Here is a 121,896-nt window from a genome sequence, read left to right as displayed (position 1 = left end):
ACCTTGGGAGAGAGGAAATTTCCTTACAGATGACAAAACCAGGGCTGAAAGACGAAGTGGCTCCCTGCAGGGCTCAGCAGGGTAAGAGGTCCTGTCTGTCTCTCTGACTCTCAGATCTGTGGCCCTTCTCTGTGCCCACTCCTACATGCCCACCGTGGAGGCCCACCCCTTCTGTCCTCAGCTCCTGCAGATGCACAGGGGCCCTTACTGGCTCCCACTGTGTGTGCCTTCCCGACCGCTCACACGTGCCGCCCAGACCCCAGGAGAAAGACCTCACTGCCAACTCTTCTGCACTGCAGGTGCCTTCTGCAGTGCTTAGAGATTCTGAACATATTTCCTTCTCAAGTAAACCATGCTGGACTTTTTGGATAAACTTAGTGACTTTAAAATGATTAAATAGGTAACTGCTGGGAGAGATCTGGAAGCATTCTTCTAAGGTGTTGATAAAATGTAAATATATTTTTAGAACAATCTTAGATCTTATGCTAAAGAAGATGAACTACGTAAGAAAGGTACCTTCTTCAGCCACTTGTAAATAGCAGTGTAGACCAATGCTTTGGATCCTCTTCCACAGGAGAGGAGACAAGATTGGAGGAACCAAAGAACCATGGAATTAGGGACAAATGGCTCAGAACAGTGCTCTGCAGACACATGCATCTGTACTTTGCTTCCCAGAAGCCAAATGAAACTGTTGGAGCTTGGTGGGCTCCAGGCCTCAGGGGGAAGACCACCTTAGGCTTTAGCTTTTCCTCTGCCCTTCCTGCCTGCTGTTAGCCTCTCCTCTGGACCAAAACTCCCTTTAAGGGGAAAACCTCCTCTTTGAAGCCCACAAGATACTGTGAGGATTACTGCCTTTTTTCTGATTTCCAACGTGGGTTTTTCATTAAGCAAAGAACAATTAGAAAACCCACAGATAACACAGGGTATTCAGTAAGTTCAGGAAAGTGTTTTCCACCATCTCTTTGCCCCCATCCCCTCCCCAGCGCTTGGCTCAAGGTCTGGAGCTTGAATCTGCGTCGTCTTCCTAGGTGCTTGCCTGAGGTGAGTGGTCAGCGGGTGCTGGCTTGGGGGCAGCTGGCAGGGCGTATGCTGCGGGTAGGAACCCAGGGAACACTGGGCGCCTTAGCTTGGAGCAGCTGGCTCCGAGGAATTGTTCCACGTCTGCACAACTTAAAAATCTGCAGTTTGGGGGCGGGAGGGGGAGCGCGGGGGTGGGTCCCGAAGCGTCCCATTTCTCCTCCTGGCTGTTAACTGAGCGCTCTCGCTCAGTGCAGCGAGGCCAGCGATGCCTTCTGGACCACACGCTGTCCTCGCCGAGGTCCTGGTTTGTTCCTCAACGTCGGCTGAAGGCATCGTCCCCTGACTTCCTCTTCCATTCGTCCTTCCGAAAGGGAACCCGACTGGTTCCTCTTCTACATATGAGGCGCATCTGCTTGGTGCAAATGTCCAAGCACCTCTTCTGACTCGGTGAGTGGAGGAATGAGACAAAGCATCTTGTTCTGCACTGTGCCTGAGTCTTCAGGCAGCGGGACCGGTGGCAAACATTGGCAGGAACTGGAGCTATATGTACTCTCCTTCGCACTTTGTTTTAAAACAAGTTTGGGCCTCGCGATTTCCTGAGGAAATCCAGGCAAATTAGCAAAGTGTCGCTTGGGCCGCGACTTTAGAAAGGCGGTTGCCCCAGCCGCCGGGGCCGCGGGGGAGGTCATCTTTTTCCCGCAGGGCCACGGCGCTTCCGGCCCAGGAGGGCGCGCAGGTGGGAGGCGCGGGGCGCGCTCCTGGTCCCACCCGGACAGCGCCGGCCGCTCCGGGGTGACTCTGCACTTGGGCCTGGGCGGGGACGCGCGGCCGGCAGGGCAGCGTCTAGGTCTATCGGTCTGTCCGCCTGTCTCGCGGTCGGAGCCCCGCAGTCCTCAGCCGCCCGCGCCCTCAGCCCGGGGCGCCCGGCTGCGAGCCCGAAGCCAGGGGCTGGCGGAGCTGCGACCAATGGGGCGGCGGCCGAGCGGCGGGCCCCGCCCCGTCCCGTCCCGCCCCGCCCCGCCCCGCCCGCGGCTCCCGGGAGCCTCGCTCCAGCGGGGCGGGACCGACGGACAGACTGGCCGACGCGGGCCACCCCGCTCTCCTCGCCGCCGCGGCGGCAGGCGCGGGGCCGCGCCGCGAGGCCTGATCCCTGCAGCGCGGGCGGGCGGCGTCGCAGAGCGGAGCTAGCTGGATGCGTCCGGACTCCTGCAGGTACCTGGCTGGCGTCCCCACCTCCCTGCGCGCTCCGGAGACTTCTCCGGGCGACCCTGCAACTTTACCGCGCCTTCCCCCACCTTTTGCTGCCCCAGTCCCCTGTGGTCCAGGTCGCGGGTGCACGACCCCGAGGGTCTACGGCCGCAGAGCACTTTACGTCCTTCTGGGCGCCTGGCCCGCGGCGCCCGCATCCTCTGGTCCCCAGAGCCCGCCGTCGCTGGAGCCCTAAGGCTCCGCCTGTTGCGTGAACGGCGGGCTGCTGAAGCGGTGGCTGGGTTGCTTTGAAAGCCTCGGGGAAGGTATTTAGGATCAGCTTTCGGGGAGTGGGGTGGGCTATGGTCAGGGGGAGGACCACCTGGAGGCGGGAGAATCGATGAGCCGAAGAAAGGCGGCACCTCGCGTAGGGGCATCCCCGGGGCGTTTCCTTGGCCGGGAAGCCGTTCCTTCCCTTCCTCGAGAGGAGGCGCTTTCCTGGCGCTTGTAAATGCTTCCCGGGCCGTCTGCTCCGCCTTCTTTGTCATTCCTCCCCTCCCCTTTGCCCTGCAGCTGTGCTAGGCGCCCCGCGACAGTTGCAGGGAAGAGCGAACCCAGGGCCCTTGCTCTTGTGCAGCGCTGCGCCCTGGGTGGGGACGGCGTGGGGCTTGCAACGCAGGTGTGGAGTCACTTGGGGACTCTGCGTTTGGATCAGTGGCAGTGGTGGGGAAGGGTCACCCCGGGGTCAGGAACTCCTCTTTTTTTTTTCGCGCCCTTCTGGGTGGCTGCCCGACCTCCTGAGGCACCTTGGCTAGCAAGCGAGCCAGTCTTGCCGGCAGGGGCCGCGGCGAGCCTGGCTGGGCGCCTTTCGCATTGCAGGGCTTGTCCTGCACCCCCAACCCCGCTCTGTCCCTTCTCGTTCATTTGGAGAAAGGAGCACCTTTTGCATTCTTGATGTCTCCCCCCGGTTTTGTCTGGGGAGACCGAGCCGACAGCTTCACTCGGGTGGCCCGCAGCAGGGGCAGAGGACAGCAAAGAGCTACCTCCACCTGCCAAAATGACCCAGGGGCCCTGGTTTGGTGCCAAGGCGCGAAGTGGGGGGAGGGGCGGTAGGTGTTCCTTACGTTCCTGCCGGAGAGTAGCTTTGTGGTTGGCCCGGAGCCTTCGGGTTTTTTGTCTTTCACCCTACCCTCTGAAAATACTGGAGCAGATGAGGACAACAGTTCAGAAGCCTTTCCTGTTTCTTTCCCTGTATTTGCTCAAGCGATTTGCGTAACCATTCACTTAGAAGTGTGTAAGTCACTCCTAGTTGCCCCCCTTCTTAGACTATTTGCAAATACCTGCCCAGGTAAACAGGAAGCACGCACCTATCTCTTTGCTGAAGGCATATGCCCTCGTGCTTTGTCTTCCCTGCATATCTGGAGCCGAAGAGGTGGCTTTGATTCTCTAGCTGAACTTGGTGTAATGTGCAGGCTCCACTTCTTACCTGGGTGGTGACCTTCTTGAGGAGATTGACTCGTTCACTATGCATTTCCAACCAGCCCGCCATGGGCCAGGCCCCAGGATGCACTCGGGGACAGACAGCAAATGGATGATATAATTTCTGCACCCAGTCTAGTCTGTTCTTTCTTTCTCACCAGCTTCCCTTCTTCTCTTGTTCTAATATTATGTTTGTCGTTTCTGAACTAGGAATTGTCAATATTGGGATCCGGAGAAGGTCATATGAAGGTGCCATAGAACTCTGAATCCAAAGCATGGTGTGAATATACTAAGGAGACTTGCGGGATCTGTATTAATTGAATCTTTTGTCTGAGCCATAATTGCCTGAATAGAGCCATTGATGAATGCAGCTACGCTAAGGTTTTGCTGGTCAAGTGTATGAGGGCAAATTGGGAGGTCAGAAGCAGTCTTTGTTCTGTTCTGAAATATTATAATATTAAAAATCCAAAGCTCTGGAGCTTGAGTTTGCCAGCGAAGCACAAACTGAGTATCATCATCTTCTTTTAAGAAGGAAGGGGAAGAGTGGGAACTGCAGCTCCCTCCTGTCTTCACTGGGTTTTGCCCTTCACTGTAATTCTTCACAGACGTGCATCCCTCTGTTCTACCACCCATCTCAATCTGCCCTGTGTCTGGCATTTGCCGTTGGAATGTGTGTCAGCTTTGAGAGAGTAGGCACCACAGGGTTTTCCTCCTCCTTTTCCTTTTATTTTTTAATAGATAACATTTATTAGCTGCATACTATATATCAGATACTCTGCTAGGCACTTTTCCAGGCATTATCTCATTTAATTCTCATAACAACTGCATGAGGATGTGATGCTTGCTTTCTTCACTGCAGTATTGCTGTGGGAGCCAGCAGTAGATGGAACCCCCCAGGTGCATGTTGAGTCAGATGGGAGGCCAGTGGGAAATGGTGGGCCTGAGGTCTCACTAGGAGGAAGGACGGCTCTGCAGGGTATGTTGAAGCAGAGAAGGTGGGTGTGTTTATTGACTCTGCTTATCAGGTGTCAGGAAAGTGAATCTTCCAGAGTGCCACCTGTGTGAAATACCCACAAAGAAACATCATAGAGAAGAGAATAGGATGTGGGGACCCAGTTTCAAGCTGTGATATCTATATCTTTATGGCTCCTTGACTTGACATGTCATTTTGCTAATCTGGGTCTTGGTCTGTTTAGCTGCACTGATCTAGATCTCTAATATTTATTGTTACGCTGTACTAGGCACTAAAAGCTAAAAGCTTTTACATGTATGAACTCACTTCATCCTGATGACAATCGTAGGATGGTAGGTTCTATTATTACCGTATTTTACAGGAGGAAAGAGAGACAAACTGAGTAACTTGTACAAGGTCACCCAGCCCGGAAAAGGTGAAGCTAGGATTCTATCCTTTGCAGTCTGACTGCAGAGCCACTGTGAGATTCAGTCTTCCTCATTTATTCCTACAGTTCCAACACTGTTCCCTGTGCTTAGTGGGATCTCGGACTACGTTTGTTGAACAGTGACAGAGGGGGCTTACAGTTACCAAGTGACTTTTGGGTCCCATGTCTCAGCCTGAAAAGGAATCTCAAAGACTGCGTTAGCAAAATATTATTTTTGCCTTTGACAAAATAGTCTGCTTTTCCGTGAAATTCTGCCCAGCTGGTTAGGAAAAAAGGAAGATAAACCATAAAGATCATGGGCCAGGGGAACATTATGGTGAGTTTCAGAAAATGTGTTTATCAATATAAGAAATTCAGAAAAACCACAGAACACTTTGTACTCTGACTCAAATTTGTCAAGTAAATCAACCAGTGACCAATTCACGAGTGCTTATTGTATGGGTGCTAAGTGCCCAGTACTACGGGCAATGAAGGTAGGCAGAATCTATGACATGGTCTCTGAGCTTGAACTTATAGTGGATCTGGAGACTCCAGATCAATGAGACAAGATAGAACAATACAAGATGCTAAATGTTTAAGTCCTGATAAAAATCACAATGACTCGGTCACATTTGTATAACCTATTATGGTTTGTAGGAACTTTCACATGGGATATCTCGTTCCAGTCCTCAGAGCAACTGAGAGTTATAAGCTATAGGTGGGACAGAAGTTAGGAAGCCCATATTGCTGATGAAGAAATTAAGGCAAAGTGAGCCTTGAACTTGGACACAGTCAGGGGTCTTCTGACTTCAAGTCCAGCATCTTTCTGCCTCACTTCTGTCTGGAGCTAGAGAGCAGAACAGGAAGGCAGTGAGCTATCGAGAGTCCTTGGGGAGTGGGGAACTGAGTTTGAATTTCATCCTGGACCTGGCCTTTGCTTGCTGGTCTTGACTACTGTGGGTGCTTAGTGGAGGCAGGGGATGGGGAGTAAGTACAAGCTGGGGAGGAGGAGAAAGAGGAGAAGAGTGTTGTTGTTTTATTTTTTCAGGGGCCTGCTGTTTTGTGAAGCCTGGAGTGAATACTCAATTATCATGAACATAATAACAAGGCTTAAAATGTACAACAAAATGTAGAAACTGATTTAGAATTTTCATTCCTGTTTTTCTTTATCATTTCTCTAGATCATCTTTTGAAACTTTTTAGCATATCTGCACATTATACTTTTTTTCACAGTTGTTAAGAGGATCAAAATCTGCACATTATAAAAGTAAACTCTTTAATAAGCTAAAATAGTTACTAGACTAGGTTGTGGTATTTTTCTTGTGGGCAAGAGGTCTCATTCTCTTTGGAATCCTGCACAGCCTTGCACTACGATTTGCTTTGAGGAGATACTGTATAAATATTGTCTTCAGTTGCACAAGTATTGAACGATAAAGGCATAAGATCTGCTTTTAGCCAATAATGTTACAGTTAAGCAGTTAATGTTGGCAGCAGCCAGCCTCGGTGAGTTTGGTGAAGTGCCAAATGAATGAAGTATCTTGCTGAGTATTCTACTAATCAGCCATCTGAGGACTTACCAGATGCTCACCAAAGGTGACATAATGATTAACTTATATAGTCACATATATGTATTCTCATTATATATTCAAATCCGTGCATACACTCATTCAACAAGTATTTGAGTACTTACATGATGTTATGTACTATGCTAGGTGCTGGGTATACTGTGGTAAAGGAAACAGGGGTGGGGGTTGGGGTGGGGTGGGGTGGGGTGAGAAGTGGGAGGGAGACAGGCATTAAAGAAACCAATGCAAAATTTAAGTAGTGGTAAGTGCTCTAAAGGACTTCATGGGAGAGAGTAACAAGGGTAGGGAGGCACTAGTTTAGATGAGAGGGTCAGAGAAGACCTTTCTGAGGAAGAGACATTTCATTTTGAGTGATAAAAGGAGTCCATTAAGTGAAGAGTGGGAGAAAGAGAATTCCAGGCTGAGGATTCTAAGGCAGGAATGAGCATTGAGCCTCTTTTTGTTCTATGCAGGAACTTCAAGAGAACAAGGGTGGGAACAGCTGGGAGGAGGTTGTAGAAGAGGGCTGGGGTCATCCCATTACTGGGTGTATACCCAAAGGATTATAAATCATGCTGCTATAAAGACACATGCACACGTATGTTTATTGCGGCACTATTCACAATAGCAAAGACTTGGAAACAACCCAAATGTCCAGCAATGATAGACTGGATTAAGAAAATGTGGCACGTATACACCATGGAATACTATGCAGCCATAAAAAAGGATGAGTTTATGTCCTTTGTAGGGACATAGATGAAGCTGGAAACCATCATTCTCAGCAAACTATCGCAAGGACAAAAAACCAAACACTGCATGTTCTCACTCATAGGTGGGAACTGAACAATGAGAACACATGGACACAGGAAGGGGAACATCACACACCAGGGCCTGTTGTGGGGTGGGGGGAGGGGGGAGGGATAGCATTAGGAGAAATACCTAATGTAAATGACGAGTTAATGGGTGCAGCACACCAACATGGCACATGTGTACATATGTAACAAACCTGCACGTTGTGCACATGTACCCTAGAACTTAAAGTATAATTAAAAAAAAAAATATATATATATATATATAAAAAGAAGAGGGTTGGGGTCAGATCAAGCTGTGCCCTTTAGGTCAAGTTCAAGGTCTTATGGTTTATTCTGAGGGCTGTGAAAAATGGATTTGCAGAAGGTGAGTGTCACAAGCCAATTTAAATTTATACAAGATTGCCTGGGAAGGCTGTGAAGAACAGATAGAAGAATAGACTGAAGAGGTACAAGCATGGGAAGCAGAAGCCTCGTTTGGAGGTGTGTTGTGTGTTGCAGAAGTGGAACCTAAAGTGAGATTGGCCTGGGTTGAAAGATGAATGGAGTTGAAGAAGTGCAGACCATACACATAAAGTTGGTTGTGAAAGGGAGCAGAGAGACAGGATGGGTGTAGGAGCAGGTTTGTGTCTATGTGGAAGGCAACCTTGGCTGAGGTTAGGGATGTGAGTCCAGCTCGTTGGTAAATTAACAGATATATACCTCTGTGTGTAGAGTTATAGCACTTCTAGAAGATCAGACATTTGAATCCTATCTCTGGTTTTATCTCAAAATCTAGGTAACTTTAAGCATATCACTTTGAGTACTTCTAGAAGATTAGACATTTGAATCCTAGCTTTGGTTCTGTCGCCAAATCTGGGTAACTGAGCATATTGTTTGTCCTTCCCTGTTTTTTTTTTTTTTTTCTCACTGCCTGGTGATTTTATAATTTTTTTAAAAATGCAGTCTTCCTGCAATGTTCTTTAATAGCATTATTTATATGTATTAATGTGGGTTATTTTTTATAAATTGAATTAGCAGAACTATGAATGGGGATGTAGGAACATTTGTGGTAGGATTCTAAGCATTTGCTCATTGTTGATCATGGATAAGCTGCTTTCAAATTAGCTTAAATGGAGAGACACTAATAATAAAGTCTAGTGGTGAGGAGACAGTAACCCTTCCAATGTAGATGGGATAAGGACTGATGGAGAGTCCTGGGCATGGTTATGAGCCACTTTTTGTGTTTCAGTGGGACTCCTCCTTACCTGGTCTTCTTCATTGCATGAGACGCTTCCTCTGTACGCATGGATATCTGTTAAAAGGATGATAAGAGAGGTACATCTGGTCTGTTTTCTGAGAACCCATTTGTGTTAGGGTTTTCTAGACAAACAGAACCAATAGGCTGTGCATATGTGTAGAAAGAGATTTATTCTAAGAAATTGGTTCACGCAATTATGGAGACTGGCAAGTCCAAAATTTGCAGGATGGGCCAGCAGGCTGGAAACCCAGGAGAGCCAACACTCCACTTCAAGTTTGGAGGCAGTTGCTATACAGCCTGGAAGAGCTGATGTTACAATGAAGTCCAAAGGCAGGCTGCTAGAAAATTCTTTCCTGTTTGAGGGAGGCCAGGCTTTTTGTTCTGTTCAGGCTTTCAGCTGATTTAATGAAGCCCACCAGCATTATAGAGGGCAATCTGCTTTACTCAAAGTCTACCAATTTATATGCCAGTCTCTTCCAAAATACCCTCACAGAAACACTGAGAATAATGTTTGACCAAATGTCTGGGCACCCTGTGACCCAGCCAAGTTAACACATAAAATTAGCCAGCACATCACATTTAACAGAATATACTGGCCTAAACATCAATAATGACCGTCACAGATAACCTGATGGGGCATTAAAGAAGGATAGAGCATCCAGTGATCAATTTGTAGTTGTAGGGAATGAGAGTATAAATAGGGCCATAGAGCCTGGGCGACAGAGCGAGACTCCGTGTCAAAAAAACAAACAAACACAAACAAACAAACAAACAGGGCCATAGAACGGAAAGTTATTCCAAAAATCAGTCAAGTCATTTGCTGCCTCTGGACTTTAGGAATGCTGGCTTAAATCCTGACAGATAATTAGTGTATAGAGATAAAAGAATGCCAGCAGACTAAATTTGGGGCTTCAACATGCTTATATATTTTTTACTTTTATTCTGCTGTGCACTGGATTGGCTTTCCTAAGTCCTGATGGACATGCCATGGTGAACCGAAAAGCATTTCCTATGATTTACTTGAGATAAAAATGTAACTGGCCAAAGAGATGGGAGAACTTCATGGTTGAATACTGTTGTTTGTAGATTTGGATTGAGTGGAGATGTTGTAGCAAAGGCATTTCATTATTCTTGTCTTTGAGTTCAGACAAAACACTTCTTGGCAGTATTTTTTTTTGTGGGTTTTTAAGGTCTGAGTTTTCTAAGTATGGTACCTTCGTGAGGCCACTGATGTAAGACCCCAGTCTTCCCTTGGTGCTCAGATGTTACGAAGATGAGATTCAGCCCTGAGGCTCAGGCTTGAGCTTCCATGACAGAGCTTGTCTCCTCTGGGATAAAAGGGTAAAAAGAAAGGAAAGTACCATGTATGGCAGTGTTCATCTGTGTGTCCCCATCCATCCGTCCGTCCGTCCATCCATCCATCCATCCATCCATCCATCCATCCATCCATCTATCCCATTCTTCCACCACTCATTTAAATGTCCATCCATCCATCCATCCATCCATTCATCCATCCATCCATCCATCCATCCACCCACCCACCCACCCATGTTTGCCACAGTGTAAAAAGGTATCAGGGTCCCCATGCCCTCTCATCTTCTCCTTAAATCACAATTCCTACAAAGTAGGCTCTTTAGAGATGTGAACATAGGAGTCTTGTGAAAGTTTATGCAAAACCTGAGAACTTTTGTTTTTTAAGCAGGTTCCCCAGACTTGTTGATGTAATTAGAAATTGAATGTCAGCATGGTGCATCTTTTTGGTGATGAGAACCGAATTTTCTTCTCCCAGCCTCTCTAGACTTAAAGCAGCACACGTTGCTTTCTCATGTAATTTTTATTTTATTATTTTTTCTCTTCTATTATTATTGTTGTTTTTATTTTTCCATAAGTTATTTGGGTACAGGTGGTATTTGGTTACATGAGTAAGTTCTTTAGTGGTGATTCATGAGATTTTAGTGCACATATCATCTGAACAGTATACACTGCACAATATTTGTACTCTTTTAATCTCTCCCCCTGCTCCCACTCTTCCCCCTGAGTCCCCAAAGTCCATTGTATCATTCTTATGCCTTTGCATCCTCATAGCTTAGCTCCCACATATCAGTGAGAACATACGATGTTTGATTTTTCCATTCCTGAGTTACTTCACTTAGAATAATAGTCTCCAATCTCATTCAGATCACTTTAAATACTGTTAATTCATTCCTTTTTATGGCTGCGTTGTTGTATTCTATCATATGATCTATCTATGTATCTATGTATCTATGTATCTATCTATCTATCTATCTATCTATCTATCTATCTATCTATCTATCTATCTATCTCTGTATCTATATATATATATCACAGTTTCTTTATCCACTCATTGATTGATGGGCATTTGGGTTGGTTCCACGATTTTGCAATTGTGAATGGTGCTGCTATAAACATGTGTGCAAGTATCTTTTTCGAATAACGACTTCTTTTCCTCTGGGTAGATACCCAGTAGTGAGATTGCTGGATCAAATGGTAGTTCTACTTTTAGTTCTTTAAGGAATCTCCACACTGTTTACCATAGTGGTTGTACTAGTTTACATTCCCACCAGCAGTGTAGAAGTGTCCCCTGTTCACCGCATCCACTCCAACATCTACTGTTTTTTGATTTTTTGATTATGGCCATTCTTGCAGGAGTAAAGTGGTATCACATTGTGGTTTTGATTTGCATTTCCCTGATCATTAGTGATGTTGAGCATTTTTTCATGTGTTTGTTGGCCATTTGTATATCTTCTTTTGAGAATTGTCTATTTATGTCCTTAGCCCACTTTTTGATGGGATTTTTTGTTTTTTTCATGCTGATTTGTTTGAGTTTGTTTTTGTCGTAGATTCTGGATATTAGTCCTTTGTCAGATATATAGATTGTGAAGATTTTCTCCCACTCTGTGGGTTGTCTGTTTACTCTACTGACTGTTCCTTTTGCCATGTGAAAGCTCTTTAGTTTAATTAGGTCCCAGCTATTTATCTTTGCTTTTATTGCATTTGCTTTTGGGTTCTTGGTCATGAAATCCTTGCCTAAGCCAATATCTAGAAGGGTTTTTCCATTGTTATCTTCTAGAATTTTTGTTATTGTTCCAATGCTATCTTCTAGAATTTTTATAATTTCAGGTCTTAGGTTTAAGTCCTTAATCCATCTTGTTGATTTTCGTATAAGATGAGAGATGAGGATCCAATTTCATTCTCCTACAGGTGGCTAGCCAATTATCCCAGCACCATTTATTGAAAAGGGTGTGGAGTGGGGGGAGGGGGGAGGGATAGCATTAGGAGATATACCTAATGTAAATGATGAGTTAATGGGTGCAGCACACCAACATGGCACATGTATACATATGTAACAAACCTGCACGTTGTGCACATGTACCCTAGAACTTAAAGTATGATAAAAAAAATGTATATATATATATAAAGAAAAGGGTGTTCTTTCCCCACTTTATGTTTTTGTTTGCTTTGTTAAAGATGAGTTGGCTGTAAGTATTTGGGTTTATTTCTGGGTACTCTATTCTGTTCCATTGGTCTATGTGCCTGTTTTTATACTGGTACCATGCTGTTTCGTGACTATGGCCTTATAGTATAGTTTGAAATCAGGTAGTGTGATGCCTCCAGATTTGTTCTTTTTGCTTAGTCTTGCTTTGGTTATATGGGCTCTTTTTTGGTTCCATATGAATTTTAGAATTGTTTTTTCTAAGTCTGTGAAGAATGATGGTGGTATTTTGATGGGGATTGCATTGAATTTGTAGATTGCCTTTGGCAGTATGGTCATTTTCACAATGTTGATTTTACCCATCCATGAGCATGGGATGTGTTTCCATTTGTTTGTCTTGTCTATGATTCCTTTTAGCAGTGTTTTGTAGTTTTCCTTGCGGAAGTCTTTTGACTCCTTTGTTAGGTGTATTCCTAAGTATTTTATTTTTTTTGCAGCTATTGTAAAAGGGGTTGAGTTCTTGATTTGATTCTCCGCTTGGTCGCTGTTGGTGTATAGAAGAGCTACTGATTTGTGTACATTAATCTTGTATCCAGAAACTTTGCTGAATTCTTTTATCAGCTCTAGGAGCTTTCTGGAGGAGTCCTTAGAATTTTCAAGGTAAATGATCATATCACCAGCAAACAGTGACAGTTTGACTTCTTTCTTAGCAATTTGGATGCCCTTTATTTCCTTCTCTTGTCTGATTGCTCTGGCTAGGACTTCCACTACTATGTTGAAGAGGTGTGAGTGGGCATCCTTGTCTTGTTCCCGTTCTCAGAGAGAATGCTTTCAACTTTTCCCCATTCAGTATTATGTTGGCTGTGGGTTTGTCATAGATGGCTTTTATTACATTAAGGTATGTCCCTTGTATGCCAATTTTGCTGGGAGTTTTAATCATAAACGATGCTGGATTTTGTCTAATGCTTTTTCGGCATCTATTGAGATGATCATGTGATTTTTGTTTTTTAATTCTGTTTATGTGGTGTATCTCATGTATTGACTTGCATATGTTAAACCATCCTGGCATCCCTGGTATGAAACCCAGTTGATCATGGTGGATTATCTTTTTGATATGTTGTTGGATTCAGGTAGCTGTATTTTGTTAAGGATTTTAGCATCTATGTTCTTCAAGGATATCGGTCTGTAGTTTTCTTTTTTGGTTATATCCTTTCCTGGTTTTGGTATTAGGGTGATCCTTGCTTCACAGAATGAATTAGGGAGGATTCCTTCTTTCTCTATCTTGTGGAATAGTGTCAAAAGGATTGGTATCAATTCTTCTTTGAATGTCTGGTAGAATTCTGTTGTGAATCCATCTGGTCCTGGACTTTTTTTTTGGCAATTAAAAAATTACCATTTCAATCTCACTGCTTGTTATTAGTCTGTTCAGGGTAGCTAATTCTTCCTGATTTAAGCTAGGAAGGTTGTATTTTTCCAGGAATTTATCCATCTCTTCTATGTCTTCTAGTTTATGTGAGTAAAGGTGTTCATAGTAGCCCTGAATGATCTTTTGTATTTCAGTGGTGTCAGTTGTAATATTTCCTGCTTCGTTTCTTAGTGAGGTTATTTGGATTTTCTCTCTTCTTTTCTAGGTTAATCTTGCTAATGGTCTATCAATTTTATTTATCTTTTCAAAGAACGAGCTTTTTGTTTCATTTATCTTTTGTATTTTTTTTTGTTTCAATTTCATTTAGTTCTACTCTTATCTTGGTTATTTCCTTTCTTCTGTGGGGGTTGGGTTTGGTTTGTTCTAGATTCTCTAGTTCTTTGAGGTGTGACTTTAGATTGTTTGTGCTCTTTCAGACTTTTTGAGGTAGGCACTTAGGGCTATGAACTTTCCTCTTAACACTGCCTTTGCTGTATCCCAGAGGTTTTGATAGTTTGTGTCATCATTGTCATTCAGTTTGAAGAATTTTTAAATTTCCATCTTGATTTCATTTTTGACCCAATGCTCATTTAGGAGCAGGTTATTTAATTTCCATGTATTTGCATGGTTTTGAAGTTTCCTTTTGGAGTTGATTTCCAGTTTAATTCCACTGTGGTTTGAGAGAGTGCTTCACATAATTTTAATTTTCTTAAACTTATTGAGGCTCATTTTATGGCCCATCATATGGTCTATCTTGGAGAAAGTTCCATGCATTGAATAGAACGTGTATTCTGTGGTTGTTGGATGAAATGTGCTGTATATATCTGTTAAGTCCATTTGTTCCAAGGTATAGTTTAAATCCGTTCTTTGTTGACTTTCTGTCTTGATGACCTGTCTAGTGTTGTCAGTAGAGTATCGAAGTCCGCTGATATTGTTGCTGTCTAGCTCACTTCTTAGATCTGTTAGTAATTGTTTTATAAATTTGGGAGCTTCAGTGTTAGATGCATATATGTTTAGGATTGTGATATTTTCCTGTGGGGCAAGGCCTTTTATAATGTCCCTCTTTGTCTCTTTTAACTGCTGTTACTTTAAAGCTTGTTTTGTCTGATATAAGAATAGCTACCCCTGCTCACTTTTGGTGTCCATTTGCATGAAATGTCTTTTTCCACCCCTTTACTTTAAGTTTCTGTGATTCCTTATGTGTTAGGTGAGTCTCCTGAAAGCAGCAGATAGTTGGTGAATTCTTATTCAGTCTGCAGTTCTGTATCTTTTAAGTGGAGCATTTAGGTCATTTACATTCAATGTTAGTATTGAAATGTGAGGTCCATTGCATTCATCGTGCTCTTTGTTGCCTGTGTAGTTTGTTTGTTTGTTTTTGCTTTTTAACTTGTATTTTTGTTTTGCAGGTCCTGTGTGATTTTTGCTTTAAAGAGGTTCTGTTCTGATGTGTTTCCAGGATTTGTTTCAAGATTTAGAGCTCCTTTTAGCAGTTCTTATAGTGGTGGCTTGGTAATGGCAAATTCTCTCAGCAGTTGTTTGTCTCAAAAAGACTATCTTTTTTTTATATATGATGCTTAGTTTTGCTGGATACAAAATTCTTGGCTGATAATTGTTTTGTTTGAGGAGACTGAGGATATGGCCCTAGTCCCTTTTAGCTTGCAGGGTTTCTGCTGAGAAATCTGCTGTTAATCTGATAGATTTTCTTTTATAGGTTACCTGGTGCTTCTGTCTCACAGCTCTTAAAATTATTTCCTTTGTCTCGGCTTTGGGTAACCTGTTGACAGTGTACCTAGGTGAAGATCTTTTTATGATGAATTTTCCAGGTGTTCTTTGTGCTTCTTGGATTTGGATGTCTAGGTCTCTAGCATGGCCGGGGAAGTTTTCCTCTGTTGTTCCCCCAAATATGTTTTCCAAGCTTTTAGAATTCTCTTCTTCCTCAGGAACATTGATTATTCTTAGGTTTGGTCATGTAACATAATCCCATACTTCTTAGAGGCTTTGTTCACATTTTCTTATTCTTTTTTCTTTGTCTTTGTTGGATTGGGTTAATTCAAAGACCTTGTCTTCGAGCTCTGAATTTCTTTCTTCTGCTTGTTCAGTTCTATTGCTGAGAATTTCCAGAGCATTTCACATTTCTAAAAGTGGGTCTGAAGTTTCCTGAAATTTTTATTGTTTTTTTTTTAAGCTATCTATTTCCTTGAATATTTCTTCCTTCACTTCTTGTATCTTTTTTTTTTTTGGATCTCCTTGCATTGGGCTTCACCTTTCTCTGGTCCCTCCCTGTTTAGCTTAATAACTAACTTCCCAAATTCTTTTTCAGGTAAATCAGGGATTTTGTCTTGGTTTGGATCCATTGCTGGTGAACTAGTGTGATTTTTTGGGGGGTGTTGAAGAGCCTTGTTTTGTTATAGTACCAGAGTTGATTTTGTGGTTCCTTCTCCTTTGGGTAGGCTCTGTCAGAGGGAAGGTCTAGGGCTGAAGGCTGTTGTTCAGATTCTTTTGTCCCACTGGATGTTCTCTTGATGTAGTGCTCTCCCCCTTTTCCTATGAATGTGGCTTCCTGTGAGCTGAACTGCAGTGATTGTTGTCTCTTTTCTGGGTCTTGCCACCCAGCGAGTCTGCCCAGCTCTGGGCTGGTCCTGGGGGTTGCCTGCACAGAGTTCTGTGATATGAACTGTCTGTGGGTCTCTCAGCCGTGGATACCAGTGCCTGTTGCAGTGGAGGTAGCGGAGGGTGCAATGGACTCCATGGGGATCCTTAGCTTTGGTGGTTTAATGCTCTATTTTTTTACTGGTTGGCCGCCTGCCAGGAGGTGGCACTTTCAGCTGTGCTAGTATGGGGAGGAACCAGCAGTGGGTGGGGCCCTAGAACTCTCAAGACTATATGCCCTTTGTCTTCCATTACCAAGGTGGATAGGAAAGGACCATCAGGTGGGGGTAGGGCCAGGCACATGTGTCTGAGCTCAGACTCTCCTTGGGTGGGTCTTGCTGTGGCTGCTGTGGGGGATGGAGGTGAGATTCCCAGGTCACTGGAGTTGTGTACCTAGGAGGGTTATGGCTGCCTCTGCTGAGTCATGCAGGTTTTCAGTTAAGTGGGGGAAAGCTGGCAGTCACTGGCCTCACCCAGTTCCCATGCAAACTGAAGGGCCGGTCCCACTCCCACCGTGTCCCCTCCTACAGCCTGGAGTCTGTTTCCAGGTGGAGAGTGAGAGGGTCTTGAAAACTTGCCCGAGGCCATCTGCCTCCCGGCTGAGAAAGAAAGGGCTTTAGTTCTTCCTGGCCTGTGAAGTCTGCATGCCAGATTAGGATTCACAACCTCTCCTGAGTTCTGGCCAGGGGGCTTCTTGCCCCGTTCAAATTGTTACAGAGTTTGCCTAGAGAATTCCTTCTCCTTGTTGAATTTTACCCCCTGCATCTCTGGCCACCCTCATGATGGATCCCCGTGGTGCCAGGCAGGAATGGGCTGCTTGGGGACCCAGTGAGCTCCCAGGGCTTTTCTGCTGCTTCCTCTGTATTTCGCTCGGCTCTCTAACTTGACTCAGCTCCAGGTAAAGTTGGAAACTTCTCCTGCAAACAGACCTTCAGCTTCTCCACTGGGGGTGTGTGTTTGGGGGAGGAGGGTCTACCTTTCCCACTTCCGCAGTTGGGGCACTCACAGTATTTGCGGGTCTCCTGGGTCCTGCAGGAGCAGTCTGCTTCCTTCAGAGGGTCTGTGGTCCTCTCAGTATTTCTGATTTGTTCTTGCAGCCAATCTGAAGCTAAAATTCACAATGCGAGCCTCCACAAGCCGGAGCTGCAATCTAGTCCTTCCTCCCCTCTGCCATGATCCCAGGAGCCAGTTTTTTTTTTTTTTTTTTATATATATATGTATGGGGGTTTGAAGTAAAGAGTACAGGATGGACAGTTTAATGTGGCCCTGAATTCCGGTAGATTTGCTTTTAGTTGCTTTTTACCAGTCATCCCTATAACCCACATCAATGGAGTTAAGAATACATAAGCAAGCCCTGTTTTACAGTCCTTCATTTATGTTATGTGAGCAACTCAGAAACAATTTCCACGCAGACATCATTAGACACTAGGATTAGGTTTCAGACTGCCCCACCAAAGCAGATATAAGCCCTAATGAGTGCACAGTGACATGGTTTTGAGTACCAGGACCCGAGCACTATATGATATAGAAGGGAGGAGATGAGTTTTCTCTCCTAGGAAGGGGGCCACACACTTGCACCACACACCCATCCATACAAACACACACCCTAGATGGGACAGTGCTCACTAATGTGGACTGCTTAGCTAATTTGATGTAAGTAGACAAACCACAAAAGAGCATATTATATTTTTTTGTGTAACAGACAATAACAGTCCTCCACAAACCCTGTTCAGGCCATTCTACTGTGACCTTCTTCAGATACCACCAAATAGATTGAGTGTGGAACTATTTCAAATTTCCCTTGTTAAACTGACTTCAGTAGGAAACTCACAGAAACTTTGATTGTGAACATCAGGTAGAGAAAGCCACGTTTTACTCCAGATTGCCTGGGGTTTGTTTTTCCCAAGGGTGCATTTGTATTTGCTGTGGAGTGAGAACTTTCTGCATGGCAGAAGGAAAGCCTGCAACTGTTCAGAGATGGCGCCTACAGCCATCTCCTGAGGCTTGGCCCTGAGCCGGCTAACGTCACTGCTGGGCTTGTTGGAGGGTGTGGGTGTTCTTCCAAAGACCTCCTTTGCTTCCTCAGCTCAATTCTACCTTGTTCTTTCTTGTATGGAGAACTTGGAAACTCAGAGAGCTGGGTGAATTTAGAAAATGGGCTGGAGAAAGGATAGGTGTGAGAATTCATCTTAATAAGTCAAATTTAAAACTTTTTTGACTTGCATTGCCTGGGGATCTCATTATTTTATAATTTTTTTATATTGATGAAGTGTAGAATTAGTTATAATTGATAGTTCTGGGCAAAGCGTTTAAAAAATCCTCCCAGGATAGTTTTCAGGGACTGGATATGGATGTTTGTGAAGCATAAACACATTTTTACTACCTTCCAAAGAATGGTCTAGATGCTATATAAACCATCATATTTATTATATCTTTTAAAAAGTTAAGTAAAACTTTTTTTTTTTTTTTATTGATCATTCTTGGGTGTTTCTCGCAGAGGGGGATTTGGCAGGGTTACAGGACAATAGTGGAGGGAAGGTCAGCAGATAAACAAGTGAACAAAGTTCTCTGGTTTTCCTAGGCAGAGGACCCTGCGGCCTTCCGCAGTGTTTGTGTCCCTGGGTACTTGAGATTAGGGAGTGGTGATGGCTCTTAAAGAGCATGCTGCCCTCAAGCATCTGTTTAACAAAGCACATCTTGCACCGCCCTTAATCCATTCAACCCTGAGTGGATACAGCACATGTTTCAGAGAGCACAGGGTTGGGGGTAAGGTCACAGATCAACAGGATCCCAAGGCAGAAGAATTTTTTCTTAGTACAGAACAAAATGAAAAGTCTCCCATGTCTACCTCTTTCTACACAGACACGGCAACCATCCGATTTCTCAATCTTTTCCCCACCTTTTCCCCCTTTCTATTCCACAAAACCGCCATTGTCATCATGGCCCGTTCTCAATGAGCTGTTGGGTACACCTCCCAGACGGGGTGGTGGCGGGGCAGAGGGGCTCCTCACTTCCCAGTAGGGGCGGCCGGGCAGAGGCGCCCCTCACCTCCTGGACGGGGCGGCTGGCCGGGCGGGGGGCTGACCCCCCCACCTCCCTCCCGGACGGAGCAGCTGGCCGGGCAGAGGGGCTCCTCACTTCCCAGTAGGGGCGGCCGGGCAGAGGCGCCCCTCACCTCCCGGACGGGGCGGCCGGCCAGGCGGGGGGCTAACCCCCCCACCTCCCTCCCGGACGGGGCGGCTGGCCGGGCGGGGGGCTGACCCCCCCACCTCCCTCCCGGATGGGGCGGCTGCCGGGCGGAGATGCTCCTCACTTCCCAGACGGGGTGGCTGCTGGGCGGAAGGGCTCCTCATTTCTCGGACAGGGCGGCTGCCGGGCGGAGGGGCTCCTCACTTCTCAGACGGGGTAGTTGCCAGGCAGAGGGTCTCCTCACTTCTCAGACGGGGCGGCCGGGCAGAGACGCTCCTCACATCCCGGACGGGGCGGCAGGGCAGAGGTGCTCCCCACATCTCAGACGATGGGCGGCCGGGCAGAGACGCTCCTCACTTCCCAGATGTGATGGCGGCCGGGAAGAGGCGCTCCTCGCTTCCTAGATGGGATGGCGGCCGGGCAGAGACGCTCCTCACTTTCCAGACTGGGCAGCCAGGCAGAGGGGCTCCTCACATCCCAGACGATGGGCGGCCAGGCGGAGACGCTCCTCACTTCCCAGACGGGGTGGCGGCCGGGCAAAGGCTGCAATCTCGGCACTTTGGGAGGCCAAGGCAGGCGGCTGGGAGGTGGAGGTTGTAGCAAGCCGAGGTCACGCCACTGCACTCCAGCCTGGGCACCATTGAGCACTGAGTGAACGAGACTCCGTCTGCAATCCCGGCACCTCGGGAGGCCGAGGCTGGCAGATCACTCGCGGTTAGGAGCTGGAGACCAGCCCGGCCAACACAGCGAAACCCCGTCTCCACCAAAAAAATAGGAAAACCAGCCAGGCGTGGCGGCGCGCGCCTGCAATCGCAGGCACTCGGCAGGCTGAGGCAGGAGAATCAGGCAGGGAGGTTGCAGTGAGCTGAGATGGCAGCAGTACCGTCCAGCTTCAGCTCGGCATCAGAGGGAGACCGTGGAAAGAGAGGGAGAGGGAGACCGTGGGGAGAGGGAGAAGGAGAGGGAGAGGGAGAGGGAGAGGGAGAGGGAGCTAAAACTTTTTATTTAACCTCATGAAGTAAATAGTCACTCTGGCAACATACTACAGCAATAGACACTTGGCCCTCTGAGAGTTTTGCTGTAAATATGCTGAAGATTTATATAGCTTGGCAAAAACCACTCTATTTTCTTCTAGCAGCAATAAACACTTTTCTAAAATCCTTTGGAAATTCTACAACATGTCAGGTGCTCAGATGGGGTATAGAAAAACAACAGCTTAGTCAGACATTGAATCACCATGTCCTGGAGTCCCTAGGAAAGCCAATATGGTGAGAAGGTACCTCCCAAGCAGCCCTCTCCACAACATTTTGAGCAGGAAAACCCTTGTTTTTTCCTTTACGTGGAATGTTCGTTTAGTAAACTTTCACTGGACATCTCCCACGTGTTTACTGTGTAGCAGGCACTGATGCCACCATATGTCAGTGATACTGCCAAGAAATACCGTTCTGCAGGCACAAAGGTGAGGTGCTTGTGTAGCATTAGGTGCGTGTATGTGGGAAGGAAGGGAGTACACTGAGAGAAAGTTTCCTGGAAGAGGCGACATTTGGACTGATTTCTTGAAGACAGAACTGGAGTTAACTGGAAAAGAAGGGAAAAGGACACTTCAATCAGAGAGAACAGCTTCAACGAGGTTTGGAAGGGAGAGTGTGTGGTGCAGCTGGGGATGGTAAATAATTTGGTGGAGTAAGGCAGAGGTATGAGGTATATTGGTGGATGCTGAGGCCAAACAGACAGGATAGAGTTTAGACTCCATCCTGAAGATGCTGCGAAGCTATTGAAGATTTACATAGAGTATTGGCATATTCTGACCTATGTTTTTATTTCTTTTATTTATTTCTTTTTATTTTTTAGAGATGGGCTCACTCTGTTGCCCAGTGGAGTGCAGTGGCACAATCATAGTTCACTACAGCCTTCAACTCCTGGGCTCAGGCGATCCTCCCACCTCAGCCTCTTGAATACCTGGGACTATAGGCTGGTACCACCACATCTGACTCATTTTTTATTTTTATTTTTTTGTAGAGGTGGGATCTTGCTATGTTGCCCAGACTGGTCTTGAACTCCTGGACTCAAGCAATGATTCTTCTGCTTCAGCCCCCCTAAAGTGCTGGGATTACAGTTGTGAGCCACTGTGCCTGGCCTGTGACTTGTAGTTTAGAAAAGTCCCTCTAGCCATCCATGGAGGGGCAAAGGGCATTACAAGTAGAAGCAAAATGATGTCACTGGCTTATGTACTGGTGTGACTTTGGGGGCATTGGAGAGGGGCCTCTGTCACCCAGATAGTTAATTGGTTTTGTTCCTTGATGGCTGAAATTTCTTAGACTCTTTTTTTTTTTTTTTTGGAATTGAGAATTCTGGGAAGATTGAGTGGAATTTTTGGCCCCATGTCTGTTTCATCTTCCTGAGGTTCCCCTAATTCCCTTTGGGTAATTATACTGCACTGTTGAATATTGACTTTGTAAGTAACTGTTAAGATCTCCCAAGAGGTTCCTTCTGCCAGCTTCTTCTCCCTGCCCCAGTATAGCCACTGGGTGGACAGGTGGTATGGGCTCAGCCAGTCTGATACTGTCAGTTGAGTGACTTGAGAATGGAAGAGACCTCTAGAGTGAGTTCTTTCCTATGGTGGCTCTCTGAAGAGATCTCTTCCTCTATAAATTATTCCTATAGTTTCTTTTTTTCATTTTTTCAACTTTTATTTCAGATTCAGGGAGTATGTGTGCAGGTTTGTTTACCTGGGTATATTGCTTCATGCTGAGGCTTGGGGTATGACGGAACCAGTCACCCAGGTAGTGAGCATAATACCAAATAGGTAGTTTTTCAACCCTTGCCCCCCTTGCTACCTCCCCCATCAGTAGTCCACATTGTTTATTGTTCCCATATTTATGTCCATCTTTACCCAATATTTAGCTCCCACTCACATAAGTGAGAACATGTGGTATTTGATTTTCTATTTCTGTGTTAATTCTCTTAGGATAATGGCCTTAAGCTGCATTCATGTTGCTGCAAAGGACATGATTTTGTTCTTTTTTACAGTTGTGTAATATTCCATGGTGTATATGTAGCATATTTCCTTTATCCAATCCACTGTTGATGGGCAACTAGGTTGATTCCATGTCTTTGCTATTGTGATTAGACCATGAAGAACTTACAAATGCATGCGTCTTTTTGGTAGAATGTTTATTTTCTTTGGATATACCAGTAATGAGACTGCTGAGTTGAATGGTAGTTCTGTTTTAAGTTCTTTGAGAAATCTCCAATCTGCTTTCCACAATGGCTGAACTAACTTAAATTCCCAGCAACAGCGTGTACTCAGCAACCTTGCCAGCATTTCTCTGATCATCAGTGATGATGAGCATTTTTTCATATGTTTGTTGGCCACTTTTATGTCCTCTTTTGAGAAGTGTCTGTTAATGGGGTTATTCTTTGTTGTCGATTTAAATTTCTTATAGATTCTGGATGTTAGTCTTCTGTCAGATGCATAATTTGCAATTTTTTTCTCCCATTCTGTAGGCTGTCTGTTTACTCTTTGATAGTTTCTTTTACTGTGCAGAATCTCCTTAGTTTGATTAGGTCCTACTAGTCAATTATTTTTGTTAAAATTACTTTTGAGGACTTAGCCACAAATTCTTTGCCAAGGCTGATGTTGAGAAAGGTAATTCCTTTAATACATGACTTCTAGAAAGAAAACCCAGGTTTTCTTCTAGGATTTTTATGGTTTGAGGTCTTACATTTAAGACTTTAATCCATCTTGAGTTAATTTTTGTTCATGGTTATAAGTAGGGGTTCAAATTTGTTCTTCTGCATATGGTTAGCCAGTTATCTCAGCACCATTTATTGATTAGGGAGTCCTTTCCCTTTGGCTTATTTTTGTTGACTTTGTTGAAGATCAGATGGTTGTGGGTATGTGGCTTCAATTCTGGGTTCTCTGTTCTCTTCCATTGGTCTGTGTGTCTGTTTTTATACCAGTACCATGCTGTTTTAGTTACTGTAGCCTTGTAGTATAGCTTAAAGTCAGTAATGTGATGCCTCTAGGTTTTTTTTTCTTTTTTGCTTAAGATTGCTTTGGCTATTCAGGCTCTTTTTTTGGTTCCATATGAATTTCAAAGTAGTTTTGTCTAATTCTTTAAAAATGACATTAATAGTTTGATAGGAATAGCATTGAATCTATCTGTAGATTGCTTTGAGTTGTATGACCATTTTAATGATATTGATTATTCCTGTAATTTCAACTTTCAGGTTCCTCAGAAGGGCCCTGACTCCTGCCTGTTTCCAGGTGTGGCTTTTCAGGCTTCTCTTTGGTTCTAGGAGCTTCACATAGCCATCTGAAAAAATTACATTTGTTTGAGTTAGCTGCAACCAGTTGCTGCTGCTTGTGTCCAAAGAACCCTAATAGATGTAGGAAACGTCCAGAGGTCTTACTTCACACCAGAGTTTAAAGACTAATGTCCTACCCTTTCCTACTGGTTTGAAAGGGGCGCAAGGAGAGAGCATGAGGACATTATTTTGAGAGAGGGAGCAAGGGATGTTCTCAAAGGGGCAGAGGAAACTAAATCCCTGCAGACCAACTTTGCTGGCATCCCAGTATTGCTGCAGGCTGGTCTTGCTCCAAGGTCTACCTAGAGTGGGTCAAATTAGCATCAAATAGGTGGCAGCATTTCCTGTGTACTTTCAATTCCAGTTCTTTCTCAGATGGCACTCAGGGCTCTGGCAATACTTAGTGAAAAAATAACAATAGACTGGGTGCGGTGGCTGAGGCCTGTAATCCCAGCACTTTGGGAGTCTGAGGCCGGTGGATCACAAGGTCAAGAGATCGAGACCATCCTGGCCAACATGGTGAAACCCCGTCACCACTAAAAATACAAGAATTAGCTGGGCGTGATGGAGCACACCTGTATTCCCAGCTACTCAGGAGGCTGAGGCAGGAGCATCGCTTGAACCCGGGAGGTGGAGGTTTCAGTGAGCTGAGATCGCGCCACTGCACTCCAGCCTGGCGACAGAGTGAGACTCTGTCTCAAAAATACAAAAGACAAAACAAAACAAAACAAAAAAACCACAATAGTAAATATTGATATAGCACTTACATAATGTGCGAGACACTGTTATAAATGTGATCCACATATTAACCCATTTATTTCTTATAATCAAATTTTGATGTAGGTACTATTATCTTATATTATTATTATATTACATCTATCTTTTGCTGTCAGTCATCTATCTCTCTATCATCTATTTATCAACAGATGAAGAAACCTCAAGGAACAATTTTAATAATTTAGCTACATTATACAAACAGAAAGTGTTAGTTACAGAATCTGTGCTTTTACTCCTGGATTCAAATCTTAGCTCCACTTCTTTTTGGCTGGGCAAGTTATTTAACCCCTGTGGCCTCAGTATCCTCATTTGCAGAATGGGAGTAATAATAGTATCTATTTATCTAGCATTAGGTAGCATAAAGTAAAATGCTTCAAATAGTGCCTGGCACAAAGTAAGCACTATATAAAGGTTTTCCAGAAAAGTTATTTTGTAATGGACACTACAAAGAAGACTGAACATACATACTTTATAGAGATAAGCACATAACAAACTGTGACTCTTCTATTTATCCCGGTGCTTTGTAGATGTTTTGTAGCTCTTCACAGAAAGGGCATGAGGTGATATAAGTAATTGGTATTGTTTAAACACTCATTTAGGGAGATAAAGCCAAAATACAGTTGAATTTAAGGACATGAGCCTGCTGTGTCAGGACAGACAACAACCACCCCCTACAGAAGCAAAGAGTACGATGTGCCTCCCCAGTATGGGGCTTATTGGAGAGCGGGCGTGGTCTCTGTGGTTGCCACCTCTGCTTTCCATTTAACTATTTGAAACCTCAATTTCCTCATTCATAAGTGGGGAATCATCTTAATGCCTGGTTCTCTGCATTGATCTTGGGATTAAAAAAGATTGTTTGCTTATTCATTACTTTTGGCTGGGCATTAAGGATACAAAAATTAAGAAAAAATAGGCCTACCTTTGCAGAGCTCACGGTGCAGTGTGGAGACAATGAGTAAACTGTTCTACTGCATTTCAGCAAGTTAAGTACTCTGATGGAGGCAGGTACTGGTGGGTGGGATGCAGTGGAAGGGAGCCTGGTTTTGAGTTAGGGAGAGGTCTGGGGTCTGGGGTTGGTTCTGGAGAATGTGATAGAGCTGAGTCTTGAAGGACATTCTGAGCAGACCAAACAAGTGCAGAGACCTGGAGTTGTGAGAAGTTGGAGCACTTTCGGAGATTTTCGTTAATTTTTTTTTTGGTGGGGGATGGAGTCTCGCTGTGTCGCCCAGGCTGGAGTGCAGTGGCTCGATTTTGGCTCACTGCAACCTCTGCCTCCCAGGTTCAAGCAATTTTCCTGCCTTAGCCTCCTGAATAGCTGGGACTACAGGCATGTGCCACCATACCCGGCTAATTTTTGTATTTTTAGTAGAGACAGGGTTTCACCATGTTGGCCAGGCTGGTTTCGAACTCCTGACTTCAGGTGATCTGCCTGTCTCGGCCTCCTAAAGTGCTGGGATTACAGGCATGAACCACCGCGTCCGGCTGTTTTTCACTAATTCTTTATTGTTCTAGAGTTTCAGTTGGTTTGTGACAGGCAAGGCTAGTGGATAAGGAATAATAATAATAACAATTATAATAGCTAACATTTAATTGAACATTTTTATATCCCAAGCACAGAGTGTTTTATTTGTATTATCTCATTTTTAATCCTCATAACTTCTCTGTGGTATCTGATACTTAGTATCCATGCTTTATAAATAGGGAAACTGAAGCTCAAAGAACCTAAATGACTGACCCAAGGTCACACAGCTAGTGAGTGCCGAATCCAGGATACCAACTCAAGCATTCTGGATCCAGAGTTTACCCTGAAGGCCGAAAGAGCCATGTGGGGACTTTAAGTATGGTGAGTAGGGTATAATTTAATCCAATGTGCATGTTAAGGGTAACTTCAGCTTAGTGTGAAGGAAGAAATTGAGGGTAGGGAATGGAAATAGGCCTAAGGCATGGGGGACAGTTAGGTGTCTGTTGTGGTGAACCAGTGGAAAAATACCGAGTATCTGGATTAAGGCAGATGCAGGAGGGATAGAAAAAAAAATCGAGTTGAGAGGCAATGGGGATGTGTATTTGCTTACCCTCAGTGCTGGCTGGCTGCCAACAGGCCTCCGTGGCGAGGGAAAAGGAGGAGCCTAGGATGATCTCCAGGTGTCTGGCCTGAGTAAGCGGGTATGAAGGGAATAGAGGATGAAGGGAAAATGTGGATGTGCTTATTGTAAGGCCCCACTGGGACATTCAGAAGGACACATCTGGTAGGCAGCTCTGTGAGTCTGGAATGCAAGAGGGAGACTGGGCTGGAGATGCACATCTGGGCTCCACTGTCAGATGACATTGGCCAATGAGAAGAGCAGAGGCACAAGGAGGAGGCCATGGTGGTGGGTGAGGCCGGGTGGGGAGATGACACAAAGCTGGAGGCCTGCAGATTGTGTTCAGGCTGCAGATGTCTTCAGCTTGGTTGATGATATTAAAACAGGAAGAACCATAGTTGCCAACATTTAAAAAATTGGGGAAGTTTTTTATAAAAATAAAATTTGTTGGTGTTCTTGACAAACTAGGTGATCTGGCCACCTGATACCCACAGATAAGGGACAACAGTTGGCCAGTGCCCTCCTTCAGCAAGACCGGTGTTCCCTAGTAGTTACAGTGGCCAGGTGTCTTCCTCCTCTCATTTTGGGTCCCTGCCTTGCTCCTGCAGGCATTTTATTAATATTTTGTGACCCCAGATTTAAGATTTGGGAAGAGGACACAGAGTTTCACAGAAAACTAAACATGAGTAGTCAGACAAGTGGGAGAGAACACAGCAAATGGTGTTAGTGAATTGCAGAAGCAGGGGAGGTCAGTAGGACAAATGCTATGGACAGATGCAGATATGCAGATTGGGAAGTGTCCTTTCGGTTTGGTCACCTGGAGATGCCCTTAGCAAAAACGCTTAAAAATGGGGTATTAGGTCAAGAATTGTAGAATAAAAGGAAGGGTGAATGTAGAAAATAATTTCAAGAAGCTGTGTTACAGAGAGGAATTTGAGGTTGGGAGACTGTGTGTGTGTGTGTGTGTGTGTGTGTGTGTGTGTGTTTTAATGTGAGTGACTTGAGTATGTCTATATAAGGATGTATTTGACATAAAGTAGTACTTTATTTGTCCTTGACTTACATTTGATAAGAATTACAAAAGGTCTAGTCTTAGCACTGATTGATAGATTATTCTAAAACTGGTGGTTTTTATGAAAACAAAGCCCTCCAGCTTATAGGATGGGATAAAGTGCTTTTTATACATCTATGCAAAGACAGCCCTGCCCCTTTAGATCTTTACTAGTGTTAAATGCATTTTTTACTAGTTTAATATGTAAGCAGCCATGCCTTAAGATGGGTAATTTCACATTTTAACAACTGTAGGTTAAGTCAAGCAGTGTTAATGTGGTGATTTGCCACGTACACTTACTCATGAGTGTGTACATTGTCCGTTTCCTTTTAGTATTAGCCAGGTGGAATCTGTATGATGATCTTATCAGCCAGCATCACTTCTATTACAATCTGGGTTAGTGTGCTTTTATTGATTTTATGCCACATCCCCAATTTTTCCATGTACTTTTTGGTATTTGTTTTATGATATAATTTGATCCAGCCAATAACTTGTAGGTGTATGTATATTAGAACTTATCTATCTTGTCTTTAATAAAAACTCTCCTAATTAAGGAAAAACATGTACCTGCCATCTGCAGTGGTTGATAAATAAGCTACTTGTCTTTTGTGGTGACCACCATTTCAAAAGCACGGTTGTTGTGATTTTTCTTTTTTCCCAGTTAATGCAGTGGGCAAGAGAGACTTTAAAATTTCATACAGAATGGAAGCAGCCAGTAGCTAAGCTATTGGCAAATGTCAACCAACTCACTAATTCATTAATTCAGCAAATAAATTGTTAAGAATTTACCATGTGTCACATGAAGTTCTAGGGACTGGAATGCAGTGATATGTAAGACAGACACAAATCCCTCCACTCAGGGAGTTCATATTGGAGTGGAGAAGCAAACAGTAAATAAGACAATGAAATTAAAAAGTATATGTCTAAGTATATTTTTGAGAGTGATAAATGCTGTGGATTAAAAATAAAGCAAGGAAGGGGGTTGAAGTTTTAGGGGGTTATTGACATTTTATTTTATTTTATTTTTTATTATACTTTAAGTTCTAGGGTACATGTGCACAGTGTGCAGGTTTGTTACATATGTATACATGTGCCATGTTGGTGTGCTGCACCCATTAACTTGTCATTTAACATTAGGTATATCTCCTAATGCTTTCCCTCCCCCTTCCCCCCCACCCCACAACAGGCCCCAGTGTGTGATGTTCCCCTTCCTATGTCCAAGTGTTCTCATTGTTCAGTTCCCACCTATGAGTGAGAACATGCGGTGTTTGGCTTTTTGTCCTTGCGAAACTTTGCTGAGAATGATGGTTTCCAGCTTCATCCATGTCCCTACAAAGGACATGAATTCATCCTTTTTTATGGCTGCATAGTATTCCATGGTGTATATGTGCCACATTTTCTTAATCCAGTCTATCATTGATGGACATTTGGGTGGGTTCCAAGTCTTTGCTATTGTGAATAGTGCTGCAATAAACATACGTGTGCATGTGCCTTTATAGCAGCATAATTTATAATCCTTTGGGTATATACACAGTAATAGGATGGCTGGGTCAAATGGTATTTCTAGATCTAGATCCTTGAGGAATCGCCACACTGACTTCCACAATGGTGGAACTAGTTTACAGTCCCACAAACAGTGTAAAAGTGTTCCTATTTCTCCACATCGTCTCCAGCACCTGTGGTTTCCTGAAGTTTTTAATGATGGCCATTCTAACTGGTGTGAGATGGTATCTCATTGTGGTTTTGATTTGTATTTCTCTGATGGCCAGTGATGATGAGCATTTTTTCATGTGTCTTTTGGCTGCATAAATATCTTCTTTTGAGAAGTGTCTGTTCATATCCTTCGCCCACTTGTTGTTGGGGTTGTTTGTTTTTTTCTTGTAAATTTGTTGGAGTTCTTTGTAGATTCTGGATATTAGCCCTTTGTCAGATGAGTAGATTGCAAAAATGTTCTCCCATTCTGTAGGTTGCCTGTTCACTCTGATGGTAGTTTCTTTTGCTGTGCAGAAGCTCTTTAGTTTAATTAGATCCCATTTGTCAATTTTGGCTTTTGTTGCCATTGCTTTTGGTGTTTTAGACATGAAGTCCTTGCCCATGCCTATGTCCTGAATGGTATTGCCTAGGTTTTCCTCTAGGGTTTTTATGGGTTTAGGTCTAACATTTAAGTCTTTAATCCATCTTGAATTAATTTTTGTATAAGGTGTAAGGAAGGGATCCAGTTTCAGCTTTCTGCATATGGCTAGCCAGTTTTCCCAGCATCATTTATTAAATAGGGAATCCTTTCCCCATTTCTTGTTTTTGTCAGGTTTGTCAAAGATCAGATGGTTGTAGATGTGTGGTATTATTTCTGAGGGCTCTGTTCTGTTCCATTGATCTATATCTCTGTTTTGGTACCAGTACCATGCTGTTTTGGTTATTGTAGCCTTGTAATATTTTGAAGTCAGGTAGCGTGATGCCTCCAGCTTTGTTCTTTTGGCTTAGGATTGTCTTGGTAATGTGGGCTCTTTTTTAGTTCCATAGGAACTTTAAAGTAGTTTTTTCCAGTTCTGTGAAGAAAGTCATTGGTAGCTTGATGGGGATGGCATTGAATCTATAAATTACCTTGGGCAGTATGGCCATTTTCACAATAATGATTCTTCCTATCCATGAGCATGGAATGTTCCTCCATTTGTTTGTATCCTCTTTTATTTCATTGAGCAGTAGTTTGTAGTTCTCCTTGAAGAGGTCCTTCACATCCCTTGTAAGTTGGATTCCTAGGTATTTTATTCTCTTTGAAGCAAGTGTGAATGGGAGTTCACTCATGATTTGGCTGTCTGTTTGTCTGTTATTGGTGTATAAGAATGCTTGTGATTTTTGCACATTGATTTTGTATCCTGAGACTTTGCTGAAGTTGCTTATCAGCTTAAGGAGATTTTGGGCTGAGATGATGGGGTTTTCTAAATATACAATCATGTCATCTGCAAACAGGGACAATTTGACTTCCTCTTTTCCTAATTGAATACCCTTATTTCTTTCTCCTGCCTGATTGCCCTTGCCAGAATTTCCAACACTATGTTGAATAGGAGTGGTGAGAGAGGGCATCCCTGTCTTGTGCCAGTTTTCAAAGGGAATGCTTCCAGTTTTTGCCCATTCAGTATATTGGCTGTGGGTTTGTCATAAATAGCTCTTGTTATTTTGAGATACATCTCATCAGTGCCTAATTTATTGAGAGTTTTTAGCATGAAGGGCTGTTGAATTTTGTCAAAGGCCTTTTCTGCATCTATTGAGATAATCATGTGGTTTTTGTCTTTGGTTCTGTTTATATGCTGGATTATGTTTATTGATTTGCGTATGTTGAACCAGTCTTGCATCCCAGGGATGAAGCCCACTTGATCATGGTGGATAAGCTTTTTGATGTGCTGCTGGATTTGGTTTGCCAGTATTTTATTGAGGATTTTTGCATCGATGTTCATCAGGGATATTGGTCTAAAATACTCTTTTTTTGTTGTGTCTCTGCCAGGCTTTGGTATCATGATGATGCTGGACTGATAAGATGAGTTAGGGAGGATTCCCTCTTTTTCTATTGATTGGAATAGTTTCAGAAGGAATGGTACCAGCTCCTCCTTGTACCTCTGATGAATTCGGCTGTGAATCTGTCTGGTCCTGGACTATTTTTGGTTGGTAGGCAATTAATTATTGCCTCAATTTCAGAGCCTGTTATTGGTCTATTCAGGGATTCAACTTCTTCCTGGTTTAATCTTGGGAGGGTGTATGTGTCCAGGAATTTATCCATTTCTTCTAGATTTTCTAGTTTATTTGCATAGAGATGTTTATAGTATTCTCTGATGCTGGTTTGTATTCTGTGGGATCGGTGGTGATATCCCCTTTGTCATTTTTTATTGTGTCTATTTCATTCTTCTCTCTTTTTTTCTTTATTAGTCTTGCTAGCGGTCTATCAATTTTGTTGATCTTTTCAAAAAACCAGCTCCTGGATTCATTGATTTTTTGAAGGGTTTTTTGTGTCTCTATCTCCTTCAGTTCTTCTGTGATCTTAGTTATTTCTTGCCTTCTGCTAGCTTTTGAATGTGTTTGCTCTTGCTTCTCTAGTTCTTTTAATTGTGATGTTAGGTTGTCAGTTTTAGATGTTTCCTGCTTTCTCTTGTAGGCATTTAGTGCTGTAAATTTCCCTCTACACACTGCTTTAAATGTCCCAGAGATTCTGGTATGTTGTGTTGTTGTTCTCATTGGTTTCAAAGAACATCTTTATTTCTGCCTTCATTTCATTATGTACCCAGTAGTCATTCAGGAGCAGGTTGTTCAGTTTCCATGTAGTTGAGTGGTTTTGAGTGAGTTTCTTAATCCTGAGTTCTAGTTTGATTGCACTGTGGTCTGAGAGACAGTTTGTTATAATTTCTGTTCTCTTACATTTGCTGAGGAGTCCTTTACTTCCAACTATGTGGTCAATTTTGGAATAAGTGCGATGTTGTGCTGCGAAGAATGTATGTTCTGTTGATCTGTGGTGGAGAGTTCTGTAGATGTCTATTGCGTCTGCTTGGTGCAGAGCTGAGTTCAATTCCTGCATATCCTTGTTAACTTTCTGTCTCGTTGATCTGTCTAATGTTGACAGTGTGGTGTTAAAATCTCCCATTATTATTGTGTGGGAGTCTAAGTCTCTTTGTAGATCTCTAAGGACTTGCTTTATGAATCTGGGTGCTCCTATGTTGGGTGCATATATATTTAAGATAGTTAGCTCTTCTTGTTGAATTGATCCTTTTACCATTATGTAATGGCCTTCTTTGTCTCTTTTGATCTTTGTTGGCTTAAAGTCTGTTTTATCAGAGACTAGGATTGCAACCACTGGTTTCTTTTGCTTTCCATTTGCTTGGTAGATCTTCCTCCATCCCTTTATTTTGAGCCTATGTGTGTCTCTGCATGTGAGATGGGTCTCCTGAATACAGCACACTGATGGGTCTTGACTCTTTATCCGATTTGCCAGTCCGTGTCTTTTAATTGAAGCATTTAGCCCATTTACATTTAAGGTTAATATTGTTATGTGTGAATTTGATCCACTCATTATGATGTTAGATGGTTATTTTGCTCGTTAGTTGATGCAGTTTATTCCTAGCATTGATGATCTTTACAATTTGTCATGTTTTTGCAGTGGCTGGTACTGGTTGTTCCTTTCCATGTTTAGTGCTTTCTTCAGGAGCTCTTGTAAGGCAGGCCTGGTGGTGACAAAAATCTCTCAGCATTTGCTTGTCTGTAAAGGATTTTATTTCTCCTTCGCTTACGAAGCTTAGTTTGGCTGGATATGAAATTCTGGGTTGAAAATTCTTTTCTTTAAGAATGTTGAATATTGGCCCCCACTCTCTTCTGGGTTGTAGAGTTTCTGCCAAGAAATCCGCTGTTAGTCTGATGGGTTTCCCTTTGTGGGCAACCCGACCTTTCTCTCTGGCTGCCCTTAACATTTTTTCCTTCATTTCAACTTTGGTGAATCTGACAATTGTGTGTCTTGGAGTTGCTCTTCTCGAGGAGTATCTTTGTGGCATTCTCTGTATTTCCTGAATTTGAATGTTGGCCTACCTTTCTGGGTTGGGGATGTTCTCCTGGATAATATCCTGCAGAGTGTTTTCCAACTTGGTTCCATTCTCCCCGTCACTTTTAGGTACACCAATCAGATGTAGATTTGGTCTTTTCACATAGTCCCATATTTCTTGGAGGCTTTGTTCATTTCTGTTTACTCTTTTTTCTCTAAACTTCTCTTCTCACTTCATTTCATTCATTTAATCTTCAATCACTGATACCCTTTCTTCCAGTTGATTGAATCGGCTACTGAAGCTTGTGCATTCATCATGTAGTTCTCATGCCATGGTTTTCAGCTCCATCAGGTCATTTAAGGACTTCTCTACACTGATTATTCTCGTTAGCCATTCTTCTAATCTTTTTTCAAGGTTTTTAGCTTCTTTGCCATGGGTTCGAACTTCCTCCTTTAGCTTGGAGAAGTTTGATCATCTGAAGCCTTCTTTTCTCAACTCGTCAAAGACATTCTCCATCCAGCTTTGTTCCGTTGCTGGCGTGGAGCTGCATCCCTATGGAGGGGGAGAGGTACTTTGATTTTTAGAATTTTCAGTTTTTCTGCTCTGTTTTTTCCCCATCTTTGTGGTTTTATCTATGTTTGGTCTTTGACAATGGTGACGTACAGATGGGGTTTTGGTGTGGATGTCCTTTCTGTTTGTTAGTTTTCCGTCTAGCAGTCAGGACCCTCAGGTGCACGTCTGTTGGAGTTTGCCAGAGGTCCACTCCAGACCCTATTTGCCTGGGTATCATCCGTGGAGGCTGCAGAACAGCAAATATTGCTGAACAGCAAATGTTGCTGCCTGATCGTTCCTCTGGAAGCTTTGTCTCAGAGGGGTACCCGGCCGTGTGAGGTGTCGGTCTGCCCCTACTGGGGGATGCCTCCCAGATAGGCTGCTCGGGGGTCAGGGACTCACTTGAGGAGGCAGTCTCTCCATTCTCAGATCTCAAACTCTGTACTGGGAGAACCACTGCTCTCTTCAAAGCTGTCAGACAGGGACATTTAAGTCTGCAGAGGTTTCTGCTGCCTTTTGTTTGGCTATGCCTGCCCCAGAGGTGGAGTCTACAGAGGCAGGCAGGCCTCCTTGAGCTGCAGTGGGCTCCACCCAGTTCGAGCTTCCGGGCTGCTTTGTTTACCTACTCAAGCCTCAACAATGGCGGGCGCCCCTCCCCCAGCCTCGCTGCCAGCTTGCAGTTCTATCTCAGACTGTTGTGCCAGCAATGAGTGAGGCTCCATGGGCGTGGGACCCTCCAAGCCAGGCATGGGATATAATCTCCTGGTGTGCTATTTGCTAAGACCGTTGGAAAAGTGCAGTATTAGGATGGGAGTGACCTGATTTTCCAGGTGCCATCTGTCACCCCTTACCTTAGCTAGGAAAGGGAATTCCCTGACCCTTTGTTCTTTCCAGGTGAGGCAATGCCTTGCCCTGCTTCGGCTCACACTCGGTGGGCTGCACCCACTGTCCTGCCCCCACTGTCTGACGAGCCCCAGTGAGATGAACCCGGTACCTCAGTTGGACATGCAGAAATCACTCGTCTTCTGCGTTGCTCATGCTGGGAGCTGTAGACCGGAGCTGTTCCTATTCGGCCATCTTGGAACTGCCCCACCTCGGGTTATTGACATTTTAGATAGGCTAACTGAGGATGTTCTTGTTAAGAAGATATCATTTGAGTGAAGACTTGAGGGAAGTGAGAGGGCAAGCCATGCAGAAGAAAGAGCATTCCAGGCAGAGGGATCAGCCACTGCAGAGGCCCTGAATTAGGATATGGCTCACTTGGCATGATAAGCATTAGCAAGGAGACCAGGATGACAGATGGGAATGATCGAGGGTGAGAGGAGTAGGAGGTAAGATTAGACAAATGAAGTTAGGGGAGGGTGGATGGTGGGCACTTTGACTCTGAGTAGGATGGAAGCCACTGGAGGGTTGAACATAGGAGGGACATGATGTGATGCACATTTTAACAGGATCTCTAGCTAAAGGATTCTTAATCCTTCCTTTTGCCATGAACCCCTTTGGGAGTCTGAGAAAGCCTATGGACCCCTTTTCAGAATAGCGTGTTTAAACACAAAAGATGAAATCTACAGGATGTAAAGGAATCCAGTTATGTTGAAATGCAATTACCAAAATAGTAAAAGCAATTTATGAGTTAGCAATATATTTGCTTATTAATTCTTTAAATAAAATCTAGCAGTAGGTCTATAACTACTGTGATTCCAAAGTAATAATGAGTATAAATGATATTTTGAGATCTCTGCAATAACTCTGGTAGGATATGAAGCTATTCATACTTCTATTGGTGTGAAGTCATTGGCACTGCTAATACACACTACCCTGGGCCAATGCCTGCATTTTTAATGGAAGGAATTGCTAAAATTTTAGTTAGAGATTGGTGAAAATAAATATTTTTTTCTGTCTAAATTCAAGGACCTCCTGAATTTCAACACAGACCCCCTACTCTAACTCTTAGGTGAACAGATTAAATGGAATACAAAAGAGGAGAGGGATGAAGTAATGAAATGTTGCTGTTTCTGTTGTTGTCAGCATATCAGTTGGCACTACTGGAATTCACTGCTTGCCATTTCAGATCACTGGGATTGTTGGTGGATTGGCACACCCAGTGGAAGTGTCTACTTTTTTTTTTTTTAAATGTTCTAGGAAGAGCAGTAACTCCAAGAGGTCTTTATAGTCTCTGATTGGTTTCTTGTGGCTAAATCTTTCAGGAGGCCAGAGGTGTGGTCCTTTTGTAGCCGCAGATTCTCTGTATGGCCACAGGCAATCAATCCATTCTCCTCTCCCATAGACATCTCTTACTTTGGTATTCCTAGTTCACAAAGATGTGGATAGTACAGGCAGAGTTCTTCATATTTTAAAAGAAATAATCTGTATAAATAGCTCTAGGTCATAGGCTACTTCCTATAGCCCAAGTCTACCATTTTCTGCTCTCTGTCCATACCACGAGCTTTCCTGCCACCATGCTTTTGTATGTGTTCTTTTCTCTCCTTGGAGAAGAGCCTTCTTACCCTTACCTGGCTCCTTTACTTGTTCATACCTGACTCGCTCTTCAAGGATTAGCTCCAAATACTACCTATTCATGTAGCTGTCCCCGCTTCCTTATCTCGAGGGACTCTACCTCTTCTGAACTTCCTCAATACCTTCTCTGTACCTTTTCCCATGCCTGACATACTACTGGACCTTGTATTGCAGTTATTTATTTACCCATTTACCCTCCTTTTTGTTCTTCTCAGCTCCTGTAAGCTTTGAGGGCAAGATCCATGTTATCTTTTGTCCTTGGTAGTTCCCAGGATACTGCCTGTCATAAAGCAGCCATGAATGAATAGCAGCAGCTCAGGATAGTGGAGGGCTTTGGCTGGGGGCTGGGGATCCTTTCTCATGTGAGTCTATAAGTTCATTTGATATCTATCTCATTCCCCTTTTCCTCTGCCCAAATGCTGACTGGAGCTGCTTATGACCTTTTATTTTTCTATGTAGAAATAACTATTTTCATAAATATTTTATAATACCTATTTATTTAAAGTAAGAAATGTACACAATGTTGAGAGGTAGAGAGTAGAAAGCAAAATCACTCCAAATTCCATTATCCAGAGACAATGAATTTAACATTTTGGTATATATTCTCATTTACTCTAAAAAGACATATTTTACAAAGATAGGATCATGCTATATATTGCATCATAATTATTTCTCTTTTGTACTTAGCATATTGTGACTTTTTAATGGTTTTACATGCAGTAGAGCTGTAGTAGCTAAGAGAATGGCTTTGAAGCATTATTGTTTGGGTTCGAATCATGGAGTTGTCACTTAATAGCTGTTGACTCCCTAAAATCAGTTAACTTCTCTATTTACCAGTTTCTCCATCTGCAAAAACGAATGCAATAAAAATACCACTTGTCTGAGTGCTGCAAGGATTAAATGGATTTAGACATGTTAAAAGCACAGGGCCAGACTTAGTATAAGGAAGCTATAACTTCTGTAACTTTTATTATTTCAGCATTTTTAATGGCTACAGAGTATTCATTGCATGGCTACCCCCAGTCTATTTAATCATTCCTCTATTGATGGACGTGCAGGCGGTCTTTGACATTTCACTCTTACAAATAATTAATGATGCAGTGAACAACCTTGTATATGCATCTTTCAATGCTTGTCTGATTTATTTCTTCAGGACACATGCCAAAATGCGAAACCCTGGGATTTTGTGATACACATTGCTATGATGTCCTCCAGAAAGGTTTCTTTAAGAAGTTTTCACTGCTATCATTGTATGATACTTTCCTGCTCACTCCAAAGCTGCTTGCTTTCAGTTCCTCTTTATCGGCCTGTGTTAGTGCAGTTGTTTGATGCATTCAAATGGGACAGCCCTAGCCTCTGTCTCCAGCTAGCCGTGCGGTAGGGAGATGACTGCAAGGTGGATGGAGCCAGTGCAGTTCCTTTCTATGGCCAGGAGCAGTTGCATGGACCACTCAGAGTGACCCTAGAGCCCTGTCAACACTCAGTGACTGTGTTGTACTTCCTTCTATGAGGTACACACCCTTCCGCAGGGAAGCTCCTGGTCTGCCTGTCTCTCCTTTCCTTTCTCTAGATTTTCTTGCCAAGGCAACACAGCTGTGTCCCTGCTGCCTCCCCTCCATTCCCCAGGTGGAGGTTGTCTTGAAACATAAAGCAGGAGGAAAGGAAGGTGGTGTTTAGTTACCCATGCATCAAGTCTTGGGATTTCTGCAGTTGGTATGGCATTTACTCACTCTGAATGACCAAGAAAAATATAATTTATACTAACCTTTCAAAAATAATTTAGAGACTTTGCTTTAGAAAGCACTTACTGGTTTGTCCCTGAATATATTAGACCCTGAGAAGTTTTCATTTTCTTTTAGGGACAGATTTTTAAAAATCATGTTAATTCAAGGATTTGCCATATTAACTTAAGGTACTTCTTGAAATTTGACAGTTAAATTTGGACAGAGTGAGTAGCGGAGGGATATTCTTAGTCATGCCCTGTCTGAATCAACTGGAAGATGTTTGATTCTGATTGCTTTAGATTATAGGATTTAAATATCAGTACAATTTTTTTCTAGCACACTAAATCCAATTCTGGCAGTATGATTATGATATTTTAATTTTATTTAAGCAAAACACTGGGTGACAGTTTTCAATAGTTAAACCAGATAGAGGTAGTGTTGGATTTCACCTTTTGTTATTATTCATATAATTTTATTGCTCTCAGATTTTATTAAAAGTAGGTCTGTCATTGATGTATGGTAGCAAGACTACAAAACTGACATGAATTTGCATTTTTTCCAGGGACACCAATTAGTCTCCACAAGGTTGGAACTTCGGTCAGGAGTGGGCGTATTCAGCAGGCTGAATAGCCTACCTGCAGAAAGCTGCAGCAGGCTATAGATCTGAAACTAGATTAGTGCATATGCACAGTATATCATTCTGGCACTAAAATGTTAGAAAACTTAAGACAGACTCACTAACCTTTAGACTCAAATTGCATGAAGCATGGTTTGAGTTTCCACAAAAGGTTAAACTTGCTTTTATCTTTCTTCATTTTTAAAGTTTTGGTTGTATGACACTGGAAATGCGATGACTGAATTCTAAAAGAACAAGTGTTGGGAGGGTATCCCCAGCCCCTGTCAGCAGATGAAGTATTAGTACAATTTGTCATTCCAAGTCTTCTGACCTTCCAGCTCCCAAACAGGTGCCTGAGGTTCTTTTCCTGTACTTATAGAGCATTGGTTCTTAAGTGGGGATGATTTTGATCTCCAAGGGATATTGGCAGTATCTGGAGACATTTTTGGTTGTCACAGCATTGTGATGGGTGGGTGGTGTACAAGTGGCATCTAGTAGATGAAGGCTAGGGGTGCTGCTAAACACTCTACAGTGAATGGGACAGCCTCCACAAGAAAGAATTACCTGGCCCCACAATGTCAGTAGTGCCGAGGCTGAGACATCTTGCCATAGAAGTTTTCAAGGTTAGGATATCTCCAGATAAGCCAGCTGCTGCCAGGAGGGTACTCACAGGTCCCATTTCCCAGGTAAGATTATCACAGGTCGGGTCAGAGTCAGCTATCTCTTAGCCTTGCAACTTCAGAATTTCACCTCAGGTGTCCCAGAGCTGATCAAACTGTAGGAGGTTGACTTGCATTGAAACTCACAGGAAATTGCATAAATACACCTCTTCCTGTCTTACTAAGTTCCAGTACAGTCATAGACAGAACTAGCAGACAGAGTAGACGCTTGTGTTGGCTGCATAGCTCGTTTGCTCCTGATAGCAAGGTGTGTGGGAACCCAGATCAGCAGGAGGCACCTCAGGGAGCCTGGAGTCAGAGCAAAGGGAAGTCTTTGGGGATTATACAGATACCTGAAACTCCGAGGTCTTGACATTCAAAACCCCACTCTTGAGATGTCCCACCATTTGGGTTGGACATGCTGAGTCTTCAGGATAAGACTCTTCTGTTTTCACCACTGCTGGGATTGGTCGTGGGAACCAGCCTCAGTCTTTCACGCTTTCCTTCTCTGCTGCTACTACTTACCAGCTGCCTTTCATTATCCACATTTATTCTTTTCATTAATTTACTCTTTAGTCTTGTTAGCTCAGGGAAGAGGAATTGGTTCAAAAAATGTGTCATGCACTACCCTGTGACAGCAATAATTAATATGAAGATTGATATTAGGACACTGTCCCTAATTGGAGGCTTTCTCAGTCTAGAGGGTGGCACTGATGTGACAACATTTCAGAAGATTGTGGGCAGGACAGTGATGGGGCCACACAGGATTCTGTGCAAGCACAGAGGACACAGACCTACGGTTCATTGTCACTTGGAGTGTCTGCTTTGATCTATCAGGCACTGATTTTGTAGTTTTTGGAGGGCAACCTTATTCCTATGATTCTGAGACCTGGGAGAATGGTGCAGGGAGTCATACTCATGTGGACTGTCTGCTGTCCATTTGCTTTTCCTTGGGTTCTGTTCCAAGATTGGGTGTCAGGTGTCTGGAAGATGAAAGAGTCCAATATGCCACTTAGTCATTACCTTTTCCCTCTCAATAATGGAGGCAGTCATTTGTTCACTTTTGAATGCTGTAGTCAACCCACCAGGAAATGCAGCCAGCCTGGAGGGAAGTAGAAGGATGATGCAGAGAGTTTTGTGAAGAAAGGAGGGAATTCTGCAGAGGGTGGCAGTATTTGAGTGAGCTTGATGTGTTTTCCAGGATCGGGCTGAATCACTCAGCAAAGTCAGAAACCTGTTAAGTGCTAAGTCACAAACAATGCTCTCTTCTTTTGAACAGGCCAACACTGATCGGGCTGGTAGGAACATAGAGAAATGGAAACACTGGATGGGATTGTTAGGCAGGAATGGGAGGATATGTTGAATGGACACATTTTTCTTCCCCAAAGCCTACTGGCTTGGGTCATGTTCTGCTCACTCCCCCCAATCGCTGCTTGACCTTCCCCAACAACTAAGAGGGATCTTGATTTTCCACACTAATTGAACTCAGGCAGATCTACCTGAGTTTAACTCCTGGCTGTGGTGCACCTTAGGTGTAGGACTTTGGACAAATCACTTCTCTGAGTCTCAATGTCCCCCATATAAAATGGGGATAATACCACTTATAATGGCTGAGGGCAGAGGAGATGTGTATAAAAATCCTAAAAAGGTACTTAGCTTCTTGTGGGTCTCAGAAGATGCTAGTTATAATTTTATGTTGAGAAGTCACACTTAGAATGTGAATGCTCTTAGAGGGGTGCTAATTTACATAAATTCATAACAAGAGATATTGTCTGGTATTACATCTTGTCTGAAAATCCAGTTTTTTTGGATAGGAATCATGGTGATGGAAAATGGGGCAAGGCACAGGAATTCTGAGTTTTGTGGGGAGGGAGAGAGAAAGGGACAGCCTGGGATGTCATTTATTCATTAGACATAGACTAAAGGCCCATTACATACCAGTGCTATAAAAAGGATACACTTGGCTAACCTCTCAGTCTGTCTGTGGACCAGCCCTGACCTTCCCGTGGTAAGCCAGTGCAATGAACTTTAGGCAGTGCTTGGGGATACTTAGAAATGCTGCATAGCCTAAATATTTGGTTATTTTTTCTTTAGTAATTAATATAGTGATTTATTAATTACCTCTCAGCCAGATTAATCCTACCTTCCCTTAAAATGTGCTACAGTTGGAAAGGCATCTGATAGGGAAAGGAAAACTATGTGTGTGCTATATCCTTTTACCAAGGTGCAGCAGCAGTTCTGTATTTCACTGGAATGCAGAGAACTGAGGCTGACCCAAGGACATGCCACCGAGAGGCCATGAAGGAGGAGGAGGGAGAAAGAAGGAGGAGGAGGAAGGGGAGGAGGAGGAAAGCATGGAGGAGGAAGGAGGAGGAGTTTAGCACCTGAATTGATTTTACTTACCCTGTTGAGATTTCTCTACCTCCTCTGCTAAGTGTTCCATCTTGCAAGTTCAGTTTGGATGCAGCTGCATTTTGCTTCTGGATCTTTCTTCAGTATAATCTCTGTTGGAGGTGGGAATTTACCCCTCTGCAAAATCCAGATGTGCTGAAGGATTGCTCTGCTGTTGTTGGGACAACTTGGAAACCGTGTTCCTGCTTCATTCCCCCTCCATTGCCCCTTGATGTTGTTAGGATGCTATTCACTTGTTTATTTGGTTTTGGGCCTGAGAGCTCTTGAGGGACTGGGGGCAGGCACTGCATCTGGTTTATAATCCCAGTGCCTAAGATAATGCCCAGCAGATCATAAACCACAGCGAATGTTTGTTTAATGACTGGCCTAGCCAGAGGCACTTTTTTTTTTTATCAGAATCAATATTTTCTTCTTTTTTTTTTCCCTCCCCCTTTTGGACCTGGTGTTGATTGAAAAACATGAAAATCAATGGATGGATGCTTAGAAGCTAGTACCAATGTATGGGAATGCATCAGCATGAGGCAAGGCTTACCTGGGTGGAAACTGGAATTTTTTTGCCTTTTAAAATCTATTCAGAGAGAGAAACTGAAATTTGGCTTTTTATTTGTTGTGACAGAAACTTAAAACATCCCCCCAACACACACTTCATATACATAACCACACACATAAACTGTGATTGCACCTGTGTCATTTCTGATCTGTGTAATATAATAATGGGCAAATAAAGCAAAATTGAATTTGGCGCGCCTTTGAAATCTATTGATTTCAAATTAGAGCAGCAGTGTTAATTCTATTATAGCAGTAATATCCAGAAGTTAGATTTTGAAATGGATTAGAATGCATTCATTTAGAAGCTTACAAGTATATCCTTGATGAATTAGCTGGGAGAATAACACTTCTATAAGAAACCATGTGGGAGTAGGTAACTGCAGCCCTAATTCTAGTGCCTGGTTTTATCTTTAGATGTTTTAGTGGCCTCTGTCAGTAGAGGAATCCTAAGACTTTCACTACTGTTGAGTTCTGAGGATCCTTAAACCTAGCACATGTCCAATGGCAGTGATGGTTCCACAGGGGGAAGAGACCACCCCCCACTTGCTGAGAATTAGGTGGGGCTTTCAGATTTGAGTCTCATCAGCAAAGTGCCCAGAGTGTTGATCCTGAGGTAGAATGTCTTGGGTGTATTTCTTCCTTGCAGTTACAGCTTGGCTGATGGTTTTTTCTGCAGGTGAGAGTGATTTTCCAGTGATTGCTTTGGCCTGTACAACCAGAGAACAGAATTCTTCCCTTCTTTTTGGCCACCAAATGCCTATGTGCACCACACATTCCAGTGTGCTGAGAAGGGCAGAGCTTCTTGGATGATGATGGACGTCCCACCAGGCAGGATGAAGGCAGAGCGTGTGGCATCTCCACCTCAAGGGTAAGAGTTGCCATTCTATCTTATTTTCTCAAGCATCCATTATTTATCAAAGGAGGATGAGAATGAGCGTTACAGTGTAGTGAGAAAGATGAAAGTTAGACACTTCTGATGGTCAAATCCACTGGGCAGTTGGGACAGATGACTATGGGAAGAAAAGTGTTGGTCTCAAAGGATTAGATTGGAGTTATATTAAGGGACACCACTGGCCAACTTTAGAAAATGCTGTGGTTCACATTTTCTCCCTCTCCCTTTTTTGACATTTATAGTTCAGACTTGAGAGAATGACACTACTGTTATTGTAACTAGATTCCATTTGTGTTCATGTTAGGCAGTCTGGCTTAAAATGTGTGTTGTGGACTGGAATTGGTCAGAGTCTGGCTCAGGTCACAGACTGGGCAGCTCATCAGATGTACCTGGCCCAGAGGCACATCTTTGTTTGAGCCACATCATGCTTCAAACATGTTGGATCAATTCTAACTAAACTTGAGATATTACACATAAGGATCAGGGTTTCCAGGTTCTCCTGGGAAGACGGAATGATATGTCTATACTGGGCCTCTGTTCCTAAAAAGGATTCTAGTGCTGAGTAGCCTCTGCCTCTTAGACAAGTGGGGACAGTTCACCACCATCCCCAACCATCTCATTTGTTTGACTTGTTTGGTCACCGGAGGTATTTAATTTTGCCATGCCTGTTCTAGATCATTCTGCTAGCTCTTTGACAAAAGTAGTAATAGCCTTTGTTAATTCCTCCAGATAAAAGCAAGTATCTTTTACTAGATTATGGGCAGCACTTGGCATAAGGGGCTATAGCTGTAAGAGGATAATACATGGTCCCTTCCACAGCGAAGCTTGGAGTCTAGAGTGAGCAACAATCAGACTTGTGGGGAATAAGGAGAATTGTAGATAACAGTATCATAATGCCTTGTGATATGTGCTAAAATCAAGGTGTACACAAATGGGCTATGGGAGAGGGTAGAGAAGAGAGAACCATTAATTTGGCCTGGGCCCAAATTCTCCAAAACTCCCTCCCCTGGGCAGCAGAGCTTTCCCATGACAGACCTCTGTATGTGCTTGATTCCAAGCAACCTGGCTCAGCTGGAGATGTGATGGAGTATTTACAGCAGGGCTAGGGGCCCCTCTTGTGGTAAAGTCCAGGTTTTTCCTGTTTCTGTTTGAAAAACTATCATCTATGATTCTTTGCTTTTTACAAAGAGGACAGCTTTCTGGTTGTTTGGCTCACTAAATCACTCAGCCTTCTGAGCAGCTCTCTGCTTGGAGATGAGCTGTGTGAATTACAGAGATCCCTGGAGTTTCCAGAGAGTAGCAGTCACACTAAATACAGATCCAGAGGGAGTGAGTACAACTTTAATGTGATTGTACTAGTTGGTGGGAGTAAGAGAAGGGAAGGGAATAGGGGAAGGAAGTGGGGGAAAGTAGAAATACCGTTATATCAGTCTTTTATTTTTGGAACACAGTTTTACATGTGTCTTGTGCTTTATGTTTTCAAAAGACTTTTACATTTGTTATTTTATCCTCAAGGTGGGTTTATAAACTCCTTCTATAGATGAAGACTTCACCTGCCCAAGGTCATGCAGATAAGAAGAGGCAGCTCAGACACAAGTTTTCAGAATCCTAGTCTTTCCCTCTTTTTTGCTAGTTGATGCTGATAATTCAGCATGAATAAGAGGACATGCTGTTTTTGTTTTGTTAAGTTCAACATTTAAATGTTGCATTCAGTTTATGAATGCTCTGAAATAGAGCACCCTGGGACCCTGCAAACTGTATGGACCTGTGTCATTCATGTATTGTCCAACTGTGGCCCATGCTGTCAGAACATGTCCAGTGCAGAACAGACCTGGCAGGGAGTTTTCTTGCCTGACTGTTTGGCCGGTGGGATTCACGCTTTACAGCAAGCCTTCCTCAGTGTACTGGGCTGCACCACTTGGAAAGCTACTGGAGGTATTGGCTCCATGTAGGATCCTTGCCATGCTCAGACAATGCTGTAAGAGAAGACTCTTACCAGGAGGCACCTGGTAGGAGGTTGGTAAGGAGGAGGAGACATGGGTATGGATTGAGTTTAGGTTTCCAATTCTGTTTACGTTTGCTTGGTTTTTCCATTTTGTATATCCCCACATGGCATGACCAGAAATTGAATTTAGCATGACCTACTCTTTAAAAAAATCAAAATGAGCTTTCTTTTTAAATAGAATAAAAGAAAACTCTTAGAAGAATGTTCCAAAAAGAAGGCAGTGTTAAATGCTGAAAATGGTGTATTTTTTTCTTTGATGAAAAAGGATTAATGTAGATTTTTGGACATCTACAAAACAAGAAGGAAAAACAAATCTGGGTTTTTATTTACTTTTATGAAATTGATAACAAAAAGCAGTTCTGTCCAGTAAGACAAATTGGCTTGTATTATAATACTTTCATTACTTTTCTGAGCAAAGCAGGTGCATTATCAGAGACAGCCATGAGCTTGTGTATATGTGTATGAGTCAGCTTTGAAAAGACACAATTTTGAGAATATTTTCTTAGGTGAATTTGAGAGCATGAAGCAACAGGAGCAGGAAGTGGACCAAGAGGAGGCGAATAAAAGGTTAATGGCTTTGAAAAAGCTTTACAGGGTGCCAGTTGGAGACAACTGAATCAATGGTAGTTTTCATTTTACGCTGCCAGGGAGTTTCTTGGATTTTTGACATATTTTTCTTCTTTTCAATCTTATAAACACCAAGAGGGACAAGGTGGTCAAATACTGTATATATAGTGTTCTCACCATGAGTGATGTGGGTTGATAGTAGGGAGGAGAATCAATACAGTGAAGCTAAGTTTAGCTTTAAGAAGAGAATGAAAATAGCAGTTGGGTCTTCTACTTTGTGGCCAATGCCACTGTACCCTCAGATGTGCCTGATTTTAGACCCCATGTGTCTTCAGCATGTGAATGTCAATCTCCTTACAGTATGGCTGACATAATATGCAAATGAGAATATCAGCCAGTCTCTACCTCCTCCCACTTAAAAAAAAAAAACTTTAAATACTCATATTTGAGGCATTGTGGAAAGAGTCTGCCGCATAAAAGCTGGACAACGTTGGGCAAATTCTGAGCCTCAGATGTCCCCATTTGCAACACGGGAGTCTAAGGTCTACGACTTAGGGCTGTTAGAGAATTAAACAAAATGATTCATTCATTCAGTTACATGTACTCATTGCCTGCTAGTGCCTATGTACTGCACCAGTTGTTGAGAATAAAAGAGTGAATAATAGTGTATATGAAAGCACTTACCACAGTGCGTAGCCTGAAAAAAGATGCTTAGCACATTTTTCTTAAAACATTTTTAATGGAGAATTTTAACATGTACAAAAATAAAATAATACATTAAACTCCTGTGTGCCTGTCCGTGACCCGCTGCAACAGTGATTAACTCATAGCCATCTTGTATGATCAGAGCTCCTGCCTTTCCATGTATTATTATGAAATCAATCCCCAATGTTGTGTAATTTTATCAATAAATATTTTAGTATGTATTTCCAAAAGATGAGGGTTTTCTTTTAAGAACATAATTATATTACTATTGGGACACTGAAAAATTAACAATAATTTTTTTTATAATATCAAGTATCTAGTTGGTTTTTATACTAGTTCGTTCTCACATTGCTATAAAGAACTACGTGAGACTGAGTAATTTATAAGGGAAAGAGAGGTTTAATTGATTAAGAGTTCCGCATGGCTGGGAAAGCCTCAGGAAACTTAAAATCATGGCAGAAGGCAAAGGGGAAGCAAGCACATCTTACCATAGTGAAGCAGGAGAGCGAGAGAGAGTGAAGTGGGAGATGCTACACATTTTCAAACAACCAGATCTTGTGAGAGCTCACTAACAATCATGAAAAAAGCAAGGGGAAGTCTGCCCCCATGATTCAATCACCTCCCACCAGGCCCCTCCCCTGACACTTGGGGATTACAATTTGACATGAGATTTGGGTGGGGACACAGAGCCAGACCATATCAGTTTTCAAATGTCCCTGATTTTCATATATATGTGTATATATATGATATACACATCATATATGTGTATATATATGATATACACATCATATATGTGTATATATATGATATACACATCATATATGTGTATACACATATATGATATACACATATCATATATGTGCATATACATATACATATATTAAGCATTTGGCTGGTTAGAATCAGGAGCTATATAAAGTCTGTACACTGGCTTTGTTTGATATGCCTCTTATTTGATCTGTGTCATTTGTCCTGTATGGTTTCCCAGTCTTGATTTTGCTGATTGCACCCCTGTGGTGTTATTGAACATATTCCTCTAAAATATTTATTTTGTTCAGTAAAATCTAGTTATTTTATTATATTAGGCTTGATTAGTGGGTTCAGATATTGTAACTCTGATCTCTGTTATGAAATTCCCCATCAGCTTTTTATCCGGATTTTATCAGCCATTGATTATCATTGCCTAGATCTATTATTTTATTATGAGATTTGAATTCTATTATTTCTTTTTTTACTTATTAGCTGGAATCCCTATTTATTCACTTATTTTTATTATAAGTTTTAAAAATAATAAATAGAAATGGAGTCTCACTGTGTTGTCAAGGCTGGTCTCAAACTCCTGGGCTCAAGCGATCCTCCTGCCTTGGCCACCCAAAGTGCTGGGATGGAATCCCTTTTTAAATGACAGTATTATTGAGATATGCTTTGAATACAGCAAAATCTACCTTTTTAAAAATGGGTTTAATGCAGTGGTTCTTGGTATATTCATGACTGTACAACTTTCCAATTCCAAGACATATTTATCATCCTCAAAAGAAACCCAAATCCATTAATAATAACCATCTCCCCTCCCCCCAGCCCCCAGCAACCACTAATCTACTTTCTGTTTCTATAGTTTTGACTATTCTGGATATTTCATTTAAATGGAATAATACAATATATGATCTTTTATTGTCTTTTTTTTAAGTAGACTTTTTTCATTACCATAATGTTTTCAAAGTTGATCCAGGTTGTAGTCTGTCAGAACTTCATTCCTTGATGGACATTTAGATTATCTCCCCTTTTTCACTATTATGAATAATGCTGCTATGAACATTACATACAGTTTTTGTTTGAACATATGTTTTCAGTTCTCTTGGGACTATACCTAGGAATGGAATTGCTGGGTCATATGGTAACTCTGTTTAACTTTTTGAGGAATGGGCTTAAACTGCTTTCTCAAGTGGCTGTACTATTTTACATTACTTCCAATGACACACAAGGGTTCCACTTTCTCCACATCCCTGCCAACACCTGATGTATCATAATACAACATTTGCATTATTATTACTTTTTGACTATAGCCATCATACTGGTATGAAGTGGTGTCTCATTGTAATTTTGATTTGCATTTTCCTAATGTCTAATGATGTTGAGCATCTTTTCAAGTACCTTTTGGCCATTTATATGTTTTCATAGAAATGTCTATCAAAATTATTTGCCCATTTTAAAGGAGTTTATTTGTCTTTTTATTATTGAGTTGTAAGAGTTCTTTATTCTGGATACTATATCCTTATCAGATATATGATTTGCAAATATTTTCTTCTATTTTGTGAGTTGTCTTCATTTTCTTGATACTTGTCCTTTGAATTGATAATGTCCTTTGAAGTGCATTTTACATTTTGATAAAGTCAATTTAACTATTTTTTCTTTATTTTTCTGTAATTTTAGTGTTATAGCTAAGAAGCCATTCCCTAACTCAAGGTCATGAAAATTTATGTTAATTTTTTTTCTAGGAGTTTTATAATTTTAGCACCTACATTCAGGCCTTTGATGTATTTAAAGTTAATTTTTGTATATAGTGTGGGATACATATCCAATTTAGATTTTTTTGCATGTGGCTATCCAGCTGTTCCAATACTATTTATCGAAAAGACTCTTCTTACCCCTGTTGAATTGTCTTGACACACTTGTCAAAAATCAGTCAAAAAGCCCATATGGGCTTATTTTTCAGTTTATTGATTGATTTTTGACAAGTGTGTCAAGAATCAATTTGTCAATTTCTGAAGTTTTAGAATTTTGGAATCAATTTGTCAATTTCTGAAAAAAGGCAGCTAGGATTTTTATAGGAATTGTATTTAATCTATGAATTAATTTGGAGGGTATTGCCATTTAACAATAGTAAATCTTTCAATCCATGAACATTGGGTGTCTTTCTATTCATTTATTTCTTCCATGATTTTTTCAACAACATTTTGTAGTTTTCATTTTACAGGTTTATGCCACTTTTGTTAAATTTATTTCTAAATATTTTATTTTTCTGGATGCTGTTGAAAATATAATTGTTTTCTTAATTTCATATTTGTATTTTCTTATTGCTAGTATATAGAGATACAGTTTTTTTGTATATCAATCTAGTATCCTGCAAAATTGCTGAACTTATTTATTAGTTCTAATTTTTTTGTATATATATTCCATAGGATTTTCTATATACAAGATCACGTCATCTGCAAATAGAAGTAGTTTAACTTTTCCTTTTCAGTCTGGATGCATTTTCTTTCTTTTCTTTGCCTAATTTCCCTGACTAGAACTTCCAGTACAATGTTGAATAAAAGTGGTGGGATTGGACATTCATGTTTTGTTCCTGATCTTAAGAGAAATGCTTTTAGTCTTTTGTCATTAAATATGTTTTTAGCTGTGGGTTTTTCATAGATGCTCTTTATCAAATTGGAGAAGTTCTGTTCTATTCTTAGTTTTTGAGTTTTTGTTTTTAATCATGAAAGAGTGCTAGATTTTTCAAATGCTTTTTCTGCATCTTTTGAGGTGATAATGTCATTTTCATTATTTCTTTAGTATTTGTATTACCTTGATTGATTTACACGTTAAGTTAACCTTAAATTCCTGAGATAAATCCCACTACTCATGGTATATAATTCTTTTTATATGTTGCTGGGTTTGGTTTGCTGATGTTTTGTTGAGGATTTATTCATCTGTATTCATAAGGGATGCTCCCTGTAGTTTTCTTGTGATGTCTTTTTCTAGTTTTGGTATTAGGATAATACTAGCTTCATAGAAGGAGCTGGGAAGTATGCCTTTCTCTTCTAATTTTTGGGAGGGTTTGTGAAAGATTGGTGGTGATTGTGGTAAAATTCACCAGCAAAGCTATCTGTACATGAGCTTTCCATATGAAAATTTTTAAAATTGCAAATTCTGTATCTTTACTTGTTAATAAATAGGTTTATTCAGATTTCCTTTTTCTTCTTGAGTTAGTTTGTGTGGATCATGTCTTTCTAGTGTAAACTAAAAATAAAATTCTGAGCCCTCTTGACTATCTGAATGGACCCCTCCTCTAGGCCAAGGTCATTCCAAAGTTAACCTGAAAAATGAGTTCAGACCATGATGAGAAGGAGAGGTAAGACATGCTTCATTATACCCTCCTCTTTTTTGGAATTCAGGAAAAGCTTACCAGCGTTAACATCAACATGAACCTTAGGACTGATAGTGCAGTCTCTTTAATTCTGATAAGAAACATTTACCATCTATTCTCTCTGAAGTTGCTATCTGGAGGCTTCATCTGCATGATAAAACCTTGGTCTTCACAACTGCTTATCTTAACCCAGACATTCCTATTGATTCTAAGTCTTTAGACAATGTATTAATCTGTTTTCACACTGCTATAAAGACATACCCGACTGGGTAATTTAGAAAGAAAAGAGATTTAATTGACTCACAGTTCCGCAGGGCTAGGGGGTCTCAGGAAACGTACAATCATGGTGGAAAGGGAAGAGGCACATCTTACATGGTGGCAGGCAAGAGAGAGTGGCGAGAGAAGGGAAAAGAGCCTTTTATCAACCATCAGACCTTGTGAGAACTCACTCACTATCATGAGAACAGCATGGGGGAAACTGCCCCCATGATCCAATTACCTCTTACCAGGTCTCTCCCTTGACACGTGGGGATTACAATTCAAGATGAGATTTGGGTGGGGACACAAAGCCAGACCATATCATTCTACCTCTGGCCCCTCCCAAATCTCACGTCTTCATGTTTTAAAACCATTCATGCCTTCCCAACGGTCACCCAAAGTCTTAACTCATTTCAACATTAATTCAAAAGTCCAAGTCCAAAGTTACATCCGAGACAAGGCAAGTCCCTTCTACCTAGGAGCCTCTAAAATCAAAAGCAAATTAGTTACTACCAAGATACAATGGGGGTACAGGCATTGGATAAATGCTGCCATTCCAAATGGGAGAAATAGGCCAAAGCAAAGGATTGTTTTGGCCCCTAAACAAATTGGCCCCAAAGGGGCAAGTCTGAAACCCATCAGGGGAGCCATTAAGTCTTAAAGCTCCTAAATGATCTCCTTTTACTCCATGCCTCACATCCAGGTCACAGTGATGCAAGAAGTGGGCTCCCATGGTCTTGGGCAGCTCCACCCCTATGGCTTTGCAAGGTACAGCCCTCCTTCCAGCTGCTTTTATGGACTGGTGTTGAGTGTCTGTGGCTTTTCCAGGTGCTCAGTGCAAGCTGTCAGTGGATCTACCATTCTGGGGTCAGGAGGACAGTGGGTGTGTCTTCTCACAGCTCCACTTGGCAGTGCCCCAATGGGGACTCTGCGTGGGACTCTAACCCCACATTTCCTTTCTGCACTGCCCTAGCAGAGGTTCTCCATGAGGGCTCTGCCCCTGCAGCAAACTTCTGCCTGGACTTCCAGGCATTTCCATACATCCTCTGAAATCTAGGTAGAGGTTCCCAAACCTCAGTTCTTACTTCTGTCCACTTGCAGGCCCGAGACCACATGGAAGTCATCAAGGATTGGGGCTTGCACCATCCAAAGCCATGGCCCAAGCTGTACCATGGCCCCTTATAGCCATGACTGGAGCTGAAATGTCTGGGATGCTGGGTGCCGTGTTGCAAGGCTGCACAGAGCAGCGGGGCCCTGGGCCTAGCCCATAAAAACATTTTTCCTCCAGGCTTCTAGGCCTGTGATGAAAGGGGCTGCTGCCAAGACCTCTGATATGCCCTGGAGAAATTTTCCCCATTGTCTTGGCAGTTAACATTCAGCTCCTTGTTACTTATGCAAATTTCTGCAGCCAGCTTGAATTTCTCCTCAGAAAATGGGTTTTTCTTTTCTATCGCATCATTGGGCTCCAAATTTCCCAAACCTTTATGCTCTGCTTCCCTTTTAAACAAAAATTCCAATTTCAAACGATCTTTTGTGAATGCATAAAACAGAATGCTTTTAAGAGCACCTAGGTCACATCTTGGACACTTTGTTGCTTAGAAATTTCTTCCACCAGATACCCTAAATCATCTCTCTCAAGTTCAAAGTTCTACAGATCTCTACAGCAGGGGGAAAATGCTACCAGTCTCTTTGCTAAAGCATAGCAAGAACAAGTGTTTGTTCCAGGTCCCAATCAGTTTTTCATCTCCATCTGAGACCACTTCAGCCTGGGCTCATTGTCCATATCACTACCAGCATTTTGGCCAAAACCACTCAACAAGTCTCTGGGAAGTTCCAAACTTTTCCACATCTTCCTGTCTTCTTTGGAATCCTCCAAACTGTTCCAGCCTCTGCCTGTTACCCAGTTCCAAAGTTGCTTCCACATTTTGGGGTATCTTTATAGCAGTACCCCACTCTCTGTGGTGCCAATTTATAGTATTAGTCAATTTCCATACTGCTATAAAGACATACACAAGACTGTGTAATTTATAAAGAAAATATGTTTAATTGACTCACAGTTCTGCAGAGCTGAGGAAGCCTCAGGAAACTTACAATCCTGATAGAAGGGGAACAGGCATGTCTTACATGGCAGCAGATGAGAGATGAGCGAAGGGGGAAGAGCCCCTAATAAAACCATCAAATCTTGTGAGAACTCATTCACTATTACAAGAACAGCATGGGGAAACCACCCCCATGATCCAATCACCTCCCACCAGCTCTCTTTCTTGACACTTGGGCATCACAATTGGAGATGAGATTTGGGTGGAGATACAAAGCCCAACCATATCAGACAATAATTTAACTCTTTCAACCAATGGCCAATCAGAAAATCTTTGAATCTGCCTATGGCCTGGAAGCCCCCCACCTCAGCTGCCAGTTTTCTGGGCTTTCTGGACAGAACCAATGTACATTTTACATATATTAATTGATTTCTTGTGTCTCCCTAAAATGTATATAGCCAAGTTGTAGGCCAACAACCTTGAGTACATGTTCTCAGGATATCCTGAGGGCTATGTCACAGGCCATTGGTCACTCATATTTGGCTGGAAATAAATCTCTTTAAATATTTTAGAGTTTGACTCTTTTTGTTGACACTAGCAATTTGTACACTTCATCTAGGTTATCTAATTTGTGGACATATGATTGTTCATAGTATTCCTTTATAGTTCTTTTCATTATGTAAGGTCAATAGTGGTATTGTTCTTTCATTGCTGATTTTGCTAATTTGAATCTTCTCTCATTTTTTAATTTTCCTTTGTTTTGTTTAAGTTTTGAGACAGAGTCTGACTCTGTCACCGAGGATGGAGTGCAGTAGTGCGATCTTGGCTCACTGCAGCCTCCACCTCCTGGATTCAAGTGATTCTCATGCCTCAGCCTCTCGAGTAGCTGAGACTAGATGTGCATGACACCATGCCCAGCTAATTTTTGTATTTTTTGTAGAGATTGGGTTTTGCCATGTTCACCAGGCTGGTCTTGAACTCCTGGCCTCAAATGATCCATCTGTCTTGGCCTCCCAAAGTACTTTCATTTTTTCTTGATTAGCCTAGTTAAAGATTTGTCAATTTTGTTGATTGTTTTAAATGACCAATGGCTTTGTTGAATTTTTTTTAAATTTTATTCTCCATTTATTTATTTGCATGTTAATCTTTATTATTTCCTTTTTTTTTTTTTTCAGAGGAGGAATTTGTTCTCTTGCAGACAACCTTGCCTTTCCATAAATATAAGGGGAAAGAGATTCCTTTCTGACCTTTCTGCTCCCTTTAATGGTGTTACCGTCTGCCCACTTTTACAGACTAGAAAACACATCCTCTTTTGGCCTTTCTGCTTCCTTGTCCCTTTTTTTTTTCCCAATCAGTTACCAAATCCTGTAGATTCTATCTTATAAACTTCTTCTGAGTTTATCACTTCCTCTTTATATGCACTGCCACTGTGTGTGTCCATGTCCTTGCCACCCCTAACCTGTTCTGTTGCAGCCCTGTCTTCTTGGTCCCAGCTTTTGCCCCGTGCAGCTTTCACGCTGCTGTCATTGGCGGCTTTCTAAGTCACAGTCACAAACCTAGCTATGTCTACTTGTTGATTAAGACCCTTTAGTGGTCTTGCTGACAGAACAAAATCCAGATTCTTTGGACTGATATACAGGGTCCTCCACAATCTGGCTTCTGTCTACCCTTCGATGCCTCTGGTGGGAATGTCCTTTTCCTTTCAGTTTGGTGGTGTGTTAGTCTGTTCTCACACTGCTATAAAGAACTACCTGAGACTGGGTAATTTATAAAGATTTAATTGACTTACAGTTCTGCAGGCTGTACAGGACGCATGGATGGGGAGGCCTCAGGAAATTTACAATCCTGGCAGCAGGTGAAAGGGAAGCCAGCATGTCTTACATGGCAGAGCAGGAGAGAGAGAGAGTGAAGGGGGAGATGCTACACGTTTTGAAAGAGCCAGATCTCATGAGAACTCTGTCACGAGACAGTGCTTGGGGGATGATGCTAAGCCATTAGAAACCACCCCCATGATCCAATCACCTCCCACCAGGCTCCACCTCCAACACGCAGGATCACAATTCAACATGAGATTTAGGTGGGGACACAGAGCCAAACCATATTAGGTGGACTCCACTTGAACCTTTGAGCTGCATATAACCTCTGCTATGAAGCTTCTCCAGGTAAGGTCACTGCTTTTTTCTCAGTAATCCCAAAGATGCTTGACTGACCTCTCGCTTAGCATGCCTCACATTGGATTATTAGATTATAAAAAGGAAGAAGGTGGGGGAAGTCTATGTAGTGGAGAGAACATGGACTTTGGAATTAATTCAACCTGGGTTTAAATCTTGGCTCCACCATTTACCTATTATGTACCTAGAGAGGCTGAGAGCAGTACCCATTTTTCTATCCAGCTACCATGTAGTGTTGGAAGGACTGAATGACATAATGTGTAAAGGCCTCCAGTAGTATTAGGTGGGGACTCAGTATATGACAGTCTCCTTTTATTTGTATCATCTGTTCTGAGGAAACGTCATTGCATTGGGTGAGGATCAAAAGCTGTTATTTTCTCTCTGAGAAAGCGACCTGGTGTATCCTGATTAGTGTCAGAACTAAAAACAGGCCACGTGCTCAGCCAGTATAGACAATCTATGGAAAGATAATTATAGATTAGGGCCACTTGGGGACTGTCTGTGATGGGAAGGAGGAGGTGGGAGTGGAGCGGGTTTGTGTCAGGAAACTGATAGTGCAATTACCATAAAGAGGTTTTCCCAAGTCAGGTTCTTTTCATGTGGATGTTCCTGAAACACCATCCCATGAAGTGTAATGATATCTTTAAGATATAAGGTACTTAAGCACAGGGAGATAATTATATCCTCTTGATTGTCCACATCCAAACATAGGGAGTAGGGCTTTCTCTTAAAGGAGTAAAACATTGGTACACAAAGGGAAACTCACATCCTTCATAAGAGCTGAGCTGAGCCCCCTGTGATGTGTGTGTTGGGGGCATGACCAAGCCCTAGGGATGGGAAGGGATGAGCTTCAAGACTGGCAGCAACTAGCCTGTCATGTCTGAATTGAGTTTTCCCAAACATGAAGAGCTTGTGCTTGAATCTCTGGAGATGCTTGTATTATGTAAGTGATCTAAATTGCATTGTATTTTTGGGGGCAAGGTTGGGAGGTACAGTTTGAATGCTTAATACACAGAGAAATGGCAATTAGGGTTCATACAAATTATATTGCCATCTTTCCTCTTTCCTAAAGAAAATGGGTTCCCAAAATCCTAAGTTTTTTTTTGGGAAAAATCTGTTTTGTGTTGATTTTCTTCTGAACAAAATGCATAATAATGTATTCATTTTTATTGCATTTCCTGCTTTGCTTTTAATGTAGCCCATCATCCTGGAAAGGGCAGATTAAAAATAAGCTTGGCCGGGCACGGCAGGACAGAGTGCTAATATCATCTTGTGCTCTTTCCAGGTGCAGCCTGATCTTCCTCTTCTCCCTTGCCAGCCAGCACTCTGCCTTCTGTATCCACCATGGTGTTTGGTGAGTTTTTCCATCGCCCTGGACAAGACGAGGAACTTGTCAACCTGAATGTGGGGGGCTTTAAGCAGTCTGTTGACCAAAGCACCCTCCTGCGGTTTCCTCACACCAGACTGGGGAAGCTGCTTACTTGCCATTCTGAAGAGGCCATTCTGGAGCTGTGTGATGATTACAGTGTGGCCGATAAGGAATACTACTTTGATCGGAATCCCTCCTTGTTCAGATATGTTTTGAATTTTTATTACACGGGGAAGCTGCATGTCATGGAGGAGCTGTGCGTATTCTCATTCTGCCAGGAGATTGAGTACTGGGGCATCAACGAGCTCTTCATTGATTCTTGCTGCAGCAATCGCTACCAGGAACGCAAGGAGGAAAACCACGAGAAGGACTGGGACCAGAAAAGCCATGATGTGAGTACCGACTCCTCGTTTGAAGAGTCGTCTCTGTTTGAGAAAGAGCTGGAGAAGTTTGACACACTGCGATTTGGTCAGCTCCGGAAGAAAATCTGGATTAGAATGGAGAACCCAGCGTACTGCCTGTCCGCTAAGCTTATCGCTATCTCCTCTTTGAGCGTGGTGCTGGCCTCCATCGTGGCCATGTGCATTCACAGCATGTCGGAGTTCCAGAATGAGGATGGAGAAGTGGATGATCCGGTGCTGGAAGGAGTGGAGATCGCGTGCATTGCCTGGTTCACCGGGGAGCTTGCCGTCCGGCTGGCTGCCGCTCCTTGTCAAAAGAAATTCTGGAAAAACCCTCTGAACATCATTGACTTTGTCTCCATTATTCCCTTCTATGCCACGTTGGCTGTAGACACCAAGGAGGAAGAGAGTGAGGATATTGAGAACATGGGCAAGGTGGTCCAGATCCTACGGCTTATGAGGATTTTCCGAATTCTAAAGCTTGCCCGGCACTCGGTAGGACTTCGGTCTCTAGGTGCCACACTGAGACACAGCTACCAAGAAGTTGGGCTTCTGCTTCTCTTCCTCTCTGTGGGCATTTCCATTTTCTCTGTGCTTATCTACTCCGTGGAGAAAGATGACCACACATCCAGCCTCACCAGCATCCCCATCTGCTGGTGGTGGGCCACCATCAGCATGACAACTGTGGGCTATGGAGACACCCACCCGGTCACCTTGCCGGGAAAGCTCATCGCCAGCACATGCATCATCTGTGGCATCTTGGTGGTGGCCCTTCCCATCACCATCATCTTCAACAAGTTTTCCAAGTACTACCAGAAGCAAAAGGACATTGATGTGGACCAGTGCAGTGAGGATGCACCAGAGAAGTGTCATGAGCTACCTTACTTTAACATTAGGGATATATATGCACAGCGGATGCACGCCTTCATTACCAGTCTCTCTTCTGTAGGCATTGTGGTGAGCGATCCTGACTCCACAGATGCTTCAAGCATTGAAGACAATGAGGACATTTGTAACACCACCTCCTTGGAGAATTGCACAGCAAAATGAGCGGGGGTGTTTGTGCCTGTTTCTCTTATCCTTTCCCGACATTAGGTTAACACAGCTTTATAAACCTCAGTGGGTTCGTTAAAATCATTTAATTCTCAGGGTGTACCTTTCAGCCATAGTTGGACATTCATTGCTGAATTCTGAAATGATTGAATTGTGTTTATTTTTCTCTGTGAGGTCAATTAAATGCCTTGTTCTGAAATTTATTTTTTACAAGAGAGAGTTGTGATATGGTTTGGAATATAAGATAAATGGTATTGGGTGGGGTTTGTGGCTACAGCTTATGCATCATTCTGTGTTTGTCATTTACTCACATTGAGCTAACTTTAAATTACTGACAAGTAGAATCAAAGGTGCAGCTGACTGAGACGACATGCATGTAAGATCCACAAAATGAGACAATGCATGTAAATCCATGCTCATGTTCTAAACATGGAAACTAGGAGCCTAATAAACTTCCTAATTCAGTATGGAGAATGTCTTGGTTGTATGTTTTTATGTTGAGTAACTACATTTTAGCATGTTCAGGATTGGTTTGGAAGAAAAATGTTCTTTTTGGAGTACCAAGAGCCCTTCCTTTCTTTATGCTTTTGAATTTTGGGTATGTACCAAGCATGTGCTAGCTCTTTTTTCAGTAGACTTGATGGTAGTTGGTAGATAGAAGAACATGTCCATGACTAAATTGCGCTGTCCAGCATAAACTGACTAAACATGTAGGTGTTTGGGACACACTCAAAATTGGCATATATGAATGAAGTGTGTACTCTTACAGATATTTCTTCAGTATATCTTTTGAATTTTATACTAATTTATACTATTTTTTAGGTAGTGAGGTAAAATCTCACTACCTAAAAAATATTGCAGAGCAGAGTAAACCTACACATTCACAGGCAGGGATACTTTCAGTGAATGGAAGAAGGGAGAAATGTACAAATACACAGATGTGATTCATTATGACTGGAGGAGTGAAACTTAAATCTCTGGAAAAATCTATGCCAGCAGCTATAAAGTGAGCCAACATTTTCCAGTAGCCGTAGAGATGGTAATTTCTGCATCTCATGTAGAAACTTCTCACAAAGAAAGAAGACATACATATGCATTTTCAGCCAGTGGCAGAGCAATTCTATCCTATGTGGAGAGAATTTAGCTAAAGTGTTAATTTTGGAGATGTGTAGAGACTGTCACGCACTCCACCAGGGGCTGGTTATGGATTCTTTACCTGAAGTCTTTCCAGTGCAAGAGCCACATGGATTTGTTATGTTTGTAGATGCATTTCATTGAAAGAAGGGCATTATCAGATATAGGTAACTCTTTGACTCATCACTCCTCTTAATGTTTCTATGGCTTCAGAGATGGATATAACTAAACAGGGTTTATGGCCACTTTTAAATCTGGAGGTTTATTACATGCCTGTGTGTTACCCCCTGCTCATTAAAAAAAATCTTTTCTCCAAAATGCGTTTTTGATATTGGAATAAGTATAGTTTTGAGGCACAGCAATAGAATTTGGGATCTTGTTTTATCAAAGATTTTCTAATTAGTGGTGAAGTAACTGAAGACTGCTTATGTAATAATAGTAACAGTAGTAGTAGTAGTAACAAGAACAGCAATAATAATATGATAATACGCTAACTGTGTAATTGCATTTATTTATTACAACATCCCTTGAAGCAAAAGTTTGATACTATTCCCATTTTAAGATGAGGAAACTAAGGTTTGCAGGCAAGGTGGCTTGCGGAAGTTCAAGAGTCAGCAGTGGGGTTGGGCTCTGGACCCAGGAGGCTGACTCCAGGGCCTGTGCTTTTCACTGCCCCCTGCTCTGCCATGTTAAGGAGTGGATTTAAGGAAACATCAGAACAGTGCATCTGAAGGGACAAAGAGCCACAAACACTGTCAGACTTTGACTTTTTAAGGATGTGAGCTGAAAGGGGGAAATGCTGGCTTATGTATCTTTCCTTTCCTAATCCAGACATCAGATACACTTATTTACAGAGACAGTTTTCTAGAATGCCCCTCGAAGCTGGAATAGGCTCTGAGGGTCTGTCCCTGAGGACACTGCATGGCAGACACAGCAGAAACTGTGGCTCTGTAAGAGCCTAGAAATGCCTTCACTGGTGAGACCCAGTAGAGTAAGGGGAGCTTTGACAGTTGGACCTGTGTAGGAACTGAGTTTCTGCCTGTGTCTCATATTAATTGCTGCAGAGCGGCTTGCTGTGTGGCATGAGTGGTGGTGGTGGCTTCCCTCTGGGCCTGGCCGGCTGCAAACCTTTCCCCCAGCCCCTTCTCAGCCCAGTCCCTGCCATACTCTTCAGTTAGAATCCCTGCCACATCCCTAGGCCTCCATGCCACAAGTTGCAGTGCCTTGTGTTTATTTTAGCCTCTCTGAGCTTCCCCACCATCCACACAGGGCTCCTCTTCCTCATTCCCACATGGTGACATGCTGGGTTCCTTATTTCTCCAAGACTTGAGTCAGTGGCTGAACACGCACTCTCAGGGATGCTGGCCAGGGACTGAGGCACTGCCTGTTTCTGTGTTGATTGGTCCTGGGCATCAGGGTTCATTTGTGGGAGACCCGACCACTTCAGGGAGTTTTATCCTGTAATTCTTTCCAGTTCTTTGTTCTTGTCCTGTGACCGCTTTTTCTCCTTCCAGTTCCTCAGATTTGTTTTCGTCCACAGCAGTACTTTATGGCGGTTTGGAAGGCCATTGACTCTCCAAGCACCTGTCCCACCTGAGTCAATTTTCTCTTTCCCATCCCCTCTGCCCTGGAGATTGTATTCAACTTCTGCTTGTTTTCATTCAGCATTTCCTGAGTGCTTGCTCTGATATATGTTCAGGGCAGCCTCCGGGAATAGCAGACTGAGACTCCATCCTTATCCTCTGGGGGCCTTCAGGCCAACAGGAAACAGGGGTCAGTTGGCTCACCTCTTTATGTCTCTGTGTGGAGAGAGAGAGCAAAGAGAGAAGAGGCTTCCTGGAGGAGGCAACACCTGAGCTGTTCGGGGCGCCAGTCTCTGAGTCTGATGAGTTCAGTTTGATGTTAGGGATAAAACCTTCACTGATACTGAGCAGGTGGAGTCTGTTGCCTCCCAAATCCCACTTTCCAGCCATATACACTGCTAATCTCTGCCTCTGTGGCTTCTCTTTTCTCCCATTTTGCTGACCACCCTACTTTAGTTAAAAGATCTTTCACCTTTAGATATGCTGATCTCTCATTTTATTTTTTCCTGTGGAGGTTTAAATATGCTGATATAGGTAACTTGGTGACTTTACTTGCTCTTCCTGTTTTTTTTTCATTGTTTGCTTTTGGTCTCTCAATTGCTTGTGTACATGCCTGAAATCTTCCTCAAGTGTTTATTTTATGTTTAACTCGGAGTTTTAGGGGCACTTGCTATTGTTTCTGTCTAGATGGTTATGGTGGGCCATTGTCTTGTGGCTTCTATGCTGTGAGACCGCTGTTCTATTTTATGGAGGCTGATTAATGTTACTGGAGAAGCTGTAACTAATGTTCAGAAATGGGTATTTTGTACCATATGGAACTGCCAATATCTATCACTTTTTGATTGAGAATAACAGCAGTTTCAATATGGTTCAATTTATTGTTAAAGGTTTGCCTCATGTTAGCACAAAGGTATTTCTCAAGTTCTTAGACAAGCTTGTGGCAGGTCCTATCTACTGCATGTCTGGTTTAAGGAAGAAGTGGGCACCAGGATGCCTGGGGATTTAGGACTAGCACCAGGCTTGCTGGCTGGATGAGTAGGAGATGGGGGAGAACCTCTCTGAGCTTGTTTTCTTAGATTTGAGATGAATATATTAATTGCTGGAATTCTTTATATCCCTGACACTTGTATAATTTGCTTTGTTACTGCAAAATGGCTAGTTCCCTTCTAACTTTGCTTACATTATAGATGTGCATAGCAAAAACCGATTTTAAACTACTTTCTGATTTTTCTTATCTTCTCAGTAGAATCCTAACCAATGAGGTTTTATTTCCTGTTGTTGAGGGCCCAAGGGATTGACTACCTTAAAACTTAGGTTATTAAAAACATTTACAAAGGATCATTTATTTCTTCCCTATGTCTGGTGGCGAGGAGTGAAGGCCCCTAAAATGCTGGAATGATATTGGGTGAAAGACCTCTTGAACTTCAAAAAGTGCATGATTTTGGTTTGCTTTAAAATCACCTGGTGGCTTAAACTTTGTTCGTTTTCAGCATCTGCTGCTTTGCCCTTCCGAGGAAGAATGCCAAAGCATTTAAGAACACAGGAAAAAGAGGAGGGGTGAGCTGAGAGAGAGAAAACTCACAGGTCCTTGATGGCTAAGCACTGCTTAAAGCCATGGAATGTGACAGTCTGGCCCCATTCCCATTTTATAGATGAGGAAAAGGAATGACTTACCTGAGTAAGGCATGTGATATAGTTTGGATCTGTGTCTCCACTCAAATCTCATGTTTAATTGTAATCCCCAATGCTGGAGGCAGGGCCTGGAGGGAGGTGTCTGGATCATGGGGTTGGATCTCACATGCCTTGATGCTGCCTTTGTGATAGTTCTTGCAAGATCTGGTCATTTAAAAGTGTGTGGCACCACCCCCTGCACTGCCTTGCTTGCTCCTGCCTTTGCCATGTGACGTGTCTATTCCTGCTTTGCTTTCTGCCATGACTGTAAGCTTCCTGAGGCCTCCCTAGAAGCCAAGCAGATGCCAGGACCATGCTTCCTGTAAGGCCTGCAGAACTGTGAGCTAATTAAACATCCTTTTTTTATAAATTACCCAGTCTCAGGCATTTCTTCATAGCTGTGCAAGAACGGCCTAATACAGTATGCCATATAGCAACAGAGACCAAATCCAGACTAGAATAGACACAACACCCTCCCTTTCTCCCTCCCTGCCCCCTTCTTATCCCCTCCCTTTTGCCTTCCCCACTCTCCCTCCCTTCCTTCCTCCTTCTCTCCCTGTCCTCCCCTCCCCTTCCTCCCCACCTCCCCTTGGCTCCCCTCCTCCTTGATACCCTCCTTTCCTTTCTCCCTCCCTCCCCTCCTTCCTTTTATTATAAGAGTGTAAATATATACAGAAGTTGCAAGAATAGTATCATATACTTCCCTGTGACCATCACCAGCTTCAACAGTTATCAACTCCTGAGAAACTTGTTTAATCTCTGTGACTCACTTCCTGTTCTCCCCAGTTTATTTTGAAGCAAGTCTCAATCATATCATTTAATCCATAAATATTTCAGAAAGTATCTTTAAAAGAGCAATCTTTTTCTAAACATGATTACAATGCCATTAGTAAAACTAAAAATTAATGATGACTCCTTAATGCTATGAAATAGCCAGCCTTAGTATTGCATAACCATCACTTTCTAGTTACTTGGCATTTCTGAACACCTGGTTTGAGTAAGAATTTCTACAAATGTTATGCTGAAGAGTCACAGGAATGTAGTGAGCCTCAAAAAGTAATTGAAATGATGTCTGCTTAGAGTCTCAATTATTCTCAGTTTTTCAAGACCTCCAGAGGCCGAGAGAACATACCTTACCACTGACGTTTGGCTTAAATGTTGCTAACGGCAGTTGCAAGTCCACTTGTCCGTATTTCACACTCACTGAAGGTAGAACCAGCTACTAACTGCCCTCTGAATAATGAATGTCTGAGTTCTTCAAGTTATTCGGTTTCCATTTAGAGCTCCCTTCTTCGGCTGTAAAGAATCCCTGTTTTTAAACTTTTACTCATTTTTTTTTCCAGGAAAGTAGGAGAAGAAAGAGAAAATATTTTTTAGGTGCTACCCAATTTAATCAACATCCAAGTGTGATAGGCGTTTTAGTAGAGAGCTTAAATGACTTTCCCAAAAGTCTTAGTTTCAGATGGCTGCTGTGACAAGTTATCACAAACTTGGTGGCTGAAAGGATGAAAAACTTACCTTCTTCCAGTGTGGAGGCCAGAAGTTTGAACTGAATCTTAAGGGTTAAACCTAAGGAGTTGGCAGGGCTGGTTCTGGCTGGAGGCATTGGGGATAGAATCCGGACCTTGCCTCTGCTAGCTTCTCATGGCTGCTGGCACTCCTTGGCTTGTGGCCACATCATTCCAGTCTCTGCCTCCACAGTCTCATTGCCTTCTCTTCTGTGTCACACCTCCCTCCACCTCTTTTATAAGGGCACTTGTGATTACATTTAGGCCCACCTGGATAATCCAGGGTACTCTTCCCACATTAAGATCCTCAATTTAATCACATCCTCACAGTCCTTTGTTGATATAATATTCACAGTTTCCAGGGATTACAACATGGATGTCTTCAGGGGCCATTATTCAGCCTACTGCACCAAAGTTACACAGCTACAAGGTTTAATGTTAATGGTGTACTAATATATTACAACTTACTCTTTGGGAAAAAGGGATAGCGGACAAAAACATGCCGTTTTGCATCAAACTTAAGTTCTAATCCTAGTTTTGTCTGTGATCATGGGCAAGCACTTTAACCTCTCTGAGCCTCAGTCTTCTCATCTGTGTATGGGGATATCAACCTTCTCATAGGCTAGTGTAAGGATGAAATTGGCTAATCTCTATAAAGTATCTGGTGCAGTGCCTGGCATATAGTGCACATTCCATAAATGAGCTCCCATATTATTATAATGCATATGGATATAATGCATATGGATATTATAATGCATATGGATATAAAGATAATCCTTTGGCTTATCTTATGTGGTACCCATGCAGAACCAGGTATTTTCTGTTTGCAATATATTAATGAAACCAAAAACAATTTGATGTGAAGACATTTACAGTAGTCAATAGAAGGGTAATTTATGAAGTATTATTGTGTGAAAAGACAATGATCATCATTTTGAATTAAGAAATAAAAATCTAAAATAGAATCACAGAGCATATTGGAGCAACTTTTAAGTGAAATTTGTAAAGATTTTTGCAAAACAAAAAATGTCACTGATTGGCAAGGGATTTGAAGATGCGATGGAGCACTGGATCTGGAGTCAGAATACTTTTTTTTTTTTTTTTTTGAGACAGAGTCTTGCTCTGTCACCTAGGCTGGAGTGCAGTGGCACCATGTCAGCTCACTGCAACCTCTGCCTCCCAGGTTCAAGTGATTCTTGTGCCTCAGCCTCCCAAAGTAGCTGAGATTACAGGTGCACACCACCACACTGGCTAATTTTTGTATTTTTAGTAGAGATGGGGTTTCACCATGTTGGCCAAGCTGGTCTTGAACTCCTGGCCTCAAGTGATCTGCATGCCTCAGCCTCCCAAAGTGCTGAGATTACAGGTGTGAGCCACTGGACCCAGCCGAGAATACCTGTTTGTGTTCCAGATCTGTTTATTTCTCTCTAGATGGGCTTGGGGAAACTACTTACTTCAGCTTTCCAAGCTTCAGTGTCTTAATGTATGAAAAGGAAAGAACAAGATCATGGCTGTAAGTATGTAAAAATTATTCAAGTATGTCCCATAAACACTTCATAGTAAGGAGCCATCAGGGGTCCCTCGTCCCTGATAAGAAAGATAAAGAGGAGAAGCAATTACATGTGTGTCCACGATGGACTTTATTACATCGTTAAAAAAATCAGTGAGCAGAACATTTGTTTCTTGAAGCATTGTGTAGCTTTATTTGAAGATAGCTTTCTTTCCAAATGAATCCTGCCAGATACCAGCATGGGTATACATTTTACTGCAAAGTTCCATGGTGCTGTAAGGCCAGCTGTATGAAGCACACACAGAGCTATTTTTCCAGTAGCAATTATCTGATGAAATTGTGCCTTGTTGCAGCAGACAAGCCAGCTATATTCCCATTGGAGTAGGGAGCACGTGCTATGGTATTTATAAACTGTAAAAGCTGTTTGTCAGCATGCACAGCACATGCATTCATCCCTGAGTGCTGGCAAGAAATAGCCTCATTGTCCTCAAGAGCTAATGATGGATTTATAAATTCTGTCAGCAAATCTACTGCTGCAAGGGATTCTCTCTATAGATGATGTTGACTCCAGCACGTGCAGTTTTAATGATGGACTGAATACATTGTAAGGCCCTGGGTCAGACACTTAGCCCATTCTTTTCTGAGCCAACTCCAACAGATTACAGATGCAAAGGAAGAGTCATGGTGCAAGGTGCATGGTGTCATAGAGGAGATGAAACATGGGAAGTCAGCATACTCGGAATCCTCAGCATCACCCTTCACTGCCTAGCAAGAGAAAGATTTCAGAACCATTGCAGACATCATCTTGCTCCATTTCTGGGGTCTGCAGAAGCCAAAACTTTAGAATCCTTTCCAGGCTTCTGCTGTTGGCTTTGCTGGGGATGGGTGCAGGAATGGTTCATGCTTCCTTACAACCTTTGTCTCTGGGCCAGTCAGACAGCCTAGCAGCCCATAGAAGTGAGCCGTAACCCTCCACAGGGTCCACAGCAGTATACCCAGGCTCTCTTCATTGGCCCTTTCTGCTTCCGTTGGATCAGGTGTAATCTGGTTCTTGACTCTCAGCTTTGGTTTTTATCCACCATCTGCCTCTGCATCTTGGCAAATCATCTCTCTGTTCATTACCCCAGTTACCATTCATACCCTCAGTCTATGTGTTTCTGCATTTTAGAGCATTTTCATGTAAGCCTACCCCAAGACAACCTCAAGGACGCACCTAAGCCTCAGCTAGCTGAGGTTTAGTCCAACTTCTTGAAAGCCCCGCAGAGAGAGAGACCTGGATGTTTCAGGCTGTTGGAGTTCATGACCTCAGGTGACTGACACAGCCCTGATCAGACTCCATTCCAAGTTTCTTAGTAAGAGTTATCAACTCCCACTGGAAGCTTGGGGTCATTTCCACATAAAAATACTGCATGATATATAATAGGATTTTGAATGGACCATGTTTCACTTGCATATTCCTGTAACCTCCAGTATAATTGCCCCTCTTTTAATCAGCCAGCCCCAGTGGCTTCTGGTAGTTTGTCCATAAGGGACTTTGTAGAGTCGTATGGTTATTTGTGATAGCTTCCCAGAGGAATAGGGAAGGACCCTATAGCTTTTACTGTGAGTGATTGATTGCCCTTGAGGATCAGATTATTTATTATGGTTTTGTCTCATATCCAATTTCATTTGTTCAATAAAAATATATTAAAGGCTACTCTATGTTATGGTTCCATTGTATTAAAATTTATGCTCTGATATAGTGGTGAAGAAAAAACACAGCTCTTGCTTATAAGATGCTCATAGTCTGATGGGATGGACATCCAGGGCTGGGGTGCTTAAGGGTAGCAGAAAAGGAGCACAGGCCTTGGAGGTCAGACCTTGGTTCAGAGTCTGGCTTCACCACTTACTTGCTCTGTGACCACAGTCAAGTTACTTAACCTCTCTGAAGCCTCCATTTTCTCAACTGTACAAAGGGGACTAAGGCCCATTTTACAAGGTTGAGATAACGCACATTAAGGACACATTGTAGGTGCTCGAAAAAGGTTACTCTCCTCCTTTTTTTGTTGACTAATATTGCATTCTTGACTAAGGTTTTATTACATAAAATGAATTGAAACCTTGACATTAGTTTAGTGAATCTGAATAGAGTAGATAGTTGATGATTCAGATTTACAATCACTTGCTCCCCTCTCATTCGTTGCTGATAAACTCATATTGGCATATCAGTATGATATTAAGTTCCACTGCTGCTCTGAGGTCAAGAGCATCCTCTACCCTTGACAGGTTGCTTGTTTAGACCTTTTCCCTCTTCCCCTCATGATCTGTGTATCATGAGTCAGGAAGAGACCCCTGAGCCTTGGAAGCTTCCTTGAGCAGTTACAGACTTGCTGACATTTATGAGTTAATATTGCCTTATCAAACAATGAAGGATCCTAAAAACAATGTAGGCCCCAAATAACTGCCTCACAAACAAGTATTTTAATGCTGAAGTGATAACCATATTCCATGAAAGTTTTGGCAGGGGTTTCCCTTCTTCACTGAGCACCAGATGTCTACAATGCAATTGCACAGGTTTGTCCTCGGACAAGCACCCATCATTTCTGATGGTTAAATGTTTCAATCCATCTCAAGAAACTGCCTGCAATCAGCAGATCTAATAAAGCTGGAGTTTTAAAAGTAGTTTGGACCCATTGGAATGTGCTGTTGCAATTGGAATAGAAACTGTGCAATAATAATATTACATATATGCTTGACATTGTTTTAAGTGCTTTATCTAAATTATTTAATTCTTACAACAAGACCATGAGGTAAGTGCTGTTATTGTCCTCATTTTACCAAGGAGACTGAAGAACCAAGGGGTTTATAAACCACCCCCCAACAAGGAGACTGAAGAACCAAGGGGGTTATAAAACGTGCCCAAAGTCATGCAGCTAGGAACTGGGGAGCTAGGAATCAAACCCAGGCAGTTTGAGCTCAGAATTCATGCTGTCAACCTGTACTACAGTATACAAACTCAATACTAGTTTTTTAAAAACTAGTTTTATTTTATTTTTAATTGACAAATAATAATTGAATATTCAATACTAATGTAAGTCATTGACTAATGGTCATTTAGAGATTCAATTGAAAAGATTTTGATTATCTCAAGAGGCTGAGTTTTTGATGTTTACCAGTAGCATGGCCCCAAATTTGTAAGCTGAGAATTGATTACTCATTATTTCTTGACACTCCTGTTATTACTGAGACCCTGCTTTGTGGTAAGAACTTTCTTGGCTACTGGTGAGAAGAGTGGGGAGTTATTATTAAACATGATCTTGTCAAGAACTGTGAAAGATCTGAAGTTTTCCCTACTTGTATGGTTGTAAGTTAGTCTGCTACAGATTCATGGAAGCTGGGAAAGGCACATGGTTTCTGGCTTGTAATAAACAACAGGCACTTCATTACAGCAACAGCAGTAACCAGAGTATTGGCATTGATGCTTGTTCTCTGAGCCTCAGTTTCCAGCTCATTCCAAAAGAAATTTGGGGTGGTTACAGAATTGATCAGGACTCTCTGGAATAGAGGTGACAGAAACAAGAAGATAAGAATGAATTAGGGCTGGGCAGGGTAGCTCATGCCTGTAATCCCAGCACTTTGGGAGGCCAAGGTGGGTGGATCACTTGAGATCAGGAGTTTGAGACCAGCCTCACCAGAATGGTGAAACCCCATCTCTACTAAAAAAGTAAAAATTAGCTGGGAATGGTGGCACGTGCCTGTAATCCCAGCTACTCAGGAGGCTGGGGTGGAAGAATCACTTGAACTTGGGAGGTGAAGAGTGCAGTGAGCTGGAGATTGCATCACTGCACTCCAGCCTTTGTGACAGAGTGAGACTCTATCTCAAAAAAAAAAAAAAAAAAAAAAGAGATGAGAAAAAATGTGGCAAATGTGAAATAAGTTGGAAAATATGCATAGCTATCCATTTCAAAATATATATTATTTAATTACTCGTGCTCTGACTTGTTTTAGGAGGGTTTTTAAAGTAATTTCAAAGATATGTCCATCTAACATGACAAAATGAAAATAAGTGGAATATATGCATTTTTGTGCTGACTGCTTCCCCAAAGGACTTTGTTAAACTTAAGAATTGAAAAACAAATAGCAGGAAATTAATAGTAAAACAAACAAACAAACAAAAAAACCAAAAAGGAATTCACAGAAGAAAAATTGGATAGAGCCCCAAATTCTAAATGTGTGGTTTCCATGCACAGTGATTGGCCTTAGGATCTATCCTGGGATCTGTCCTGACCCTTTGTCTCACATGCATGAAAACTGAGGGCAAACTTGAAACACCCGAGCACAGTCTTCTGCAATCACCCCAGCTTTGCTTACTTTGCTTATGAGCAGGTCCTCTTCTGCCTCTGCCCTGACTCTCAACTTTGACTCCTCTTTTTAGTTCTGCTCCTGCGCTGTGGTTTCTGCATTGGACACTGTCCTCCCACGGTGACCTCAGCAAAGCGTTTCTCAGGATGTTGGCTCAGGGCTGCTCTAGCGCTTTTCCTGACTGCCACAACCTGTGTGCATGGAACCCAAATCCCCATATGGACAGGTACTGTCTGGGTTAATAGGACACACTGCACCAATTGTTGGCCCCACACCCACAGCATTTGACTACTTTGCTCGGTTGTTTCTTTTGCATAAGTGTCTTTTTCACCCAATTGGCTACCTGTCAATGTGGAGCCTGGGCTTTCTGTCCTTCACGTCTTCTCTGACTGTGTATCAGACTACTTTATGCGTGTTTGGTGGTTTCAAGAAGTTGCCAGCTGGCTTCTTAATTTGTTGATAGGACACTGTGCTAGCACACCCAGGGACAGTCATTTTATAAAATAGTCTCAGTTTTCTGATAAATAAAATATTTAAATGCAGGAGGGTTTACTTCTCAGCTGTAAAATAACAACAACAACATCAATGGCACAAGCAATAACAGCAACCATATCATCTTCAAGTTTTGAGCATTCCCGTGATAGACACTTTGCTCATTCTCAAAAAATCCCATGAGTAAAGAACAATTTTTAGCACCATTCTATAGAGAATAGATTCAGATACAGAGAGTTTAGGTGATTTTCCCCAAGTCAAATGAGTAAGTTAAGTAGGATTAAACCTGAGTCTTCCTGACTTCAAAGACCAGATTTCCCCACACTGCTACCTCTGGTTTATTCAGTGGCATCCATGATGGCCAAGGGACAGCTGCCAGGAAAAATCAGGGGGATCTCATTTGGGGTCACCATGTGACAAACACCTCAATTCTCTCAACACTTTTCACCTCCAAATAGCTAATGAGGTAAGTCCTTATTCAAAATGGAAGCTCTTTGTAAACAAATTGTTTAATCTTAGTGATCACCGCATACCACCACCAATTCACTTAACAAAGTCATTTGTAAGTCTATCAGCTTTGTTCTGAAAAACAAAAACAAAACAGCTGATTAAACTCGTGAGCATGGCATTAAAAAGCAAATAAAATGGAAGCTTTTGCTGCAACACTAGTCATAATCCATAGCAATTTACTTATACCATCACCCATTTTGCGTTGTTTCTAGCCTGGGAAAAGAAAGTCAGTCTTTCTCAAAGCCAGCCTCATCACTTATTTCTATCCATTGTTTATTTGTTTGTCATTCATTCACTCAATATTTATTGATCATCTCCTGGGTGCCAGATGCAGTGCCAGGCTCTGGAAATTAACAGTGGTTTGTCCTTTCATGCCAGTCCTTCCACCATCTTCAGACCTTCCTTGTGTCTACCATCCCCTTTCCTGTCACTTATACCCACTCCCTCTTTTGCTGGTTTGTTCCAACTCAGCCTATAAAAATGCCGAAATCATTTCCATCCTCTTCCACTCCCTTCTTCTTATCACCTTCATTCTGCTCTTCTAAGCCAAGCTTCCAAAGAATTCTCCATAATTACAGCTTCCCCTTCCTGTCTGCACATTCACTCTCAATCCCCATAGTCTGAAACTGCCCTTACCAAAGTCACTCCATTGAACACATCTGCATCCACACCATCCTGGGCCTCTCAGCCACCTTGGACAGTATTGACCCTTTCCTCCTTCTGGAAGTGATTCCTTGGTGTCTTTGACCTTATTCTCTGGACCTTTGTAATCCTGAACATTCTGTCTCTGTCTTCCTAAAGGCTTGTTCAGTCTTTACCCAGAACGGAAGTATGGGCTCTTTGCAAGCTTCCCTCTGGTCTACTGCTTTTCTTTCTCTGCTCTTTTTTTTGTTGTTATTGTGCAATTGCATCCACTCATGTAGCAGTGGCAGACGGGCATTTATGTTTCAGTTTTTGCCTGTTCCCCTGAGCTTCAGATAGACAAAAAAGTCCTGTGGAACCCCACCACTGGGATGTTCCACAGCAAGTCCTAAACTGAGCTCATCATCTTCCCGAGATGGTGATCCTATGGTCTTGTCTGTTTCAGGGGATGGCAGCACATCCACCCTGTCACTCCAGTCAGATGCCCAGAAGCCACTTCTCAAGTCAGGGTTTTCCTTCCCTTGCTTCCCTTCCTTCCCTTTCCCTCCCCTTCCCCTCTCCCCTCCCCTCCCCTCCCTTCCTCTCCCCTTCCCCCTTCCCTCCCCTCTCCCTCCCTCCCTCCCTCCTCCCTCCCTCCTCCCTCCCTCTCCTTTCTTCCCTCCCTCTCTCCCTCTCCTTCCCTCTCTCCTTCCCTTCCCTTCCCTTCCCTTCCCTCCCCTTCCTTTCTCTTGTCTTGTACCAGTTAGTAGGAAAATAAAAGTAAGTAATAAAACAAAGTCCCAGCCTTTGTTCTTATAAATTTATACTGTAATGGGAAAGACTGACTTTGATCAAAGAACTGCAAAAATAAATGGAACATTTTATTTATGATCAGGGTTGGTATAAGAATATGCAATAAGAATTCTTCCCATAGGAACTGAGATTCAAATTGAGATTGAAGGAAGAATATGAGTTAACTAGTTAAAGGACAGATGATGGTATGTTCTCAGCAGAGGAAATAACACATCCAAAAGCCCTGGGAAGAGGAAGCTGGGGCACTGACGGAACAGAGACAAGGCTGGAGTAGCTCTACAGGCAACAGTGGGGCCTGAGTGAGGCTGGGAGATGACTAGGCAGACCATGCAGGCACTAGTGGGTCACGTGACAAGTTCTTGTCTATATCCTACATGTATAAGGGCAGTTGTTCAAGGGTTATAAGCATAAAGATGATATGATCAATTTTAATTTTGTCTTAAAATGTGGAGAATGGAGAAGAGGGGAGAATGCATGGCTGTGTAGGTGCTAGTTAAGAGGCATGAGATGATGGTGGCTTATTAGTATGGCTGCCAAGGATGGAAAACTAGAGGTCACTTTACAAAAAGTCTATCAGTTTGATTTAGAATAACTCAATTTGCCTCTCGGAAGAGAGTAATGTAAGTGTTCAGACTTGAGGTTCAATTATGTGAGCCCTGTTCCTTCCTAAGTGCAAGAGATTTCATTAAATAATTTAACTTGAGTACTCCTGAAGAAGTGTCTTTGCTGCCCCATAAGGCCATTTCTGTAGTTATTCTTCCAACAAAACATGGGTCAGTTGCACTGCATAAGCCAGGATGCTGAAGTCACCTGTCAGCAGTGCCCCAGAGCTCTGTTTAGAAAAAGTTACAGCAGCATCTCCCTCCAGGCAGCCAAGGAAGGCACTCCAGATAGCAGCAGCACCATGCAAATGGTGGTGGCCCTTTCCCTCTTTGGTCTAGCATGACACAGCTGTCGCATTTGTGCTGAGGCTGTGACACCAGCATCCCACTGGGGTCATGTGCAGCTTAGGTTAAATGAGGGCATTTTAACTGCCAACTGGAGTAGTGTATGTGTATATGTATGTGTGTATGTATTTCTACTCATTAAACTTTAGAAATAAAATATGGAATGGGGCTGGAATTGGAATGGGATATGCATCTTGCATTTTCCCAGTGGCACCCTCTTCCTCCCAGTTATAGGGATATGGTAAGAGCTCAGTAAATATTTGTTGAACGACTATGCAATCTATTTGCCACAATTCTAGGAAGCTGCATTTTGCACTAAAATCAGAGCAGCAAGTAGATGACCAATGGACTTAGGGCATGCTGGGGAAAATCCTAATCACATGTAAGGATTTGGAGGAAATGGCTTGGGTGCATGGGCAAGGGGGGTGCATGGGCAAGGGGGGTGCATCACACAGAGAAGGGAAGAAAATTGGAGAGTATTTGGCAATGAAGACACTGCATGGAGAGTGAGAGGTGGAATAGCTGCTTTATCTTATCAAATTTTGGGGAAAAGGGATATGTCCAAAAAAGACTTTCAAGAAATTTTGCCACGAGTCCTGTGGGAATAACTTCTCTTTAAGTTCCTTCAAAACCCTACTATAATTCTATATTGGCCTTCAAGGTCCTTGGAGTTAGATTTGTGTCTTTATTACATGAATCAAGAGGCAGAGGCAGCCTCAAGGAAACCCAGATGTTTCAGTTTACAAATAATTGGAAGTGTCTGGACTGCCTCACTGCTCTGTGTTTCTGGTGGGATTTTGGGATTGGCAGTGAGCTTCATCAATATTGATCAGTGGAGTGACTTTAAACAAATATATACATTGGCTCATTCTGAGCTCTCAAAAAATCATAGGTTGTCAGAATTGGAAGGCATCTTGGAAATCACTTAGCATTTTACAGACGAAGAAGTTGAGATCACAATGGAATGTTAATAATATCACACAACTTCGGTTTAATAGCCTTAATGGAATTGAACAAGAAACTCTGTGTCTGTTAAGACTCTTTTGGTTGCAAACAACAAAAACTGCTTCTAGCTAACTTAAAAAAAAGGGAAGATTTAGTAGAAAACACAGGAGAGACTCACAGATCCAAGGAAGTGCAGAACACCAAGCTGTGGGAGGACAGGACAAGGCAGACGTTGAGGTCTTTTCCTCAGGGTACACCCACTGATTGCCTTCAGTGGCTGGGTTTTTGGACTCATAGTAATCATGCAGTTCTTTAAAAATAGTTTTTTCTCCTTTTTAAAATCTTCAACTGGAAGCATTTTAAAGAATCGAAAATGCTACAATGATTCTTATCTGTTCAAAACAGAACTTTTTTGATGACAAAGATAGTTTTTGCCACTTTGTGGATTAAATATATTAAGAACTTTATGGACTAAATGTTTGTGTCCCACCAAAATTCATATGCTGGAGCTCTAACCCTCAATACAATGGTATTTGGAGATGAGGCCTTTGGGAGGGAATTAGGGTTAAATAAGGTCACGAAGGTGGGATCCTCATGACCGCATTAGTGCCTTCATAAGAAGAGAGACTTCCGAGAGCATTCTCTTTCTTTCTCTGTGCCGTGAGAGGACTCAGTGAGAAGGTGGCCATCTGTAACAAGGAAGAAAGCTCTCATCAGGAACAGAATGTGCTGCACCATGTTCTTGGACTTCTTGGGGAAAAGGGATATCTTCAAAAAAGACTTTCAAGAAATCTTGCCATGGGTCCTATGGGAGTAATTTCTCTTTAAGTTCCTTCAAAAGCCTAATATAATCCTACATTGTTCTTCAAGGTCCTTGTGATTAGATTTGTGTCTTTATTACATGAGTGGAGGGGCAGAGGCAGCCTCAAGGGAACCCAGACATTTCAGTTTACAAATAATTGGCAGTGTCTGGACTGCCTCACTGCTCTGTGTTTCTGGTGGGATTTTGGGATTGGCACTGAGCTTCAATGATATTGCAGGCTGTGGGTGGAATGATCAGTAGGAATCCACCCACAGCCTGCAGCATGGGTGTGGGTGGAATGATCAGAACTATGAGAAATAAATTTCTGAAATTGGTTATGTGAAAGGGGCGCTCTGGTCAATTTAGTGGTTAAACTGCAGCGCCACCGATGCTAAGGGAGTTAAGGAACCAGTACTCAGGCTCTCATCCAAGTGGCTGAGGGACTTGCTAGTTCTCTGACCTGAGTTTTGCTCACTCCTTGCTTGCTCAGCAGGACGACAATTTACACCTGCGGACGATGTCGATTTTCTGGTCTCTCTGATCAGTTGGGCCAGCAGGTGTGATTGAGTGTGCAGTGTGTCTACACTCGACCTATCAGCCCTTCAGAGGGACAGAAGCTTCTCAGCTGGATCCTCCCTGCAGGTGCTGGGCCACAGAGGAGGCAGGCAGTGCAGCACGGAGTCCTTCCCACTTTCATCTTGGGGGCTGTGCCTCTGCTATGATTCCCCTGAACTTTTTAATATATTTTTTAAATTTTTTATTGATACCTAACAGATATAAATATCTTGGGGCTACATGTGATATTTTGATATTTATATAGTGTGTAAAAACAGACTCTCCACTGAACTTCTACATTAGCTTCGTAATTTGTCTCTCTGCCTCTGGCTTCTCCCCAGTCAATGCAATTGTTTATACTGTCATATCCTTTATGTCTTCCTGATCATGTTGGGTTTTTTTAAAGTGAGAATTAAAAAAAAAACACTTTAATTGTGGTAAAATAGAGATAACATAACATTTGCCATCTTAATCATTTTTAAGTGTTTTAAGTTTAGTGATGTTGAGTATATAGTAAGTCCTTATTTAATGTCCTTGGTAGGTTCTTGGAAACTGACTTTAGTAAAAGACAGGCTCTTAGACACTGCGACTTTAAGCAAAAGACATACAGAAGGTCCTCAAATAATGTCGTTTCCTTCAACATCCTTAAAACAGGGATAAGGAAAAAATGGCTTTGTTATACATAGTTTCCCTTAAAGTTGCAGTTCCCAAGAACCTATTGATGAGGTTAAGCGAGGACTTCTCTATTCACATTGTTGTGCAACCAATCTCCAGAACTGTTTCCGTCTTGTGAAACTGAAACTATGACCATTCAACAACTCCCCATTCCTTCTGCCTTCAGCTCCTGACAATCACCATTCCATTCTCTAATTTTGATTACTCTCAGTACCTCATAGGAATGGAATAATGACTACAGTATTTATCTTTTAGTGATTGGCTTCTTTCACTTAGCATAATGTCTTCAAGGTTGATGCATATGTTATGGCATGTGTCATGAATTCCTTCTCTTTTAAGGCTCACTAATATTCCGTTGTGTGGATGTGCCGTATTTTGTTTATCCATCATCTGTCGATGGACTTGGGTTGCCTCTGATTTTTGGCTATTATGAATAATGCTGCTATTCACATGAGTGTACATGCCAACAGTGTAATTTTTTTGCGTTAAGTCATATCTCCTGGGCTCACCCCTATCTTTCTTGCATCTAGGGAGCAACATCATGGTAGATTTCCCTACAGATTTCCATCCAGAGGGACCAGAGGAGTTTCTGTTCCACAGGGACATTCCATGTAGTTTCACCTGCACTGTTTATCCCATTTCCTGCAACTCACCACCATTTTTTTCAAGGGGAGTCTGTGAATTGTTTCCCAGAGTTTTGCTTCTCGACTTTCTCCCCCTTGTTCACTTCTGGGGGAATCGAGCAGGATCCTGAGTGTGTAATGAAGGGAAAAGCTGCCTGAGATTCTCTCATAAGGAAAACAGTCAGAGCAACAGAAGAACTACTCAGCAAAGGAGGCCCTAGTGGCTTCTGAGTGGGGGAGTCAAGGTAGATAAGGGAGGTATGAAACTTCTGGCTCCTTCAGCTCTCTTGGATTGGAGAAACGTGACCAATTGTTAGGAAAGGCAGGCCCAGGAATGTGCATGGGCTGGGCATCAGAATGACTTGCTGCATGCATATGAAGAAAGAAGGGACTAGGAGAGGGGAGTGTTGGGGTGTGGGACCTGCATGCATGTGGGGTGGGGGAAGAGGAAACAGTATCTGAAGCTATTTTTGGGAAGTTTTGTGGGTCAGATGTGTAAAGAAGATGCTCTTCTCCCCTCTTAAAGACCTGCATTTTTCCTTAATGCCACTGTGATCCACTTTACGTTTCCTTTGACTGTGACTCCATGCAGAGGCTGGGCCATGTGAGGTTCTCCAGGGATTATTGAAGTTCAATGTTGATTCTTTGGTTACCTGTCTTTGATCAACATTTCCTTAGTTTGAGTTTTGTTGGTTGTTTCTTGTTTTTGCTCTTAGATTTAGAGTGAAGGTAGTTTGTGACTGGGTGCAGTGGCTCATTCCTATAATCCCAGCAGTTTGGGAGGCTGAGGCGAGCAGATTGCTTGAGGTCAGGAGTATAAGACCAGCCTGGCCACCATGGTGAAACCCCATCTCTACTAAAAAAAGGCAAAAATTAGCTGGGTGTGGTGGTGCCTCCCAGCTACTCATGAGGCTGAGGCTCAAGAATTGCTTGGACCCTGGAGGTGGAGGCTGCAGTGAGCCGAGATTGTGCCACTGTACTCCAGCCTGGGTGACAGAGCAAGACTCCACCTCAAAACAAACAAACAAACAAACCAAAAACCCAAAACAAAAGAGTGAGTGTGGTTTGTGATTTTATGTCTAAAATGTCATTCTTCTCTAGGACCCAGGAAAAGTGAAATGAGATCTTCAGAGAAATACAAACAAGAGGAAGGCAATTTTGTTCTTTATATAGGAATTCAAGTTTCACAAGGGGGAAAAATGTTTCCTTGAATAATATGCTGAGATATCTTGAAATGTGATTTCACTCAGTTTTTTCCTATATTACATGTTATAAACACATGACTATTTCTTCTAATTATATAGTATAATATTTTCTGTACTGTATTTTTATAAGCAGTTAGCTTGAGAAACATTTCCTTACTGTTGGCCTGGTATTTGAGATCACATATACCAAATGCTACTAAAGAAAAACTATTCTCATTGGCGGAGAAACCCTGTAAGACTTGGGAGAAGGATTTAGGATACAGAACTGGAATGAACCCCGGGGTTCCCACATTTTTCTGTGCCCTTAACTGCTGCCTTCTGCACCACATGTTCTCTCTGTGCAATGCTCCCTTCACAAAAGCCACAAGGCATTTTCTCTGCTCTTTTGAAAGAGGTATCTGTGGATCAAACCTTAGCAATCACTTACCTGGATTCTACCATGAATTCCAATTAGTATGTCCTTTGAGATACAAAAGATTCCCTTCACTAGCTTCCTGGTCTCCATGTCTAGCCATCATTTTGAACTATTTGTTTGATTTCAGGGCTGACTGGTCACCGGAAATGTTGTTTCCATTAAAGCAAGTAATTTCAAGCTTGCAACATTTAATAATTATTGAATTCTTCCATTCAGAAAAATCTCCCTAGGATACAACTATTAGATTAGGAGAAGGCAGCTTTAGAAAAGCTGACATCTATAAAGCCATGCATTTGTGGGAGTCAGGCCATCTTATGAAAAAGTTTAGACAGGCCTATAAATGCTTTGTCACTTGGTGAGGAATCTGACTTCAGCCCCCTCCTTCTGTTTGACAGTTATATTCGTTTAGTTATCGTTAGTAGCCTTGGTGGAACCTTGAGATTACTTTGTTTTCTACTAATGCCCAATAAGTTTTGGAGATGTTTCCCCTGTCAATTTTATCCCTATATCAGATAGACTGATAAAGGGTGGTAAATGTTACTTTATTTCATTATTTCCTTGCCCCCGTACGTACACGTACTAAGTATTTTATTTAGATAATTGTAGGCCACGTGTTAGTCATCCATCACATCCTTCCTTTGATTTCTTCCTTCTACTCTTCATGACTGAGTAACAGTAAGAATCTTTTTTGTTATTGAATATTTGACTGACTAACAAACTTTATTGAGCAATACAGTCATTGTAGATTTTGCATCCCCATGCATGTTTTCTTTTCGCCAGTTCTTTTGGTGGACAAGACCATGTCTCTTTTATCTTTCTTTTGGAAAACCAATTCATAGGCTGTGCTGGGGCTAATACTTCCACTTGTCAGTCACAGGAGACTGCAATGATCAAGGCTCTTGAGTCTGCTACGATTTGAATGTGTCCCCCCAATTTCATGTGTTGGAAACTTAATCGCCAAATTCATATGTTGATGGTGTATGGAGGTGGGATTTTGGAGAAGTAATTAGGATTAGATAAAGTCATCAGGGTAGGCCCCCCTGATGGGGATTGGTGGCTTTATAAGAAGAGGAAGAGAGACTTGAGCTGACATGCTCTTACTCCCTCGCCATGTGTTGCCTTCCGCCGTATTAAGATGCAGTCAGAAGACCCTCATCAGATGTGACCCCTTGACCTTGGATATCCTACCTAGTCTTCAGGGCTGTAAAATATATATATATATATATTTTTTAAATAAATCACCCAGTCAGTGGTATGCTGTTACAGCAACAGAAAATTGACTAAGATAGAGTCTTTTCCGAGCCTTTTGCAAAGGCAAACAGGAGAGAGGCAGAGTTCTTTTTCTTCCTAGGATCATTGGTTGTAACAATGACGTAAGTTGAAATTGCTGGTTGCCACCATGTGGGGAAAGTGTGCCTGAGAATAAATCAAGACAGAAAAGCGAAGCTGAGAGGTGGAGAATAGGGATTTTCTTAATGCCATCATTGAACCCTTTCATCTTGACACACGTAAGTCAGCTGTATCCCTTGCATTTTCAGCTATGTGGGAAATACATTCCATCTTTTGTATACACTAGCATGAGGTGGGTTTCTGTCATTTGCAATTGAAAGTGTCCTGAGAGATATAACTTCTAGTCATTTTATCCATGAAAATTTCTCTTTATTTGGTTTGATCACCTGTGTAATTTACTTCTGTATCCTTTGATACCAGCTAGTCCCGCGGTCTGCAGAGAGTGGACAATGGATACCTCCTTTGCATGGGGGGGAAGTAAGCAGGTGATTTTCAGAGAGATGAGGAAGTCTCCTAACATGGTCACCAGACAAAATACAGAATTCCCAGTTAAAGTTGAATTTCAGATAACTAAAAATATTTTAGTATAATTTTTATGTCCTATGTAATATGTGGGACATATGTGTACCAAAAAATTTATTGCTTATCTGAAATTCTAATTTAAGTGTCTTGTATTTATTCATCTAATTTAGGCTCATCAAATAACCATATTTTAAGAATGCACTTAAAATAGTATTGTGAGGTTCCTAAATTTAGGAGAGCATCTTCCCTGAGTAATTTTTTATACATAGAGTCTAAAATTCAGATTTAACTGGGCTTTCTGTATTTTGATTTGCTGAATCTGGCAACCATATCCCCTATCCACTCCAGTTGTTTTTCTGATCCAGACATCATATCTAAATTGTAGTCTCTAAGAGCCATCCTGTTTGCCAGCTTCATGGGTCAAAGGAGAAATGTCTGGGTTTGGGCCTCTTTGATGAGCACCCTTTGCACCAGATATGGGTATTTGTAGGTGAGGGACACTACAGAAAGCAGGGCAATTCCATGGCTGTGTGAGAGGAGAAGGGAACTCAGGAGAATTAACATTTACTGAGGATCTCTTGCTTGTCAGTCACTAAGGAGAAGCTTTGTGTCCATTGACTCATTTAATCATTATGACGGGTCTGTGAAATAGATTTTGTCTATGCTCATTTGAAAAATAAGGAAACTGAGACTCAGAGAGTTGAAGTAATTAGCCCAAAAAGATATAGCTAGGAAATAGTACCATGTTCATCTGATTTTCAGCCCATGCTCTTTCTACAGGTTCAGTTTTCTGGGTAGAGAACAGCCCCTGGTGTCTGTGAGCAGAGTGGGATGTTGCCAGGGCACTGAGAAAGAGCCAGCAGAGGGACAGTGGCTGCCTATGTCTGTAGCCTTTGTACCAGAGACTCTGTGACCTTCATTCTCTGTCTGCACCTAGCTGAGTGGATGGACATTTTGACCAAGGTTGTCTTTTGTGCCTTTCCTTGGGATAGCTAATAAAGCAAATTGGATGGGCCTCAAACAAATGGAAAATGTTCAAGATCACTCATCATGAGAGAAATGGAAATTAAAATACCACAAGATACCATTTCTCACCTATCAGATTAGCAAAGATTAAAAGTCTAATAATACAACCTGTTAGCAAGACTGTATAGAAACAGGTGCTAGAACACAGTTGCTAGTGGGCGCACAAACTGGTTTCACTCATCTGGAGGAGAATCTGGCAATAAACCCTTCAGACTATCTATGCAGTTACCTTTTGATCCAGCAGTCTCACTTCTAGGAATCTACCCTGAAGAGCTATTTCAATATTAGGAAAATGCATATGCACCAGTTTCTTCACTGCAACATTGTTTGCAATTGCAAAATATTGGTCTTTAGTCCAGTTAACAGCATTGTAGCAACATTGATTTCCTGGGTTTATAATTTTAATATGGTCATGTAAGATGTTAACATTAGCGCAAGCTGGGCAAAATGTACTATTTTGTAGAATTTTACCACTTTTCTGTAAGTTTAAATTATGTTGAGCTAAGAGTTCAAACAAAAACAATGACATAATTAACAAAGCTATTTTCTCATCACCTGATGTGGGGCATGAAGACCGGGCTGGATTAACAGTGAATGGCCACAACTGCCCAAGTCTGTCCTCTTTGGTCTAGCATATTCTGGAGAATGGGGTAGGGGTGGCCAACACTGGATTGTCAGAAGTCTCAGCCACGGGAAAAGGGAGTGGAGGGGTACAGACAGTCACAGCTACATCCTTACTTCACTGAGCAGTGCATTCTTGTATATGAAAACTTGTCCAGACAGCTGGTGTCCACTGTTCAAACTGGGTCTATGAAGGATGTCCTTGGAAACTGTTCCATTACTTCAAAGTTTCATTTCATGTGTGTGAGAGATTTACTGTCTTTTCCCAAATCACTGGTTATTTGGATTGTATATTCAAACACCTTGAACTATGTGACCTCTCTCTTTATGTGGTATTTTCAATTGTACAAATAGAAAAGCTATGAAATGCTTAAGATGAGGAATCAGTTCTGTCTCCTAAACGACTTGCTCAAAATTGCAAGTTTCCCATTTTTAAAAGATTGTAAAGTTGACAAATGCATCAGAGTGTCCTTAGTCAAAATGACTTAGGTGTCTCCTAACAGTTTTATCGTTTCTAATTTACACTTTATAGGAAAACACAGATTAGCTGCTTGTTATTTGCCATTCTAAATTATTTTACCAGAGCATGGGCTTCGGTGATACCTCACCAAAATATGAAACCCTTGATCCAGTGGAGATAGAATGAATTAATGGGTGTTTGGGGAATGTTTTAACCATGCAGTGTCCTGTGCACTCTACTGACAGCTTCCTGGGGTCAACTCAGGGGCAGGGTGGGTTCAGTCAAGGTGTTCCTCCTTGCAGTGTGGTGGTGCATCTGTCTTGAACACCTACGTGAGATAGATTACATGATAAGGCTGATAATTCACTTAATTGCCCCAGTAACCCTGTTAAGGCTCAGAGACATGCAGTGTCTTTCCCAAGTCACAAAGCTAATAAATAGTGGAGCTGGAGTTTGAGTCTGCCTTGCTCCAAGTCCAGAGTACCTTTTACTGAGCATACTACCCAGCTGAGAGAGACTACTTCAGCCAACTCTGACACTTTGCTGAGGCCGGGCTCTGCCTATGCTTGGGGTGACAATAGCAGGTGCCCTCCTTTCTGTCAGTGCATGCACCTCATCTCTAAAAGTTGGAGCTGCTTTCCGTCATTCCCTCTCAAGCTCTACAGTGCTTTCCTATGCATAGAAATCATTGTGAAAGAAACCTCATCTAGCCGGGCTTGGTGGCTCATGCCTGTAATCCCAGCACTTTGGGAGGCCGAGGCGGGCGGATCATGAGGTCAGGAGATAGAGACCATCCTGGCTAACACAGTGAAACCCCATCTCTACTAAAAATATACAAAAAAAATAGCCAGGCGTAGTGGCGGGCACCTGTAGTTCCAGCTACAAGGGAGGCTGAGGCAGGAGAATGGAGTGAACCCGGGAGGCAGAGGTTGCAGTGAGCCGAGATCGCGCCGCTGCACTGTAGCCTGGGGGACAGAGCGAGACTCTGTCTCAAAAAAAAAAAAAAAAAAAAAAAAAAAAAGCCTCGTCTGCCAGGTCTTATAAGCTTGGTCTCTGCAGGTAACCTCACAGCAAACCCAGCCTCCTCACCTTTCCAACTAAGAACCCCATGACCCTGAGGGTGGGAAATGCCGAGTATTTTCCTCCCCCTTTTTTTTTTTTTGAGGGAAGGTTCAATTTGTGTTCTGAAAAGAGCATGGTCTTGGAATCACACCAGAGTGTGAATTCAGTCTCACTGCTGAGTCTCTGTGGATAAGAGGATTCACCTCTTTATACCGCATTTTTTTTTTTTAATAAAGAAAGCGGGGATGGCCGTACCTTTCTTAGAACTATTGTGAGGATTTAATGACATAACAGAAACAGCATCTAGCATGTAGTAGGCATTGAATAAGTGGCTGTTATTATTTTGACAAGCACTGCTAATTCTCAACATAACATTTTCCCCATATATCCCCTCTATAGGGCTCAGTCTATTTCTAACGAAGAAGAACAGAGTTGCAAAACATGCTGCCTTTTAGAATCACTTTTATTTCTAGAGGACAGAAACTCTGCCAAGGAGGAAAATGGAAGTTATCCCAGGCTTTTGTGTGGGTTTTATTTGTATGCAAAAGCTAGCAAGTCTTCTTTGTTCAGAAGATGAATTTCATTCTAATGATGCCAAAGAATCTTCTAAAATTTCATAATTGCCATTCCTAGTGTGCTCCAAGCTGAAAGACAACAAAAGAATTAGGTGGCCAGTTCAGATTGGATTTGAGAAGGGATGCGCATTTGAAAATGCTTCAGCTGCTCCTGAGTCATCCTGGTCTACTGAGACATGCAGATGAGTTACACCGAGGAGTCAGCAGCATCAGCCCAGTGTTGCCCAGCCAGGGGTACTGGGGATGGTGAGAGGATGTGGGTCAGGCCTGAGGAGGTACCTAGCTTGAGTGCCCTGGCCACTCTCCTAGATCTGCCTTTTGTTACCTATACATGCAAATGCGTGGAACACTTTACAACCTGACAAGCATTTTTTTTACACTTTTTGTCTCATGTAACTCTCTTAAAAATCCTTGAAAACAGATATGGCCAATGTTATTATCCTACCTTATAGATGAGGAAACTGAGATTCAGAAGTCCCAAACACACAGCTGGTAAAAGGCAGAGTGTGGAGTTGAATTCATGGCACCCAACTCTAAAAATACTCATCTTCCTTCTAGATTTATATGCCTATTATGGTACAGTATAATTATCCAAGTTTGGATTAGTGATGCTCTTTTTTTTTTTTTTAGGCAGTCATGTAATACTGTGTAAATCAGCAAAGCCTAACGTTTTTACTCTGGGGATTTGGCACAATGATGATAACTGGGTACATTCTAGGGGTTCAGCCTCCATCATCACAGACAGCAGAAGTCTCAGGGGGTGTGGCAGGGCCCTCGGCATTTCCTCCTCTGCCATTCTTTTTCTTCTTCTTCTTCTGTGTGGAACCACACAGAACTAACAATCATGGAGTGTAAGCTGAGACAGAAGAAGAGAAGATGATCCCGACCTAGAGGCTCTACAGTGGGAGGAGCTGGGTCGTGAGAGGGAGGCTCCTGCCTTCTGCGGAAGTCTTTAGTTCTTGAACAATGCAGAGATCACTTTTCAATATCCAAAGCAGTTTGCATGGTGTTTCTCAATTTTAGCAGTATACAAGCCACTTTTAAAGAAAAAAATCATTCTTGAGGATCTCTAGGACACTTACATTGTTTTTATTTTAGTTACTTGAATACATAAAACATGAACATTGTTGTAAATTTTTAAGCTTATAGCTCTTATGCAACAATAAAATGAGATTAAACAAGATTTTGTTTAATTTCTGATGATCTAAAAAAATTAATGAAAGGATATTCTGAGTTGTTTGCTCCCAAATTTCAGTGCCCTCATGTGAGGCAGAGTTATGAATGAATGCAAACAAGGGTCCAGTAATGTTTTCAGTAATGTTTTGGCACAGTTACTCAAACAGAGAATAACTGAGAGAATTCATTTCCCACATGGCGCCAGGTGATAAATGCATCGGATCGACATCAGGGCATATCTGTTCTAGAGTCACTGAGAGGGGCCTGTGACTGATGATGAAGGAGAAATGATCAGTCTATAAATACCTGTCGGTTGCTTGGGATGACAGAAACCATCTGCCCTACCTTATTCTTCTTCTGGTTAACTCCTATTCATCCTTCAAAACACAGCTCAGTTGTCCACAAATCCAGGGAGCGTTTCCCAGATGCTTCCATGTGGTCAGCCTTTTGCTTCCCCTGTAGGACCTCTTGGATCACTTTTCTTCCCGAATACCTTGCGGGGCCTAATGGCCCCAATGGGTAAGACACTCTTCTCTTTATTGTCCTGTCCTTGTATTTCCCACAACACCACCAACATAAAGCTAAAATGTAATAGGTTTTACTAAACACTTAGGATAACAAGACTAATATTGAAGCTGGAGGTTAAATATTGCACTTCTATCCACAGGAAAAAGAGAAAGGTTAATATTTTCACAGAGACCCCCTCATGGGTGCACCCCAGATGTTGCCTTATTTTTTCTGTCTCCTAGAGAAAGCCTTTTCTTCTATTCTTCACAGTATAAATCTCTACCACCTTGAAGGAAACCACCCTTTCTTGCTCATATAAGTTGGTTTTGTCCAAGCATCTGTCCTTGCGAGCTCCTCTGACACAGGCCAGCCATGGACAAAATGTTTTTTAACAGTTCATTGTCCAAATGTGGTTGTGTGATGGGGAAAAGGTCTTGGCTCACTGACTCTGCTTTGAGGTCCTTACTAGTGTGAGATGAAGTTGGGGCGTGCTTTTCCTGCGGCCTGCCAGCCACCTGAGGACAATTCATTGACGCAGAGCCATATCTGGATGCAGACACTCGCACACCTGTCACAAGCACATGAACGGATATTTGCAGGCAGTTCAAACTAACTCTAGGTCAAGGATGAGAACTGTTTTCCTAAAGGTGATATAATTTGCAATATTTTTTCTTCCCATCCTTCTGCTTTTAAGTTCACCCACAGGAAGCTTTTTGCTTTTTTTTTTTTTTCCCTGTGCCTAAGAAGTGGGAGGTCCCTTACAGTGCACCACCCCCACCACCTTCTTTTAGACTGAGTTTTGGTCTTCTGCCCAGGCTGGAGTACAGTGGCGTGATCTTGGCTCACTGCAACTTCCGTCTCCTGGGTTCAGGTGATTCTCCTGCCTCAGCCTCCTGAGCAGCTGGGATTACAGTCGCATGCCACCATGCCTGGCTAATTTTTTGTAAGTTTAGTAGAGACGGGTTTTCACCATGTTGACAGGGCTGATCTCAAACTCGTAGGCTCAAGTGATCCACCTGCCTTGGCCTCCCAAAGTGCTGGGATTACAGGCGTGAGCCACGGCGCCTGGCCCCTTTACAGTGCCTTTTCAAATAGCAGTGCTATCTACCTCTTCTTCCACCTCTGGCTACACAAATAAACAAAATGACAGAAGCTTTGAATTAGGTAGAGTTTGAGCATGGCCTAGATAAAGTGAAGCTTCCTCTGTCTTAAATCTCCCCTTGTCCATGGTTAAACCTAGGGGCTTTGTGTGCAACTGCATGTATCTTTCTTTTTCTTTTTACACTAAACTGTTACTCTCTAAAAGACACAAGAGCCCCAGAAGCAGCCTCCACTTGTTACTCAACTTTATATTTTTTACAGCCTGGCACAAACCTGGCACACAAAGGTTTGTTTACCAGACTGACTGGCTGATTTGATGTACTAAAAAAATAGGAGCGTTCCTACAACTAATGGAAATTTAGAGAAATGACAGGCATAGCAGATTTATGTTTAAGCAAGAATAAAAACAATATGGTTCCCTTATATCAATAGGGACTCTCAGTTCCTGTGAGGAAAAGACCATGTATTAATTTCCATATTTACTAAGGCACTTCATATAAGTGCTTTATATAAATAAATTCGTTGCCATGTCTATTGTCTTCATGAAACCTCGTGTAATACCTTTCATTTAGAAATGACTGTTTTTTGAATAAATACATTTTAGGTCAACATTTGTGTCCTTTTTTTATGTTGGTTTTTAAAGTTAGTTATTATCTAGAAATATCAATTATTGCATTAAAACCTTCTCTGATGATGATAGATTAATCAATTACTACTGGAAACACTCCTTGCATTTTAGTACACAACTTTATAATTCATTTTCTCAGTTGAAAGCAAAAATTTGGCAATTGCTTTTAGTTGTAGCTCTTAGGTACAATTTTCAGGCATTTTATATAATGTCTTCTGATAAAAGAAATTTAAAATATGGTGGACAAATTCTTAACAATTCAGTGGCAAGTCTGGGAGATTAACTCAAGGAAATGTCCTGGGAAATAGAACAACAGGTTGGAAAATAAAAGAGAAAAACTAATAGGGGACCAGTCTATGATCTCTGACACTGAAAATGTTGGCTTTCCAAAAAGAAAGAATAGAGGATAAAATAGAGAGGAAGACATTACTACAGAAAAAATTTTAAGAAAATAGATTAAAAAAAGAAAGACATGTTTCCATATTGAAAAGACCATGTAACACCTAGCCTGATGAATTTAAAAAGACTCATATAAGGCCAAATTATTATGCGCACTGTGGATAAAGGAAACATTTAGAAAGTTTTCAAAAAATAAAAAAGTAATTTACATACAAAACAAGAATCAAGACTGTTACTTCTTCAACAGTAATGGGAAACCGGAAGATGATATGGTAATGACTGCAAAATTTTGAGAAAAAAGAATTTCCAGTCCATAATTCTATATCCAGCCAAATGTCAATTAAGTATGAAATAAAAATAAAGATAATTTTAAACAGGAAATGTCTTAAACTTTAATTTTCTGGTGCACTCTTTATTAGGAAGCTACTAACAGATACATTAGTGCAAAGATAATTGTGGTTTTTGCCATAACTGCACCAACCTACTGCCTCATAAAAAGGAGGGAGTAAACCACAAAAGAGACAGAAAGACACAGGATCCAGGAAACAGGATTCTACCGGAAGAAAGGGGAAGGGAATTCCCAGAGTGTTGATGTAGTAAAATCCCAGGCTGCAATTCAGGCAAGAGAGCAGCCAGCCCCGAATGGAGCAGGAGATAGGCATCCAGCAGAGATGACTGCAGAGGGTGTGTGTGTGAGTGTGTATGTTACCAACCAGGAGAGATGACTGCAGAGGGTGTGTGTGTGTGTATGTTACCAACCAGGAGAGATGACTGTGAAGGGTGTGTGTGTACATCCAGGAGAGATGACTGCGGAGGGGGTGTGTGTGTGCGTGTGTGTGTGTGCATCCAGGAGAGATGACTGCAGAGGGTGTGTATATATGTGTGTGTTTGTGCATCCAGGAGAGATGACTGCAGAGGGTGTGTGTGTGTGCGTGTGTGTGTGCATCTAGGAGAGATGACTGCAGAGGGGGTGTGTGTGTGTGCATGCTTGTGTGAAAGGAAACTGGTAGACTACCTGATGCATATGACATTGAGAAATATTACCTCATGGTTGGAGCACGTGGGGGAAAGTTGTATGATAGGTGCATTTAAAAAATTAAACCCATTATTATTTCCAGAAAATATGTACATTTCTGTGAGAAAGGAATGTGACCATGGTGTCTCTATGTCTCTGCTGTAAAGAACATTCTCATAGTCCTAATAACAGCAGTAGTTAATTTAACTGAAAATGTGATCGACATTAAAAAGATGGGGAAAATGTGTGTGTGCACGTGTGCACATGTGTGAGCACATGAATGACCGTCTGGTATTGGTCTGGTTTAAGATCAAGTTTTCATTCTCTATAAAAATTCAATAGATAATGTCTAAAAGTGACAAATAATCAGGAATTCATGATAAGCATATTGTTTAGAAGTTTGATCTCAAATATATTTGGCTAGGAATGGAAAGTGCCAGCCTCTGAGTCACATGGGGCAGGGGACTGCTCTGGTCTCCTTACCCTGTTTTCTTTTTCTCTATTGCACTGATAGGGTTTGGCTGTGTCCCCACCCAAATCTCATCTTGAATTGTAGCTCCTATAATTCCCAAGTGTTGTGGGAGGGACCCAGTGGGAGATAATTGAATCCTGGGCAGTTTCCCCTATACTGCTTTTGTGGTAGTGAATAAGTCTCACAAGACATGATGTTTTTACAACGTGTGTATGTGTGTGTGTATGTGTGCATGTGTGTGCATCCAGGAGAGATGACTACAAAGGGCATGTGTGTGTGTTTGTATGTGTGTGTACATCCAGGAGAGCTGACTGCAGAGGGAGTGTGTGTGTATGTGTGTGCATCCCAGAGAGGTGACTGCAGAGGATGTGTATATATGTGTGTGTGTGTGCGCACATCCTTTCACTTGCATCTCATTCTCTCTCTATTTGTTCTTCTTTTTTTTTTTTTTTTTTTGAGATGGTGTCTCTCTCTGTCGCCCAGTCTGGGGTGCAATGGTGCGATCTCAGCTCACTGCAGCCTCTGCCTCCTGGGTTCAAGCAGTTCCCCTGTCTCAGCTTCCTGAGCAGCTGGGATTAGAGGCGTGTGCCAGCATGCCCAGCTAATTTTTTGTATTTTTAGTAGAGAAAACATTTCACCATGTTGGTCAGGCTTGTCTCGAACTCCTGACCTCGAGTGATCCGACCACCTCTGCCTCCCAAAGTGCTGGAATTACAGGCATGAGCCACTGTGCCTGGCCACATTCTCTCTTATCGGCTGCCGTGTAAGACGTGCCTTTGCCTTCAGCCGTGATGCCGTGATTGTGAGGCCTCCCCAGCCACGTGGAACTGTGAGTCCCTTAAACCTCCTTTTTTTTCAAGTAAATCACCCAGTCTCGGGTATGTCTTTATCAGCAGCATGAAAATCAACTAATACATGTACTTTTAACGATTCCAAATTGACCAGATAAAACACAGAACTTTATGTTAAGGTCGTGGAATGAAAGCAATGACATCAACTCCGTAACGTTACCATATAAAGATTAACAGTTTTCCCCTAATTATTTGAATTCTGACTAGGCTCCAACAGTAGCACCTCTTTTAGAGTGCCAAGCTATATTCCTGAAACAGAAATCAGAGATGAGATTCAAAAGGGACAAGAGGAAAGAAACTGCTGCTTCGTTTTGTCCATAAGCAGTACTTTGCTCAATTTGACACCCTGCAGTGGTGTGACCAGCCATGTTCACCTTGGAGTTGTTGGTTTTGGCGTGGCAACCCTGCAGGGAGTTTATATATATTTTTTCTTTTTAAAGGTGGTTCTGCTTAGACATACTCTGATGAAGTCAGTGAGCAGAGGCAGATGATGGTTTGAATGATGGTTTACTTTGCTCTGGGGATTGAGGCAGAGGAGGAGCTCCGAGGGAGCATGGTGTTGATATTTGATCTATTTGGAGTTGACTTTCTAACTCTCTGTAACTCCTTTGCCCCCGTTAATCCATTATTGAGTGTTGCCTGGGGAATGGGGTTTTCTTGGAATCAATGTATTTGCTTTCTTTCCATTTCTGCCTGCCCTTAATCTCTCCCTTGCTTACCCTGGCATCTTCTCTGCCAGCGAGCTACTGAAGCCCTTACTCTTCTGAACCAAGGCCACAAGGGTCCTGGATCTCAGCAGCTGAGTGCTCAGGTGGGTGAGGGGCACTTTCACCCATGGGGATGTGGTCGCATTGCTATACAATAGCTTTGATTCCAAATAAGCTCTGAAGACATCTTGCCCATTAAGGCAAATAGTATTTACTTTTGAGTGATTATTGCTAAGAAGGCTCGGGCATGTTTTGTGTGGCTGGTTAATTGAAAATTACTTCCTGTTCTCAGTTGGCTGCTTCTTGCCACAGACAAATGAGGATGCATCTGACAAACTTCTTGTTGTGGGTTTTGTGTCCCAGCTCAGTTCTAAAAATTTAAAGCAGCCTGTTCTCCATTCTGCATCCCCTGAAGTGAGGTTTTAAATGCAGCATGTTTTGTTCTTTATTTAAACTACTCAAGCTTTTGTAAGTGTTGAATTAAAGAATAGACATTAGTGGTTCTGGGCTGCATCTGGGTGTTGGAGCCAGTAGGATCATTTATCGGTAAATCCTCAGAGGAGTAGCCAGTTTAAGTATTGTTTATTTTTCTATTTTTCTCAGGAATTCCCTTGTAAAGTTTTAGGAAGGCTGTATAGCCCCCTTTTTCTATTCTTCATAGAAAAACTTACATTTGCAAAGGCCTTTGGTGTCATCAAGACAGAAGACAAAAAGATGAGTAAAGGATGACAGTGGATTAACAACCTGAGGCCAGTCTCATGATTAGGTGTCTGGGCCCCTTAATGAAAAGAGCATCCATTGAAACCCTCTGCTGTTGCTGAGGTCTTGCGGTCAGTACTTAATGAACGTTTTCCTAGTGTGTGAATCAAGACCAGGTGAATGGCATATAGGAAGCCACATCTGTAAAGTTCTCTGAGTCCATAGAGCTGAAAATTTGGCTTTGAAGACCTATGTTGCTATTCCAGCTCTATCACTTTTCCAGTCCAGTGACCTTAACCCAGTTTCTTAATACCTCACTTCCTTTATCTGTAAATAAGAACGATTCCAGTCACCTTCTGTAATAAATAAAATAATGTATGACAAAATTATACAAATATATTTTTATTTAGTCTTAATACTGTATTTGTTTTTGCTGTCTGTTATTAAGACAATTTGACATTTTTATGATTGTAGTCTAGCAAAGAAAATAAGAAATTATTTAATATTTGAGCATTCAGACCAGCAGAAATAAAGTGACTCTATATTGTGTGTGTAATATAAATATGAAGTGTTTCTAGCTCAGAAGAATTTCCTTAAGGTAGAAATAAGAACAAGTTGCTAAGTATTTTCATTTGCATTAATACTTCTCAGAATTCCTATGACACTTACTTTTTCTGCTAGTCAGCACTTAATTAAGGATGTGTGATAGAATAAAAATTATCAACCTGGGAGTGTTCAGACTTTTCCTCTGCTAAAGAGAATCTGTAATTGGCAGTCAAATGTTCCACCCGCCTACCAGTCTGCTTCCTAAAAGTTTTTCTTCACACTAAAAATCTGTGGCAGAGGATGAACAGTGGAGGCAGGAATTGGAGCAGAGTATAAATGGGGTGCAAGAGGAGATTTTTCTAGGGGTTATTTGCAAATGAAAAGCATTAGAGAGAGAAGAGTATGAAAAAGTTGTGGAGAAGAGAATAAAGTTTGGGAGTTAGGACATAAACACCGAATGGAATTATTTTAAAAATGTCTTTCGGAGGTTGACCTCCATGTAGCATTCTTCATGGACTGGACCTTGTGGCTCACAGCTTTAATAGGATTACAGATGAAAAGCATCGCAGAATATTTTATGTGATTTTTTTTTTGTCTATCCAGCCAAATAATCTCATCTTCTTTTGTATCACATCCCAACAGATTCTTGCTCAGTGCACCCTCTACTACCAACCATCAGAACAATTTCTGTGAAACACAAATGTGATCATGCTACTTCCTTGTTTAAAACCCTGTGGAATGATAGGGATCACGTCCCCCCTTTATTCGAGTCTGACACACATGCACAGGCTAATGGGTCTGGGCCATTTGCCCATCTGAATGATTAGATGACACCTCCCCACTCCCCATCCGAAGTACTTTGTTACATTCTTTCGTAATGCAGTAAAGGACACTGACTCTCACTTGAGGAGTTAAGGGGAAGATTTCTCAGGAGAAGGTGGAGAACAGGGATGTTCTCCTGGATGCTTTGATAATCTCTGCCTTCAGTCCACATGGAATGCCACCTAAAGTGGCCAAAGCAGCAGCCTTGTCCCAAGTGATATCCAGCCAGTCACTGGAGGAATTTGTGACACACCAAGGAGCAGGGCCGGCGGTGCATGTGGCCCACTTTGATGGGGAGCCTGGTTTCATCACTGTCTTTGTTCAGAATTTGCAGCATAGGAGAATACTTGATTTTATTATTGTTTTTAAATTCTGTACAACAAAGGACCCCCATATTGTTAGCACCAGGGGCAGACTGCTCCCCTGTGGCAAACTGCCCCTCTTCATCCCCTTAGTTTACCAGGCGATGACACAGCGGCCACTCTCTCCCACTTGTTTTCCTAGAGATTGAAGAACAATTGTATCCCATGCTTGATTTGACTGATATGGAAATGCCTGATGACCATTTGAGTGGCAGCCTCCCAGATCTGTAAAAATCACGATACAGAGGCAGCAGGGACTGATGAGAGTCTCTGAGACCAGGCACTGTAGATCCACACACGGTAAGAACAGTGGAGTAATTCCATATCTTGGGCTCTGGAGATGGCATACTGGGTCCAGAAAAACATGACACCCATGACAGGAAAAAGCTGGCAATGAATTGTTCATCCGCTGCAGGTGGGACTTTAACTTTGCCTGGCATATGTAGTATTCACATTCTGAAATTTGGATTGTGTTTCTAAGTACTCGTAGTCATTAAATACTATTTCCTTTTTTAAAAGATAAATATCATTCCTTTCAAGAGGCTCAGTCAGATAGCTTAGGCCCTGAATTTGTTTTATTTTAAAGGTGCTTTATGCAGTAATTTTTCAAGTGCAGTTGTTTTCATTATTCTGGTGAATTTCAGTTAAAAGTAAACTTTTTCAACTTGCTTAAAAGGAGCAGATATTTGAGACGGTGACTATTTCCCACAAACTCTTAAAGAATGAGAGTTGAGTCCCATGGTACAGAGAGGAGGGAACTAGTCAAATGCTGAATCAAATATGATCAGCAGCTGGGCAGGAGTGAGAAAGGGACTGCGAAAGCTTGGCAGGGAGGCCAGTGCTTCTGATAGAGATCCCTTCCCGGGCCCCATAATCGGCAAACTTTCTCATTGCCTGCAAGGTGACGTTCATGCTCCTAAACATGACAGCACGTGGAATTCTACCCACCTCTTCTTCCACTTCATCTTTCTACATTTTTCCCTTGCATGTACCCTATCTCTGTGCTCCAGGGAGCTCTAACTGGCCAGTGCCTGAACGTGACATGTTCTTTTATGTCTCTGTGTCTTTGCACACACTGTTTCCCTCCCTGAGAAACTTGACTTTCTTCTTCTTTCATTTTTCTATACTTATCTTTGAGACTTAATGAAATGTCATCTCCCCCATGGAGATGTCACTGATTCCATTTCCAGTTACATCTCAAACATTCATAACACAGTTCTGGAGTCAGAATGCCAAGTGTGGATCCTGTCTCCACCACTTAATGCTGAAAACTTGGGCAAGTCACTTAATCTCTCTGTGCTTTAATTCCCTCAGTTGTATAATAGAGATAATAATAATATGAATACTTATTTACTATGACAATAAAGTAATCAAGAAAGTTTCCTTTAAGCACACAATAACTCAATAAGTGTTAATTTTTATTATTTTTGTTATCATTTATTGCTACCACTACCATTACCATCATATATACCTCCCTAGTGCTTTTATTTATACAGATTTCATTCACACAGTTATTATTATTTGTGTGAACCTGACTCTTTCTCATGTAACTTTAATTCCAAAGGCTTAGTACATTATTTGGTATGAACAGGTGTCCAGTAAATATTTTTGAAATTCAATTATTGGTGTCTATGCCTTTTATCCTTATTAGATCCTAAGCTCATTAAAGTGTGCCTTCTGCTTTTTAGCAATAATCAGGGATGCTAGCCAGTGCCCCTGCACGTAATCAGTATTCAAATAATTTCCAAAGAAGCCAATGTATTAATGAAGTGTGTCCAGAAATGACTATTTAATGTTGCCTCTCAGAGAGCAGAGCAGACCTCAGGTGTCATGAGAGATCTCACCCTGATGTGCCATGTAGGCTGAGCCATATGGGCTGGAGGCAAACATTGTGGTCCAAGTCTTTGTTTCCTAAGCCTCTGTTGAAATAAAAAGTCAGACAAGATGTAGTGTTAAAGATGATGATCTGTCCTCTAAGCCTGAAGCCGAAGTGTGAAAGTGGTTAGGGAAAGAATAGGGATTTGCATGTGGGGTGGCTGGCTGGACTAGCTTAACTCTGGTGAACTTTGTAACTAGAGAGTAGATTCTATGCCCCGTAGCTTTAACAGCCTGGATTTCCACAAAACTGGGAGTTTTTTAATTAAAATTTCTCTGCTTCTACAAAACGATCTAATGGGCATTATTTGGTTGGATGTTTCATTATGTTACATTCATTAGGTTACAAAGAGCTTAAAGTCATAATTCTCTTCAAAGAGGGGTCAGGCTGAATGAAACACTTTGATCCACCTTCTGAGAACAGGACTTGAGTATTTCCATGTAAGTGTTTAAAGTGGGTTGTTTCATACCCCAAGAGTGTGATGTGTTTTTGATCCATCTCACATCATGTTCTATTAATACCATCCTGAACTTTGGATTGATTATTTAATGGCTCTTACTATTTTTTTTTAAATGGCTCTTACTATTAAATGCTATTCCTTTAAAGGGACACTTGTTAAGCTGTTCAAGCCCTGAATTTATGTTTTGTTTAAAGAGTGCCATATAAAGTTGAGATCAAGAGATTTTGAGGGAATGGTTTAAGTGAAAAAGTGGGAAAGTTACTTTAGTTTAAGAGTAACCTTTAAAGATTTTCCCAGAGAACTGAAGCACACAGAAAAAAATGTGGGGTCATTAGAAATGGAATGCAAGACTCTTTACTTTTCAAGTTTAAGCTGCTAGAAATGAAAAATGTAAATAGAAAGATTAATGAGGGAGGGATTTTGAAAGTTCTTTATCAAGCAGTTGAGTTGTTGCCTGTAATGGCAAAGAAAGTGGAGCGGAGGCCTCTTGAGACCAAGCATGGCTTCCTGAAGTCCCTCCTGAAGATGTTTCACTTGCCATTCTCCACTTTTCTGCCTGTCACTGGCTCTCATAGCTCCCATTCTCCCAAACTTCTTCTTTCCTTCATTCAATCAATGAAGGATGAATTCATTCAATCATTCATCTTCCATTCTGGACCTAGTCTATTGAGGAATAAAGACTTGCCTAAAAGTGAGAACACAGCCATTTATTCACCAAAGAAGTTATGTATTGAGAACCTGCAGCATTATGTCTGATACTGTGATAAATGCTGGAAATTCAGGCATGATGTGGCTCAGGCACAGCTGGCTGCTCATATGGAAGTTTCCTTTTCCTCTCAGGCACATGGCTAAACTATATTTCTTAGCTCACCTGCAGTCAGATGAGACCATGTGACTAGGTTCCGGCTAATGGATTTGAGCAGTTGTAATAAGGGCCATTTTCAGGTCTGACTGCTTGCATGACCTTAACTTTTCTTCCTCGTTCATCATGGCCAGCTGAAAGCAGTAGATCCAGAAAATGAGTTTCAGGCCTTACGTGTTAGTACCATCATTAGATCAAACAGTTGGGTTCCTGAATTCTCACATGGCAGTGAGCCGTCTGGGATAACTATCTTCTGAGATACTTCTGGATGGGACTTTGTGTGATGAGGAAGTGAGCTTTAATTTTGTTAAGCTACTGAGATTTCAGGACTTATTTGTGACTTCAGCAACTACATTATGTACTCTGACTAATAGAGATGAATAAGATACAGATCCTGTCTTTAAGGAGTTACTATTTTGTGTGAGAGAAACATTTAAATAAATGATTATAAAACAATATGATCAATATAGCAAATGAAATGTATAATATGAAATGGAAGTAGAGCAGGCAGTAAGAAAGGGATGCTGATGGTGACAGGCTTCCTGGAGAAATGCATCATTTTCTGTTTCTTGCAAATGTGGGCTTGGCTGCGGGAAAGCGGTTGTGGGTAGGGAGAAGGAGAGGGCAATAAGAAGGTTGGTGTGGCTGGAACAGAAGGGATAAGGTTGATTGTGGGGACAGAAGGGGCTGGAGAGGGAGGCAGGTGGCAGATGACAGAGGGTCTTACAATGCCATGCTGGGGACCTGGACTTTTTGAGATGGGTCCCATTCCACATGCTGATGTGATGATGTAAGAAGCTTGTGCCAGAATGTAAATTAATGCTCTGCGTCTTTCCTTGAGTAAATCTTGAGATTAAAAAACAAAAGTCTACTAAACTTAAAGAGCAAGATAAGTGATGTGGTTTTTCATTCTGGCAGAAGCTTCTTATTTTGTTACGTCTGGAAACTATCCACTTGTCTGATGCCCATACTTTAAGTAGCATTGTTTCAGACAATTTATTCTGCTTGCTGTGGATGATGGGTATGAGGGGTATATATTCAGAAGCAGGGAGACCACTTAAGATGGATGCAGAAGTAATTCCAAGGAGAGACAATGAAGACCTAAACTAGAGCAAGGGTAGTGTTGGTGCACAAAAGGGAATGGATTTCGGAAATACTTAGTATAGGAGCAGGGCATGGAAAGAGAGAATTAAAAAATGAGTCCTAAGTTTCTTGATTGAGTGTTTGGATGGTTGGAGGTGCCTTTTACTGAAGAAGAGCCTATAAGAGGAAAAATACATGGACCTGGGGGTAGTCTAATGAATTAACTTTCAGTGCTGTTGAACATGAAGGGGTTGAGGGAGCTCCAGTTAGATGGTTGAGCAGCTAGTCAGAGCTGACTGTCCAGAGCTTGGGGGAAGAGCTCTGGGATGGAGGTCCAAATTTGCAAGTTATTATCATAGGAGTTATAGAAAACAGGAGTGTAACTATACAGGAGTATGAAAGACAGTGGCCCAGGATAAAACCCTGTAGCACACCAGAATTAAGGAGACAAAGATGTTTTCAGATAGACCTGGCATTTCAATAAAGTGAAAGGTCCTGAGAGCCCTGAGAGCAGAGTTTTTAGAAATACTCAGCCAATGAATGCAGCAGGGAGGTCTAGCAAAATATCAAGGAAAACACCTCCACTGGAATTATAAATTAGGATGTCTTTGATGAAAACTGGGGCAGAGGAGTAGAAGGGGCAACTGCAACACTGTAATGAAATTCGAAGAGATCCTTAAACCCTCAAGTAATCTAAGCAAGTCCCTATTTCTACCTCTGTAAGATAAGGAGTCAGACTAGATAAGCTCTAAGGTGCTTTCAGCTCTAACATTCTATAATAATAAATACTATTTTGAGCACCTTATGTATGGTAGGCACATAATTTTTACTAAAATTCTGTAAGACATTGACATGCCATTTTTCTGGAGGCTGAAAGTGCTTAAATATCACGTTGAGGTTCATATAGCCAATGAATTTCTGAGCTGAGAATTAATAACTAGATTTGTCTGAAACAAAACCCACATTCTTTTCACTATCCTGCATTGTACAATGATTTTAAGGAGTGATAAGGTACAAGGTAAAATGTGAATTGAATTTGGTAGTAGATCATTTAGAAGAGCCATCCTTGCTATATTTTCACAGGCAATCTCCTTTAGTAAAAGGCAGAATGTTCCTTTTGAGGAACATAAACCAAATTCAATGTGAGGCCTTTGAACTACTCAGATATTAGGTATATAAAAAAAACAGGATGATCAGCAAGTGACAGGGAAATGGGAAACTTTTACATAGGCAGAAAAAAATCAATAGTGCATAATAGTTTACAGAGCTGATATATTTTATAGTTAAGCATCTCTGAAGACGAGCTTAGTAGTTGATAGGTATAGAAACTCTTGGAGACATAATTCTCATTCAGTGCAGATGAGCTGATATCTGAAGCCAATTATCTGATATAATAAGAGAAGAGCTCATGCTTCCTCAAGGTGTCTTCCTTTGAGTTTGTGTTAAGAATGATTGTTTTCAAAGTTGGCCAGCTTATCAGGTGAATTTTCTACATCTTACCCAGAGATAAAAAGGGAGAAATATTTTGAGTATATAATACCTTTGAAGAACCGGTGGTGTTATTGCGCTTTGGATAACTAGATAAATAAGCACAGTTAAAGTTTTTGGAAACTCTCTGACTTGAGTATTCAGACTTTTCTATATATTATTTCTAGTGCAGATTCTGTCTGTTCAGTGGTCTTGCAGGTTCTTCGTATGCTCTCACACAAGTCCTATACGAGATAGTCTAACCTGTAAAGTGTTTTAGAGCTCACCAAATCCAAATTTTTAATTTTATAGTCCTAGAGGCCACTCAGCCCCATCCCCAGCTCATACCTGTCCTAGGGTCTCAGAGCAGCCCAGTCCCAAGGTGGAAGCAAAGTGAGGGGCTCAGGGGTTCTGTTCTCAGGCAAGCTGGCTTCAGTACTGCTCTGACCTCACTCTGTTTCTTGCTGGGTTCTTGCTTCACCTTGATTCAGTGACAGAAGCGATTTTGTGACAATTCCAGGCCTAAGTCTCTGCCTTGACTTCTTGCTTGTTATCTCTGTTAGTCAGGCTAATCTAGGATTTAGTGCAGTAACAAACCAACCCTCAAATATCAGTGGCTTAACACATAAAGTTTATTTCTCACTCATGAGTCTGGCAGCACTGTAGGATAATTTTCCTTCAAGCAGTAACTTAAAGAGCTCAGTTTCGTGCATCCTGTAGCCACAGCATGTGGGCTTTCAGGTTACCTAGCAGAGGAAGAGTGAGCTGGAGGGTGAGCCTCATCTCTTAAGTGCTTTCACTTGGAAATGACACACATCATTTCTGCTCACTCCCCATTGGCTAGAACTAGTTTATGTGGCCTTTGCTAACTGCAAGGGGTTTTGGAAATTTAAGAAAGCACATAGATTTTGTTAAGCAATAAATATCTCTGGTATACTATGTAACTGTTTGGACTGCATGTTTATGTCCCTTTCAAATTTGTATGTTTAAGGCCTAACCCCTAGTGGGATGATATTAGGAGATGGAGCCTTTGGGAGGTGATTAGGTTATAAGGGTGGAGTCCTCACAATAGTATTAGTGACCTTATAAGAAGAGATAGGAGAAAGGTTGCTGCTTCTCTCTCTGCTCTCTGCCATGTGAGGACTCAGCAAAAAGATGGCCATCTGCAAACCAGGAAGAGGGCCGTCACCAGAACTGACCATGCTGGCACCTGTTCTTGGACTTCTCAGCCTCTAGAACTTGAGAAATACATTTCTGTTGTTTAATCCACCCATTTTTGTAATAGCAGCCCAAACTGACTAACACAACAACATAGGGCTTTGTAATTGGTTCTTGCTCTGTTTTAATTTGGTGATTGGAGCTCTTACTTGCCAACAGCCTGCTGAGTCCTGATTTAATTTTCTGCTTTGTATTCCGCATCGGGTTTACAATTTTGCCTCACCTCTTTCAGGGATGGGATCTTAGTTCATTTGTTCTTCTATTAAGTAATATCTGAGGCTGGGTAATTCATAAATAATAGAGATTTATTTGGCTCGTGGCTCTGCAGGCTGTCATGGCATAAGCATCTGTTTCTGGTGAGGGCCTCAGGAAGCTTCCACTCATGGGGGAAGGCAAAAAGAAGTAGGCATTACCTGCTCTTTTCAACAACCAGTTCTTATGGAAACTAATAGAGCAAGAACTCATTGACTACTGTGAGAATGGCACCAAGCCATTCATGAGGGATCCATCCTCATGACCCAAACACCTCCTACCTAGCCCTATCTCTAACATTGGGGATCAGACTTCACCATGAGTCTTGGTAGGGCCAAACAAACTATATTCAGACCACAGAAGATGGGTATCAGACTTCAGCCTACAGGCAGCCTTCTCCAACTGCTGCCCTGCCAATGAGTGCTATTCGGAGCCCCTTCACCCACTATGCATACATGAAGGTTATGCCAACATCAACTGGTGGCTTACAACAGCAGGAATTCTCAAAAGGTGGTGAGGGAAGTAGCCATAGCCCTTTAATTGGGATGGGAGGTATAGTTTGAAAAAGCCCAGATGACTGCGATAGAGCCTCTTCCCCACAGTCCCCGCTGGGAACTGGTCCCAACCCAACTCTGTCTGACTCACATGTTCCTTCAGGACAGCAAGAGGAGGGGTTTTGAGGCTATTTCTATTCTATTTTGAGTAGGTAAACAGGTGCTTCCAGAAAGGCTGTCTGTGCTTTTGATTCCAAAAATAGGCATCTCAGTAGTATCAGATAGCAAAAAGTGGGCGAGGCAGTGATTTTGGAAAGAAATTACTGTAGCTGTTTGTTTTGTCGCCTGACCCTACCCATGGCACCACCCAGTCCTATAAACAGATGGCTCCTCCTCTGGAGCAGCCAGGATCCAGCTTCTCAGGGGTCACTTGAGCTGCCACACACTGCATTCCTTCCTCCTTCTGCAACAGAATGGGATCAGGCCAATGAGAGATTATCCAGGTTTTCCTCCTTTTTTTTTCCTTTCTTAAAAAAACTTGTAATAAGCTGACTTTGTACAGTGGAATGTTCTTTGTGGCTTATGAAGAAATAAACAGTAGTCTTGGTGGCTCTTAGGAATATATGCGGTGGGGCTTAAGACTCTTGAGAACGTTGCCAGTCCCAGTGACTGCTCTGAGATGAGGTCACATGAGTTGTCTCCCTGAGTAACAAAAGGTGGGATTCACATGACTGGGCTGACCCCAGTTGGCTGATTATTCAGTTCAGACAGAGCTAAAGAAAACCAGTTGCCCACTGGCCTTTCAACTCTGCTTCTTTCCTGTTATTTCTTCAGCCATTTATAGTCTAGTGTCTGGAGAGAGCTGGTCCAAAGTTTGGCAGGACTTGAAACAGATAAATCATTTGCAGACCAGTAAGGGCCTTACAGCTTTACTAGGAAAGGAAAAAAATGGAAGCTTGGATTGAGGTGTGCTGATGTCTCCTTTTACTGGCTCAGAGTGTTTTCATTTTAACCCCCATTGAGGCCAAGCACAATTCCAGAATCACATTCTGCGCCTTTGCTGGGTAAATACTAAGAATTCCCTGCAGGCAAATGAATATGAACTGGACACAGTAGGAGATACTGCAGTGCTGTGAGTGAAGTGCACCACGACGTTTTTCTCAGGGCTATGCCAATATCTGACAGGTTGTGAGAAGTTCACAGTCATGTTACTGTTCATCTTGCATCTGCTTAGAATTGACCTTCCTAAATCTCAGTTCCAGATTCTTTTATTTTCTTTCAACTTTTAGAATCAGAGGGTACATGTACAGATTTGTTACATGGGTATATTGAGTGATGTCGAGGTTTGGAGTATGATTGAATCAGTCACCCAGGTGGTGAGCATAGTACCCATTAGATTTACTAGCTTCTGTGCTTGTAGGGGGTCACCTACTCAAAGAGGGCTTTGTTTTCACTTTTAAATGTAAACCAGATAATTTAGGTTACATATGATAGAAAAAAAGAGGCAAGAAAAAAAAAACCCTGTAAGTCATTTCCTATGTCTTCTCCACCACACATCTAATAAGTTATCAATTCCTCCTGATTATGCCTTTCACACATCCCTCTAATATATCATATGCTCACTTAGGTTAAGGTTAAGGGTAGGTTAAGGCTCCACTACGTCCCAACTGGAATATTTCAATAGCGTCCTGACTGGTCTTGCTACCTCCAATCCTAATTTACCTTTGTTGTTGTTTTTTTTATCCTTCTAGTGGAATGACATTTCAGAACACGAAAATGACCATGTCACAGCCCTGTGTAAAAGTTTTCAATGGCTTTTGATCACCTGTGGAATAAATTCCAACCCTTTGTCTTAGTACCTAACGCTTGTCACAATGTGGCTGCTGGTTTTCCTCTATTCTCCTGCCTCTCTACACTCCGGCATGCACCGTTCTCCAGGTCTGTGTGGAGACCAGGCTGTCTCATGCTCGTCTGTGTCTCTGCTCCTCCCCACATGTTTCTACCAATGACTCTCACCTCTTCATCGTGCAAACTCTGATTAATCTTTCAGCATTCAGCCCAGACAATACCTCCCCTAGGGAAACTTTTTAGATCCCCTCAGGTGGGTTGGAGACTCTGTATCTGGGCTCTAGTAGTATGTGTCACACTGAATTGTAATTTTTAACTTGCTGAGAATCTCCATGTAGACTCTGAACCTCTTGAAAGTAGAAACTGTATCTTATTTGACTTTGCCTGTGTCATTTGTGGCTCTGTTTTTGGACCCTCTATTCTGTTCTATTGCTAAATATGGCTGTATTTATGCCAATATCACACTTTATTTAAGATACTATTACTGTCTTAATAACTAGCTTTATAGTAATTCTTGAAAGCAGATAGGATAAGTGCCACAACTTTGTTCTTTTTTTCAAGGTTGATATGACTATATACAACTTTTATATTATCCTATACATTTAGAATCAGCTTGTCAATTTTGACAAACAAAACCTCGTTGGGATTTTGATTGGGATTGCATTTAACCTATAGGTCAATATGGAGAGAGTTGACATCTTAATAATATTGAGTCTTCTGATCCAGGAACACAGTGTATCTCTCCATTTATCTAGGTCACCTTTTATTCTCTCAGTAATGTTTTATAGTTTACATTAGGCAGGCCTTGCACATATTTTGTCACTTAAAATTAACACTTGAACATGCAAAAACTCAAACTTAGGAAACAGAGAAATTGGGAGAAGATTCTTTGCTTTTTAGATGGATTCAACCGAAAGCTTATATACCCCCAAATCCTTCATTGGGAAGAATATATTGCAGAGTAGGTACTCAAAACACTGCTGGCAAATGAATGCCTGCTGTGATTAAGAGAATTTGCATCCTTTAGCCATTCTCCTCAAACCCAAAGACTTTAGAAAGTAAAGGATGACTGCATTCTATTTTCCTTACTCCTCAATGAATTATTTTTAAGGGGATTTTTTTGGGTTCATCACAGGCAAAAACTTGCATTCTTTCAATCCAGTAGTCTGAGTCAGGCAGAGTCAGCCTCTGGGAGGAGAGAGGCTGGATTTGATCACCATGGGTAGATTATTGGGCTTTGCTGAGCCCATGAGCTCCTTCCAGCTTGACGATTGTCAGATATGACTCCCTGTCTCATAAAGAGCCAGACTATATGCATGTGGGATGAGGGCTGGCTTTGCCAGTCAAACATGATTTATGAGCAACTACAGAAAGCAGAAGGTCTTAGGGCCAGGCTGAAAATGCAGGAGGCCCATCATCCTTCTCAGGGCTATGACAATATCTGCCAGGTTGTGAGAAGTTCACAGTCATGTTCCTGTTCATCTTGCATCTGCTTAGAATTGACCTTCCTAAAGCTCAGTTCCAGCTGTGGCCCACCCCTGTCCTGGCCCTAAAGCCTCTAATAGCTCCCTATTAACTCACTGAATTGTCCAAATTTATTTTTGCGATACCTGAATTCCTTTGTAACCAGCCTCCAAATACCTAGCAGGTCTTATGTCCCATATCTCCCGAATTTAGTCTGCCCTCTAGCCATATAGGAGTGTGATGTGGTTAGGATGTTGTCCACTTCAAATGTCATGTTGAAACGTAATCCTCAAGGTTGGAGGTGGGGCCTGCTGGAAGGTGATTCAATCACGGGGGCAGATTTCTTATGAATGGTTTAGAACCATCCCCTTGGTGCTGTACTTGCAATAGTGAATGAGTTCTTGTGAGATCTGGTTGTTTAAAAGTATATAGCACCACCCCCTTCACTCTCTCTTGCTCCCGCTCTTGCCATGTGAGACGTCTGCTCCCTCTTCACATTCCACCATGATTGTAAGCTTCCTGAGGCCTCCTGAGAAGCCGAGCATATGCCAGCACCGTGCTGCTTGTACAGCCTGCAGAACTGTGAGCCAATTAAATGACTTTTATTTATAAATTACCCAACCTCCAGTGTTTTCTTATAGCAATGGAAGAACAGCCTAACACAGAGTACATGCAATTCCCAACAAATGGCAGAATCTTGTCTCACCTTTGCTACTGAAGTTCTCTCTTCATGCTATGATCTCACTCTCCTTTGTTTTTTTTTTTAATTTTAAAGTATTATTTTCTGAGAGATTTCTTCAATTTCATCTTTTAGTCCTTCTACTGAAATGTTCATTTCTATATCTATCTAATCCATTCAGCCCCGGCTGCTGAAATAACATTTCTAAATTATAACTCTGCTCATGAGCCTGCTCAAAAATTTCCAGTGCCTTTCTAAGTCCGAAAGACAAGTCAGAACTTCTTAGCCTCACATTAAGGCTTTCCAAATTCCATTCTCCTGTGCCTTGACCTATTAATAAGTTCCTACTCTGAGTGCCCAACTTTGGGGTTACCACCCCTCAGCACTTCTCTAGCATTTATCTGTGGTTCTCATCCATACAACACATTTTGTTGCTAATTTTGTGTTTGTGTATATGTGTATAGCTGTGTGTCTATATCCCTACCAGACCATGAGCTTCGGTGGCCAGCAACTACTTTATTCATTCTGTAGCTTCCTTAGGACACAGTCCTATTTCTTCTCCTAGTAGATGTCTAACACATATTTGCTGGCAGTGAATAATGGAAAAGTAGAGTAGAGCAGAAGGTGCCCGGGGTTGGTGATGTATCAGGAAATATACAGATCTCCCATTCAGAAGCTCCCACCACGACCTGCCTGGGGGTGATGAGAATAAATGAGTTCTCTTTTAGTTCCATTTAACAGATACATATGGATCACCTCAAGGTTGGATATTAAAATATACTATGAAGACTGGGCACAGTGGCTTATGCCTGTAATCCCAGCACTTTGGGAGGCGAAGGTTGGGGGGGAATCACTTGAGGTCAGGAGTTCGAAACCAGCGTGGCCAACATGGTGAAACCCTGTCTCTACTAAAAATACAAAAATTAGCCGGGAGTGGTGGTGGGCATCTGTAGTCCCAGCTACTTGGGAGGCTGAGACAGGAGAATCTCTTAAGCCTGGAAGGTGGAGGTTGCAGTGAGCCAAGATGGCACCGCTGCACTCCAGCCTAGGTGACAGAGCAAGACTTTATCTCAAATATATATATATACGTACTATTAAACACTGATCCCCAAGGAAGAAATGCAAATTCATACTCAACTAATCCCTACTGGTGAAATATTAAGCTTGGGCCAGTTTCCCATGATTTAATGAATAAGCTGTAAAAGAGGAAAGCACACTCTTCCACCTGCTGCTCCATGCTTGTGGTCACAACCAGGAGAAAGCCCGATTTCATCAGTGGCTAAATGAAGATGAGTGTATGCCCAGTCAGCACAGGAAAGATCACTGAAGGTCAGGGACAGAAAGAAAGGGAAGAGCATCAGTTTCAGCCCAATGAAGAGATTTTCAGCTGACAGGCATTCCTGAGTGAAACTGCCTGTATTATAAGGGCTTTTTACTGCTTTCTACACATCTGCTCTATGCTGCATGGCGTATAAAAGGCATGAGGCACACAGGTGAATTAGACACAAGGAGCCACAAGAAAAGAGATGGTCACTTAAAAAAGTTCCTAACATTTATATACAACTTTATAGTTTTCCTTTAAGCAAGATAGATTTTATCTTTATAAAATTATATGAAAAATGCTAATAACAAGAAATAATTGTATCCATATTTCTATACACAAAGATAATTGTTAAAATTGTGTTAAAATTTTTCCCCTTCATCTGTGCCTTTATACATTTCAGTAGTTGGGAACATACTATATGTTTTCCCCCACTTGCCTTTATATCACAAGCATTATATGTTAATATATAGTTGCTTTACAGTTTTTATTACACTTTTAAATTAAGATGTAATTTACGTACAGTAAAATTCACTCCTTTTCAGTATACAAAAGGTTGTGAGATTCATGCATATGAGTTTGACGAATGTATACAGTCAAGTAACCTCTGCCACGGTCAAGATATAGAACAATTTCGTCATCCTCTTAAATTCCCCTGTGGCCCTCTGTATTCAACCATCCTCAAATCCCAGATTCTGGAAACTGCTGATCTGTTGGCTGTTCCTAAAGTTTTGTTTTTGCAAGAATTTCATATAAATGGAATTATACAGTGATGTGGTTTGGATCTGTGTCCCCACCCAATCTCATGTTGACTCCTAATCCCCAATGTTGCATGTGGGACCTGGTAGGAGGTGATTGCATCATGGGGGAGGATTTCTCATGAATGGTTTAGCACCATCCCCCTTGGTGCTGTCCTCATGATACTGAGTGAGTTCTCCTGAGATCTGTTTTTTTTTTTTTTAATTATACTTTAAGTTTTAGGGTACATGTGCACAACGTGAGGGTTTGTTACATATGTATACATGTGCCATGTTGGTGTGCTGCGCCCATTAACTCGTCATTTAACATTAGGTATATCTCCTAATGCTATCCCTCCCCCCTCTCCCCACCCCACAACAGGCCCTGGTGTGTGATGTTCCCCTTCCTGTGTCCACGTGTTCTCATTGTTCAATTCCCACCTATGAGTGAGAACATGCAGTGTTTGGTTTTTTGTCCTTGCGATAGTTTGCTGAGAATGATGGTTTCCAGCTTCATCCATGTCCCTACAAAGACATGAACTCATCCTTTTTTATGGCTGCATAGTATTCCATGGTGTTTATGTGCCACATTTTCTTAATCCAGTCTATCATTGTTGGACATTTGGGTTGGTTCCAAGTCTTTGCTATTGTGAATAGTGCCGCAATAAACATACGTGTGCATGTGTCTTTATAGCAGCATGATTTATAATCATTTGGGTATATACCCAGTAATGGGATGGCTGGGTCAAATGGTATTTCTAGTTCTAGATCCCTGAGGAATCGCCACACTGACTTCCACAATGGTTGAACTAGTTTACAGTCCCACCAATAGTGTAAAAGTGTTCCTATTTCTCCACATCGTCTCCAGCACCTGTGGTTTCCTGAACTTTTTAATGATGGCCATTCTAACTGGTGTGAGATGGTATCTCATTGTGGTTTTGATTTGCACTTCTCTGATGGCCAGTGATGATGAGCATTTTTTCATGTGTCTTTTGGCTGCATAAATGTCTTCTTTTGAGAAGTGTCTGTTCATATCCTTCGCCCACTTGTTGATGGGGTTGTTTGTCTTTTTCTTGTAAATTTGTTGGAGTTCATTGTAGATTCTAGATATTAGCCCTTTGTCAGATGAGTAGATTGCAAAAATGTTCTCCCATTCTGTAGGTTGCCTGTTCACTCTGATGGTAGTTTCTTTTGCTGTGCAGAAGCTCTTTAGTTTAATTAGATCCCATTTGTCAATTTTGGCTTTTGTTGCCATTGCTTTTGGTGTTTTAGACATGAAGTCCTTGCCCATGCCTATGTCCTGAATGGTATTGCCTAGGTTTTCTTCTAGGGTTTTTATGGTTTTAGATCTAACATATAAGTCTTTAATCCATCTTGAATTAATTTTTGTATAAGGTGTAAGGAAGGGATCCTGATGCAGATCAGCTTTCTATGTACGGCTAGCCAGTTTTCCCAGCACCATTTATTAAATAGGGAATCCTTTGCCCATTTCTTGTTTTTGTGAGGTTCGTCAAAGATCAGATAGTTGTAGATATGTGGCATTATTTCTGAGGGCTCTGTTCTGTTCCATTGGTCTATATCTCTGTTTTGGTACCAGTACCATGCTGTTTTGGTTACTGTAGCCTTATAGTATAGTTTGAAGCCAGGTAGCATGATGCCTCCAGCTTTGTTCTTTGGGCTTAGAATTGACTTGGCAATGTGGGCTCTTTTTTGGTTCCATTTGAAGTTTAAAGTAGTTTTTTCCAATTCTGTGAAGAAAGTCATTGGTAGCTTGATGGGGATGGCATTGAATCTATAAATTACCTTGGGCAGTATGGCCATTTTGACGATATTGATTCTTCCTATCCATGAGCATGGAATGTTCTTCCATTTGTTTGTATCCTCTTTTATTTCATTGAGCAGTGGTTTGTAGTTCTCCTTGAAGAGGTCCTTCACATCCCTTGTAAGTTGGATTCCTAGGTATTTTATTCTCTTTGTAGCAATTGTGAATGGGAGTTCACTCATGATTTGGCTCTCTGTTTGTCTGTAATTGGTGTATAAGAATGCTTGTGATTTTTGCACATTGATTTTGTATCCTGAGACTTTGCTGAAGTTGCTTATTAGCTTGAGGAGATTTTGGGCTGAGATGATGGGGTTTTCTAAATATACAATCATGTCATCTGCAAACAGGGACATTTTGACTTCCTCTTTTCCTAATTGAATACCCTTTATTTCCTTCTCCTGCCTGATCGCCCTTGCCAGAACTTCCAACACTATGTTGAATAGGAGTAGTGAGAGAGGGCATCCCTGTCTTGTGCCAGTTTTCAAAGGGAATGCTTCCAGTTTTTGCCCATTCAGTATGATATTGGCTGTGGGTTTGTCATAGATATGTCCCATCAATACCTAATTTATTGAGAGTTTTTAGCATGAAGTTTGTTGAATTTTGTCAAAGGCCTTTTCTGCATCTATTGAGATAATCATGTGGTTTTTATCGTTGGTTCTGTTTATATGCTGGATTGCGTTTATTGATTTGCGTATGTTGAACCAGCCTTGCATCCCAGGGATGAAGCCCACTTGATCATGGTGGATAAGCTTTTTGATGTGCTGCTGGATTCGGTTTGCCAGTATTTTATTGAGGATTTTTGCATTGATGTTCATTAGGGATATTGGTCTAAAATTCTCTTTTAGACCAATTTTTGTTGTGTCTCTGCCAGGCTTTGGTATCAGGATGATTCTGGCCTCATAAAATGAGTTAGGGAGGATTCCCTCTTTTTCTATTGATTGGAATAGTTTCAGCAGGAATGGTACCAGCTCCTCTTTGTACCTCTGGTAGAATTCGGCTGTGAATCCATCTGGTCCTGGACTTTTTTTGGTTGGTAGGCTATTAATTATTGCCTCAATTTCAGAGCCTGTTATTGGTCTATTCAGGGATTCAGCTTCTTCTTGGTTTAGTCCTGGGAGGGTGTATGTGTCCGGGAATTTATGCATTTCTTCTAGATTTTCTAGTTTATTTGCGTAGAGGTGTTTATAGCATTCTCTGATGCTAGTTTGTATTTCTGTGGGATCGGTGGTGATATCCCCTTTGTCATTTTTTATTGTGTCTATTTTATTTTTCTCTCTTTTCTTCTTTATTAGTCTTGCTAGCTTTCTATCAATTTTGTTGATCTTTTCAAAAAACCAGCTCCTAGATTCATTGATTTTTTGAAGGGTTTTTTTTGTGTCTCTATCTCCTTCAGTTCTTCTCTGATCTTAGTTATTTCTTGCCTTCTGCTAGCTTTTGAATGTGTTTGCTCTTGCTTCTCTAGTTCTTTTAATTGTGATGTTAGGTTGTCAGTTTTAGATCTTTCCTGCTTTCTCTTGTGGGCATTTAGTGCTGTAAATTTCCCTCTACACACTGCTTTAAATGTGTCCCAGAGATTCTGGTATGTTGTGTCTTTGTTCTCATTGGTTTCAAAGAACAACTTTATTTCTGCCTTCATTTCGTTATGTACCTAGTAGTCATTCAGAAGCAGGTTGTTCAGTTTCATGTAGTTGAGCAGTTTTGAGTGAGTTTCTTAGTCCTGAGTTCTAGTTTGATTGCACTGTGGTCTGAGAGACAGTTTGTTATAATTTCTGTTCTTTTACATTTGCCGAGGAGTGCTTTTCTTCCAACTATGTGGTCAATTTTGGAACAGGTGTGGTGTGGTGCTGAGAAGAATGTATATTCTGTTGATTTGGGGTGGAGAGTTCTGTAGATGTCTATTAGGTCCGCTTGGTGCAGAGCTGAGTTCAATTCCTGGATATCCTTGTTAACTTTCTGTCTCGTTGATCTGTCTAATGTTGACAGTGGGGTGTTAAAGTCTCCCATTATTATTGTGTGGGAGTCTAAGTCTCTTTGTAGGTCTCCAAAGACTTGCTTTATGAATCTGGGTGCTCCTATATTGGGTGCATATATATTTAAGATAGTTAGCTCTTCTTGTTGAATTGATCCCTTTACCATGATTTAATGGCCTTCTTTGTCTCTTTTGATCTTTGTTGTTTTAAAGTCTGTTATATCAGAGACTAGGATTGCAACCCCTGCATTTTTTTGTTGTCCATTTGCTTGGTAGATCTTCCTCCATCCCTTTATTTTGAGCCTATGTGTGTCTCTGCACGTAAGGTGGGTTTCCTGAATACAGCACACTGATGGGTCTTGACTCTTTATCTGATTTGCCGGTCTGTGTCTTTTTATTGGAGCATTTAGCCCATTTATATTTGAGGTTAATATTGTTATGTGTGAATTTGATCCTGTCATTATGATGTTAGCTGGTTATTTTGCTCATTAGTTGATGCAGTTTCATCCTAGAATTGATGGTCTTTACAATTTGGCACGTTTTTGCAGTGGCTGGTACTGGTTGTTCCTTTCCATGTTTAGTTCTTCCTTCAGGAGCTCTTGTAGGGCAGGCCTGGTGGTGACAAAATCTCTCAGCATTTGCTTGTCTGTAAAGGATTTTTTTCTCTCCTTCACTTATGAAGCTTAGTTTGGCTGGATACGAAATTCTGGGTTGAAAATTCTTTTCTTTAAGAATGTTGAATATTGGCCCCCATTCTCTTCTGGCTTGTAGAGTTTCTGCCGAGAGATCAGCTATTAGTCTGATGGGCTTCCCTTTGTAGGTAACTCAACCTTTCTCTCTGGCTGCCCTTAACATTTTTTCCTTCATTTAAATTTTGGTGAATCTGACAATTATGTGTCTTGGAGTTCCTCTTCTTGAGGAGTATCTTTGTGTCATTCTCTGTATTTCCTGAATTTGAATGTTGGCCTGCCTTGCTAGATTGGGGAAGTTCTCCTGGATAATATCCTGCAGAGTGGTTTCCAACTTGGTTCCATTCTCCCCGTCACTTTCAGGTACACCAATCAGATGTAGATTTGGTCTTTTCACATAGTCCCATATTTCTTGGAGGCTTTGTTCGTTTCTTTTCATTCTTTTTTCTCTAAACTTCTCTTCTCACTTCATTCATTTGATCTTCCATCACTTATACCCTTTCTTCCAGTTGATGAAATTGGCTACTGAGGCTTGTGCATTCATTACGCAGATCTCATGCCATGGTTTTCAGCTCCATCAGGTCCTTTAAGGACTTCTCTGCATTGGTTATTCTAGTTAGCCGTTCATCTAATCTTTTTTCAAGGTTTTTTACTTCTTTGCCATGGGTTCGAACTTCCTCCTTTAGCTCGGAGAAGTTTTGATTGTTTGAAGCCTTCTTCTCTCAAGTCATCAAAGTCATTCTCTGTCCTGCTTTGTTCTGTTGCTGGTGAGGAGCTGCGTTCCTTTGGAGGAGGAGAGGCGCCCTGATTTTTAGAATTTTCAGTTTTTCTGCTCTGTTTTTTCCCCATCTTTGTAGTTTTATCTACCTTTGGTCTTTGATGATGGTGACGTACAGATGGGGTTTTGGTGTGGATGTCCTTTCTGTTTGTTAGTTTTCCGTCCAGCAGTCAGGACCCTCAGCTGCAGGTCTGTTGGAGTTCGCCAGAGGTCCACTCCAGACCCTGTTTGCCTGGGTATCAGCAGCGAAGGCTGCAGAACAGTGAATGTTGGTGAACAGCAAATGTTGCTGCTTGATCGTTCCTCTGGAAGTTTTGTCTCAGAGGAGTACCTGGCCGTGTGAGGTGTCAGTCTCACCCTACTGGGGGGTGCCTCCCAGTTGGGCTACTCAGGGGTCAGGGACCCACCTGAGGAGGCAGTCTGTCCATTCTCAGACCTCAAGCTGAGTGCTGGGAGAACCACTACTCTCTTCAAAGCTGTCAGACAGGGACATTTAAGTCTGCAGAGGTTTCTACTGCCTTTTGTTTGGTTATGCCCTACCCCCAGAGGTGGAGTCTACAGAGGCAGGCAGGCCTCCTTGAGCTGCGGTGGGCTCCACCCAGTTCGAGCTTCCCTGTTGCTTTGTTTACCTACTCAAGCCTCAGCAATGGCCCGATTTTTCCAGGTGCCGTCTGTCACCCTTTTCTTTGGCTAGGAAGGGGAATTCCCTGACCCCTTGTTCTTCCCAGGTGAGGCGATGCCTCGCCCTGCTTCGGCTCACGCTCAGTGCACTGCACCCACTGTCCTGCATCCACTGTCTGGCACTCACCCGTGAGAATAACCCGGTACCTCAGTTGGAAATGCAGAAATCATTCATCTTCTGCGTGGCTCATGCTGAAAGCTGTAGACTGGGGATGTTCCTAATCGGCCATCTTGAGATCTGGTTGTTTAAGAGTGTGTGGCACCTCCCTCTGTCTCTCTCTTACTCCTGCTCTGGCCATGTGATTTGCCTGCTCTCCCTTCACTTTCTGTCATAATTGTAAGTTTCCTGAGGCCTCCCTAGAAGCTGAGCAGATGGCAGCATTGTGATTCCTGTACAGCCTGCAGAACTGTGAGCCAATTAAACCTCTTTTCTTTGATATTTACCCAGTCTCATGTATTTCTTTATAGCAGTGTGAGAATGGATTAATACATACAGTACGCAGACTTTTGGTTCTGGCTTCTTACACTATTGCATTTATGATTGATACATGTTGTTCTGTGTATAACCAGTTTATTCATTCTTATTGCTAAGTAGTATCCCATTGTATAAATGAACTATATTTATTCCCTAGATGAGGTACATTTGATTTGGGTTTTGTATAAATCTGATCATATTTAGACAATTACAAAAAAAGCTGCTGTAAACATTTACGTACACGTTTTCATATGAACATGTGATTCATTTCACTCGGGTAAATGCCCAAGAGTGGATTGCTGTGTTGTATGGTAAATGTGTATTTAACTTTATACAAAACCTTACTACCTAGTGCTCAAATCTTAGTTTCTAATACCTCATTCTCCAATAAAAGGAAACAGGGATTTTTGGAGAAATGGCTGATTCTAGGACTAGGGCAGGAAATATATAAAATGAACTTCGAGCATCTTGCAGTATCAAAAATAAAAACAAAAAAGCCCATTGATGGGGACATATCAAAGGGCCACAAGGGCCACTGAAAGACTTCCTAATGGCCAAAGCAGGAACAATTTGAGAAACAAAGTAAAGAAAGCAGTATTGGATTGTAACCCGAAGTACAAAAGAGCTATCCATGTGTCCATACTGATATAAATACATGATTGCATAAATTAATGAATGGGGGAGAAGAGATGAATCTCCCATGCATGGGAATTCCAAATAAATTATTTAAGTATTTCACCACAAAAAAGGGGGAGCGTAATTCCCCACTCCTTCAGTATAGGTTTAACATAGTGACTTCCTTCTAAAGTGTACAGTATGGAAAGGGGTGGGAAGTGGAAAGAAGATTAACTTTAAAGGTGAGAAATCTGACAAACACTACCATAGCCAGGTGATCAAGGTCAACATCAACAGCCAAAAATCATGTTGATTATATGTACTCTTGATATGATGTGATGAAAATGGCACTTTTACCTCTTTGATCTTCCCTGCAAAAACCCATAACCAAATCATCTCCAACAAAGAGGCAAACTGCAATAGAGAGATATCCTACAAAATATCTAATCTGTACTCATCAAAGCTGTCAAGCATCAGAAACAAGGGAAGCCTGAGAAACTGACCTAGCCAAGACGAGCTTAAGGAGACATGATGGCTTTACATTACGTGGTATCCTAGATGGGATCTTGAGACAGAAAAGATCAGTAGGTACAAAATAAGAAAATCTGAATAAGCTATAGACTTTAGTTGATAATAACCTGTCAGTGTTGGTTGATTAATTGTAGCAACTGTACCTTACTAACGTAACATATTAATAATAGGGGAAATTAACTGCAGGGATAGATAGAACTCTCTACTATCTGCTCAGTTTCCCTGTAAACCTAAAACCATTCTAAAAAATAAAATTTATCAGTTAAAAAATCCTGAAAAACTGCTTTCCAAAATGGTTATATCATTTTGCATCCCCACCAACAATGTATGAATGTTTTGTTTGCTCTATATCCTCGGTAGCACTTGATATGGTAAGTTTATTTTATTTTAGTGTTATTAATTGTATATAATTAATACTATATCTTCTCAGTAAAGTTTCTGCTCATCTTTTGCTCATTACTGGTTTTCTAATTGGGTTGCTGGTTTTCTTGTTTTTGAAGTTCGACAGCATTTGGAAAATATGTTTTGAATATATATTTGTTTTATATACAGCTTGAAACTTTTTCTCACAATCGGTGGTTTACTTTTTCATTCTCTTAACAGTCTTTTGAAGAGTATAAATTCTTAATTTTTATGAAGTCTAATTTATCAATTTTTCTTTTATGGATTGTGCTTTTGATGGTGTATCTAAGGACTCTTTACCTAATCCAAAGTCAAAAAGATTTTCTCCTAGAAGTTTTATAATTTAGGTTTTACATTTAGTTATATGATTCATATTGAGTTAATTTTTGTATAGGTTTTGTAAGGTAGAAAGAGAGGATACACACACACACACACACATATACATATATATGAGACACTTAATGCCAGCCTGTGAAAGCAGCCAGGGTGCAGGGGGTGGAGGCTGGGGGCTGTACTCTGCATAGCCACAGAGGCATAGCTGCCCAAAACTGTGGGAGTCCATCTCTTGTATCAGTGTGACCCAGATGTGAGACATGGAGTCAAAGGAGATCATTTTGGAGTTTTAAGATTTAATGACTGCCCTTACTGGATACATATACACATATATGTATGTCCTCTATCCCTACCTCATATATATATATATGTGCGTATATATATGTCCTTTATTCCTACCTCAAAAAACCTATACAAAAATTATAATATATAAATATATACTTATATATAATATATAAATATATATATCCTTTATTACTACCTGTCAAAGTCATCAGAAACTATACATATATATATACATATATTATATATATAGATACATATATATATATGTATATATATATATATTTGCAAGTGGGTATCTAATTGTTCCAGTGGTGTTTGGTGAAAATACAATCCTTTCTCCATTGAATAACCTTTTGTGCCTTTGTCAAAAATCAGTTGATCATATATGTGCAGGTTTATGTGGGACTGACTATTCTGTTCTGTTTACCTACATGTCCATCTTTGTGCAGGTACCTCACTATTTTGATTACTGTGCTTTGTAGTAATTCTGGAAACCAGGTATGGTGAGAACTCCAACTTAGTTCTTTATTGTTTTTTAAAGTGTTTTGATTATTTTAGTTGCCTCATCTTTCCATACAAATTTTAGAATCAGCAAGTCCATGAAATCCTGCTGGGATTTTGATTGACATTCCACTGAATCTAGAGATTGATTTTGGGGAGTTGACATCTTAACAATATTGACTCTTTCAATGTATGTGCATGGTATATCACTCTGTTTAATTAGATTCACTTGGTTTCATTCATGCTTTGTAGTTTTCAGCCTGTATATCTTGCAATATTCTGTTAGATTTGTAACTAAACATTTTATGCTTTTGGTAGTAATGTAAATGAAACTTTCAAAAACAACACAATTTCTAATTTTCATTGTAGTGTATAGGGATACAACTGATTTTATATATTACTTTATATCCCATTGCCTTACTAATTGTAGTAGCTTTCTTTGTGTGTGTGGGTTTGTAGGGGTTTCTTTGTTGTCTGTGATTAAAAAGTTTTATTTGTTCTTGTCCAAACATTTTTTTTTTCTGCTATTGCCTTGTTATACTACTACAACCTTGAAGATGGTGATGAATAGGATTCATGAGAGCATATATCCTGGTCTTGTTCCCAATCTTAGCAGCAAGATTCAGTTTTTCAAAATTAAGTGTGATGTTAGCTTATGTTTTATGTGGATGCCTGATATGGTTTGGCTGTGTGTCCCCACCCAAATCTCATCCTGAATTGTAATTCCTACCTGTTGAGGAAGGGACCTGTAATAGCCACATGTCAAGGGAAGGAGGTGATTGGATCATGGGGGTGGTTCCCCCGTGCTGTTCCCATGATAGTGACTGAATTATCATGAGATCTGATGGTTTTATAAGTGTTTGACAGTTCTTCCTTCACATGCTTTCTCGTGCCTGCTTCCCCTTCCTCCATGATTGCATGTTTCCTAAGGCCTCTCCAGCCATGTGGAGCTCCTGACCATGTGGTAGAAAAGAAAAAAACCATTTTCTGGGGAGAAATTCAAGCTGGCTGCATAAATTTGCATAAGTAACAAGGAGCCGAATGTTAATAGCCGAGACAATGGGGAAATGTCTTCAGGGCATGTCAGAGATCTTCATAGCAGCCACTCCCATTACAGGCCCAGGGGCCTAGGAGGGAAAAATGGTTTCCTGGGCCAGGCTCAGGGCTCCCCTGCTCTGTTCAGCCTTGGGACTTGGTGCCGTGTCCTAGCTGCTCTAGCTCCAGCCATGGCTGAAAGGGGCCAAGGTACAGCATGGGCCATTGCTTCAGAGAGTGCAAGCCCCAAGCCTTGGCAGCTTCCATGTGGTGCTGGGCCTGTGGGTGCACAGAAGTCAAGAATTGAGGTGTGGGAACCTTTGTCTATATTTCAGAGGATGTATGGAAATGCCTAGCTGTCCAGGCAGATGTCTACTGCAGGGGTGAAACCCTCATGGAGAAACTCTGCTAGGGCAGTGCAAAGGGGAAATGTGGGGTTGAAGCCCCCATACAGAGTCCCCACTGGGGCACTGCCTAGTAAATCAGTGAGACAAGGGCCACAATCCTCCAGTGCCCAGAATGGCAGATCCACCAACAGCTTGCACAATGTGCCTGGAAAAGCTGCAGACACTTAATGCCAGCCCATGAAAGCAGCCAGGGAGAGAGTGTTAGGGGGGCTGTACCCTGCAAAGCCACAGGAGTGGAGCTGCCTGAGATCATGGGAGCCCACCTCTTGCATAAGCATGACACAGATGTGAGACATAGAGTCAAAAGAGATCATTTCAGAACTTTAAGATTTAATGACTGCCCCCACTGGATCTTGAACTTGCATAGCACCTGTAGCTCCTTTGTTTTGGCTAATGTCTCCCATTTGGAATGGGAACATATATCCAATGCCTGTAACCCCATTGTGTCTTGGAAGTAACTAACTTCCTTTCGATTTTACAGGCTTTAGACAGAAAGGACTTGCCTTGACTCAGATGAGACTTTGGAGTTGGACTTTTGACTTTGGGGGACTGTTGGAAATGAATGATTTGTTTTGAAATGTAAAAAAGACATGAGATTTGGGAAGGGCCAGGGGCAGAATGATATGAATTAGCTCTGTGTCCCCACCCAAATCTCATCTTGAATTGTAATTCTTATGGGTTGAGGCAGGGACCTGTAATCCCCACATGTCTAGGGAGGAAGGTGATTGGATCATGGGAGTAGTTTCCCTCATGCTGTTCTCATGATAGTGAGTGAGTTCTCACAAGATCTGATGGTTTTAAAAAGTGGCAATGTTTTCCTGTGCTCTCACTTCCCTCTTTCCTGCCGCCCTGTGAAGAAGGTTCCTGCTTTCCCTTCTGCCATGATTGGAAGTATTCTGAGGCCTCCCCAGCCATGCATAACTGTGAGTCAATTAAACCTCTTTTGTTTATAAATTACCAAGTCTCAGGTAGTATCTTCATAACAGTATGAAAACGGACTAATACAATGCCTTTTATCAGATTGAAGTTCCTTTCTATTCCTAATTTCCTGAGAATTTTTATTATGAATGAATATTGAATTTAGTCAAAGGCTTTTTCTGCATCTATTGAGATGATGATATGCTTTTCCCTCTTTAATCTATTCCTATGGTGAATTATATTGATTGGTTTTTGAAAGTTGAGTCAGTTGAATACCTGGCATGTATCCTACTTGATTATGACATATTATCCTTTTTGTATATATTAGTTTCAATTTGCTAAAGTTTGTGGAGGATATTTGTGTCTATGTTTCTGTGGGATATTTTTCTGTAGCCCTGTTTTCTTGTAATGTCTTTGTATGGTTTTGGTATCAGGTTAATGCTTGCCTCATAGTGATAGAGGCAGGAGGCAGAGAACTCTCCTAGACAGATAGGGGTGGGTCCCTGAAGAATCTCCAACCTACCCCACAAGTGCTTACACCAGATGATCTTGTGTAGAACTTGCATAGGGGGCTTACCTGAATGTGCCTGCAGCAGACTAAGGGCCCACATGTGCACTGTGGGGAGGGAGTGGAGCCACCAGGAATTTGTGCCTTATACAAATAGGGAACCCAGCCCCATCAACCTTTATATAACAGCCCTTGAATTTAGCTGTGAAGGGGGCAACTGGGAGCCTGCTTTCAGGACCCTGCTCCTTGCTGAGAACTTTCCTTTTGCTTAATAAATTCTACTCCACTCACCCTTCAATGTCTGCATGCTTAATTTTTCCTGGTTGTGAGACAAGAACCTGATCTAGCTGAGCTAAGGAGTAAAAAAATCCTGCATCATTTTGGTGGCCCATATGGGCACCTGAAGAAGGGTGAGTAAAATGCAGACCCCCAAAACCTCTTTTACTTTCATTTCACAGCCTTCTTGTCCTCAGACTTTTTCTGAAGGTAGAGGAAAAACTGAACCTCTGATTAGCCAATTAAGAATGAATGGTGGCACAGCTATAGAGGAGGCTCCTCTCCACACCTATTGCTCTCAGGAATTGGGAATGTCGACTTTGTTCCAGTCTAGTCTTTTGTGTGGCATATTTCTTCTTCTTTTGGGATGGTCATGGCACCTATCTCCTCTTTTACAATGTTAGGAAGGCTGATGCAAACTGTTGCTGGGTAGAATGAGCCCTTGCCCCAGCCATCAGATGTGCAATTTAGAATAATGTAATTTCCATCTGTTGTTAGAAGCATGTCCCCTACTCCCACTTCAGTGGCCACATGTTGGTTCAGGGGATGGATGGGTGAGCAGCAGCTGCCTGCCCCTATCCCCTCCCGGCTAGGGTGCATGGCCATATGTCTGCCACATGTGCGTGCTACATGCAATGGCCACGTGGGGTGGGAATGAGCCATGACCACTGCCCAGGCCCAGGCCTCAGGGCAGTCTCAGGGACCAAGGGCCCCACATGGCCAGCTAGCCAGCATTTCCTGCTCACCGTCCCCTCCTGTCACGTGCCCATGGAGTGTTTCCTCCCTCCTGGCTTGTCCAAGCCAGGAGGGAGGAAACAGCAATTAAAAGGTTCTCTCCCAGTTGGAGGAACCCATTTGCATAAGAAGTTTTTTCCCTAGGCATCTTCCCCACCCGTGCGCTTAAGCTGTTTTGTTTTTTTTTTTTCTCTAGTCTCTATCCTGTCAGGTGTTAATTTCTATGAGAGACTTTTTTTTTTTTCACTTTTGAAAGGCATTAGGCCAGGACCCCAATTCACAAGACATCTTTTCACTCCCTTGTTCAGGGAGGACCCAGCTCCACAGCTTCACCTTAGCATGACTAATTCCTGTGGATTAGTCCATTTCCTGTTTCATGGATAGAGGTCATGCTAGCATCCATGGGATAGACAAGGTCTGGGGAACTCAAAGGTTACTAACAACAGGGGGACAAGCTACGCAAGGGTAAGGGTGGGTAATTCCCATCCCTGAGGCCCCCTGTTAACATGGGTGAAAGTCGCATTGACACCCAGAGGTGGCACCCTGTCAAGGTTGCCAGAACTTAGGCATGTAAGGATGGAAGAAGGAGAGAGGGATGCCTCTTCTTTCTCTCCCTCATGTACCCCAGGTATTTACTAGGAAGGAAAAGGAACTACAGATGCCTGTTCCCCTCTTTCTAGATGGGTAAACAATCATGTTCAATATCTGCTTCTCTTGAATGCCTCCTGAATCACTGGGATTCCTTTGAAAAAAATGCCCTCTTTTTCCTTTTTCCTCCTCTGTCCTCACACCACAGGATATGTGATGGTGTTCTCATACCACAGGATACTCCCCTCGGATGCATTCCCCAAACTGGAGCAAGTTGACTTCCCCAAACCTTAAACTGCTAGGCTTAAAATTGAGCTTCATGGAAGGGAACCCAGAAGCCTGACATGCAAGCAAAAGGGTAAAAGTTTTTACCAGTCAGACTTCTGGCCTCCCTCTCCCTGTGCAAACTGGTTGAATGAATGATAAAATCACTGTTTATATCCTCTGTAAGGTGTTCATTAATGGAAAAAAGACTTGTGAGGCTAGTCTTAAGGTGTACCCAATCTGGTGTGCTTTGGGTCTTTGTGTATGATTTTGTCGTAAAGCGTACATTAGGATAGAATGCAGACCTAGGACTCTATAAACCCAGTGTTCAAAGCCAGCCCAGCAAACTGGTCAGTAACAAACTTTGTTGCAGGTCTCCATCTTGTTTTATGTCTTTGGGAGTGTGACCTGTAACCACGTGGCAACCTGTAACCACCACTTGGTTTTGGTCTCTGCTATTTAACAATGGTGGCCTGGGTTCAATCTTGGCATAGAGAACGAGTACTTTCTGGTTAATATCTGTGTGACTTTTACCATTTGCTGATTCTCTTTCACTCCATGAACAACTTCTAGCTTCCTTTATTAAATATTCCTTTCTCTGAACCACCTTTAAAGATTCTAGATTGTGTAAAAACTGCTTACCACCTCTTTGAAAATACCTCGTATACTTGCAGTTAAGCCGTAACTTTAGTTGAGGCTTCTTGTGAGGTTACTTTGGTAAAGTTCAAAGGCCAGAAATATTGGCCACTTGGCATGGCTAAAGTCAAGTAATAAGGGATTTGAAAAGATTTTCTTAAAGAGCACTTATCTTAATTAAAAGTGGATAGCTAAGCTATAGGTATTTTTAAAAGGCCTTTATGATTTTCTCTCCTTGGATCTTGTTTTTCTGGAAAAAGAAAGAATTTTTCTTGTTTTTTTCTCAGCCAACTGAATTATTTTTCTCCATTTTGTCTTGCCACTCTTAGTGCATGCATGAGAGGCCCTAAGATAACTTCTCATAACCTGAGACTTCTGGGAAAAAGCAGAGAAGGAGCCACAAACCCCATTTTGGTAAAAAACCCTCTGTTTTCCTCAAGGAACCCCGGGAATTAAAAGTGGATAGATCCCTCTCAGAATCTGTTTCTGTCTTCCAGCTGTTTCTGCTTATTAGGCTCTGTTAGACCACATACTTTCCTAGCCCTGTTTCTTGGAAGGCTCCACCCTGATGCCAATAATCCAATTAGGAGATTGGCAAATGAAAAATCTTACAACTATGGGGTCTTCTTCTGTCTGTCTGTGTAATCATCATATATGTATTATGTGTGGATGGTTATATAAAAAAGAGCTGTAATTGATTGTCCTGAAGAAAAATAAGTGCTTAGATCAAATTTTTTTGAAGGAAAAATAAAAGGTTCCACCCTAATC

The 121,896-nt window shown here is 41.9% G+C and overlaps 1 protein-coding gene across 5 annotated transcripts; it reads left to right on the top strand.

The window, feature by feature from the left end:
* Window positions 1–1,290: 1,290 nt before the first annotated feature.
* On the top strand, window positions 1,291–58,202 carry KCNS3 (potassium voltage-gated channel modifier subfamily S member 3). Of its 5 annotated transcripts, XM_063696051.1 has the most exons (5): window positions 2,093–2,232; window positions 26,167–26,308; window positions 42,819–43,010; window positions 56,191–56,259; window positions 56,603–58,202. In XM_063696051.1, the coding sequence occupies exons 3-5, from the start codon at window positions 42,949–42,951 to the stop codon at window positions 57,723–57,725; spliced, it is 1,254 nt and encodes a 417-aa protein (XP_063552121.1). In that variant the 5' UTR covers window positions 2,093–2,232; window positions 26,167–26,308; window positions 42,819–42,948; the 3' UTR covers window positions 57,726–58,202. The 5 variants fall into 5 exon arrangements, with proteins under 5 accessions (XP_055234736.1, XP_063552121.1, XP_063552120.1 ...); XM_063696050.1 differs by lacking the exon at window positions 26,167–26,308 and having other exon boundaries at window positions 2,108–2,232; XM_055378760.2 differs by having other exon boundaries at window positions 2,125–2,232; window positions 56,191–58,202.
* The last annotated feature ends 63,694 nt before the right edge of the window (window positions 58,203–121,896 follow it).

The sequence above is a fragment of the Gorilla gorilla genome, chromosome 12, assembly GCF_029281585.2.
Source record: "Gorilla gorilla gorilla isolate KB3781 chromosome 12, NHGRI_mGorGor1-v2.1_pri, whole genome shotgun sequence".
NCBI classification, from domain to species: Eukaryota; Metazoa; Chordata; class Mammalia; order Primates; family Hominidae; genus Gorilla; species Gorilla gorilla.
The sequence above is the reverse complement of the archived record's forward strand: the minus strand, read 5'-3'. Positions and strand labels throughout refer to the sequence as shown.

Coding starts and splice junctions, on each gene's coding strand:
- KCNS3 (XM_055378761.2), top strand. CDS start 56,250: ATGGTGTTTGGTGAGTTTTTCCATCGCCCTGGACAAGACGAGGAACTT.